The 121,896-nt window shown below is 45.1% G+C and overlaps 2 protein-coding genes across 2 annotated transcripts; one reads left to right on the top strand and one right to left on the bottom strand.

Annotated features, from left to right (window-relative positions):
- The first annotated feature begins 8,197 nt into the window (after positions 1-8,197).
- On the top strand, positions 8,198-22,256 carry LOC120910326 (killer cell lectin-like receptor subfamily B member 1B allele B). Its single transcript, XM_040322100.1, has 6 exons — positions 8,198-8,363; positions 8,555-8,626; positions 11,451-11,528; positions 16,730-16,881; positions 20,288-20,400; positions 22,089-22,256. Exons 2-6 carry the CDS (start codon positions 8,602-8,604, stop codon positions 22,207-22,209), a joined length of 489 nt encoding a protein of 162 aa, XP_040178034.1. The 5' UTR covers positions 8,198-8,363; positions 8,555-8,601; the 3' UTR covers positions 22,210-22,256.
- A 35,099-nt stretch (positions 22,257-57,355) lies between these two features.
- On the bottom strand, positions 57,356-105,563 carry LOC120946680 (C-type lectin domain family 2 member F-like). The gene is made up of 5 exons (XM_040361304.1): positions 104,774-105,563; positions 83,498-83,608; positions 72,263-72,444; positions 61,627-61,733; positions 57,356-57,736 (listed from the first exon to the last, which is right to left on the bottom strand). Exons 1-5 carry the CDS (start codon positions 104,817-104,819, stop codon positions 57,598-57,600), a joined length of 585 nt encoding a protein of 194 aa, XP_040217238.1. The 5' UTR covers positions 104,820-105,563; the 3' UTR covers positions 57,356-57,597.
- Between the last annotated feature and the right edge of the window lie 16,333 nt (positions 105,564-121,896).

Here is a 121,896-nt window from a genome sequence, read left to right on the forward strand (position 1 = left end):
TTTTTATTTTTTGCGCTATAAACAAAAATAGAGCGACAATTTTGATAAAATTAAAATAAATTTTTACTTGTTGCTGTAATAAATAGCTCAATTTTTAAAAAAAAAAAACATTTTTTATCCTCAGTCTAGGCCGATACGTATTCTACATATTTTTAGTAAAAAAAAAAAAAAAAAAACGCAATAAGCGACTGGTTTGCGCAAAAGTAATAGCGCCTACAAAATAAGGGACAGAATTATTATTTTTTATTATTATTTTTTTTACTAGAAATGGCGGCGATCTGCGATTTTTATTGTGACTGCGACATTATGGCGGACACATCGGACACTTTACACATTTTTGGCACCATTCACATTTATACCATTCACATTTATACTGCAATCAGTGCTATAAATATGCACTAATTACTGTATAAATGTGACTGGCATTGAAGGGGTTAACACTTGGGGGTGAGGAAGGGGTTAAATGTGTACCCTAATTAGTGTTCTAACTGTGGGGGAAGGGGGTGACTGGGGGGGGGGGTGACCGATCTGTGTCTCTATGTACAAGAGACACAGATCCGTCTCCTCTCTCCCCTGACAGCACCGCTGTCTGCGAGAGCTGGGAATGAGAGATGATCTCATATGTAAACATATGAGATCATCTCTCATTGGCCGCACAGATCGCCTATGAAACGGCCACTCCGATTGGCCGTTCACGGCGATCTGTGATTGGCTGTGTCCAAGGGACACGGCCAGCACAGCAGTTCCCCGCTGCGCGCAAGGAACGCGGAAAGGGGCGGACGTCAATTGACGGCGCCCCAGAGATGTAGAACCACCCCGCGGCCGTCAATAGTCGTACGGCCGTCGGGAAGTGGTTAAAAAGCAATGTTTCGGGACCACACAGGGACCCTTTCTCAGGCATATGATGATCACTACATACCTGATGAAGGGTTCTTGCATGGTCCCAAAATGTTACTTTTTCTTTTCGTCCATGGACGGACACAGCTCCTTAAATCTTGACAAGTGGGTTATGTTCCTGTTCAGGAACATAACCCACTTGTCAAGATATAAGGAGCTGCGTCCGTCCATGGATGACAGAGAAAAGGATTTTACGGTGAGTACAAAGAAAATTGAGTACTGTCCGTGATACTTTTTTTATTTGCACTAACATACAATTTTTCAGGACAAGCTTTTGGGGCATGTCCCCTTCTTCAAAGTCTGGTCACCCTACTTTAAAGAGGTTGTAAAGGTACATGAAAAAAACGTGAAAAAACATCCGACGATTAGCGCCCCCCCAGCCGTTTACTTACCTGAGCCCTCAAAAGTCCAGCGTCGTGAACGCACTGGCTTCTCGGCTCTTCTGGGCTTATTCATTGGGTGATTGATAGCAGCGCAGCCATTGGCTCCCGCTGCCTTCAATCAAATCAATGATGCGGCGCACGGGGGGGCGGGGCCGAGTGACACAGTTAGCGGCTATGGCCGCCGACGGTATCACGGGAGCGTGCCCGTAAGCTAACCCCCTTGGCAGAGCGCTTCCCAAAAGGCGGTTAGCTCTTGCGGGAGGAGCCGAGACAGCCGCCGAGGGACACCAGGATCGGGGCCACTCTGTGCAAAACGAGCTGGACAGTGGAGGTAAGTATGATATGTTTGTTATTTTAAAAAAAAAAGGAACCTTTACAACCACTTTAAGTATTTCAGCTTCAGCAGTGTTTATAACTCCATCACTTTTGACATAAAGGGTGTCGATTGATCCATAAGGACCTTTTATGTTATTCCAGTGCAACATATGGAATAGTTATTCGGCAAAGTTTCTTTCCAAGGTTTTCTCAAAGGAATCGCTTCTGGATAGCGGGTTGTGTAATCTAAAACTAGAATATTCTGTTGGCACTAATGCCGCGTACACACGATCATTTTTCGGCATGAAAAAAACGTTGTTTTTCAAAAAAGGCATTTAAAATGATCGTGTGTGGGCTCTACATCATTTTTCAGGTTCTGAAAAACGTAAAAAAAAAAAGAATTTGAACATGCTGCATTTTTTAACGTAGTTTTAAACAATGATGTTTTTCGGGATGTAAAAAATGATCGTGTGTGGGCTAAAACGACGTAAAAAACCTGCGCATGCTCAGAAGCAAGTTATGAGACGGGAGCGCTCGTTCTGGTAAAACTACCGTTCATAATGGAGTAATCACATTCATCACGCTGTAACAGACAAAAAAGCGCCAATCGTCTTTTACTAACATGGAATCATCTAAAGCAGCCCAAAGGCGAATAGAACTTCCCCTTTATAGTGCCGTCGTACGTGTTGTACGTCACCGCGCTTTGCTAGATCATTTTTGAAAAACGATGGTGTGTAGGCAACGTCATTTTAATGATGAAGTTGGGAAAATGTTGTTTTTTCGACATTCTGAAAACAACGTTTTTTTTCATGCTGAAAAATGATTGTGTGTATGCGGCATAAAACAAATCTAAATGCCCGAGCACAATTTTGCAACTTTGACGTGTTAGTAAAACTGTATATATCATCACAACTACTTTGTGCTTCCAGGTGGATTATACCACTGTTTTTTTTTTAGGAGAAATTGAGCTTTCATTTGGTGGTAAATGGCAATGGATACCTCCCTGATTTTTTTTTTATTATTATTATTATCAATAGAAAAATGCACCAAAAAAGTAAAAAAAAATGTAGCTGTAACTATATATATATATATATATATATATATATATATATATATATATTTGGTACTACAATAACCTTCCACCAAAGAACAACCCAAATTCAATTCTCCAACTCCTGACCACAGCTATACCACATTTGTGTATGTTATTATGTGTTGTTTGTAGCCGTAGTAAAGCCCAGAAACAATAGTGTACATTTTGCTTTTTATTTTTTATCCTACCAAAAAAACACACAACTGTCACTGACACTAAATAAAAAAAAATTCTGTCCAAAAATACTGACCCTGACCTTGATCATTAACCCTGGCACTAATCTAGATCAAACCTTGATATAGGTATTTTTTTTAATTTAAAGGGGTTGTAAAGGTAAAAATGTTTTCCCTAAATAGTTTCCCTTACCTTAGTGCAGTCCTCCTTCACTTACCTCATCCTTCCATTTTGTTTTTAAATGTCCTTATTTCTTCTGAGAAATCCTCACTTCCTGTTCTTCTGTCTGTAACTCCACACAGTAATGTGAGGCTTTCTCCCTGGTGTGGAGAAATCCTCTTGAGGGAGCGATGAAAGTGTGAAACACCTGTCTTTTTCCGAGGCCTTTTGGCCTAATTTCTGGAGTGCTGCAAGCATTTCCCCTTCTGGGAGGAACCCTTGAAGACACTGGCTGCCATATTCACTCACCGGCCACATTATCAGGTACACCTTGCTAGTAGCGGGTTGGACCCCATTTGACAGAACTGCCTTAATTCTCCATGGCATGTGTAACGGAACCCCAAATGGGACAGGGGTTAAAGCCGTTTATGATATTCCATTCCTGCTCACAAGGCAGCTATCGACACTCCACAATCCAGCGAACACGACCCATACGAATTCCCCCATTAACGAGACACAGCTCTGTTTGAGGTTCAACAGAAAAGACAATCTTTATTGAGAAAGCAGGCTCTTATATACACAAAAAGAATACTGCAGTAACCAAATGAACAATGACCCAACTCCACCCACAACATCAGACAATGGTTCCTAACGAGCCTTAATACACATCTTTCAGTAGACATTCTGGCTCCAGCTCTGACATAATTTACATGAGCTAATTAACTACAGCTGATATTTCAGTCTGTTAACTCACAATACACATTTATATTCAATAGACCTTCACACAATACAGGGTCAATTAGCACGAGCCACAATGAAATATCCTTAGAAGTTAGTCTGGATTCAATACACATTTCACAGTAGCAGACTTAATTTCCACAATAGACAATAGGAAAAATATAAAAATCGCGCTACCTCAAGCACCCTTCTTGACAAACACAAACGTGAGCAAGTGGGTAATCTCTAGTGATATGTGTGAAAGGCTGGCTGCTATATCAAAAAAGTGACCTATAATGGCCGCTAGGGTGCAACATGCAGCCACCTCAAAATCCCTCAGCAATCATAGCGATGGTGATTAAAAAGAAAAACAAACTAATGGGACAGGTGGGGGTGGGAAGCGGTCTATAGGTCCTTTCAGTATGTTGTTTTATATCTACATTTACCACTGCTTTGTATTTGGCCATGTATGGGTCTGCTATATTGGTTGTGATTGCGGTACTTTGGACTGTATGTGTCAAATTTGTGATTAATAAACTTGTTTTTGGATTAAAAAAAACAAAAAAACAAAAAACAAATGACACTTGGATCAAAAACCATCAACTAAATATGAATTTTGGCTCTGAATGAGTTAATAAACAGTCCGAAATGTTTACAGTAGAGAGTCCATAAATAGCAGGTAAGATGTCAAACACCCATGCATCTGTGCTACATTACAGATTGGTTGTAAACGTGTCCAAAAGAAAAAAGTGACATGTCCTCCACCAGACTTATAGATTGGCTTCTTACCGAATTCCCACGATCCCTTATGACAGGGGATCAGAAACAGCATGTAATAGGTCCCAATCTCGCAGTTTCAGATACCCTGTTTCCCCAAAAATAAGACCTACCCTGAAAATAAGACCTAGTGCTATTTTCCAGGAAGGCTGCAATATAAGCCCTACCCCAAGAATAAGCCCTAGTTAAAAATGCTTGTAAAATCCTATAATCCACTATATTACAGTAGTATATAATGTACAATGTGTGTGTTTCTGTAATATAATTGCGGGGAAGAGAGCTGCGGCGGGTAACAGAAGTGCAGAGCAGCGCTATAACAAATGTATTTGGCACAATTATATTACAGAAACGCACACATTGTACATTATATAATACTGTAATAGAGTGGATTGTAGGATTGTACAAGCATTTTAACTCGGTTCACACTGGGGATTCCTGACAGGCAGGGAGGGAGAGGGGGAGAGAAGACAGCACATTACATGGTTAAGACCTACCCTGAAAATAAGCCCTACTGTGTCTTTTGTTGGCATAATTAATATAAGACCCGGGCTTATTTTCGGGGAAACACGGTATGTAGTCCTGATGGATCTCGTTTCCCAAGAAATTTCAGCAGTATCAATGCCCACCATGTAAAAAACAGTGACAGCTCCACATAGTGTATTAAATGTGTAGAAATGTATTTAAAAAGTTAAAATTGCACTTACAGTTATGCAGTTTAAAATTCGCCTTGAATCTAATGTGCCGACCGGTACACAAAACTCTCAGGCACCCGTCCACTGGGGGGAACGTTAGGAGCTTCTTGGGTGACGACAGCGCGCCGCTCAGCCTACGTCCGTTTCATAAAAAAACGTACTTCTTCCAGGGGCCACAATAGACAATAGAATGCAATCACAGCAAGCTTTATAGTACACTTCATCCAACACACAATATATATATAATATTAAATCTGACTAGCCCAGACCATAGTTTGGTTCTCATTCACCCTGTGCCCCTATTAGAGACACAGGGTGATCTACACATAAGAGGCATCGGGGAGCTTCTGGGTCCCACGGGCCCTTCCGTTACAGCATGGATTCAACAAGGTGTTGGGAACATTCCTCAGATATTTTGGTGTATATTGACATGATTCCACCACATCCAAAAAGGTGTTCTATTGGATGAGATGTGGTGAGTTTGGAGGACAGGGACCTCATTGTCCAGTGGTGAGATGATTGGAGCTTTGTGACATGGTGCATTGTCCTGCTGGGAGGAGCCATCAGAAGATGGGGACACTGTAGTCATAAAGGGATGGACATGGTCAGCAACAATACTCAGGTAGGCCATGGCGTCTAAATGATGCTCAATTGGTACTAAGGGGACCAAAGTGTGCCAATAAAATATCCCCCACACCATTACACCCCCACCACCAGCCTGACCCGGTGATACAAGGCAGGATGGATCCATGCTTTCATGTTGTTTTTGCCAAATTCTGCCAACATCTGAATGTCAGACCAGCAACGTTTTTTGCAATCTTCAATTGTCCAGTTTTAAGTGAGCCTGTGCAAATTGTAACCTCAGTTTCCTGTTCTTAGCTGACAGGAGTGGCACCCGGTGTGGTTTTCTGCTTCAAGGTTGGATGTGTTGTACATTCAGAGATGGTATTCTGTATACCTTGGAAGTAACGAGGGGTTATTTGAGTTACTGTTGCCTTTCTATCATCTGTAACCAGTCTGCCCATTCTCCTCTGACCTCAACAAGCCACACAACTGCCGCTCACTGGATATTTTCTTGCTTTTTAACCATTCTCTATAAACCCGGGAGACGGTTGTGTGTGAATATCCCAGTAGATCAGCAGGTTTTTAAATACTCAGACCAGCCCGCCTGGCGCCAACAACCGTGCCATGTTCAAAGTCACTTAAATCCTCTTTCTTCCCCATTCTGATGCTCAGTTTGAACTTCAACACCTCGTCTTCACCACGTGTAGTGTAACAGGCGCTTTCAGCGCCGTATTGCGTTCCACGCTGGAACGCATACGGCGACCGCGCGATGACATCATCACCTGGCGCCGCGTCCGTTCCACCGTGGAACGAGGAAGTGCGCCGCGAATTAGTGCCTTATGCACTACAGCTGTCCTGCTCCTATAAACAGAACAGCGTGCAGACTGCACACTGTTCTATTATTGTCGGCCGTAGCCGGCCTGGCTACCAAACCACAGCTACCATCCATCCCTGAGCTGGAGACCACCCCACTCCTGGAGCTGCGCTACTAACCTTGCTAGAGTTGCTGCGGACACCCCAAGCTATCCCCACCAGGAGACCCTCCATAGAAGAATCCCATTGCTGCTGCAATACTCTGGAAAACACTCATCCCTGCAAAGCGGATAAGTACTATTTCTGTTTTAGAATACCCGCTTCACATATAGCCTTTACAAGTACTGTATTTAAAATGGGCTTATTTAATGCTATCCTGCTGCTTGGGATTACATTGGTGTGTCCTCAGCTGCCCGCTGTGCAATATCTTAAAGGGACATGCACTCTCACTTAGTTACGCTAAAGATGTCTCTCTTAAGTAATTTGCTATTGCATACAGTGGGCCAGATTCACGTAGAATTGCGGCGGCTTAACGTATCCTAGATACGTTACACCGCCGCAATTTTTCATCGCAAGTGCCTGATTCACCAAGCACTTGCGATGAAAACTACGCCGGCGGCCTCCGGCGCAAGGCGGGCCAATTTAAATGGGCGTGTGCCATTTAAATTAGGCGCGCTCCCACGCTGAACCTACTGCACATGCTCCGTTTCTTAACTCCCGCCGTGCTTTGCGCGCCGTGACGTCATTTTTTTTGAACTGCATCGCGCGTAGCGTACTTCCGTATTCCCGGACGGCTTACGCAAACGACGTTAAATTTTGAATTTCGACGTGGGAACGACGGCCATACTTTAGACAGCAATAAGCTTGCTGACTAAAGTTAGGGCACCAAAAAAAACGCCTAACTTTGCGACGGGAAACTAGACTAGCGGCGACGTAGCGAACGCAAAAATCCGTCGTGGATCCGCCGTAACTCCTAATTTGCATACCCAACGCTGGTTTACGACGCAAACTCCCCCCAGCGGCGGCCGCGGTACTGCATCCTAAGATCCGACAGTGTAAAACAATTACACCTGTCGGATCTTAGGTATATCTATGCGTAACTGATTCTATGAATCAGTCGCATAGATAGAAACAGAGATACAACGGCGTATCAGGAGAAACGCCGTCGTATCTCATTTGTGAATCTGGCCCAGTATTCTCATATGCTACGTGCCTGACATACGTTGTTACTTGTATACGGGCTTCCGCCCTAAGTTACTGAACATGTTCTCCTTATTTTTTCTATGCTAAGGGTTGAGGTATTTTATACCTGCTCCCTTAGTGGCCCAATGCATTTCCTTATGTTAAGGTGATATGATGTAGAGAACCCCCAAACTCCTGTTCTCTGATTGGAGTGATGCCTGGGGTCCCGTACTGATAATCACTTACATAAGAGAAGTGCATTGGAATCTTTAATGCTGTTGTGCTCGTTGATCTTTATTGTAATCTTCTATACTAGCGGTTGGAGGCATGTTGTGATACCTCCGCCCTTATGCATCGGAGTGGTCCTGTCTCTTCACGTTACAGGAAGCCCACCACTTCACGTTCTTCCTGTACTCTACTGAATTCTGGAAGTATAAAGTAAGAAGGATTTTATTCTACTATGATTAATTTGTAATTTATTGTTAATCTCTACAGATAAAAGCGGGAAGAAACTCTGGTGTCCTTCCTGTATAAGGGTCATTTTATCCCTCCTTTTGGGATTGAAAATCATCATCAGCTGCATTTTTGGAGTGCTGGGTAAGTTATACAATATGCTGGACACAATCCATAAGAATGGAGAGCCTCCGGGCCTAATGTTGATTCTGATTGGTTGTTAAAGGGACAGGAAGACAATCAGAAATAATTATTTTCTCTGATCTGCACTGGGATAGCCAATGACCTTCTAACAGAGTTTCATTCCACCTTATTATGTCTCCTGTGTCTTCCAGTTTATAAAGGCCAGTCTTTGGGAAATGAGAAGAACAACCAGCTAAGGATGAACCTCACCCAGTCATCTCCACGTATGTTTATTATTAGATGTTATTTATTAGATAGAGATTATTATCGGACCTTCCACCCACTTCATATGGAGGATTATTTTACAAAATGAAAATTATCTTGGACCAATCAAAACTAGAAGTAATGAGAAAACTGGATGACAAGGAGTTATCCCCTGGACGCGTTGCGTTGTTACAACCGCCCTGCTGAGGAAGTTGTAACAACGCAACGCGTCCGGGGGATAGAAGCCTGAATCTCTGTCGCTCGCTGCCGTTCTGAAGAGCCTAACTATCCGATCGCGTGATCGTATAACTGTTCGATTCGATGCCCTGGTTTTATTTCAATGCCTGGTGTTATTTGGCTAAATGTGAGTAGCCTGAGTTTTTTTATACACTATTAAATCATTCCTTGTCCAGCGGAAGCTCTTAGATCTGTGATTTCTTTTTTCATGTCCGGATCCATGTGTATGGCTGATATTTGAGAAACTGAATTACCATCTTGCTGCCTGGCCTGCTTTGTTGGCATACCTGCTTTCCTGACCATCTGGTAACACAGTGGTCTAATGCTGAGGTGAGAGTACCCATCTTTCACTGGTGGAGGGATTACTTATAAGTTTTGGTGTGTTCAATCTCACGTGGTGAAGAATCCTTGGAAGCATTTGATTGGTTTTCCAATCCTTTGGATTTTATTGATTTTCACTGTTTTTCACTTAATAATTTATTTTTGGTTTTGCGCTGCACTATTTTTTCTATACTGTAAGATACCAAAATTACCTTAATCATTTAACCACTTCCTTACTGGGCACTTAAACCACCCTCCTGCTCAGACCAATTTTCAGCTTTCATTGCTCACGCACTTTGAATGACAATTGCGCGGTCATACAACACTGTACACAAATGAATTTTCTATCATTTTTTTCACACAAATAGAGCTTTCTTTTGGTGGCATTTACTCTCGCTGGGGTTTTTATTTTTTGCTAAACAAACAAAAAAACATAGAAAATTTTGAAAAAAAATAAAATCATGTTACATAGTTTGTTATAAAATTTTGCAAACAGGTAATTTTTCTCCTTCATTGATATGCGCTGATTTATGTCTATTGTGTGTTTTTTTTTATTATTCTTTTGATAAAGTACTTGCTTTGTGTGCGATTAATGGTTATCAATAAAATATATTTTTACTATACTCTCATCCATTTTTCCTCTAAAGTCCGATCTAGGGCCATTTTTGGCCCCCTTTTTTTTTCTAATGATTGTTTTAAGCTTCTGCTTCTTGGAGGTGGTGGGACTGCACAGCGTATGCTGAAATTGGTATCAGAATAGTGACATCCATTGGAAATTAAACACAGCGGCCCGGATTCTCGTACGAGTTACGCCGGCGTATCTCCAGATACGCCGTCGTAACTCTGAGTCCGAGCCGTCGTATCTATGCGCCTGGTTCTTAGAATCAGTTCCGCATAGATTTGTATTAGATCCGACCGGCGTAAGTCTCTTACGCTGTAGGGGTTTAACTGCATATTTACGCTGGCCGCTAGGGGCGTGTAGGCTGATTTACGCCTAGAAATATGTAAATCAGCTAGATACTCAAATTCACGAACGTACGCCTGGCCGACGCAGTACAGATACGCCGTTTACCTTGGTCTTTTCCCGGCGTAAAGTTACCCCTGCTATATGAGGCGTACATGAGGCGTACCAATGTTAAGTATGGACGTCGTTCCCGCATCAAATTTTTTAAATTTTACATCGTTTGCGTAAGTCGTTCGCGAATAGGGCTGGACGTCATTTAGATTCACGTCGAAAGCATTGGCTTCTTGCGGGTTAATTTGGAGCATGCGCACTGGGATACTTTCACGGACGGCACATGCGCCGTTCATAAATAGCGTTATTTACGTGGGGTCACATAAAATTTACATAACACACGCCCACATCTATCACATTTGAATTAGGCGGGCTTACGCCGGCCTATTTACGCTACGCCGCCGCAACTTTCGTTTGAGAATACGGCACTTGCCTGTAAAAGTTGCGGAGGCGTAACGTAAATAGGATACGTTAGGCCCGCGCAAAGATACACGATTCTACGTAAATCCGGGCCAGCATGTGGAATATTAAAGTGGAGTTCCACCCATAAATATAACATTACATCAGTAGTTTTAAAAAAATGTCATTAGTCCTTTACGAAATTTTTTTTTTTTTTTAGATGCCTTCAAAATGTTGTTGCTAGGCAGAATAGTTAATCTACCCACTTCCTGCACCTAGGTGCTTAAGCTTCCTAACCTACACCGCACAAACTCCTGGGAATGTAGTGGGTGTAACTTTCCAGGAGTCTGTGCACTCCCCAGTCTCAAAGAATCATGTGACTTGGACAGCACAGGTGCTGAAACCTGATCTGACACTGCTTGTGCAGCACTGAGCATGTGCGATTTCTGCAAGGCTGAAATCCTGGAAGTCATACAGTCTGGCTTCATGATGCCCACACTTAAGATGGCCCCAGTCAATTTCTATTTTATAAAGTGTCTAAATGCTGTAACGACCTAACAAAACGGACCTTAGTTTACAGACTAACTTTACTAGAATACATTATGCTTGTGTATTACAGGGGTATTTATATTTAAAAAGTGAAATTGTGGCCGGAACTCCGCTTTAAGAAGAAGAATGTCACATAATGATAAAGAAAGGACACTGACACATATATTTATATGCTGGACTGATCACATTTAATTAACGTTATCTGATGTAGTTTCGCAGGATTGTGTGTCTTGGGATATTGCGCGGCACTGATTTTTTGATTCTTGTATTCATCTCCTACCAAAAAGACGTCTTATTTTTCCAGTTGCTCTCCTTGTTTATAGATCAGCTCTGTGATGGGAAGATCAGGATGATGGAAATAAAGAAGCAGCTCTGTGTGGCCACCAGTGAGGAATCTGAAGGTCGGTCCCGTTACCTTCTGTCCATGTGATCTTATCAAATGGAGAATAAATAAAATGGCGCACAAATGCAAACCTTGGGCTAGATTCAGATAGCCCGGCGTAATTTTCTGCGGGCGTAACGTATCTCAGATACATTACGCCGCTGTAACTTGGGGGGCAAGTTCCGTATTCATAAAGAACTTGCGCTCTAAGTTACGGCGGCGTAGCGTATGTGGTCCGGCGTAAGCCCGCCTAATTCAAATGTGGATGATGCGGGCGTGTTTTATTCAAATTAATTGTGACCCCGCGTATTTGACGTTTTTTACGAACGGCGCATGCGCTGTTCGTGAAAGAATCCCAGTGCGCATGCTCAAAATTACGCCGCAAATCGTCAATGCTTTAGACGTGAACGTAACTTACGTACAGCCCTATTCGCGAACGACTTACGCAAACGACGTAAATTTTTCAAAATTCGACGCGGGAACGACGTCCATACTTAACATAGGATACGCCTCATATAGCAGGGGTAACTTTACGCCAGAAAAAGCCTAACATAAACAACGTAAAAAAATGCGCCGGGCGGACGTACGTTTCTGAATCGGCGTATCTACCTAATTAGCATATTCCTCGCGTAAATCGACGGAAGCGCCACCTGGCGGCCAGCCTAAATATGCAACTAAGATACGACGGCGTAAGAGACTTACGCCAGTCGGATCTTAGCCTAATTTCGGCGTATCTTGCTTTCTGAATACAGAAAGAAGATACGCCGGCGCAGCTTTGAATTTACACGGCGTATCAATAGATACGCCGTGTAAATTCTTTCTGAATCTTGCCCCTTATCTATACACACACAGAGGAAATTCCTGTATGCTGTTATCTCTGCATACCAGCACAAGACAAGTCACTTCAAAGTCGCATCAAAGTAGTACCCACGTCGCCAGGAAGTTGCCTGGCAAAGTCGCAACGTAAGTTGCGTGACTTTTAGGCTGTGGCGGTGCGTCCACAAAGGGCGCAGGAGCGCCGCCCCCTCTCTCCTATCACCCCTCTATCACCATAGATAGATTCATGCATTGCATGAATCTGTCTATTGTCGCCGCTGCCACCCCCTATTCAGGTGTCCGGGCCCTTGTCGGGGGCCGGGCATCTGAATTACAGCGGCGGGGGTGTTTTTGGAAGCACCTGATTGGTAAACAGCGGGCGCAATGCTGTGCGTTCTCTGTTTATTCAGTGTTGTGTTAAGGAAGTGAATAAATTGCTTCCCTAACACTGACCCGCCTCTCAGCCAATCAGGTGCTCGGGTCTGGTTACCCTGTCACCTGATTGGCTGAAGCGACAAGCGCCTATAAGGCATCCAATCATAGCAGAGGACGGGAAGAGGACGGAAGAAGACATGGAGGATTCGGAGTGTGGAGGACAGCACCGAGACAGGTAAGTGCAAGCAGCATTTGATGGGGCACACCAGCGACAATTGATGGGGCACACATTGGCGGCAATTGATGAGGCATACTGTCAGAAATTGAGGGGCACGCTGGCAGCAATTTATGGGTACAGTAGCTGCGCTTGATGGCACAGTGGCAGCAATTGATGGGCACAGTGGCAGCAATTGATGGGTACAGTAGCTGCGTTTGATGGGCACAGTGGCTGCGCCTGATGTTTTTTTTTTTTCTATCCCCCCAATAATTTTGAGCACCAGCCACCGCAGCTTTTAGGTTACAGTAGTGTGAATCGAGCCCAAAGGATTGATATACAGTACCATAAAAATCTTCAAACCATAAACATATGCAGTGCCAAATAAATTCTATTGCATCAGATTATCCAAACAATGGGCCAGATTCAAGAAGCAATTGCGCCTGTGTAACCATAGGTTACACAGCGCAATTGCTTACTTGCTCCGGCGTAGCGAATGCTCCTGATTCAGGAACATCGCTACGCCGACTGCAGCCTAAAATCTGCGTGGCATAAGGCTCTTATGCCACGCAGATTTTAGGCTGCATTCTTGCGTTGGCCGCTAGGGGGCGCTCCCATTGTGATCTGTGTATAGTATGCAAATTGCATACTAACACCGATTCACAACGTTGCGCGAGCCCTGCGTACGCAAATTACGTAGTTTGCGTACGTCGGGTTTCGCGTAAGGTTACACATCCTAATAGCAGGCGCAGCCAATGCTATAGGATACCCACGTTCCCGCGTCGCGATATTTAAAATCGACGTCGTTTGCGTAAGTGAATCGTGAATGGCGCTGGACGCCATTCACGTTCACTTTGAAGCAAACGACGTCCTTGCGACATCATTTGCCGCAATGCACGTCGGGAAAGTTTCCCGACGGAGCATGCGCTCTACGCTCGGCGCGGGAGCACGCCTAATTTAAATGATTCCCGCCCCCGGCGGGATCATTTACATTGCGCGCGCTTACGCTGGGCAATTTTGCCGGCGCGCTCTCGCAATTTACGGAGCTACTGCTCCGTGAATCGAGGGCAGCGCAAAATATTTGCGGGGGCGCAGGGCAAAATCGTTGCCCTGTGCCTCCGCAAATAAAGCGCAAATGTACCTGAATCTGGGCCAATATTTATATAAAGTGCAATAAGAACAAGATATATATATACATATAAAATGCATTGTGCAAATAACAAGAAAAATAAAATATATCATATGAAATAAAAGTGAGTAAAAATATACAAAAAAGTTCATAGAGTTCTTTAGATGAAAAGTCCAACAAATCTCCTGTAGATCGTGAGTCCTCCACCGATCAATCCAAACTGATGACAAATCCTTCATAAATCAGCAAGCATCACCACCTTGTAAAATGCACACTCACCAAAAATGGATGCTACCATAAATGTAGCCAGCACAGCATATTACCTTAGGTAGGGATCATCTCAGGTAATGTATAATTTCATCCACAATCCTCTCCTCTCAATGCCAAAACTCGGTCCAAGCTGTGGTATATAAAGATTACCCCGGAGCCAATAAGTACTGCAATATAGTAGTATTTTATTCAAATGTATACCTATACATTGCATCCATATCAGAAGGCTACACATAGATGGCTTAAAACCACTTGGAACTCGCATGTAAAGCCACCGTTGACCCAGATTGTGCAGTGTGATGTCTGCACAGAGTCTCCACCCGACATGTTTCGTCCAATGGGACATCTTCAGGGGACATCCAGCGCTGACTTCTGCATGTGTGGAGATTATGGATCGCAAGTAAAGATCACTTGTTGAGATACTTGTGGATTCATTTAAAAAGATATACTACATTAGCGTTGCTATCATAGCACTCTGGGGTGGTGGAGAGGATTCTTACTGTGAAGCCTCGTACACACGACCGGTTTTCCCGGCTGGAAAACTGGCAGGAGAGCTTTTGGCCGGGAATCCCGGCCGTATGTATGCTCCCTAGCAGTTTTCCCGTCAGGAAAATAGCCGGGAATCCCGATGGGAAAATAGAGAACCTGCTCTCTATTTTCTCGTCGGGATACCTGGCAGAGTGTTTCCTGCCGAGAAAACCGGTCGTCTGTATGCTTACCTGCAGGTGAGAAAAACCACGCATGCTCGATAACACTTTGACGCATGCGCGGTAGCATACAACGTTAGTGTGGGGTGTAGCAAGATGGCGGCGACGGAATCGAATGTGACGAGAAACCGGCTCGTTATAGTCGATGACGTCACCGCGTTCTTGCCTTTCAAAAGAACGGCTGGTTTTTGTGTGGCCATGTGTACACACGGCTTTTCAGGGCAAGCCTGCCAGGAATCCCGTCTGGAAAACTAACGTTTTTTTTCCCGACGGGATTCCCGGTCGTGTGTACAGGGCTTGAATAAGTTTGAAGAGCACATTTGGATTGTGGAGAAACAAAAAATGTTTGGAAGAATTTTGGACTGATTATTTTAAACAATATATAGTTTCAGCATAAGAAAAATATAAATCGCGCTACCTCAACCACCCTTCTTGCCAAACGCAAAAATATGCAAGTGGGTGATCTATAGTAATGTAAGTGAAAGGCTGGCTGCTATGTCAAAAAGTGACCTGTAAGGCCCCGTACACACGACCGAGTTTCTCGGCAGAATTCAGCCAGAAACTCGGTCAGGAGCTGAATTCCGCCGAGAAACCCGGCCGTGTGTACACTTTCGGCCGAGGAAGCCGACGAGGACCTCGGCGAGGAAATAGAGAACATGTTCTCTATTTCCTCGTTGTTCTATGGGAGAACTCGGCCCGCCGAGGTCCTCGGCGGCTCCAGGACTGAACACACCGAGGAACTCGATGTGTTTGGCACGTCGAGTTCCTCGGCCGTGTGTACGCGGCCTAATAGCCACTAGGGTGCAACAGGCAGCCACCTCAAAATCCCTCAACAATCGTAGTGATGGCGATTTACAAGAGAAATAAACATTGGCCTCTTACCGAATTCCCACGATCCCATGATCCCCTGTCATAAGGGATCGTGGGAATTCGGTAAGAGGCCAATCTATAAGTCTGGTGGAGGAGATGTCACTTTTTTCTTTTGGACACGTTTACAACTATCTGTATTGTGGCACATATGCACGGGTGTTTGACATACTACCTGCTATCTAATGTACTTTCTACTGTTAATATTTTGGACCGTCTATTAATTCATTCAGAGCCAAAACTCATATTCAGTTGATGTTTTTCTGATCTAAGTGTTTTCTGGTTTTGTTTTTGACTTTTGTTTATTTCTCTTGTAAATCACCATCACTACGATTGTTGAGGGATTTTGAGGTGGCTGCCTGTTGCACCCTAGTGGCTATTACAGGTCACTTTTTGACATAGCAGCCAGCCTTTTACTTATATTACTATAGATCACCCACTTGCATACGTTTGCGTTTGGCAAGAAGGGTGGTTGAGGTAGCGCAATTTATATTTTTCTTATGTTTATCTTATGTATTTATTGTTTACACGGTAATGGCAGCACCTGGAGGGATCACACTGTGACTACGTTGCAGGTTTTCTTTTCTCTTCTTTCCGACATTTTTTAGCGCAGTTTCTTTCCATTTTTTCATATAGTTTCAGCGCAGTTTTTGTTTATTTAATTGCTTTTAAGCAGAAGTTTGATTTTATTTTCATTACTATTTGTAGAGCAGCACGCCATTTATTATTTTATTTCCATGTAAGCTGCCATTGTTTGGCTAAGACAACTGGGTTTTGAAGAACAAGGTTTACATACATGATTGTATTTGGATTTTGAAAGCAATTAAAACATTTTCTTCTAGGATGTACACTTTGTCCCAATGGCTGGTTGCGGAACAGAGAGAACTGTTATAACATTTCATCTGGTGGAGAATACAGAACATGGGATGAGAGTCGGGAAGTGTGTGAAGAGATGGGGGCCCATCTACTGGTCATAGAGGACCGGGAACAGGAGGTATGGTATAACATGGCAATGGATGTGAGCTGTATTGTTTCATTGCATTTATGAGGTGTGACAATTTAATTCCTGGAATGGACTTTAAAAAAAATATATTTTGCTTGCCTATAAACTAACTACTGTTGTCACCTTTAAAGTAGTCCCCTTGTGAAGTGATGCACTTTTCTAGAAGACTGTGCCACTGCCATTCCTGGAAATAATTTTTCGGGAACGCTGCTCAGTGTCTTTGTCGCGGTGCACTGGATGTCTGGAATGTCATCAAGTCTGTATCCTTTTAACCACTTTAATAAAGGGCACTTTCACCCCTTTTCTGCCCAGGCCAGTTTTCAATGCTGTCACACTGTGAATGACAACACTGACGTCACGCTAAACAAACAAAAAAGTCCAAATATTTTGGGGGAAAAAAGCTTTTCTCCTTCACTGATGGGCAGCACTTATGGGCACTGATTGGCAATGATATGCACTGATATGCGGCACTGATGAGGAGGCACTGATGGGTACTGACAGGCATCACAGATAGGCAATGACTGACATCACTGGTGGACACTGGTGAGCATTACTGATGAGGCTGCACTGATAATCATCGCACTGATTATCAGTACAGATCTTCCACTTATTGGCTTTCCTCTCCTCATGTGCTGTCAGCACAAGAAGAGGAATGACGATAACCACCAATTGCTGTTTTCACTGTGATCAGCTGCGATTGGACACAGCTGATCACATGGTAAAGAGCCTACTTTATAGGCCGTTTACTGTGATCGGTGATGCAGGGTGTCTGAGGGACACACCACACCACGGATCGTCACAATTGAGCAGCCCATCATAATATGAATGGGAAAGCCACCGCCCGGCTGTCAAAAATTGCTCTGGTCCATAAGGGGTATAAAAAGTATAAGGGCTGAACTGATTATATTATTTTTTGGGTAAATCTAGAGCTGATTGTACAGTATAGGTGGACTGTAATGTGTGTGGTGAGCTATAGCCTTTAAAAGGGTACATTTTGAACTGACCTGGGAGGATAAAACTCTTTTATCACGATGACCTTTTTCTCTCTCGCATTGTAATTTATTCCTATATAATATTCATCCAGCTTCATGCCATTGGTCCAGACAATTTTCTTGTTTTGTCTATAGAGGGCTCTGAGTCCTGTCCATGTGCCATGAAAATAGATATGGATGATACATTGTTCTGTTTTATGTATTCTATTAGCCAGATTCAGAGAGAGTTCCCCCGGCGTATCAGTAGATACGCCGTCGTAACTCTGAATCTAAGCCGTCGTAAATTTAAGTGTATTCTCAAATTGAGATACACTTAAACCGTGGGCGCCATCGTATCTTAGCTGTCTATTTAGGCTGGCCGCTAGGGGCGTGTACGCTGATTTTTATGCCTAGAATGCGCAAATCAGCGAGATACGCCTATTCACGAACGTACGCTTGCCCGTCGCAGTAAAGATACGCCGTTTACGTAAGGCGTTTTCAGGCCTAAAGTTATTCCACCAAATGTTAAGTATGGACGTCGGAACCGCGTAAAATTTTTAAATTTTTACGTCATTTGCGTAAGTCGTCCGTGAATGGGGCTGGGCGTAATTTACGTTCACGTCGAAACCAATAAGTCTTTGCGGCATAATTTGGAGCATGCGCACTAGGATATGTCCACGGACGTCGCAATCACATCGGGTCACGATTCATTAGCATAAAACACGCCCACCTCTTCACAATTTGAATTAGGCGCGCTTAGGCCCTGACATTTACGCTACGCCTCCGTAACTTAGGACGCAAGTGCTTTGTGAATACAGCACTTGCCTCTCTAACTTACGGTGGCCTAGCGTATATGGGATACGCTACGCCTGCCTAACGTTAGGCTCATCTACGTGAATCCAGCTACATGTATTTATGTATTATTTTTTATTGTATTCCCTGTTATGCTCAAGTTACACCTACAGTAGTCAGACCGCACAAAACATGTTTCTATAGAAAGTAACAATTTTATCTACCAAAAAGATGATCCATTACACATGTGAGGGTGCTGGGTCTTATTGGACGGTTCTTCCTACATGTAGGAAATAACACTTACCGTATATACTTGAGTATAAGCCGACCCAAATATAAGCCGAGGCACCTAATTTTACCACAAAAAACTGGGAAATCGTATTGACTCGAGTATAAGCCTAGGGTGTCCATCTGCATGTCTCACTGTGCCTCACTGTGTCCATGTGCATGCCTCACTGTGTCCATGCCTCACTGTGTCCATCTGCATACCTCACTGTGTCCATGTGCATGCCTCACTGTGTCCATGCCTCACTGTGTCCATCTGCATACCTCACTGTGTCCATGTGCATGCCTCAATGTGTCCATGCCTCACTGTGTCCATCTGCATACCTCACTGTGTCCATATGCATGCCTCACTGTGTCCATGCCTCACTGTGCCCATCTGCATACCTCACTGTCTCCATGTGCATGCCTCAATGTGTCCATGCCTCACTGTGTCCATGCCTTACTGTGCCCATACCTCGCTGTGCCCATGCCTCGCTGTGCCCATGCCTCGCTGTGCCCATGCCTCACTGTGTCCATGCCTCACTGTGCCCATGAATCACTGTGTCCATCTGCATGCCTCACTGTCCATGCCTCACTGTGTCATGCCTCACTGTGCCCATGCCTCACTGTGCCCATGACTAGACTGACGTTTAACATGGGAGTCTTTGGAAGATGTGCCTGGATTTGAAAAATCGGTGCTCCCCAGCTGTAGGTCCCCCAGACAACAAACTTTGCACAGTTGTAGAGGAGAAACGGGGCTGCATGTGTGTCAAGTTCCGGGTCCAGGGGACCTACGGTCGGCCGGTACGGGGTCCCCAAAGTCACTGGAGAAATAACCATTTAACATGGGAGTCTATGGAAGGGGTACCCAGTTTGACAAATCGGTGCTCCCTGGCAGTAGGTCCCCCGGACAGCAAACTTTGCACACTTGGAGAGGAAGAGTGGGGCTACATGTGTGCCAAGGTTGGGGTCCAGGGCACCTACGGCCAGCCGGTACCAGGTCCCCAAAATCTGGGAGATCAAGCGCTAAAAGGTGACTCGAGTATAAGTCGAAGGGGGGCATTTTCAGCACAAAAAAATGTGCTGAAAACCTCGGCTTATACTCGAGTATATACGGTATATTGTGTGTGATCTTTGATTAATTTATTATAGAAGAATAAACATTTGCTGTACACATTTCATGTTTTCAATGAAACTTTAGGAAACTGGCAAATAATTCCAGTTCATAGATCTTTTATTTTTCTGGTGACATTTGTCCACAGTAGAGCTTTCGTAGAAATGATGGAATAGACAGATCTTCAGACTTCTATCCAATGTGTGTGTCCGATGTCTGTGGCTGGATTGTGACAGATGATGTTCTCTTCTCCCAGGAGTTTATCAGAAGATCCAGCAAAGGACCATCATATCAAGTGTTCTGGATCGGTCTGTACAGAGATGGAGATGGATGGAGATGGGTGGACGGTCGGCACTATGATACCGGCCTGTAAGTGACTCTTCTTCATGTTGCGCTCGCCCCCGAAGGTGCTGCTGTTTTACCAAAGTTTTTTTCTCAAGATAAGTGGAGAGGCAGCCAGGCGCACAGCAACAGTCACTCTATCTAGCTCAATGATCAGTCTAGGGCATGGGTTCTCAACCTGTGTCCCTCCAGCTGTTGTGGTACTACATGTCCCACCATGCCTTTGACTTTGGGAATATTGCGTGTAACTAACAGTGGCTTGGAATGACTTATAGTTTTGCAACAGCTGGAGGGCCACAGGTTGAGCACCCATGGTCTTGGGGTTGTCTTTTTATTCATTATTACAGGTTAAACTTGGATGGGGTGTAGGGAGGTACAGTATGTGATACTCCGGTAACACCATGCAGTAACAGAAGGACACGCTTCACTACATGTATGCAGCCCAGAACAATCCTTATAGCAGTGGCTGAGGGAGTGGGCAGCACCGAGATTTTTGGTAAGATACCGTATTTGCCGGCGTATAAAGCTGCTGGGTACATAAGACGATACCCTAATATTCCGTTTAAAACTGTGGTTTTGTGCTCTACTCACCATATAAGACGACCCCCTTGTGCGGTAATACCGTTCAAAAACTAAGATACGGCAGCCCGCCGGATGCTCTGTAAAGCTTTATGTAATTTAGTATATGCGCCGCTCAGCCAATCCCGGCAGGCGATGCACTCTTTTGATGACTACAGAGCCTGCTCGGATTGGCAGAGGTTGTTACTCCAATCCAAGCAGGCTTAGCAGGCTCTAGTCATCAACAGATTGCATCGCCCGCCGGGATTGGCTGAGTGGCACATATACTAAATTACATACAGCATTACAGAGCATCCGGCCGGCTGATATCCATCGGGCAGCTGCTTCACCCGGCGCATAAGAAGACCCCCGGTTTTTGGTCTCTGGAATTCCGGTGTTAAAGTTTGTCTTATACGCCGGAAAATACGGTATGTCCCAGTCAGAGCAACCACTGGCATTTGTGTACAAAGGGGAAACAATAAACAGTTATTAGGATCCTAGAGCCAGGTCTGTACTCACAATGTTCCTGGATAACTGGATGCCTCCTTCCAATATCAGCCAAACATTCACCCGTGAGCTCTCCAGACCAGACTCCCAGTGAAATCCCTTGATTCGTTTAAAAGATTCTCCAAAAAATAGGTTCCCCAACTCTGAAATAGCAGAGACCTCAATGAGCACATATAGAGCTTTAGCTGGACTGTACAGAAGGGCAGGAACCCTTCAGGAACTTCTCCTGTTGGACAAGAACAGGGTTTACCCAGGCCCAGACTAAAAAACCTAAAAAAACTCAAAACCCATCTTTTCTAAGGGAAAAAATACAGTAGGAAAAGGATACTAGCGCCCAGAGGCGATTCAGTTTGCATGTGTTGCGCTATATAAGTTTCTCACTCACTCACTATTTATGTACTCTCCAGCCACCTGCTGGGCAACATTCCCCCAGGGATTGGCTGAGACAACAAAAATATTCAGGTTGCTGATTTGCCCTTTCCAGCCCACTACATTCTAGAATCCTCTAGAAGATGGGAAACAATCAAAGCTGCAGCTAGTGAAGTCCAGAACAACCCTAAGAGGGTGCCACATCAACACTAAAAATATGAACGTTTCCCAGCCAGAAAATAATAGATACTCATAACTACGTATTGTTATTTATTACACAGATTTCAGCTATCAGAATCTTCAGGAAACTGTACATGGTTGGAAGCAGGTGCTGGATATAATAAGGATCACTGTCAAACAAAACACAACTGGATTTGCCAGAAGAGAGCCCTGAAGATCTGACAGTTACTTTACAACATACTGACACTGTTCAGACAATGCAAAGTATTACAGGAAGATTAAAGCCGTGTCCTTCACCTATCTACAGTATATGTTATTAATTAATTGCTACAATGGGAAGTCAAGGTTCAATGTTTTATCTAAATATTAAGGGTAAGTTACAGTAGTGGTACATTTGCACCTGGAGATACATTTGGGTATAGTAGTAATTTTATACATGGTGCAGTAAGGTATCCCAGCATTAGAGGATTTGAGGTAGACAGCATGTCCTAACATGAGAATGCGAGTTAAATGGGTAAGAAAAACCTGGAGATGGTGGGAAGAAAAAGTGAAAACATAGACGGGGGATAAGGCATAGAAGGATAGGGAACTCCTAGAGGTTGGGGGAAGTGGGATCATGGGCGTAGCATAAGGGGTTGCAGGGGTCACAATTGCAACCCCACCCCTAGAACCAGGGGGCCCCGGCAGCCTCTCTGTCATATTATCATATCCTCCACAAAGTCCAGCTCCGATCTGCCCTAGGGCCCCACAGCCACGCTCCAGTACTGGGCTTCTACTTTGCCTTCCACAGTCCACTCCCCTCCAATCTCATTGGCTGGGTAGAAGCTGTGAGAAAAGACGTATATGGACAGCCGCACTCCAATAAGTCTAAAAAAGACGTGCCCTTTATTGGGTAAAAAGAAATGCACTACAAAAAAACAGCATACAGTGGGAAATAAACAGGTGACGCGTTTAGCTATGACTAAGCATTGAGGTTCAATGTGAAACGCGTCAGCTGTTTATTTCCCACTGTATGCTGTTTTTTTGTAGTGCATTTCTTTTTACCCAATAAAGGGCACGTCTTTTTTAGACTTATTGGAGTGCGGCTGTCCATATACGTCTCTTCTTTTGCATGCTCTGTGCATTGCCGGCACCCGTTGGTTCCTGAGTGGACATTGATTTCCTTAGGTGTGCTCACCTGGAGCGGCAGTTTTCCTATCTAGAAGCTGTGAGACATTTCCTGAATGGAGAGGAGCGTGGAGTAAGAACAGCCCAGTATGGGGAAGTGTCTGTGCTGTGTGCTGGCAACATGAAATGGTAACCATGCTTAGCGAGGCAAGAGGAGGAGAGTGCCGTCCTGTAGCCACGATGGGACTGATGTCACTGGTAAGGTAAGACACCGCTCAGTGTCTCCTAGTCACCAGCTGGGATTCTCTATACCACCCCACCCAGGGATGTCCGCTTACCCCACTTACCTGACAACTGGGGAAAAGACACACACCTCTGGGAGGTGACCTTCCCCCAACACCTGCCAACACTGACAGAGAAACCTTCAGAAACTGATAAAACAAATCCCTTAACACCTCCTCAGGGGGCCCCTGAAGGGCTGCAGGCTTCAGATTTTGTGTCACATGGCTTTGCCCCCCCAGATCAACTTTTGCATCGGGGGCCCACAAGCTTTAAGCTACGCCTCTGAGTGGGAGGACATAATAATGTACCGGACATAGGGGCGCATAAAGCATACCTCCTTCTTTATAATTTCTCCTCCTGAAATGATAAAGAGACATATTTTTAGCATACAGTATGGAGGCAAAAGACGCATCTCTGCCATGGGCCCCAGTTACACAGACCACAAGGGTTTAATATGCATAAAATAATTATATAAACACACAAATGCTTTTTTTTTACCTCAATTTTTTCCAGTTATATTGACTTTAGCAAATGCAGTAATATGGAAGTTGAATAAAGAACTTTACTGCAGCATAATACCTTTGGTAGTAAAGCAGTACATCGTATATAAAGATATACACATTAGAACAAAAAGAAGGATACCTGAGGTTGCAGGAATGACAGAGGGATTTGGTCGCAAAGGAGGAACAGTTGGAAGCTATGTGGACGTGGTAGAAAAATTAGGTGCCCATGGGTTTTCGGGAGAGTATAAGCCATCAGATACTTGTCTATCCTGGCTACTTTACAAAGGAAAAGAGCCGCTGCTCCAGGTGTATAAAGAGAACCTGAGGTGGAATGTCTCGTAGAGTGCCAGCCCCGGCCTGCCTCCGTGGGAAACTTGTAAGAAAAGAAATGGCTGCACATCCAGGAATTCCGATTGCCTTTTATTGTTCAAAGTGATGAGGCCAAAGACACCAACATGAGGTCACATAGACACAGGGCCGGCGCTAGCAATAGGCGGGTCAGGCGGCTGCCTAGAGCGCCAGCGTAGGGGGAGCGGCAAAATCCGGATCCCCAGCTACTTGCTGGGGATTCAGGTTATTTAAATACCTCAAGGACCGGCAATTTTTTTTTAAATACATGCCTTATGGCGCATTGGCGCCAGCCGCCAGGCTAGGGGGCGGTTGCGCCTGTGACATCCCGGACGGACTGCTCTATCCCCAGCCTGCAGTGCCGTCCTAGTAGCGGCGACGGTGAGGAGATGTGGGGAGAGAGCCGGCCGGAAGTGCCGCATGATCGGTGGAGGAGGATGAGACAGAAGCCCTGCATGCACTGTAACTACAGAGGGCTTGCCGCGATATTCGCTCCCCCCCTCCTCCTGGGCACCCGGGATCTAGTCTGCAAGGACAGACAGGCGCAGCGCAACTCTCCTGGAGACTGGAGTAAAGTAATCCCCCACCTCTGGCTCAGGTATAGTGGCAACACTACAGGCAGCACTCAGTCACAAAAAATAAAATATTGACTGCTTTTAAGTTAATAGCACATTGCACTGTGTACAGAGGGGGTACTGATATGTGTGTGGGGGGAACACAGACGTGCAAGGGGGTACTGATATGTGCAGGGGGGGACAGATATGTGTGTGTGTGGGGGGGGGGGCGACGTGCAGGGGGTACTAATATGTGTGTGTGTGGGGGGACAAACGTGCAGGGGGGTACTAATCGGTGTGTGGGGGGGGGCAGACGTGCATGGGGGTATTGATATATGTGTGTGTGGGGGGGGGCAGACTTGCAGGGGGTACTGATGTGTGTGTGTGTGGAGGGGGGGGAAGACCTGCAGGGGGGTAATGATGTGTGTGGGGGGACAGACAGACGTGCAGGGGGGTAATGGTATGTGTGTGGGGGGGGGGGACAGATGTGCAGGGGGTAATGGTATGTGTGTGGGGGGGACAGATGTGCAGGGGGTAATGGTATGTGCAGGGGGGGTAATGGTATGTGTGTGTGTGGACAGACGTGCAGGGGGGGTACTGATATGTGTGTGGGGGGGGGGCAGACTTGCAGGGGGGTACTGATATGTGTGTGTGGGGGGGGGGGGAGACGTGCAGGGGGGTACTGATATGTGTGTGTGTGGGGGGGGGAGATGTGCAGGAGGTACTGATAAGTGTGTGTGTGTGGGGGGAAAAGACGTGCAGGGGGGGTACTGATATGTGTGTGGGGGGGGGAGACGTGCAGGGGGGTACTGATATGTGTGTGTGGGGGGGGGAAAGACGTGCAGGGGGGTACTGATATGTGTGTGTGGGGGGGGGAGACGTGCAGGGGGGTACTGATATGTGTGTGTGGGGGGGGGAGACGTGCAGGGGGGTACTGATATGTGTGTGTGGGGGGAAAAGACGTGCAGGGGGGGGTACTGATATGTGTGTGGGGGGGTCAGACTTGCAGGGGGGTACTGATATGTGTGTGTGGGGGGGGGGGGGGAAAGACGTGCAGGGGGGGTACTGATATGTGTGTGTGTGTGTGTGGGGGGGGGAAGACGTGAAGGGGGGTACTGATATGTGTGTGTGTGTGGGGGGGGGGAGACGTGCAGGGGGGTACTGATATGTGTGTGTGGGGAGAAAAGACGTGCAGGAGGGTACTGATATGTGTGGGGTGGGGGAGACGTGCAGGGGGGGTACTTATTTGTGTGTGGGGGGGGGAGACGTGCAGGGGGGGGTACTGATATGTGTGGGGTGGGGGACAGACGTGCAGGGGGGTACTGATATGTGTGTGTGGGATGGATGGACAGATATGTGTATGGGGGGGACAGGTGTACAGGGGGTACAGAGGGGAAACAGATGTGTGTGGGGGGGCAGATGTGCAGGGGGTACAGAGGGGAAACAGATGTGTGTGGGGGGGCAGATGTACAGGGGGGTACAGAGGGGGAACAGATATGTGTGTGTGCAGGGGGGTACAGAGGGGGTGATGATCAGACCTGAAAATACAGGAATTGGGGCCATTTGAGGTGTTAGGGCCCTTTCACACTGGTGCGTTTTTGCAGCGTTTTCGCGGTAAAAATAGCGCTATTAAAACGCTCCCCATGCTCCTCTCCATTGAAATGAATTAAAAACGCGGTAAAATCGCGGTGTTTTACCGCGATTTTAACGCTCCGTTTTTACAGCGGTTTTTAATTAATTTCAATGGATGGGGCATGGGGAGCGTTTTTATGAGCGTTTTAATAGCGCTATTTTTACCGCGAAAACGTGGCAAAAACGCACCAGTGTGAAAGGGCCCTAACTGTTCAAGTCCACCTTTTGCAAAAAAAAAAAAAAAAAATCCAGATCTTTTTGCAGATACAAAAATGTGCATTTATTATTGTTTCTAGTAAGAACCTGTAAAGCATTGTCAGCGTATCTGTCTGCTTGTACAGACAGGCAGTTACACAGTGGACTGTGGACCACGGCTGGCGTGAGGAAGCAAACTAGTGCCATCCACTATTTGTCTTCAGGCCGGGTCCAGAGGCATATGTGCAAGCCTGTGGACCACGGCTGAAGAAATGGGTGCCGCAAATTTTTTAGTGAGGGGCAGAGCGTGCGTGCGTGCTTGGGGGGGGGGGGGGGGCGCAAAATTAGGTTTCGCCTAGGGTGTCAAAACTCCTTGCACCAGCCCTGCATAGACACGTTTCACACATTCCTCTTGTGCTTAATCAAATGATTAGGCACAAGATGTATGTGTGAAACGCGTCTACGTGACCTCGTCTTGGTGTCTTTGGTGTTGTCGCTTTGAACCATAAAAGGCAATCGGAATTCCTGGATGTGCAGCCATTTATTTTCTTACAAGTATCCTGGCTACTTGCCTTGGGGCTCCTGGTAACAAGCCAGCACCAGCGGATACCCACAGGTGCTCTGCTTGTGGCAAGCCTGGACACCTCAGGAACACCTGCCCTGGGCAGAAGAATCTGACAACACCTGACCTGCTGGACACTATCCCTTTTTCTTTGCTGTTTGTCAGTTGAAAAGCAAAGGCAACAATACAGCCTATCATTGTGGGCAACGAAATCAATTATAAGCTTTGGAAACGCTGGTGCAGAAGTCACCTTAGTTCACCCTGAGCCAGTGGATGAAAAATACATTGTTCCAAAGAAATGTCCTACTCCCACAGGGGTTTGAGGAACCCACTCACGTTTACCCTGTGCAATGTTTTTTTTATCAAACTGGGGGCAGGGAGTGGGATGATAGAGATTGTCGTCTCAGACGAGATTCCCATAACAGTATATTAGGCTCAGCTCTGGAGACCCTAGTCTTATACTGTGCACCTTCTGAGGACATCCAGAATTCACCAACCAGATTCCTTGGGCATTCCATCTGGGCAACCTGGGGATGGACATTGGGTGAAGGGAAGTGGGGTGGAGGTACACGGTTCTCTTAGGAAAGATGAGGATGGAGTAAGTGCCTTGCATGCACAGTTACCCAATAAATATGTCTGATGTAGAAAAGAATTTGGTATCAATGTATTGTTAGGGTTAGAGGCCACCAATATGGTTTAAATGAAAGGTATCCATAACAATGCAGAAGTTATCCAACACAAACCTCCACTAGCAGGGTCTGCAAGAGACATCTAATTAGGCTCTGTCATAAATGACCTGTTGTAAACAGTCTAGGAACAATGCATACATCAGGGCTCAAAATTTTAAGTCCTGAGCTATTAACCAGTCCTCAAGGGTTACTTTCCACCAGTTGTCCTGCCCCTAATTCGGCCCCTAAACACGCCCTCATGAATTATCTCATGAAATGACACTTAAATGTTTTATGAAGAATTAAGTTATAAAAATAAATATTAACAACAACAACTTTATCCATGCCCACCAATTCAGGCTGCCTGTGCCCACCAATGCAGCCTTGTGCCCACCATGATGCCGCCTTGTGCCCACCATGATGCAGCCTTGTGTCCACCATGCAGCCTTGTGTCCACCATGCAGCCATGTGGCCACCATGCAGCCTTGTGTCCATCATGCAGCCATGTGGCCACCATGCAGCCTTGTGCCCACCATGCAGACATGTGGCCACCATGCAGCCTTGTGCCCACCATGCAGCCTTGTGCCCACCATGCAGCCTTGTGTCCACCATGCAGCCTTGTGTCCACCATGCAGCCATGTGGCCACCATGCAGCCTTGTGTCCACCATGCAGCCAACAATGCAGCCTTGTGCCCACCATGCAGCCTTATGTCCACCATGCAGCCTACCTGTGCAGGGGAGGAGAGGAATAGGAGAGCCGCCCAGGTGATCAGAGTGCAGCGCATGGAACACAGCGATAACAGCTTTCATTACAATTGCCATGTTCCCTCCACTCAACGTCATATACGTCATTCCCCTGGCCGAGGAACATTGATTGACACATCAACACCGGTATTTACCAGGAGGAGGGGCTGTATCTGACAGCGAGTGGCAGGAAACGCGGCAATTAAAAAAGAAAACTGTTATCTTTGTGTTCCCTGCGCTGGGCTCTGATCACCAGGGTGGCTCTCTCTTTTTCTTCCCTTTCACGATCACTGGGAGAAGGATTCCCATTCCACCCATGCTGTCGGAGGTGCTCACCCCTCCGCTCCCAGGCTGTCATATAGCTCATCAGCCCTCAAAATTCACTCGCAAAATGCGAGCAGGCGAGTGGAATTGTTGAGGGCTGCATATATCATATCTGGTCTCTAACAAATTGTTATTTCAGTTTGTTAAAGATATGTTGGTTGATGACCGGGATGACATGTGGGGTTCTCTCGTTCAATTTAAACTATTGCATCAAATTTATTATATGCCAACCAGACTGGCTATTATTTATAATTCTGGTTCAGCAGAATGTTGGAGTTGTGCGTTCTCCCTTTTTGGCACTGTGCACTAATTCAGGACTTGGAGGGAGATAATCTGGTCCCTTGTTGAAATAACTTCCCTCCAGATCCCCATGACCATTTCAGTCTGTCTTCTTGGGTTGGTGGAGGAGCTAGTACCTCTCAGGGTGCAGAGAACCCTCCTAAAGCCTCATACACAGGATCGGACTTTCATCTAACTTTTCTTTGGATTTTGGCCCGAAGGGGCGTTGGCCGTGAACTTGGTATGCATACACACGGCAGAACATTTTCAGCCAACAAACATGAACGTAGTGGCGTAATAGACGTGGTTTTTCAGCTCTTAACGCCACCCTTTGGGCAACATTGTTGTCTGATCTTTAGCATTGGTTCTGAGCATGCGTGTTTGTACTTTAGTACGATGGACTTGTGTACACACAATCGAATGTGCCTCCATCGGACATTTGTTAACGAAAAGTTTAAGAGCATTCACAGCGAACATTTTTATTTCACTAATCGCTGTAAAAATTACAATGTTCCCAAAAATGTGTCAAAAGTGTCCGATGTGTCCGCCATAATGTCGCAGTCACGATAAAAATCGCTGATCGCCGCCATTACTAGTAAAAAAAAAATTGTTAATAAAAATACCATAAAACTATCCCCTATTTTGTAGACGCTATAACTTTTGCGCAAACCAATCAATAAACGCTTATTGCGTTTTTTTACCAAAAATATGTAGAAGAATACGTATCGGCCTGAACTGAGGAAAATTTTTTTTTATATATTTTTGGGGATATTTATTATAGCAAAAAGTTTAAAATATTGATTTTTTTTTTTCAAAATTGTCGCTCTATTTTTGTTTATAGCGCAAAAAAATAAAAACCGCAGAGGTGATCAAATACCACCAAAAGAAAGCTCCATTTGTGGGGGAAAAAAGGACGTCAATTTTGTTTGGGAGCCACGTTGCACGAATCGCAAAAAGAGACCCGGTCATTGACCAGCAAAATGGTCCGGGGCTGAAGTGGTTAAGAACCTTCCTGCAGTGTGGTATCCAGGGCTTTTTTTCAGGGGGAACTTGGGGGAACTGAGTTCCGCCACCTTTGGCTCAGACCCTTTGGTGCCCGCTCACCACAATCACTTGTAAACACAGAAGTCCAGTTTCTGTGTTTACAAGTGACAGCTCTGCACTCTGTGTGTAACCCCCCTGAACTCTGCACTCTGTATGTAATGCAATCCTGGTATTTAATGCCCCTTTAAGACCCTTCTACTGTTCGTGAAATCTGAACGGGGTCGTGGTTGAGTTCCTGCACCTATTTTCTGAGAAAAAAAGCTCTGGTGGTATCTGTTTGTGTAATGCCTTGAAGGTCTTCTCCATCTCTGGTGTGGTCATTGTGTGACATCAACACACTAAGTTCTGGTGGTTTTGTTTCCTTTGTATAAACCATTTTTCCATCCACAGAAACATCACTTTTCAAAAGAAATGAAACTTTTTCTCTAGCTTGGCTATGTTGACAGATCTGAGCTGATATTTATTCGGATAGATGTAACCCCTCCATGATCCCCCCCCCCTGTAATAACCACTTCCCGTCCACCCTATAGCAGTTTTACTACTACAGGGCAGCACCTGTGCATGTACACTATTAGCTAGATTCATGTAGAGCAGTGCATCTCTAAGGCGGCGTAGCGTACCGTATTTACGCTACGCCGCCTTAAGTCAGAGAGGCAAGTACTGTATTCACAAAGTACTTGCCTACTAACTTACAGCGGCGTAGCGTAAATGGGGCCGGCGTAAGCGTGCCTAATTCAAATGAGGATGAGGGGGCGTGTTTTATGTTAATAGGGGGTGACCTGACGTGATTGACGTTTTTTACAAACGGCGCATGCGCCGTCCGTGTACATATCCCAGTGTGCATTGCGCCAAAGTACGCCGCAAGGACGTATTGGTTTCGACGTGAACGTAAATTACGTCCAGCCCTATTCACAAACGACTTACGCAAACGACGTAAAATTTTCAAATTTCGACGCGGGAACGACGGCCATACTTAACATTGACTAGGCCAGCTATTTGATGGAATAACTTTACGCCTGAAAACGCATTTACGTAAACGGCGTATCTTTACTGCGACGGGCGCACTTACAGTCGTGAATAGGCGTATCTAGTCATTTACATATTCTACGCCGAACTCAACGGAAGCGCCACCTAGCGGCCAGCGTAAATATTGCACCCTAAGATACGACGGCGCAGGCTGTCGTATCTTAGCTAGGTTTAAAGCGGTGGTTCACCCTGCTGAACAACATTTCAGCATAAAATCCGGCATAGTAGCGTGAGCTACACTATGCCGGTCTTAATTTTTTTATCCCCGCACTCACGGTTATATCGTACATAGATGATTCCGTCTGCCGCGGGGAATGGGCGTTCCTAGCAAGAGGGAGGGTGATTGACGGCCGGCTCTGGCACGTCACGCTTCCCGAAGACAGCCGGAGTAGGTCTCGGCTCTTCACGGCGCCTGCGCACAGGCTATGCGCAGGCGCCGTGAAGAGCCAAGCCTATTTCGGCTATTTCCGGAGAAGCGTGACGTGCCACGGCCGGCCGTCAATCACCTTCCCTGTCCATAGAAACGCCCATTCCCCGGAAGCTTCTATGTAGGAAATAACAGTGAGTACGGGGGAAAAAAAATACAGACAGGCATACTGTAGCTCGCGCTACTATGCCGAATTTAATGCTAGAGGGGAAATTTATTTATTTATTTTTTTTTATATAGGGTGAACCCCCGCTTTAAGTGTATCTCAGTTTGAGAATACACTTAAACTTAGGACGGCGCAGATTCTGAGTTAGGTCGGCGTATCTACTGATACGCCGGCCTAACTCTCTCTGAATCTAGCTATATATTACCAAAAGTATTGGGACACCTGCCTTTACACGCACATGAATTTTAATGGCATCCCAGTCTTAGTGCGTAGGGTTCAATATTGGGTTGGCCCCGCCCTTTGCAGCTATAACACCTTCAACTCTTCTGGGAAGGCCGTCCACAAGGTTTAGGAGGGTGTCTATGGGAATGTTTGACCATTCTTCCAGAAGCGCATTTGTGAGGTCAGGCACTGATGTTGGCCTGGTTTGCAGTCTAATGCTTACCAAAGGTGTTCTATCGGGCTGAGGTCAGGATTCCTCCAGACAAGTTCCTCCACCCCAAACTCACTCATCCATGTCTTTATGTACCTTGTTTTGCGCACTGGTCCAAATCATTTGGTGGAGGGGGGGGGGGATTATGGTGGGGAGTTGTTTTTCCCTGCTCTGGGACAACAATCTACATCACTTGGACCCTTAGATCCAGTGAAGGGATGTAAACCCTTACATTTACCCAGTGAAATGACTGGCCTCAGGTGATACACAGAGATTAACTACTTGGTAACCGCCCTATAGCCGAAATACGGCTACAAGGCGGTTACCTAACTCTAGGAGGGCGTCAATATACGTCCTCCCAGAGAGTCACAATTGCGCGCCCGAGCGGGCGCGCACACGCGATCACCGGCGCTCGGCGGGTCCACGGGACCCGCAGCAACACGGATCGCGGTAAGGAGCCAATGGAAGCGGCTCCTTACCACGTGATCGCGACGTCCAATGACGGCGCGATCACTTGTAAACAAACCGGCGTCATGTAATGACGCCGGTTCCTCCCTCTCCTCTCTGTACCGTTCGGTACAGTGTGAGAGGAGAGGGAGGGGGGGGGGGATCGGGCGGCAGCAGCAGCTGCCGCACTGTGGGCTGGATCTGTGACAATTGCAGTCACAGATCCAGCCATCCCTGCGCAATACTCTGCAAAATAAAAATAATGATGAGTGCAATACTCTGCAATACCCCACCCCATACTCTGCAATACCCCACCCCATACTCTGCAATACCCACCCCCCCATACTCTGCAATACCCACCCCCCCATACTCTGCAATACCCACCCCCCCATACTCTGCAATACCCACCCCCCCATACTCTGCAATACCCACCCATACTCTGCAATACCCCCCCCATACTCTGCAATACCCCCCCCCCATACTCTGCAATACCCCCCCCATACTCTGCAATACCCCCCCCATACTCTGCAATACCCCCCCCATACTCTGCAATACCCCCCCCCATACTCTGCAATACCCCCCCCCCCCCATACTCTGCAATACCCCCCCCCATACTCTGCAATACCCCCCCCCATACTCTGCAATACCCCCCCAATACTCCACAATACCCTCAATACTCCAATACCTTGCAATACGTCGCCTATGGGGATTTTTAAGTAGCAACGTTTGGCGCAATTTCACGAGCGTGTGCAATTTTGAAGGGTGACATGTTGGGTATCTATTTACTCGGCGTAACTTCATCTTTCATATTATGCAAAAACATTGGGCTAACTTTACTGTTTTTTTTTTTTTTTTAAGCACAAAACTGTTTTTTTTTTAAAAACACGCGTTCAAAAAATTGCTGCGAAAATACCGTGCAAGATAAAAAGTTGCAACAACCGCCATTGTATTCTCTAGGGTCTTTGAAAAAAAAGCATATATAATGTTTTGGGTTTCTATGTAATTTTTTTAGCAAATAAATGATGATTTTTACATGTAGGAGAGAAATGTCAGAATTGGCCTGGGTGCTCCAGAACGCCTGATGGTGCTCCCTGCATGTTGGGCCTCTGTATGTGGCCACGCTGTGTAAAAGTCTCACACATGTGGTATCGCTATACTCGGGAGGAATAGCAGAATGTGTTTTGGGGTGTAATTTGTAGTATGCATATGCTGTGTGTGAGAAATAACCTGCTAATATGACAGAAACTAGATTTTTTTTTTTTTTTTTACAGAATTTTCAGTCTTTTTTCTTTTATAGCGCAAAAAATAAAAACCGCAGAGGTGATCAAATACCACCAAAAGAAAGCTCTATTTGTGGGAAAAAAAGGACAAAAATTTCAGATGGGTACAATGTTGTATGACTGAGTAATTGTCATTCAAATTGTGAGAGCACCTAAAGCTGAAAATTGGTCTGGTGATTAAGGGGGTTTTCGTGCCCAGTGGTCAAGTGGTTAATGAAATCCTCCTACATACGTTTACATACCTGTAAGGAAAGGCTTGCAAATAGATGAGATAACTCATCTATACAGACTTCTGTGCACAGGCTAACACGTTCCCTTTCATGCTTGCAGGAATTGGGTACTGGTTAATGCATGTGCGCATGCATATTCTCGCACGTACGCGTGCCCCTGCACGTTCTCGTGCACGCCAGCACTTCAGTGCACCTCTGACAGATGTTGGCACCAAATGGGCTATTAAAACTCAGGCAGTGCTTAGGATTAGTGTTGAGCGGAATACGCCATATTCAATTTCGCGATATATCACGAATATATAGCCGAATATTCGTGAAATATTCGCTAAAATCGAATATTCGTGATATTTAAAAAAAAATTAAAAATTGCAAAATTTCGCTAATGCGAATTTATTGCGAACATTTTTTTTTTTTTCTGATTGGCTCTGATGCAAAAGAAATCGAATATTCGGAATATTTTATCAAAAAAAAAATGTTGTGAAATATTTTGACAACTGTGGTAGGAGAACTCTGATTGGCTCTGATGCAAAAGAAGGGTGGAGAAAGTATTTGCGAATATTCGGAAATCGAATATTCGCGAATACTTTCTCCACCCTTTTTTTGCATCAGAGCCAATCAGAGTTGTCAAAATCTCGCAATCAATTTCGCATTCGCATTAGCGAAATTTCGATAAAATATCACCAATATTCGATTTCCGAATATTCGCCAATACTTTCTCCGCCCTTCTTTTACATCAGAGCCAATCAGAGTTCTCCTACCACAGTTGTCAAAATATTTCACAACATTTTTTTTTTTGATAAAATATTCCGAATATTCGATTTCCGAATATTCGAGAATACTTTCTCCGCCCTTCTTTTGCATCAGAGCCAATCAGAAAAAAAAAATAAAAAAATAAAAAAATTCGCAAAATGTTCGCAATAAATTCGCATTAGCGAAATTTCGCAATTTTTTTTTTTATATTCGGAATAGCGAATATTGGCCGCGAAATTCGAGATATTCGCGAATACTCGAATATGCCATATTCGAGCCGAATATTCGCAATACGAATATTCGTGAGCAACACTACTTAGGATCAGTGCTGCTTTGTCTTCAGTCTCCTGTGTATCCTGTGAACCTGTATCCTGATTCAAGTTTCTAACCCGGCTTGTCTTGACCACTCTCTGAGCTCCACATGCACCAACCTCGGCTTGTCCTGTGCTCGCCACTCCTGTCTGTTCCATTGGCTCCTGCTTTACGGATTTCCAGTCCGGGCTTGTTTCCTGACCACTCTTCTGTCTGTGCCCTGTACCCGATCCATCCTGTCTGTGTATGACCCAGCCTGCCTAACCCTGCTACTCTGCCTGCTGTTGCCAGTACCAGCTGCCCACCTGGAGCCATCTGACAACTCCTATCCAGGGTGGACAAACAAACAAAAAAGTCCCTTTATGGCGCTGCAACAATGTGAAGCAAGACACAGTCCAATCTGTGATAGTGAGATGTTCTTGTATCCAGGGTGGACACCTGTCATGCTGCTAGCAGGACTTACAGACACTCGGGCCACTTTGTACCTCCTGTCTACACTATCAGGGGCTCAGAGGTGTAAGAGAGGCCTTCCTCATCATATCAGGCTCTGCTACCAGGTACGTGATAGTACCTGTTTATCTGTAGTAATTTCTTCTCTGCAGTCATTCATAGTCCATCATTTTATAAAGCTTGTCTGAGCTGTCAGGAAAAAGGGGGCAGTGAGCTGAAATTACACTCTGCAGGGCTCAGTGAGGAGGGGTCTGATAGCTGATTGGAGGGAAAAGATACAACCCCCTTCACACAGCACACAGCTGGATTCTCCCTCCTCTGTCACATTTTTTTTCTTGGTGTCAGGAAAATTTGTCAAAGTTATTAATGCTGATAGCAGAGGAATGAAGAAGCAGACATAAATTACACTTAGTGCTCTGTATGGAGGCAAGTACACAGAGGGATATGCTTTGTTCATATTTTATGTCTGAGGTTTAAAACCACTTTACTTCAAAGAAAGCTCTACTATCCTAATAAGATCACACACACACACACAGATATATATATATATATATATATATATATATATATATATATATATATATATATATATATATATATATATATATATAAAACTAACCTTCTGGACATACTGTCCAACCAAAAACAAGGGAACTTTTAATGTGTGTGTATATCTCTGATGAGATCAAAGAGTTCACAAAAGACTGGCGCTGGCAGATTTGGCGAAAGTGTCTCTCATGCATTCTAAATGTAGTGTCAGATTCATGTACCTGTCTAGAACTTGTAATTGAATTTTGCTCTTTCTGTGCCCCTTTTAGGCCCCATACACACGAGAGGATTTATCCGCGGATACGGTCCACCGGACCGTTTCCGCGGATAAATCCTCTCGAGGATTTTGATCCGATGGAGTGTACTCACCATCGGATCGAAATGACGCGGCGACGTGCGCGACGCTGTCATATAAGGAATTCCACGCATGCGTCGAATCATTACGACGCATGCGGGGGATTCATTCGTACGGATTGATCCGGTGAGTCTGTACAGACCAGCGGATCAATCCGTTGGGATGGATTCCAGCGGATAGATTTGTTAGCATGTCTACAAATTTTTATCCGCTGGAAATCCATCCCATGGGATAAAAATCCGCGGAAACAGATCCGCTGGATCGTACACACCAGGGGATCTATCCGCTGGAGCCGGTCCGGGGATCAATTCCAGCGGATGGATCCTCTCGTGTGTATGGGGCCTTAGAATGCACGTGGGACACTTTCACAAAATCTGTCTGAGCCAGTTTTATTCTCTGTACGCCATAAGAGAGTTGGTCTTACTTAGCTCCTTTTACATTTAGCACATTCAATGCGACACAATGGAAACATTTTACATTTTAGAGCTTTTAACTTATACAGTTAGACAGTTGAATTTGGCTTGCTGTTTGGGTGGTAAGTGTGAGCCTGGTTATTACGTATACAACTTTATTTATACTTACTGTTTGCTTTAAAATGCATCTCATTCAAAGTCCCAAAAACTCCTTTCTCTCTACATTTTAGAACTACTTAAACTTGGCGCACGAATTACCAAAAGTGTCAGAAATGCTTCCTGAATTTGGCGCTATACATTAACCACTAGCCGACCGCGCACCGCCGTTCTACGTCGGCTCGGCTGGGCGAGAGCACGTAGTATAACGTCCTCTCTCTCAGCCGCCACTAGGGGCGCGCGCGCGCCGCCGGTGGCGCGCGCCCCCCGCTCGCCCCCGACTCCCGCGCGTGTGCCTGGCGGGCGCGATCGCCGCCGGGCACACGCGATCGCTCGGTACAGAGCGGGGAACGGGAGCTGTGTGTGTAAACACACAGCTCCCGGTCCTGTCAGCGGGGGAAACGCTGATCTTCTGTTCATACAATGTATTAGTGTATCAGGATCAGTGTTTCCCCTAGTGAGGCCACCCCCCCCCCACAGTAAGAACACACAAGGGACATACTTAACCTCTTCCCCGCCCCCTAGTGTTAACCCCTTTACTGCCAGTGGCATTTTTATAGTAATCCAATGCATTTTTATAGCACTGATCGCTATAAAAATGCCAATGGTCCCAAAAATGTGTCAAAAGTGTCCGAAGTGTCCGCCATAATGTCGCAATACCGAAAAAAAATCGCTAATCGCCGCCATTACTAGTAAAAAAAATATATTAATAAAAATGCCCCCTATTTTGTAAACGCTATAACTTTTGCGCAAACCAATCAATAAACGCTTATTGCGATTTTTTTTTACGAAAAATATGTAGAAGAATACGTATCGGCCTAAACTGAGGAAAAAAAATGTTTTTTTATATATTTTTGGAGGATATTTATTACAGCAAAAAGTAAAAAATATAATTTTTTTTCAAAATTGTCGCTCTATTTTTGTTTATAGCGCAAAAAATAAAAAACGCAGAGGTGATCAAATACCACCAAAAGAAAGCTCTATTTGTGGGAAAAAAAGGACGCCAATTTTGTTTGGGAGCCACGTCGCACGACCGCGCAATTGTCTGTTAAAGCGACGCAGTCCCGAATCGCAAAAAGTACTCTGGTCTTTGGGCAGCAATATGGTCCGGGGGGTAAGTGGTTAACGAAGGGGAGTAACACCAGAAAAGCAGCACAGCAGTTTTATTGAATTCCCCCCCAAAGTATTTATCTAAACATTTACTTTACCTGCCCAGTTTGGGGTAATCCAAACCTCCTGCACTTGCTTTGGGATAGATATGGGGTTAAAACCCTGCGGGGTGTGCTCTCGGCGTGTGGTTTACTTCCCTTCTCTGACCTTAGGGCCAAATTTAAACTTCCAGGATGGATGTTCTTCCGCTACTTCCAATTACTCCACGCAGCCTGAGCTCAGTTTCCTATCCCTCCAAGTCTCACTAAGGACCCCATAGAGGAACTCATTACGCAAGAATCGCTCTTGAAACCCTTGCCTGCTCTGTACCTGGCTTTGCTTACTGTCCCCTCCTCTAAGATGGCGCGGTTATGGGACTTGTGGAAGGCTGACTTACCTGATCTCGATATAAAAGATTGGGAGGGCTGTCTTGAGGATAGGACCAGACTGCTGATCTCTTCCTGGGACAAACTCATTCCAATAAAATTCCTGCATAGGGTTTACTTTACCTCCCCAGAGACTGCACGGCATATATCCTCAGAGGTCACAAGATTGCACTTGTTGTGGAGATGGTATAGACACATGTTCCCACATGTTCTGGAGCTGTCCGCGGGCGGCCAGGTTTTGGGGAGAAGTGGTTGAACTTATTAACTTCCGCCTCCAGCTGTCACACTCCTGCACTGATTTTACTGGGAATCCAGGATAATGCATCAAATTGTTCTTTTCTTATTTGTTTTAATATGCGAAAAGGGAAATTATTCTCAAATGGAATGCCCGTTCCCCCGTTTGATAGGGTATGGCAGCCATGGACAGCTTAGTTGGGGATGTCTTCTCCCTCTGTATTCTGAACACCTGTTGGTGGCTGCCTTCTTTCTGTGCCGTGGAAATATAGTAAATTGAGCACCGTTATCCTATCCTGTCTTACATGTGTTGTACGTACTTATCTTATGTTACTGAAGCTTTGCCTCTTTTGCCATTATCGGTGTGCACTGTATAGGGATGAGCTTCGAATTCGAGTCGAACTCGTGTTCGACTCGAACATTGGCTGGTCGGCGAACAGCAAACAATTTGGGGTGTTCGTGACAAATTCGAAAAGCCGCAGAACACCCTGGAAAAGTCAATGGGAGAAATCTAAAGTGCTAATTTTAAAGGCTTATATGCAAGTTATTGTCATAAAAAGTGTTTGGGGACCTGGGTCCTTCCTCGGGGACATGTATCAATGCAATTTTTTTTTTAACTGCTGTTTTTTCGGGAGCAGTGATTTTAATAATGCTTAAAGTGAAACAATAAAAGTGAAATATTTATTTTAATTTTGTACCTAGGGGGTGTGTAACGTATGCCTGTAAAGCAGCGCTTGTTTCCCGTGCTTAGAACTGTCCCTGCACAAAGTGTAATTTCTGAAGGATAAAAAGTAATTTAAAATCACTGCGCCCGAAAAAACTGCAGTTTTTAAAACTTTTTTTTGCATTGATACATGTCCCCAGGGGCAGGACCCAGGTCCCCAAACACTTTTTAGGACAATAACTTGCATATTAGCCTTTAACATAAGCAAATAAGTTTTAGATTTCAAATGTTCGAGTCCCATAGACTTTAATGGGGTTCTAAAGTTCACACAAACTTTTGGTCTGTTCGCAGGTTCTGGTGCGAACCGAACAGGGGGTGTTCGGCTCATCCCTAGCACTGTACTACTTTGATTATTGCTGATTTTGTACCATGTCTTTGTTTCAATAAAGGAACATTCTGTTTGTTAAAACATTTACTTTATGGTTTATTACAGACATATTAATATTAATTATTTAAAAAACACAATATAGATCATTTTTATATCTACAACATCCATGTGTTCTCATCTGCCTATGTACCCACAAGGTATTTAAACTTTGATTATGGCATATTGATATATCTGTATAAATATCAAACTTAATAAATAAAATGTGCCACAGGTGCCCTGGTAAACAGCTGACACTCCCACCCCTCCGGGTACAACAAGTCCCCATCACAATTCCCTTTACCCATGGCACCGGTACATCGATGACATCCTCATGGTATGGATGGGCCCTATGCAGGATTTAAACCAGTTTCCTAAAAAGCTGGAAGATAACAAGATTTCCTTTCTTGACATCATGATTGCAATACTATAAGATGGAAGGCTTTCCACCTCTTTCAGAAAAAGAGATAATGGGCAATATGATTTTGAGGGCAGACATTGCCCATCCCTACCCTCTGACTGCAGTTTGGATGTAAAAAGAAAGAAGTGGACACAGCTACAAGTTTATAACATATACAAATCATCCTCAACGAGTCCAGTGTGCTTTGGGAAAGTTTTGGTGCTTATTGAGCACATATGAATTTATAAGAAAATATGTGAAAGAGGGCAAGATGGCATCTTCCTTGGCGAAAAATAATAGAAGGGTTTACTTCCACTTTAATCCAACACAGACATACAGGAGTTTGTTTACAGAAGGAGCACTTCCCTGCTACAGGATAAACTACTTCATAGTTATAGCTTTGAGAGAACTGAATGCGATGAAGGCCCTAGAGCAGGGATCTTCAAACTACGGCCCTCCAGCTGTTGCAGAACTACACGTCAAATGAGGCATTGTAAAACTCTGAAATTCAGACATGACTAGGCATGATGGGAATTGTAGTTCCTGGACAACTTGAGGGTCATAGTTTGAAGATCCATGCCCTAGAGGCATGTTTAAATATGGCAACTGCTCAGACTGCCCCTTCACTAAGGAAAGCACAGGATTTGTACTCCCTAACGTAGCATGGTTTAGGCCACATTGCCATGTAGATTACCCCACAGTGGGTGTGGTATATCCAATGACCTGTACCCGTGGCACTCTTTACGTAGGTAAGACAGATGGGTGTGGGAGCTGAACATGGGTTATCCATGTCAGAGTCTATTAGGGCGGCGTTGTGTGCGTGCTCAGGCCGTTAGGCCTGGGGCATGCGCAATTCAGCCACCCAGGAGTCACAGTAGCTGGCAGCATTCCATCTGGCTGCAAGATGGCGACAGTAACTCAATGGGCATGAGCACAAGCATGTGCAGTTGCTCTATGGGCTGTGTGGCAGCCATATTTAAATGGCCCAGACAACTTTGGACATTTCAGGCGTTGTGTCACCACCTGCGACCAATTTCGGGGGCTTTATTAGGAGGGTGGTTTTGGATTAAGCTCATGCACATGTTTTTCTCAGGTAATAAACAAGTCATTACATTAGTTGGGCTGAAATTTCATCTTTTTTAGTGGATGTTTGGATCACCTTGTATGCTACTTTTTATTCTAGACTGTCGCACCTTAAACCCTGCACACACGATCGTTCCAGCCGATGAAAACGGTCTGATGGACCGTTTTCATCGGTTAACCGATGAAGCTGACCGATGGTCAGTCGTGCCTACACACCATCGGTTAAAAAAGCAATCGTGTCAGAACGCGGTGACGTAAAACACAACGACGTGCTGAAAAAAACGAAGTTCAATGCTTCTAAGCATGTGTCGACTTGATTCTGAGCATGCATGGATTTTTAACCGATGGACGTGCCTACAAACGATCGTTTTTTTTCTATCGGTTAGGTATCCTTCGGTTAAATTTAAAACAAGATTGCTTTTTTTTAACCTATGGATAAATAACCGATGGGGCCCACACATGATCGGTTTGGTCCGATGAAAACGGTCCATCAGACCGTTTTTATCGGTTTGACCGATCGTGTGTACAGGGCTTTAGACTGCATTCACACCTTGGCGTTTTCAATTGTGGGCAGATTTGCTGTGATTCTGCCCACGATTACAAAACACCCAGGTGTGAATGACAAATCGCACAAGGCATATTTGAGATGCCATTCCTAAGAATGGTACCTATAATCGTACCAGACTGTCGTGCTGCAATCGTGGCAAAGCCTATCGCGTGAAGCATGTCGCCCAAAAGAAGCTCCTGAACCTTTTTGGGGTGACAAGCTTCACATGATGCGATTTCCCATGATTGCAGTGCAATTTATCGCATGACAATCACGGCACAACCACACTGCAATTTTAAGTGCCAATCAAATGAATGGCATCTCAAATGTGTTGTGCAATTTGTCATTTACACCTGGACGTTTTGAGATCATGGGCAGAATCCCTGCAAATCTGCCCATGATTCACATCACCGAGGTGTGACTCTAGCCTTAATGCTTTTTTTTTTCCCTCGAAAAAAATACAGAAGATTCTTTTCTGGTGGCACAAAATATTGAATGTAAAGAGAAAGAGCTATATGTGCGCTTGATGCATTATATGGGCATTGCTTTACAAGACAATAAGCTTATTAAATATACTTTTCGTTCTGGCGTTCAGTCTGTGGCAGCGGGTTGGATGTATGCGGAAACCAGATATTTATATTCAATTCTGGGAACAAGCGGGGAGATGCACTGGTAAATATATATTTATATATTTTATATATTCGTTATGTTGAGCCTTTGGGGGTAATCAGAGCTCAAGTACTGCGGGAACGCGTGGGAACGGAGTTCCTGCACTTTTTTCACAGCAGGAACGCAGTTCCCTTTGCAGGACTAGAGCAGCCGAGCCGCCCAAGCCAATCCTTCACTAAGCGGCGATGCCCAGCTCTAAACACTGTCAGGGGCAGGCGAACCTTAGTAATCCTTTATGTTACTGGCCGCTTCCTGTATATGGATTCATAGGGTGGTGTGCGGGTATTCCGTCACTTCCTCGATGCCGCAGTGTCTCCTGGGAGCTTTTGTCATTGTTCCCAGGAGACATTGCGGAGGTCTGCCGTGAGTTATCGCGGGATTTAGAAAGAACTTGCTTGCTCCTGGGAACAATGACAAAAGCTCCCAGGAGACACTGCGGCATCGAGGAAGTGACAGAATACCCGCACACTACCCGATGAATCCATATACAAGAAGCGGCCAGTAACATAAAGGATCACAAAGGTACAGTGGATAGAAAAAAAACAAAAAAACATGCGGTTTAGTAATTATGCATATGAGCGTATCATTTTTTTTTTTTTTTGGTGGGGGAGTGGATCTTGGGTGGGGGTTCCCACAATTTTTTCCCCAGGACTTGACCCCTGGGGGTAATATGGTTATAGTTGTTATGTGGAAGTAATGCATTGGTATTTCACACAACATAAAGCTTGACTCTGCCCTTCTTTAAATCTTGTGTCTAATTGTTTCTCTTATATTGAGCACATGAGTGATTACTCTTGGGAGTGTAGATGGGTTAGGGTGGGTGCTGTCCCTGCTGGTTTGGTTCCCCATTTGGGCCTTTATTCCCCCCCCCCCTCTTGCCTATTCTGGGGTAAACACAACCTTGTATCTATTCCTATTCCTGAATATTGGGTGACATGCTTGGTATAGTATGTTTTCTGTTTTTTATTTTGTTTCGAAAGCATTATTTCAAAAGTAAACACATATCTGGCTCCTGAAGAAGTGGACTACTTCCAAGAAATGCGTTCTGCCATGACTTCTACTAACATGAAACATTTGATGACAAAGATGCTTCGTCCCCTTGTCTGAATTTATATAATAAAGGGTGTGTTGTTTTGTTGTAGTGTTTTTGTTTTGTACAGTCTTTAACAAATGAGTGTTTAATCATTTTTTTTTTTTATGTGGGTGAAGTAATTTAATAAAAGAAACAAATATTATATATATCACAAAAGTAAGTACACCCCTCACATTTTTTTAAATATTTTCTTCTATCTTTTCATGTGACAACACTGAAGAAATGACACTTTGCTACAATGTAAAGTAGTGAGTGTACAGCTTATATAACAGTGTACATTTGCTGTCCCCTCAAAATAACTCAACACACAACCATTAATGGCTAAACCGCTGGCAACAAAAGTGAGTACACCCCTAAGTGAAAATGTCCAAATTGGGCCCAATTCGCCATTTTCCCTCCCCGATGCCATGTGACTTGTTGTGACAGCTGATCACGTGGTAAAGAGCCCGCTGTGATTGGCTCCTTACCCTGTTTTTTGATTAGCCGAGTCAGAAGTGCTCTGCAAAAAACAGAGCGCTCCGCCCATGCACCCCAGGGGGCAAGCGAGCTGCGCGATCATGGGAGGACGTCTATTCATGCCCTCCTGGCACTGGAAGTACTTAAAACTACAACTTTCTGGAAAAAAAACATTTTATTTTCCTATGATTACTATTTTTTTAAGTAATTGTGACAAGAATTAGAGCATTAAATTTTTTACCATGCCTCTTACTAAATACCTTGGACTGTCTACTAAACTGACTGACTAAAATCAGTCATTTGGAGGGTATTTGCACAGTCCTGGCATTTTAGGGCTTCAAGAAATGAAATAAGCAGTCATAACATCAGGATTGACCAATTTTCAAATATACTGTGTATACAATAGTTCCTTCACTATACCTTTCATGCAAGTCATTTAAAATGCACCAAATAAAAACGGCAGAATACATTTTGGCCTAAATTTATGAAGAGAGAATATTTATTTGCAAACTTTTACAACAGAAACAAAGAAAAAAATATATATAGATAAGCTTGAACATGTCTTAAAAACTTTACAATGCAAGTCCAGTTGAATGTGACCGATCACTAAAGGACATTACATACTGTATATGTATTTATTTATTCTGTATACTATATATATATATATATATATATATATATATATATATATATATATATATGTATATATATATATATATATATATATTTATATATATATATATATATTTTTTAATTAAGTTATATGTTTGTAAGATTTAAAAAAAAACATTTTTTTATATATGTGACAATACTTTCACAGAAAAAGCTGAACCATCTATATTGATCAAGTAATGTTTGTTACAGACTATATCACTCTTAGGCCCCTTTCACACAGGTCAGAATCTGCTTGCTCAGCAGGTGGGGCTGTCCTCTGATCCCCCCGCTAAACAGTGTCCACCTATGCAGAGCGGACACAGACACAGTCTGTAGACCAGCTTCCTGGGTGGAGCGAAATGCATTAAGCGAGGGAATACTTCTGGTTATGTCACGTCCGCTCTTTGGAGCGCAGATCGTGGTGTTGAGCTTACATAGTGGCCATTTTACATGCTCACGTGCAAGAGGAGAATATTGTAAATGCACATTTTGTTTTTATGCTTTTTTTAACTAACAAAAAAATGGAATCACGCTATGGAATCCCTTTGGTTCTATTTCGATGTAGCACCCTGATGTTTAGGCAGCGTGGCTAGTAAACAGTTAATAGCAATAGTTGCCTTAGCTAAATGATAGGAGGTCAATTGATTCCACCCTAATTCTGGAGTTGCTGCACTTTGCTCTTCAGTCACTAGGTTGCCAGGTACATGGTGACATTAGATAAGACAAGGGCAATGCAAAGTCAGATTAAGAATGATTGGGGTATCTCAGCCAATGGGCAGGGATTTTCTTGGATCCCTTGGCCTGCTGGGAGAGCCTATTTATTTGGGTGGAGTCAGATGATCTGGGTTCTGTACCACCTGGGTGGCTGTCTGGGTGGACATGTGTTGGATGACATCTGGCTGCTAGGCTGTCTGAGGCCTATCCAGAAGCAAGAAAGCAGCTTAGGGTTGGCATTGCGGCTTGCAGTTCAACCAGACGTAACGGTTCTACCGGCCGGAGAACCTGTCATGGTCGGAGGTAGAAGGGAAGCTGTCGCCACTAAGGGACCATCCACCTTGTTACCAGAGACCACTGTGAGTAGCTGAAGCAAGCATCAGAGTAGTATTCCCACCAACCGGGGACGGTGAAGAATTGGAAGACTTCAGCAAATTTCAAGCCAGGAACCCAGCCAGTGGAGGTGATGCTTGCGGATCATTATTATGTGCCAAGCCAGGGGCCGAGTGGGCCAGTGGGGTGATGCTTGAGAAGTATCTGCAAATGTCAAGTTAGGGACCCAGCAGGGACTCTGGGTGACACTTGAGGAAGATACCATGTGAGAAGATTGGAAGAGCTCAGGAGATTCAGTGGTAGTGGATCAGAGGTTCTAAAGTGATAAAATTGGAGCTCAGTTAAGTGAAGTTCTACAATAGTAGATAGCAGAAGAAATTAGTTACAACTTTGTTAGAAACTGTTCAAGATTGTTGCCGTCCGGCTGGATTCCTTTCCCTGCAGGGCTGTCTGCCTATAGAGTTCTCGGAGTCTGCCAATTAACATTGCAATTACTTAATGGTGTCCTGGCCCCAACCCTCTCCCACAGTTCTGTTCAAGAGACAATAAATCTCTTTGCAGTCAAGAAGTGTCTGGCGCCCATTAATCCAACTTGCATTGCACCCACCATGCCTTGTAACCCACCCTACATAGGATGTCAGCTGTCCCTAACCCTGGAGGTCACCATTAGGCCTCAGGGGTCCCGGGACCTCGCTACATTCCTATATCCATATGAGGAGCTCTAACCCACCTGCTGGAGCATCAGGGGTAAAAAGCTATACAGCCATTGCTATGGAAACAACAGATCCCATTTTAACACAGGCGATTACCCTTTTATGAGCTGGTGAGTGAGGGCACATAAGAGGGGAGCACCGTTTGGCAATTTATTGATCACACAGATATTTGAAGATTGTCATCAACCATATTTGCAAGGACTTATTGCTCACCAAGGATTGACTGCACTTAAAAATATTTTATACGGAATTTTTTATTTTTTTAATTGCACAAGCATTGTATGTATAATATAATTTAAAGTGGTTGTAAAACCACTTTTTGACTTTTACCTACAGGTAAGCCTATAATAAGGCTTACCTGTAGGTATAAAGAATATCTCCTAAACCTGTACGGTTTAGGAGATATTCCCCTCGCAATGCGCCGCTGATTGCAGCGACGCATGCGCAGGAGGTAATCCACGGCGAAAGGACCGGCAGCCGCCGACCCTTGCCGATTTTAAATCTCCCGCGCGCACGCGTGGGAGTGACGTCATCGCCCGCTCCAGCCAATCACATCGCTGGAACGGCGATACCCAGAAGACACGCTGGAGCAAGATGACATCTCGCTCGGCGTGGACCAGGTAAGTGTTCTTCACCTCGTTCCGAGGTAAGTATTTCATAATCAGCTAGTATGCGGTGCACACTAGCTGATAATGCCTTTTGCCTTGCAGGTTTGAAAAAAAAAAAAGTTTATGCGGTTTACAACCGCTTTAAACGCCTTGTAATCACATGACAGAATTTTAAGTATAAATCATATCTAAGATTACAAATTTTCTTTATTTGTTGAGACAGTGCTGTTTATGTATACTTATACAGCCTGTAATCCGACCAACTGTCTGTTTACATCTGACTGCCCTCCGATTCGATCCGCCCAGAAGGAGGGGAGCCGATCCCCTTCTGTTTGTTTTTTTAGCAAATCAGATTGGAGGTAGGCAGGTGTAAACAGATGCAACATTTTTTTTAAAATATAGTTTTATTTAAATCTCATAAAACGAATGTAATGATCCTTAAAATATACATTGGCCCGGATTCAGAAACGAGATACGACGGCGTATCTCCAGATACGCAGTCGTATCTCTGAGTGCGGGCCGTCGTATCTATGCGCCTGATTCAGAGAATCAGTTACGCATAGATTTCCCTAAGATACGACCGGCGTAAGCGTCTTACACCGTCGTATCTTAGGCTGCATATTTACGCTGGCCGCTAGGTGGCGCATCCGTATAGTTACGTGTGGAACATGCTAATTAGGTATTTACGCAGATTCAGAAACGTACGTACGGCCGGCGCATTTTTTTACGTCGTTTACGTTAGGCTTTTTTCGGCATATAGTTACCCCTGCTATATGAGGCGTAGCTAATGTTAAGTATGGACGTCGTTCCCGCGCCGAGTTTTGAAAATGTTAAATAGTTTGTGTAAGTCGTTCGGGAATGGGGCTGGACGTAATTTACGTTCACGTCGAATCTAATACGTCCTTGCGGCGTACATTGGAGCAATGCACACTGGGATATTTCACGGACGGCGCATGCGCCGTTAAAAAAAACGTAAAAAACGCGGGGTCAAGTTAAATTTAAATAAAACACGCCCACAACATCCCCATTTGAATTAGGCGGGCTTACGCCGCCACACATACGTTACGCCGCCGTAACTAAGGGCGCAAGTTCTTTCTGCATACGGAACTGGCGCCCAAAGTTACAGCAGCGTAAAGTATCGGAGATACGTTACGCCCGCAGAAAGATGCGCTCATCTTTCTGAATCCGGGCCATTGTTTTTAAGCCTATTGATTCTATAGTTTATTATTATTTATTATTAAATTTACACCGCGCTTTAAACATATATAGGACAGGAGACAAATATCTTTCCAGCATGTCTTTGGAGTGTGGGAGGAAACTGGAGTACCTGGAGGAAACCCACACAGGCACAGGAGGAACATGCCAACGCCAGGCAGGTAGTGCCATGGTTGGGATTTGAACCAATGACCCCAGTGCTGCTGTTGTGAATCATGTCTCCTGGTGCTGCTGGATCTCAGTGCAGCTTTCGACACTTAAAGAAGTAGCAGGAGTCACAGACGCAGATCTACCTGGGTTCGCATCCTTCCTAGAAAACCATTCCCAGACAGTAAAACTAGGAGCCTTTACCTCTGAAACTCGCGCAATTTCTTGCGGAGTCCCTCAAGGATCAACCCTGTCACCTGTGCTATTCAACATCTACCTCCGCCCACTCCTCAAAATCATCAGTAAACAGCACCTGACAACACTCTACTTTACTTTTGCATCACCGGGAAAAAAGACAAATATAACGGTCTAGAAAAATGCCTTGCATTGATCGATGATTGGATGACTGAGAGCTCCCTCAAACTCAATGGATCCAAAACAGAACTTCTCCTCCATGCAAACCAAAATACAAAAGCTGAGATTTCATGAACACCACCCACCTTTCTTGGACAGATGATCACCCCAAGCACCAAAGTCAAAAGCATAGGCGTGCGCACGGGGTGTGCCTGGGCACACCCTAATGCCCAGGCACACCCTCCGGGCGGCTCGGCGTGTGAGACAAGAGAGAGCCGTCGGGCGGCTCAGCGTCTAACACCAGAAAATGTGTGTGGCGGTGCGGCAGTGGGCAGCAATCAGTAGCACCCCTGGGGAGATGTGGGCGGCTGAGCATCCATCGCTAGCGCCGAGAGCCCGAGACTTTGGCACCGCCTCCTCCTTGACCTCGTCCCCTGACCCTGCCTCCCCTAGGAGGCAAGCGGCCGCAGCGTACCCCATGCTTCCAGAGCATGAACTGCTCCAAGTTCCTCTCTACGCTCTGATGTGAGGCCCGGAGCTGGAGAACAAATAGGCTCCCCGCTCACTGGGGGCGCAGATCTGTCACCGAGGATGGGCAGGAGGCGCAGGCTGCTGCGGGAGCCGCTGGAATTGGACGGATCGATGCAGGAAGACTGGCATCATGGTATGGAAGGTACCGTCCATCATACACACCTGCAGACAGAGACTGGGACAGAGGTGGGACTGCAGGAACAGGGCTAGGGGTCTCTTATCTCCCCCCAACTCCCCCCTCCCTCTCTCCAAGCCACCCCCTCTCCTCTCTCAGCCCCCCTCTCCTCTCTCAGCCCCCCTCCCCCTCTCTTCAAGCCCCCCTCCCTTCTCTTCAAGCCCTCCTCCCTTCTCTTCAAGCCCCCTCCCCCTCTCTCAGCCCCCCTCCCTTCTCTCTAAGCCCCCCTCCCTTCTCTCTCAGCCACCCTCCCTTCTCTCCAAGCCCCCTCTCTCTAAACCCCCTCTCTTCTCTCTAAGCCCCCCTCTCTTCTCTCTAAGCCCCCCTCGCTTCTCTCTCAGCCCCCTCTCTTCTCTCCAAGCCCACCTCACTTCTCCCTCAGCCCCCCTCCCTTCTCTCTCAGACCCCCTCTCTCTAAGCCCCCCTCCCTTCTCTCTCAGCCCCCAACCTTCTCTTTAAGCCACCCTCCCATCTCTCTCAGATCCCCCTTCTCTCTCAGCCCCCCCTCCCTTCTCTCCGAGCCCCCTCCCCAATCTCTCAGACACCCTCCCTTCTCTCTCAGCCCCCTCTCTCCAAGCCCCCCTCTCTTCTCTCTAAGCCCCCCTTTGCTTCTCTCTCAACCCCCTCCCTTCTCTCCAAGCCCACCTCACTTGTCCCTCAGCCCCCCTCTTTCCAAGCCCCCCTCCCAGCTCTCTCAGACTCCCTCTCTCTAAGCCCCCCTCCCTTCTCTCTTAGCCCTTCCCTCTCTCTTAGCCCCCTCCCTTCTCTCTCAGCTCAGCCCTCCCCTCTCTCTAAGCCCCCCTCCCTGCTCTCTCAGCCCCCTCTCTCTAAGCCCCCCTCCCTTCTTTCTCAGCCCCCTCTCTCTAAGTCCCCTCCCCTCCCTCTCAGCCCCTCCCCTCTCAGTCCTCCCCTCCTCTCAGCATTCCACTTTCGATCAGACCCCTCCCTTCTCTCTCAGCCATCCCCCCTCTTAGCCATCCCTATACTCTCAGCCATCCCACCCTCTCTCTAAGCTCCCCTCCTTTCTCTCTCAACCCACCTGTCTCTCAGCCCTCCCTATTCTCTCAGCCCCCCTCTCTCTAAACCCCCTCCCTTCTCTCTTAGCCCTCCCTATTCTCTCAGCCAACCCGTCTCTATGAGCCCACCCAATTCTCTCAACCCCCCTCTCTCTAAGCCCCCTCCCTTCTCTCTCAGCCCACCAGTCTCTTTCAGCCCCCCTCTTTTAACCCTCCCTCCATTCTTAGCCCTCCCTCTCTCAACCCCCCCTCTCTCTCAGCCCTCCCTCTCTTTCAGCCCTCCCTCTCAGCTCTCCCTCTCTTTCAGCCCTCCCTCTCTCTCAGCCCTCGCTCCTACACCTCTCTCTCCCAGCCCTCCCTCCTACACCTCTCTCTCAGCCCTCCCTCCTACACCTCTCTCTCAGCCCTCTCTCCTACACCTCTCTCTCAGCCCTCTCTCCTACACCTCTCTCTCTCTCTCAGCCCTCCCTCCAACCAGCAAACTGAACAAAATAAACTGTGCACATAAACAAATTTATTTATAAAAGCGCACACGTGTATGTATATATATATATATATATATACACACACACACACACATGCATGCATGCATGTGTGTTTGAGCTTTGGGGTGCACACCCTAATGTAATAGGCTGCGCATGCCTATGGTCAAAAGTCTCAGAGTCATCTTTGACTCTGAAATGTCGATGGATGCACAAATAGGATCAGTAGTCAACGGATCCCACCATCTCCTCTGCCTGCTGTGTAGACTCATCCCCTTATTCCCGGAAGAGGACATAGCAGTAGGAGTTTGAACAATCATCAATTCCGGACTCGACTACGCAAACTCCCTTTATATTGGCCTACCTAAATATCAGATTTTGCGTCTACAAGTCGTCCAGAACACGGCAGCCAGACTGGTAACGGGGAAAAAAACATGGGAATCGATCACCCCGTCCCTGAGGACCCTTCATTGGCTAACCGTAAAGGATCGGGTCACATTCAAGACCCTCTGTCTTACCCACAAGTTAGTAAAAAAGGAAATATTGCGCTTATTTTGGTGAAAGAAAGCAGCGATCAAAAAGTGTTATACCACACAGACAATAATGCAAATAGGAAGAGATCGCGCTAAATAATGATGAATAAACATAAATTGGTGAAAAAAAGTTCAATAAACATAAATTGGTGAAAAAAAGTTTAATAAACATAAATTGGTGAAAAAAAGTTCAAATTAAGTGGTCAGTCCCGCCACACCGGCAAATTCATATACAATCTCCCAGGTGATAAATTCAATCCACAAAGGAAAAGTGCTTGAAAGGAAAGGTCCTCCACCAAAGATATGAAAGCCTCTTACCGGATGAAATTGATCTCCAAGTTATAAGAGATCAAATAAAGCATGATAAGAGACAAAGTTGGATGATATCCCATAGAAAGCCACAGCGCTGGAATCCTGATACCTGTGTCCTTACATTAGATAAATGCTCTCGATGGATCATCCGGGGGTATGCAAAGACAGAAAGGACTCACATAGCGTAAAACCGTCTTTTAATATTAAAATCAAAGGAAATTGCACTTACATAAGTCAGCAAGTGTGGAGCGTAAAAAAACAAGCCGACCAAGTCCTGTCGTGACGAAACGTAGGGAGGCGGCGTTCTGACGTCACCGCGCATCTTCTACCCGGATACGGGCTGTGTACCAAGCTGGCCGGCTTGTTTTTTTACGCTCCACACTTGCTGACTTATGTAAGTGCAATTTCCTTTGATTTTAATATTAAAAGACGGTTTTACGCTATGTGAGTCCTTTCTGTGTTTGCATACCCCCAGGTGATCCATCAAGAGCATTTATCTAATGTAAGGACACAGGTATCAGGATTCCAGCGCTGTGGCTTACCCACAAGGAAACACTCCTCAATACTTGTGCGAGAAAATAAAGCATTACACCCCCAATCGCACTCTCCAATCGTCTAACCAAAACCTCCGCCACATCCCCAAGTCCCGCTACAAATCAAAGGGAGAACGAAGATTTGCAGTCCAAGGACTAGACATGTGCACAGCAAAAATTTTCGTTTATTTCTGTTTCGTTTCTGTTCGTTTATCGTGATTCGTAACAAATCGTAATTTCATAAGACGTTAGTTATCGTATTCGCACTCTTTAGTATTTTCGTAACACTTTTTTTTCCGTTTCCTTTTTTTTCTGTTAGTTTATTTTTCGTTGAATCGAGATTAGTATTTTCGTTATATTTTGTATTCTGCCGCGTTCGTATTTTTAAAATTCTTTTATTCGTTCCTTCGTATTTACGTTGGTTTAATTTTCGTTGTTTTGCTATTCGTATTTACATTATATTTTCCATCATGCCGCGTTCGTATTTTCCTAAGAAATATATCTTCGTTGCTTTATGATCATTCGTATTTTCGTGTCTAATTTCCTTTGATTGTAAAAACTTACTTTTGTAGATTTTATTGCATTCGTAATTCTGTTAGAATACATTTTATGTTTATTCGACACACTACTCGTCATTTTGTAATTTGTACTTTACTGTGATTGACTTGACTGTCTTAGTTAGCACACACACCCTGTCTAGAATGAAGTCTGACGTAGAAGAAAACTAAAATATGTCAGATATTACAAATACAAATCTAGAAATGAGATGCACTGCAGTCTAACACAGAAAAAGACACAAGGAGCCAGGAGGTAATGAGAAAGAAGCTCATTGGGGGAAGGAACAAACCTCTTCAGAGGAAAGGGACAGCGCTCAGTGGCTATTGGTCAATGTCCAGAAATATTTCAGTACTAACGAAAGCTAATTTACATTATTTCGTATTTTCGTTGTTTTCATTTCCGTTTTCCAAAGATTCGTAATTTATTTTTCGTTAGTTTTGATTTTTATTCTTTGTTCGGCATTTCGGTTGTTTTTTTTTCGGTCTTCGAATATTAGTAAGTTTGCATTTTCGTTCATTTTGTTTTTCGTAATTTTTTTTTTGGGTTCGGTATTTTCGTTGTTTCTATGTTTTCGTTTCTTTCTTCTTTCGTATCTTCGTTGTTTTCCATATTCGTTATTTTGAAAATATCGTTATTCGTTATTAATTGCGCTAAACCGTTCGTTCATTCGTATGTTAACGAATCAACTAAAATAGTGTGGAGCGTAAAAAAACAAGCCGACCAAGTCCTGTCGTGACGAAACGTAGGGAGGCGGCGTTCTGACGTCACCGCGCATCTTCTACCCGGATACGGGCTGTGTACCAAGCTGGCCGGCTTGTTTTTTTACGCTCCACACTTGCTGACTTATGTAAGTGCAATTTCCTTTGATTTTAATATTAAAAGACGGTTTTACGCTATGTGAGTCCTTTCTGTGTTTGCATACCCCCAGGTGATCCATCAAGAGCATTTATCTAATGTAAGGACACAGGTATCAGGATTCCAGCGCTGTGGCTTACCCACAAGGAAACACTCCTCAATACTTGTGCGAGAAAATAAAGCATTACACCCCCAATCGCACTCTCCAATCGTCTAACCAAAACCTCCGCCACATCCCCAAGTCCCGCTACAAATCAAAGGGAGAACGAAGATTTGCAGTCCAAGGACTAGACATGTGCACAGCAAAAATTTTCGTTTATTTCTGTTTCGTTTCTGTTCGTTTATCGTGATTCGTAACAAATCGTAATTTCATAAGACGTTAGTTATCGTATTCGCACTCTTTAGTATTTTCGTAACACTTTTTTTTCCGTTTCCTTTTTTTTCTGTTAGTTTATTTTTCGTTGAATCGAGATTAGTATTTTCGTTATATTTTGTATTCTGCCGCGTTCGTATTTTTAAAATTCTTTTATTCGTTCCTTCGTATTTACGTTGGTTTAATTTTCGTTGTTTTGCTATTCGTATTTACATTATATTTTCCATCATGCCGCGTTCGTATTTTCCTAAGAAATATATCTTCGTTGCTTTATGATCATTCGTATTTTCGTGTCTAATTTCCTTTGATTGTAAAAACTTACTTTTGTAGATTTTATTGCATTCGTAATTCTGTTAGAATACATTTTATGTTTATTCGACACACTACTCGTCATTTTCTAATTTGTACTTTACTGTGATTGACTTGACTGTCTTAGTTAGCACACACACCCTGTCTAGAATGAAGTCTGACGTAGAAGAAAACTAAAATATGTCAGATATTACAAATACAAATCTAGAAATGAGATGCACTGCAGTCTAACACAGAAAAAGACACAAGGAGCCAGGAGGTAATGAGAAAGAAGCTCATTGGGGGAAGGAACAAACCTCTTCAGAGGAAAGGGACAGCGCTCAGTGGCTATTGGTCAATGTCCAGAAATATTTCAGTACTAACGAAAGCTAATTTACATTATTTCGTATTTTCGTTGTTTTCATTTCCGTTTTCCAAAGATTCGTAATTTATTTTTCGTTAGTTTTGATTTTTATTCTTTGTTCGGCATTTCGGTTGTTTTTTTTTCGGTCTTCGAATATTAGTAAGTTTGCATTTTCGTTCATTTTGTTTTTCGTAATTTTTTTTTTGGGTTCGGTATTTTCGTTGTTTCTATGTTTTCGTTTCTTTCTTCTTTCGTATCTTCGTTGTTTTCCATATTCGTTATTTTGAAAATATCGTTATTCGTTATTAATTGCGCTAAACCGTTCGTTCATTCGTATGTTAACGAATCAACTAAAATAGTGTGGAGCGTAAAAAAACAAGCCGACCAAGTCCTGTCGTGACGAAACGTAGGGAGGCGGCGTTCTGACGTCACCGCGCATCTTCTACCCGGATACGGGCTGTGTACCAAGCTGGCCGGCTTGTTTTTTTACGCTCCACACTTGCTGACTTATGTAAGTGCAATTTCCTTTGATTTTAATATTAAAAGACGGTTTTACGCTATGTGAGTCCTTTCTGTGTTTGCATACCCCCAGGTGATCCATCAAGAGCATTTATCTAATGTAAGGACACAGGTATCAGGATTCCAGCGCTGTGGCTTACCCACAAGGAAACACTCCTCAATACTTGTGCGAGAAAATAAAGCATTACACCCCCAATCGCACTCTCCAATCGTCTAACCAAAACCTCCGCCACATCCCCAAGTCCCGCTACAAATCAAAGGGAGAACGAAGATTTGCAGTCCAAGGACTAGACATGTGCACAGCAAAAATTTTCGTTTATTTCTGTTTCGTTTCTGTTCGTTTATCGTGATTCGTAACAAATCGTAATTTCATAAGACGTTAGTTATCGTATTCGCACTCTTTAGTATTTTCGTAACACTTTTTTTTCCGTTTCCTTTTTTTTCTGTTAGTTTATTTTTCGTTGAATCGAGATTAGTATTTTCGTTATATTTTGTATTCTGCCGCGTTCGTATTTTTAAAATTCTTTTATTCGTTCCTTCGTATTTACGTTGGTTTAATTTTCGTTGTTTTGCTATTCGTATTTACATTATATTTTCCATCATGCCGCGTTCGTATTTTCCTAAGAAATATATCTTCGTTGCTTTATGATCATTCGTATTTTCGTGTCTAATTTCCTTTGATTGTAAAAACTTACTTTTGTAGATTTTATTGCATTCGTAATTCTGTTAGAATACATTTTATGTTTATTCGACACACTACTCGTCATTTTGTAATTTGTACTTTACTGTGATTGACTTGACTGTCTTAGTTAGCACACACACCCTGTCTAGAATGAAGTCTGACGTAGAAGAAAACTAAAATATGTCAGATATTACAAATACAAATCTAGAAATGAGATGCACTGCAGTCTAACACAGAAAAAGACACAAGGAGCCAGGAGGTAATGAGAAAGAAGCTCATTGGGGGAAGGAACAAACCTCTTCAGAGGAAAGGGACAGCGCTCAGTGGCTATTGGTCAATGTCCAGAAATATTTCAGTACTAACGAAAGCTAATTTACATTATTTCGTATTTTCGTTGTTTTCATTTCCGTTTTCCGAAGATTCGTAATTTATTTTTCGTTAGTTTTGATTTTTATTCTTTGTTCGGCATTTCGGTTGTTTTTTTTTCGGTCTTCGAATATTAGTAAGTTTGCATTTTCGTTCATTTTGTTTTTCGTAATTTTTTTTTTGGGTTCGGTATTTTCGTTGTTTCTATGTTTTCGTTTCTTTCTTCTTTCGTATCTTCGTTGTTTTCCATATTCGTTATTTTGAAAATATCGTTATTCGTTATTAATTGCGCTAAACCGTTCGTTCATTCGTATGTTAACGAATCAACTAAAATAACGAAAATTGACAGAAAAACGTATTCGTAACTAAAAAAAATTGCACATGTCTACCAAGGACCACGGCTATGGAACGCTCTGCCCACAAACATCCGCATGGAAGAAAACCATCGGGCCTTCAGGAAAAACGTAAGACTCATCTCTTCTGAAGGATCAGCACGACGCTGAATGAAAATAAGCGCCTTGAGGCGATTCAGTTCGCATTTGTAGCGCTATACAATTTATTCACTCACTCATACCAGCGTCCTGATCATCACCATAACCCATACCAGCATTCTGATCAATTGTAATTATATATATATATATATATATATATATATATATATATATATATATATATATACACACACATACATACATACATACACACACGTGTGTTTGAACTTTGGTTTGAGGTGCACACCCTAGGTGCACGCCTATGCATACTCTCTTGTCCTCTAGATCTGGAAAATATAATCTCTTGATCTGCACAGTACCTAGAGGAGGAAGCCCAGAACATGAACACGCATCTGCCATTCCTTTTTTTCACACCAGGTTTTTTGAATCCTTCATAGCAGTTAAGATGCTCTGAGGATGTAAGTAGACTTATTTTAAAATCCTCCCTGTGTATTAGGGAGGATGACCTAAAAAACTCTTGCTGCAAATCCATTTCTTTGGATATCTTCCACTATCACTTTTAAATCCGTCACCATTCAGGAAAACATGCTCTGAATCATCAGGGGCTGTTGGCTTTCTATGAATATCAAATCTGGAAAAAAAGAACATTACAAAAAAAGGTTGCTGACTGTTATTAGATAATGGTTATATATACAGTATAGTGGTTTTCAATATATGTTCTCTTTCTATACATTTTATAGTCAGGACTAAAAAATACAAAAAAAAAAAAAAAAAAGTCATGCGAATATAAAACACAGCATATGAATATTTTGTACGTTCATATAAAACCAGCAGGTGGAGCTGCAGGCTCTTTCACATGTTTACCTGTTCATCCTCATCTACTTTTCTGAATGAAATCTTTTTACAGGGCTAGATTCAGATAGGTTCCGCGGTTCCGCGTAACCTATCTGATTTACGATCCGCCGGCGCAAGTTTTTGAGGCAAGTGCTGTATTCAGAAAGCACTTGCCTCAAAAGTTGCGGTGGTGTATCGTAAATCCCCCGGCGGAATTCAAATTCCGCGGCTAGGGGGCGTGTAGAATTTAAATCAGGCGCGTCCCCGTGCCAAACAAACTGCGCATGCGCCGTCCGCTAAATTTCCCAGCGTGCATTTCTCCAAATTACGTCGCTAGGACGTCATTGGTTTCGACGTGAACGTAAATTACGTCCATCTGTATTCGCGACCGACTTACGCAAACGACGTAAAAAATTCAAAATTCGACCCGGGAACGACGGCCATACTTAACATAGGATACGCCACATATAGCAGGGGTAACTATACGCCGGAAAAAGCCGAACGCAAACGACTTACAAAAAAGCGCCGGGCGGTCGTTCGTTTCTGAATCAGCGTAACTCCTCATTTGCATATTCGTTGCGTATACAAACGGAAGCGCCACCAAGCGGCCAGCGTCAGATTGCAGCCTAAGATCCGACGGTGTAAGTCACTTACACCTGGCGGATCTTAGGGAGATCTATGCGTAACCTGATTCTATGAATCAGGCGCATAGATACGACGGAAGGAACTCAGAGATACGACGGCGTATCAGGAGATACACCGTCGTATCTCTATCTGAATCCGGCCACAGAGATCAGATCTCTAACAAAGAATACAGATCCATCCCTGATAATGCAGATCCAATATACTCTACATAATTAAGGCAACCGATTTTGGATAATCCAGGTGCAGTCTGTTGTATGATATCAGAACAATCCTAATAGTAGCCCTGTGATTAGAAGGCATGTGAAGCCACTCTTTATTTAGCAAAGGAGTTCCCTACCAGTGCCAGTAGGTCTAATAATAATGCAAATCTGCTGCTAACAAAGCAAACAGAATATCGGCATTAAAAAGGGCATAAACTCCAGAGATAAAACAATAATTCTCCCGCTCTAAAAGACTCTGGTCCGGCCGCACCTGGAGTATGCCGTCTAGTTCTGGGCTCCAGTCCTCAGGAAGGATGTACTGGAAATAGAGCTAGGAACAGAGAAGGGCAACAAAGCTAATAAAGGGTCTGGAGGATATTAGTTATGAGGAAAGGTTGTGAGCTCTGAACTTATTCTCTCTGGAGAAGAGACGCTTGAGAGGGGATATGATTTCAATTTACAAATACCGTACTGGTGACCCCACAATAGGGATAAAACTTTTTGGTGGAAGGGAGTTTAACAAGACACGTGGCCACTCATTTAAAATTAGAAGAAAAGAGGTTTAACCTTAAACTGCGTAGAGGGTTCTTTACAGTAATGCCACGTACACACGACCGTTTTTCGGGTTCTAAAAAAATGTTTTGTTTTTTTTTATGTCATTAAAAACGATCGTGTGTGGGCTTCAGAGCATTTTTCACAATCTAAAAAATGGGCATTAAAAATTTCGAACATGCTCTATTTTTTCACACCGTTTTTAGGGCCCTTTCACACGTCCGCTCCGTTCGTCCGTTATTACAAGTCCGTTTACGGACTTGTAATACATCCCTATGGGATCGCGTCCGTTAGCGGATGGAGCATCCGCTAACGTCCGCGTCCGTCGGGATCTGGTTTTCGGACGGAAGAAAACCCTATTTTTCTTCCGTCCGGCGGAACGGATCGGATGCAGATGGACAGACGGTCCGTCTGCATCCGATTCCCCATAGGGGAGAGCGGAGCAGAGACAGGGCGGTCTCTGCACTGTGTGCGGGGACCGCCCTGTCCGCCGACAGCAATGATAAAAGCTCCACATAGTGTATTAAATGGGTAAAAAAGGGGCACTGGAAGAAGTTTTTTACGAAACGGACGTAGGGCGGAGCGGCGCGCTGTCGTCATCCAAACAAGCTCCAAATGTTCCCCCAGTGGATGGGTGTCTGAGTTTTGTGTTCCGGTCGGCACATTAGATTCAAGGCGATCTTTTAACTGCATTTCTGCATTACCCATTTAATATACTATGTGGAGCTTTTATCATTGTTTTTACATGGTGGGCATGGTTGTTGGTGAAATCACTTGTGAATGAGACCCAGTTGGATCATATACGTCTGAACTACGTGACTAGGAGTGACTACCCTTTATATGCTGTTTATAATCCCATGTAATAAGGGATCATGGAGATCTGGTAAGGAGCCAGTCCATAGCCTGGTGGAGGATATATCACTGTTCCTTTGGACACGTTTTCTACTATATGATATTTGGCACAAACCACGGGTGTTTTTATAAGACTTCTTTTAAAAACTTATGGACTTTATTGCCACAGTTTAAAATTTCCCAATATAATTTTGTATTATTTTTATTTATTGTGTTATTGTTTATTTTGATTTCCAGCTTCTGTTTATATGTGTTTTTTTGATTGAAATGTATATATTATTTTGTTGGTATCATTATAGCACTGTTTATTAACACTGAGGGGTTTTGAGATTGCCACATAGCGCCTTCTAGTGGCTATCAATCTCCATTATTTTTGATGTAGCAGTGAGCTATATATATATCATCATATATCACTTGCATGTAGAAATCACTGTGTTGTGCTTTCATAAGGCCGTTTTAATGATCTGGTTGAAAAAAAAAAAAAACGTAGTTTTTTCTAGACCCTTAAAAACATAATTTTTTAGAACCCGAAAAACGGTCGTATGTACGCGGCATAAGAGCGGCAAGGATGTGGAATTCCCTTCCACAGGCGGTGGTCTCAGCGGGGAGCATCGATGGTTTCAAGAAACTATTAGATAAGCACCTGAACGCAACATACAGGGATATACAATGTAATACTGACATGTAATCACACACATAGGTTGGACTAAATGGACTTGTGTCTTTTTTCAACCTCACCTACTATGTAACTATGTAACATGTAACTTTGTACATATTCTACTGAGTACTTAGTAATGGACTAAATGGGTTAAAGTGGAGTTCCACCCATTTTTTTATGTTTGTCTGTGCTGCATGCTCTAATCTCATAGTGTTCAGAATGGACAATTTTTATTTAATTTGGTGCTTGTAAATACCTTTATTTTGTAGTCCTTCATTACTTCCTCCTCCTTATTTGCCTAGGCTATTTGCAAGGGTTTCTGGGATAGGCATCATGTTTCCCAGTAGTCCTTGCAAACCTGACTGAAACCTATTACATTGCTTGTGCACTGAGCATGTGCGAGATATGCAAAGCTGAAATCCAGGAAGTCATACAGTCTGGCTTCATGATGCCCACACTTAAGATGGCCACGGTCTATTTCTAGATTATAAACCATTTAAATGCTGTAACAACCTAACAAAACGGACCTTAGTTTACAGACTAACTTTACTAGAATACATTAAGCTTGTGTATTACAGGGGTATATATATTTAAAAAGTGAAATTGTGGGTGGAACTCCCCTTTAAGCAAAGTCTTGGCACACACTCCAATCTCCTGCAAAAAATGTTTCCTCTGGTTTCTTCATGAAATAGAAGAAGGAATAAATCATTGCAAAAATGTAGAGCCTGAAATATCACTTTTAGGTGAAGCTGAGCTTTATATTTTAGGAGAGGAACTTACGTTGTTTCTGAGAAGAATGTTCCATCGGTCCAGACCCAGTCTGAGTCATCTTGTGTCCTGCTCAGTCCAATCCATAAATTATTAGATTTCAGGAGATTTAAAAAGTTCTACAAAACAGAAAGACAATCTATTGAAATAATAGTTTACAGTTATTGTTTACCATAATAAACTGCTCAGAACATTATACTGAACTGGAATCAATTCCTGTGATACTTTACACATTGGGATTACTTATACATTATGCCAATCCATAAAACCTTAACCCTTTCACTGCCACAGGCATTTTTGCGTGTTTTTTTTGTTGTTTTTACATGTATAAAACATTTTTTTAAGCCTGGAGATCACATAAAACCCCCCCATAACATTATATATTTTCTGAAAGCAGGCACCGAGGAGAATAAAATAGCGGTAGTTCCAAAGCTTTATGTCACATATTAGTGCAAAGGTTTAGAAAAATTTACAATTTAGTGAAACAACAACAAACTTTAGTATTCCAGAGTAAATGTAAATAGACATGTGCAGAACGAACAAATTAGTTCCATTTCGGATCGATTCGTTAAGTTGATAACTTTGTTTCATTGCATTTGTAACAAAAATGTTAGTTTAGTTTAGTTTTGAATTAGAATTCTTCCAATGGATTCACTGTATTCAAATGAAATTTGAATCGAAAATCCTATTTGAAATTTGAATTTCGGAAGACTGCTATATTCTTTCCATTTTATTCTATTTTCTATTCTATTCCTTTATTTTCTATTCTATTACATGCTTAGAAAAGACTAGAGTAAAATCAATTTTACTATATTATTTTTGTAATTCGAAAGACAGCTATATTCTTTTTATTCTATTCTAATCTATTCTAGTTTTATTCTATTCTTCTAATCTATTATTTTCTATTCTTTTCCTTTTATTTTAAATTCTAGTCTCTTCTTTTCGAATATTCTTTCTATTTTATTCTATTCCAAATTTTAATTTTGAAATTCTGAATTCTAATTTCGAAAGACGGTTATATTCTATTTTATTATTTTCTATTCTAATTTTGAAATACGAATTTCGGACGATGGCTATATTCTTTTTTTTTTTTATTAAACGTTTTTATTTCCCACAAAAGTGTACAATTTTCCAATACACAAAATGTTTCTTTGTTCAGTACAATCATTCCACATATGGCATGTATAGATAAGGCATATTGTTCCTAATCAATTACAGAGACTGTCGCTATGTAGTAACGCATTTGTTTTTTTGGAGCATCATCATATTTTTTTTGCAATTATGGGCCAGATTCACGTACGATCGCGTATCTTTGTGCGGGCGTAACGTATCTGATTTATGTTACGCCTCCGCAAATTAGACGGGCAAGTGCTGTATTCTCAAAACACTTGCTCCGTAAGTTGCGGCGGCGTAGCGTAAATCGGCCGGCGTAAGCCCGCCTAATTCAAATTTGGATCAGGGGGGCGTGTTTTATGTAAATGTTGTGTGACCCGACGTGATTGACGTTATTCACGAACGGCGCATTCGCCGTCCGTGGAAATCTCCCAGTGTGCATTGCTCCTAATACGCCGCAAGGACGCATTGGTTTTGATGTGAACGTAAATTACGTCCAGCCCCATTCACAGACGAGTTACGCAAACGACGTAAAATTTTGAAATTTTGTCGCGGGAACGACGGCTATACTTAACATTTGTACGCCGCACTTACACCACCATATAGCAGGGGTAACTATACGCCGGGAAAAGCCTAACGTAAACGGCGTAAATGTACTGCGTTGGTCGGGCGTACATTCGTGAATTCGCGTATCTAGCTAATTTGCATACTCGACGCGGAATTCGACGGAAGCGCCACCTAGCGGACAGCGTAAATATGCATTTACGATACAACGGTGTTACACAGTTACGCCAGTCGGATCTACGGGAAACCTATGCGTAACTGATTCTAAGAATCAGGCGCATAGATACGACCGTGCAACTCAGAGATACGACGGCGTATCTGGAGATACGCTGTCGTATCTCGTTTAAGAATCTGGCCCTATATATACACAAGAAAGTGGCATATATTACCCAGGACCAGCTGGACGGCACATGAAAGAGGGAGACAGCGGTCCCAAACGTTGTTATATTTCGCAGGGCACCCTCTATTACTGTACCGTATATACTCGAGTATAAGCCAAGTTTTTCAGCACTAGGGGCCATATTCTCAAATACTTTATGCCTGCGTATCAGCAGATACGCCGACGTAAGTCCGATCCTATGTTTAAGTGTATTCTCAAACTGAGATACACTTAAACGTGCCTAAGATACGACGGCCTGCGCCGTTGTATCTTAGGCTGCAATATTTACGCTGACCGCTAGGTGGCGGTCAGCGTAGAATATGCAAATGACTAGTCACGCCGATTCTCTAACATAAGCTTGCCCGCGGTAGTGTTTTAATGTCGTTTCCGTAAGCGATACGCGGCGTAAAGATAAAGATGCCCCCTAGGTGGCGTACTCAATGTTAAGTATGGCCGTCGATCCCGCGTCGAAATTTGAAAATTTAACGTCGTTTGCGTAAGTCGTCCGTGAATGGCGCTGGACGTCATTTACGCTACAGTCAAAACAAATGACGTCCGTGAGACGTCATTTAGCGCAATGCACGTCGGGTAATTTACCAGACGGAGCATGCGCATTACGATCGGCGCGGGAGCGCGCCTAATTTAAATGATCCACGCCCCCTACCAGGATCATTTGAATTAGGAGGGCTTGCGCGGGTGGACGTTACGCGACGCCGCCACAAGTTTACAGGCAAGTGGTTTGGGAATCAGGCACTTGCCACTTAAACTTGCGGCGGCGGAACGTAAAGGACAGATATTTAAGAATATGCCCCATTTTTTGGTGCTGAAAATGCCCCCCCCCCCTCAGGTTATACTCGAGTGACCTTTTTGCACCTGATCTCCTGGACTTTGGGGACCCGGTACCGGCCGGCCGTATGTCCCCTGGACCCCAAACTTGGCACACATGTAGCCCCACTCTACAAGTGTGCAAAGTTTGTTGTCCGGGGGACCTACGGCTGGGAAACACAGATTTTTCAAAGCCGGGCACCCCTTCCATAGGCACCCATGTTAAACGGTAATTTCTCCGGTGACTTTGGGGACCCGGTACCGGCCGGTCTTAGGTCCCCTGGTCCCAGATCTTGGCAAACTCATAGCCCCATTCTCCTCTACAAGCATACAAGTTTGATGTCTGGGAGACCTACGGCTGGGGAGCACCGATTTTTCAAATCCGGGCACCCCTTCCATAGACTCTCATGTTAAACGTCAGTCTAGTCATGTACACAGTGAGGCATGGGCACAGTGAGGCATGGACACAGTGAGGCATGGACACAGTGAGGCATGGACACAGTGAGGCATGGGCACAGTGAGGTATGGGCACAGTGAGGCATGGAAACAATGAGGAATGGACACAGTGAGGCATGGGCACAGTGAGACACAGTGAGGCATGGGCACAGTGAGGCATGGGCACAGTGAGGCATGGGCACAGTGAGGCATGCACATGGACACAGTGAGGCACAGTGAGGTATGCAGATGGACACCCTAGGCTTATACTCGAGTCAATACGTTTTCCCATTTTTTGGTGGTAAAATTAGGTGCCTCGGCTTATATTCGGGTCAGCTTATACTCAAGTATATATGGTAGATTCATTTTTTATAGGGCCATGTGAGGTTTACGTCAGTCTTCCAGTCAGATAGTCTGGGGGAAGCCTGCGTCATCCAAAGTTTAGCGATTGTTTATGATAGCTATATTCTATTCTCTTATATTGTATTCTATTTTAATCAAATCTATTTTTTTTTATTCTATTCTATTCCTTTATTTCCTATTCTGTTTTAGTCTATTCTTTTCGAAATAAGAATTTCGGAAGACGGCTATATTCTGGAAGGAAATTAGATATAGATATAGATATATATGTTTCCCTTTCATATGTTTTTTCCAAAGTAAATTTTGTTTTGGAAATACAAATAACTTGTGATTTTGGTCAAAATTTTGTTTTGTTATTTCGGATTCATTTAAATTCGTTACTACTGTAATTCTGAAATTAGGATACATCAGAATCTCTGAATAATGAAAACTTTGTTAGAATTTCGATTCAGAATGAAATAACCCGCACATGTCTAAATGGAAATACAATCCATCTTGGACTGCCCGTTTCGCCTAGATCAGGTATGTCCAAAGTTTGGCCCGCGGCCCGGTTTTGGACGGCCCGCCTGGTAATTTTGACATGTATATCTTTTGTGGCCCCCAACGAATCCCCCAGCCCCGGGGGCCACAAAATATATAAATGCTGGCTGCCTTGGAGGAGAGGGACGAGTGCCGTACAGGATACAGGAGTATTTCCTGTTTACAGAGCATCCTGTGTAAAAGGAATTCACGTCTCCTGCGCTGCCATTGGACAACTGTTCTATCCATCACAGGAGGCGGGACTTTCAATTAAAGAGGCAGCCAAGAAAACAGGAGTTTCTCCTGTATGTCGGCGCTTGTCCCGCCCCCTCCCTGTCTCCTCTGCAGGCTGCACTGATGGCAATGCAGTGCATTAATGGCAATGTGGGTGCTGCATTATTGGCAACGTGGGTGCTGCAATTATGGCAATACGGTGGGCGCTGCATTCATGGCAATACGGTGGGCGCTGCATTCATAGTAATACGGTGGGTGCTGCATTCATGGCAATACGGTGGGCGCTGCATTCATGGCAATACGGTGGGCGCTGCATTCATGGCAATACGGTGGGCGCTGCATTCATGGCAATACGGTGGGCGCTGCATTCATGGAAATACGGTGGGCGCTGCATTCATGGCAATACGGTGGGCGCTGCATTCATGGCAATACGGTGGGCGCTGCATTCATGGCAATACGGTGGGCGCTGCATTCATGGCAATACGGTGGGCGCTGCATTCATGGAAATACGGTGGGCGCTGCATTCATGGCAATACGGTGGGCGCTGCATTCATGGAAATACGGTGGGCGCTGCATTCATGGCAATACTGTGGGCGCTGCATTCATGGCAATATGGTGGTTGCTGCATTCATGGCAATACGGTGGGCGCTGCATTCATGGAAATACGGTGGGCGCTGCATTCATGGCAATACGGTGGGCGCTGCATTCATGGAAATACGGTGGGCGCTGCATTCATGGCAATACGGTGGGCGCTGCATTCATAGTAATACGGTGGGTGCTGCATTCATGGCAATACGGTGGGCGCTGCATTCATGGCAATACGGTGGGCGCTGCATTCATGGCAATACGGTGGGCGCTGCATTCATGGCAATACGTTGGGCGCTGCATTCATGGAAATACGGTGGGCGCTGCATTCATGGCAATACTGTGGGCGCTGCATTCATGGCAATATGGTGGTTGCTGCATTCATTGCACTTGTGAGGCTGCAGATGGGCACTGATCCTTATTTTGATTCACAGTTCTTTATTTAAAATTTCTTCCTGAAACTTCCTTTTTTTAAATGAAGGTGCGTGTTTTAAGCCGATAAATACGGTATATCCAAATAGCACTCCCAAGCTCATCTCTTCACCACACACAGCCACAAAGGTAAGAGAATTCTTGTTGGGCCGTGTATTAGTGCTCAGACGAACACACTTAGACCGAATTTTAATGGTTTAACGAATGTCAGGCAAAATGGCCGGCCCTCAAGCGTGTTCACTTCATCAAATCTGGCCCTCTTTGAAAAAAGTTTGGACACCCCTGCCCTAGATGTAAATAATCTGTGTGAGCTTTGAGAAGACTAATCAGTGTGAGCCCAGTAATATGTGAGTAATGATGACTAATATCTGTGTGTATGAAGACACTGAGCCCTTCTTCAGATGTAGAAATCATGGCATGGCATATATTTAAATTATTATTTTGCACAGCATTTCTATTGAAGTGTATCTGTATGTATTCATTACTGCTAGATATAGAAACATTGTTTGGAATTTGCAGTATTTCTATTTTTCATGTGATGTGTGTATAAAAAAGGAACAGAATCTCTGCAAAACAAGGACCTTCAATTGACTGATTCATGATGTAGACAGTGGAGTTCTCTGCTCCCTGACAACTCTAAGGCCCCGTACACACGACCGGATCTATCCGCTGATATTTGTCCGACGCACAGTTCCAGCGGATCGATCCGGTCGTGTGTAGGCCCGACTGGACAATTGTTCGGCGGATCGGACAGTTTCCAGTGGACAAAAATTGCTTAGCATGCTAAGCAATCTGTCCGCTGGAAACCTGTCCGTCGGATGTGTTCGGTTGTCTGTACAGACTCACCGGACACGTCCGACTGACCGCCATCCCCCGCATTCGTCGTACTGAATTGACGCATGCGTGGAAGCTTTAAACTTCAAGGCCGCCCACGTCGCTGTGTCATCGTCGCGGCGACGGTGCGGCCACGCCCCGCGTATTGTTTATGCGCGGATTTCTGTCTGATGGTGTGTACAACCATCAGACAGAAATCCGGCAGCCGGACGCAGCGGATCTGTTTGCTGAAAACGGTCCGGCGGACCGTTTTCAGTGGACATATCCGATGGTGTGTATGGGGCCTTAGGTCCTGTACACACGACCGAACATGTCCGCTGAAACTGGTCCGCAGACCAGTTTCAGCGGACATGTTCGGTTGTCTGTACGTCCGACCGGACAATTGTCCGGCGGATAGGACAGTTTCCAGCGGACAAATGTTTCTTAGCATGCTAAGAAACATGTCCGCTGGAAGCCTGTCCGTCGGACATGTTCGGTCGTCTGTACAGACTCACCGGACATGTCCGATCGGCCGAAAGCCCTCGCATGCGTCGAAGTGATTCGACGCATGCGTGGAAGCATTGAACTTCCAGAGCCGCGCACGTCGCCGCGTCATCGTCGCGGCGACGGCGCGGCCACGTCACTGCGTATCGTGTCCGCGTGGATTTCTGTTTGATGGTGTGTACAACCATCAGACAGAAATCCGGCATCAGACACAGCGGACATGTCCGATGAAAACGGTCCGGCAGGCCTTTTTCATCGGACTGTCCGCTCGTGTGTACAAGGCCTCATGCAACCACAGAGAAGGCTGCCCTTAATTCCACCCATCCAGAGGGGCACATTTTCCATGGACACACTTAGTAGCCAGCCCAACGAATGGCTGTGGTGACGTGATTTGTTTTTCTTCCTGCTGCTCCCACACTTCACACCCTTGAGGAAAGGAGGCGAGACCCAGCAATGGCGTCACAGTCTGACATCACAAAATTTTATATTTTTTTAAAAGAGTTGTTTTTTAAATTAAAAAAAATAATATTTATAGCGTAATGATCAGGGAAAGAAGGGGAATTAAGGGAATGCAATTTTCCCCCCCATTACACTTCTTTAGCTGCATACAGTCTGGAGTATGCAAGATACTGCACAGCATTCACAGTGCCAATATGTAATGTACATTTAGCAAAGTCTTTAGCACTTTCAAGTCTAATGTGGACCTCCAAGGCCAAAGATAACTGCATCCTTCAATATGTGGTGGATTGTGAGGCATAGTGGGTGCAAAGATGGTGACAGTCATTGGGTGCCAGACACTTCTTGGATGTAAAAAAGGTTTTACTTCTTTTAACAGTCCTTTTTGTATTTTGAGGTGGAAAGAGGGTTAGGGACAGGACACCCTTAAGTAGTTGTAGATTTAATTGGCAGACTCAGAGACTTCAATAGGAGGACAGCCGTGCAGGGAAAGGCCCCAGCAAGTCGCCACATCTGCACATGCAGGAATGCTGTCTCCTATGGCAACAGTCTTTAACAGTTCGTAACTCAACACAACAGTTCCTTCAGCTTCACTACAACTCCTGCTTGTAGTTCTTCCATACACTGAGCTCCTGGTCTCTCACTAGATCCTCTGATTCACTGACTCTGAATCCCTTGAGCTCCTCCAATCCTTGCGGTGGTATCTCCCTTAAGCATCACCCACGCTTCTCTGCTGGGTCCCTAGCTTGGCACTCCAGATACTCCAAGCTTCACCCCTGCTGACCAGCTCGGTCCCTGGCTTGACTCACAAGGCTGCTCTGCAAGCATCACCTCTGCTGGTTGGGTCCCTGACTTGATCATCACGTGAAGTTTCCCGATTCTTCACTGTGCTCGTTCGGTGAGAATGTTGCTCCAGTACTTGCTCAAGTTACTCACTGTGGACCCTGGTAAAGTTGGTTGGTCCCTTTCTGGTGACAGCTTCTAATCTACCTCCAACCACAACAGAACTGTCACTTTTGGTTGGACTGCAAGCCACAATCCCAACCCTGCGCCAAATATATAGGTGCTCCCAGCAGGCCAAGGTATTCAAGAAAACCCCTGCCCATTGGCTGAGATACCCCATATACCCATAATCTGACCTTGGTTTGCCCTTCTCATATCTAGTACCACCAAATACCCAGCTACCTAGTGGTAGAAGAGAAAAGTGCAACAAGGCCAAAATTAGGGAGAAATCAATAGATCTCTATCAACCAGGATAACTACTCCTGGCATAAATACATTTGTGAGGAGCTCCCTGTCTAAGCTACATGGTGCTACATACAGTACAGTGTAGCTTATGTAATGTACAGCACAGAAACCAGGTTATAGGTAAGATGTACGGTGCAGAAACGCAGAGCAGCATAGGTATAATGTAACATATAATGGATGTGATGAATTCTGTGCTAAAGTATTTAAAGTAGCCTGCAGCAGGTCAGTATACTAAACACAAAAGCGCAACACTATGCAAAAGCGCAACACCTGAAATGCCATAAATTTCCTCCCGTTAAAGTATTACATCACAAAAAAAACGAAAGTACAAATAGTAACCTCCATTTAGAAGTATTATATCATAAACCAATCCAATATATAAATGGTGCAAGTGAAAGCAAAAATAAATAAATAAATGTGAATAAAGTCCAATGGCAACAATAGTTTCAACTTGTGTTAAAAACGTTCACCCTTTGAAAGGATCCATAAACTTCACTTGTGTCCAACACCACTGCCACACTCCTCACCGACTCCAAAGCTGCCAAAGGTTAGTGGCAAACAGTGTGAGGGGGGCGAGCAGTGTGGAGAGGTGGCAGCCGGCGAGCGAGACACTACAGCATTGAATTGGTGGGTTGACTGTCTCCAATGGCGAGAGGTGAAATGATCTTTAGCGGTTGCCAGTTGGCCAGAATTGAGTTCTATTTATGGAGTGTAACAGAACTGAATGATCATGTCCAGTGGTCAGTTATATTAAGGGACCTTATATACTGTTTTTGCTGCAATTTTCCTTCGCTAAAAATGCAAGAACAAAAAAACCTACATTTTTTATTTCTTTAAATCCTATGGGAATCTTTATACCACTGTGCTGTACTGTACTGTAATTTGAAAAGTCCGATGCATACTGCATTTTTGGTGCTCTTTTCAAAATTGTACCATCAGACTGCTTGTTAGTGTCTTCTTTGTAATGTTATTATATATTATTTTGTTTTCTGTTTGCTTATATTACTTTGTCATTTCTTGGAAAATAATAAAAATGAAAGAAAAAATAAATAAAACAAACACCAAAAACGCAGTTCCCCATTGAAGTAAATAGAAAACATGTCAAATTTTTGGTGCATTTGTTGAGTCATATGGTCATGTTTCACAGGTGCATGGCAAGCAGAAAACACACCAGAAATACATCAAAAACACATTTTTTTTTATGTTTTTTTTTTTCAGTGTAAAAGCAGCCTAATGCCCTGTAACACAGGGTTGGACTTTTGACAGGCCAAAATCACATCGGAATTCCAACGGAATTCCATCAGAGTAAAAGAGAACATGGGGCCAGATTCACAGTTGAAATACGCCGGCGTATCTACTGATACGCCGGCGTATTTTCAAATTTGCCGCGTCGTATCGTTGTTTTGAATCCTCAAAACAAGTTACGACGGCTTTAGGCTTCGATCCGACAGGCGTACGGCTTCGTACGCCTTCGGATCGTAGGTGTAATTCTCCGGCGGCCGCTGGGTGGAGTTCGCGTAGTTTTACGCCAATCCACGAAGGTACGCGCATTCGTCGCATTCTCTTACGTCATCGCTAGTCGGCTTTTCCTGTCGTAAAGTTACGAGTGCTATTTAGATGGTGTAAAATTAGACCATCCATGTTAAAGTATGGCCGTCGTTCCCGCGTCGAATAACATTTTTTTTTTTTTTGCTTAAGACGTCCGGGAATACGAAAGGACGTAACGCACGTCGCCGTTCAAAAAACACATCGGGGCGCCGTAATTTCGCGCAAAGCACGCCGGGAAATTTTCACACGGAGCATGGGCAGAACGTTCGGCGGGGGAGCGCGCCTAATTTAAATGACACACGCCCCATTTGAATTAGTCGGGTTTGCGCCGGACGGATTTACGTTACGCCGCCGCAAGTTTACAGGCAAGTGCTTTGTGAATCAAGCACTTACGCTGAAAACTTGCGGCAGTGTAACGTAAATGACATACGTTACGCCGCAGCGCAAGTACGTGAATCTGGCCCATGTTCTCTATCTAAACTCCGATAAAAATACAATCGGGCATACACACGGTCGGAAATTCCGATCGTGTGTACGGGGCTTTATGTTCTATTCTGGTATAATGGATAATAGATTTGTATATTGATCATGGTAAGTGTCAGATGATGGATGAAATTGTTTCTTTTTACTCACCATTTCTTTTTCGTTATCAATAATTGCCAGGGATGAATCGTGTAATTTGCAGAAGTTCTGACTGTCTGTCCATGTAGCAATCTTGTCTGAGATATAGTAACATTTTCCTCTGTATGAGATCCAGTCATCCTCACACTTAACATATATTGGAACCGCTACCACTTCTGTTTGAGGTTTCTCTCCTACAAATAAATAAGTTTATTTTTAGCCAATTTATTTACTTATTAACTATTAGGCTGGGTGCGAATCCACTGCAGGTTCCCGCATTGCACCCGACTCGCAAGGCAGTTCACAATGCCCTATGCAAACTGGAAGTCAATGCAATAGAAAGTTAATGACACCCCCAAATCGGTTTGCATATTGCACTGAGAACGATCAATTCGGACAAGAATCGGATCACATGGGTGCAGACCAAAAAAGGGTCCTGTGCGAGTTTGGTCCAAATGCGATGCAAATTCTAGATAAATAGATAGGCCCCATTCACACCCAGCATAGTGGAAGCGCACGTTTTGCATCTGCATTGTACATTTGTTCACATAAACAGAGAAGGTACATTTGTAAGCCAAACTGAAAGTCAATATTATGGAAATAACACATCATAGAAACATTACTGATAATACAGTGGTACAAAAAAGTATTTAGTCCCCACCAATTGTGCAAGTTCTTCCACTTAACCACTAGAGTACCGGGCCATCGTCAAATGACGGCTCCACGGTGACTCTGAAAATTCAACAGGACGTCAATTGACGTCCTGTATTCTTGCGGCCACTGGGGGGCGCGCGAGCGCACCGGCGGCGGCGCGCGCGCGCCCGACGCGTCCCCGAGATGCCGATGCGCGTGCCTGGCGGTCGCGATGTCCGCCAGGCACTCGGAATCGGCGGCTACAGGGACAAGACGTGGAGCTCTGTGTGTAAACACAGAGCTCCACGTCCTGTCAGGGGAGAGAGGAGACCGATCTGTGTCCCTTGTACATAGGGACATAGATCGGTCACCTCCCCCAGTCACCCCCCTTCCCCCACAGTTAGAACACAATTTAGGTATACATATTAACCCCTCCCTCACCCCCTAGTGTAAACCCCTTGAATGCCAGTCACATTTATACAGTAATTAGTGCATATTTATCGCATTAATCGCTGTATAAATGTGAATGGCGCCAAAAACGTGTCAAAAGTGTCCGATGTGTTCGCCGTAATGTCACAGTGACAGTAAAAAAATTGCAAAACGCCGCCAATACTAGTAAAAAAATTAATGAAATAAAAATGCCATAAATCTATCAGCTATTTTGTAAACGCTATAACTTTTGCGCAAACCAATCAATAAATGATCATTGCGATTATTTTTTTACCAAAAATATGTAGAAGAATACATATCGGCCTAAACTGAGGAAAAAAATGTTTTTTTTTTTAAAAAATTGTGATATTTATTAAATAAAAAAGTAAAAAATAGTGTTTTTTTTTTAAATTGTCACTCTTCTTTTGTTTATAGCGCAAAAAATAAAAACCGCAGAGGTGATCAAATACCACCAAAAGAAATCTCTATTTGTGGGAACAAAATGATAAAAAAATTGTTTGGGTACAGTGTAGCACGACCGCGCAATTGTCATTCAAAGTGCGACAGTGCTGAAAGCTGAAAATTGGCTTGGGCAGGAAGGGGCGTAAGTGCCCGGTATGGAAGTGGTTAAAAAGATGAGAGAGGCCTGTAATTGTCATCATAGGTATACCTCAACTATGAGAGACAAAACGTGGAAACAAATCCAATCACATTATCTGATTTGGAAATAATTTATTTGCAAATTCTGGTGGAAAATAATAGGTAGATTCACAAAGAGTTAGGCCGGCTTATCTACAGCTAAGCCGACCTAACTCTGAATCTAAGCCGACCTATGTTTAAGTGTATTCTCTAACAGAGATACACTTAAACATATCCAAGACAGGACGGCTTGCGCCGTTCTATCTTAGATTGCAATGTTTCTTTTGGCCGCTAGATGGCGCTTCCATTGCGGCCGGTGTAGATTATTTAAATGAGGGGATACGCCGATTCACGACCGAACGCAAACGTACGCCAGGCCTACACCGTCGCATTACGTCGTTTCCGTATGCTATAGGCCGCCTAAAGTTATTCCACCTATGAGGTGGAATAACAATGTTAAGTATGGCCGCCGTTCCCGCCGCAAGGTTCGAATTTTTTACGTCGTTTGCGCAAGTCGTCCGCGAATCGGGATTTACGTCGTTTACGTACACGTCGAAATCAATAGGCCCGTATGGCCTACTTAGCCGCAATGCGCACTGGGAGATGTAGTCGCCCGCGCATGCGCAGTGTAAAAAACGTCAAAAAACGTGAGGTCAAGCCTCATTTCCATACTACACGCCCCCCTCCCAGTCATTTGAATTAGGCGCGCTTACGCCCGCTCGTTTTAGGCTACGCCGCCGAAAATTTGAAGGTAAGTGGTTTGAGAATCACTTCTAACCTAAATATTTTACGGCGGTGTAGCCTAAAAAGAGTAGGCTAGGCCGTCCTAATTTTAGGCCATTGTGTGTGAATCTACCCATAAGTATTTGGTCTCTTCTACAAACAAGCAAGATTTCTGTCTCTCGCAGACATGTATCTTCTTCTATAAGAGGCTCCTCTGTCCTCCACTCATTACCTGTATTAATGGCACCTGTTTGAACTTGTTATCAGTGTAAAAGACACCTGTCCACAACCTCAAACAGTCACACTCCAAACTCCACTATGGTGAACACCAAAGAGCTGCCGAAGGACCAGAAACAAAATTGTAGACCTGCACCAGGATGGGAAGACTGAATCTGCAATAGGCAAGCAGCTTGGTGTGAAGAAATCAACTGTGGGAGCAAAAATTAGAAAATGGAAGACATACATAAGCTGGGACCAACGTAACAAAGGCTACCATCAGTAACACACCACCCCGCCAGGGACTCAGATCCTGCAGTGCCAGATGTGTCCCCCTGCTTAAGCCAGTACATGTCTGGGCCCATCTGAGGTTTGCTAGAGAGCATTTGGATGATCCAGAAGAGGATTGGGAGAATGTCATATGGTCAGATGAAACCAAAGTAGAACTGTTTGGTAGAAACACAACTCGTTGTGTTTGGAGGAGAAAGTATGCTGAGTTGTACCCAAAGAACACCATACCTACTGTGAAGCATGGGGGTGGCAACATCATGCTTTGGGGCTGTTTCTCTGCAAAGGGAACAGGACAACTGATCCGTGTACATAAAAGAATGAATGGGGCCATGTATCGTGAGATTTTGAGTGCAAACCTCCTCCCATCAGCAAGAGCATTGAAGATGAAACATGGCTGGGTCTTTCAGCATGACAATGATCCCAAACACACCACCCGGGCAACGAAGGAGTGGCTTCGTAACAAGCATTTCAAGGTCCTGGAGTGGCCTAGCCAGTCTCCAGATCTCAACCCCATAAAAAACCTTTGGAGGGAGTTGAAAGTCTGTGTTCCCCAGCGACAGCCCCAAAACATCACTGCTCTAGAGGAGATCTGCATGGAGGAGGTCTGGCCCAACATACCAGCAACAGTGTGTGACAACCTTGTGAAGACTTACAGAAAACGTTTGACCTCTGTCATTGCCAACAAAGGATTGAGATGAACTTTTGATATATCCCTTTTTTTGTACTCAATGATATTGAGACAGTTAAGAAGTAGAATAACAGCTAAGAGAAAAAGAGAAGGTGGGGGGAATGGGTGGTGGGAGAGGGGTTAGGGAGAGGAGGCCAGGAAAGGGGTAATTAGGGAGTTAAAGTAATGTGATAAAGCAGAGGTGCAACTATAATCTTCAGTGCCCGGTGCAAGAAACCAAGGTAACCACCCCCCCCCCCCCCCCACGGACATTGCTAGGTCTACAAAAGATCTTGGGCTAGAGCCCATAGCAGTGTAGCAAGTAAAGTAAGTCATACTCCTGGGTGGGCATACACATGTATACAATATGTATGTATGTATGTATGTATGTATGTATGTGTGTGTGTAATATATATATATATATATATATATATATATATATATATATATATCATTACATATCTGAGTACGAATCTCCCTCATTGCAGCAGGGTCCCCAGAGAGTCTCCCCTTACATCAGGGTCCCCAGAGAGCCTCCCCTTACATCAGGGTCCCCAGAGAGCCTCCCCTTACATCAGGGTCCCCAGAGTGACCCCCCTTACATCAGGGTTCCCAGAATTCCCCCCCCCCCCCAGAGGTTCCCCTGTACCTGGCTGTCTGTGCACCTCCAACCCCCAGCTCAGGGGAAGTGGGAGGCGACGATTGGCAGCTCTATGATGCCTGTGGACCACGGGACCTCCCTGGGGCTTGTAATTCTCTTCCTGATTCTGTACAGTGGAGGGGGGAGGGGCCTCTGACCTGGGCAGCTATCAGCAACAGTGTACAAGCATAACAACTCACTTGTACACTGAAGAGTGAAACTTGTAGCTGCCCGGGTCAGAGGCCCCTCCCCTCTCCACTGTACAGGCTCAGGAAGAGAACTACAAGCCCCAGGGATATCCCACAAGCACCATACAGCTGCTGATCACTGCCTCCCACTCCATCCCAAACTGAAAGCCAGAGGTGCAGGGGGAGATGCTGGGTCTTGGGGCCCCCCACAGCGGCAGAACAGCAGGGCCCAGTCGCAAGTGCGACTGCAGCAACCCTGAAAGTTCCGCCGCTGCCCTAAAGGCATACTTTGGGCCAGTTATGGGCCCAGCAGGGCTTTCCCTTCATCAGCAAAGATGAATATATTCCATAGTCTCCAGGTCTTTATGTTGTGCCGTTAATATCAAATCTTCCATTTTGTTGATTTCTTCCACCTTTTAAATCCAACAACCGGGAAATTAGGGTTTTTCCAATTCAAGGGTATGCAAGATTTGCTGCATGTTTTTTACTGTGCACCTGTCACTTGTTTTTTCGCATGGCGAAATGTGTGTTTGCTTTTGGCTTTTTTTGTGCCGTTAACAAATAATGGCACTAAAAGTGAAACTAGGTAATTTAAGGTGTATACATGTATAAATCTGATTGTACAATCTCTTTTCAATTTACCAAACCTATGTAATAAGAGGGCACATCAAATTACTCTGGGCCAGATCCATGTAGCGCATCGTAATTTTAGTCCGGCGTAGCGTATCGTAGTAACGCTACGCCGCCGCAACTTTGAGAGGCAAGTGCTGTATTCACAAAGCACTTGCCTCTAAAGTTACGGCGGCGTAGCGTAAATCTGCCGGCGTAAGGGCGCGGAATTCAAATGATAAAGATGTGGGCGTGTTTTATGTTAATTTTACTTGACCTGACGTAAATGACGTTTTTTCTGAACGGCGCATGCGCCGTCCGTGGGGGTATCCCAGTGCGCATGCTCCAAATTAACCCGCAACAAGCCAATGCTTTCGACGTGAACGTCATTCTACGCAAAGCCCTATTCGCGTACGTTTTACGCAAATGACGTACACGATGGAAAATACGACGCTGGCACGACGTCCATACTTAACATTGGCTACGCCTCTTATACCAGGGGTAACGTTACGCCGAAAAAAGCCTTACGGAAACAACGAAAAAAAATGCGCCGGCCGGACGTACGTTTGTGGATTCGCGTATCTAGCTAATTTGCATACTCGACGCGGAAATCGACGGAAGCGCCACCTAGCGGCCAGCGTAAATATGCACCTTAGATCCGACTGCGTACTAAGACGTACGCCAGTCGGATCTAGCCCAGCTTCAGGCATATCTTGTTTTGTGGATACAAAACAAAGATACGCCGGAGCAACCTAGCAGTTACGCGGCGTATCATTAGATACGCCAGCGTAACTGCTTAGTGGATCTGGCCCTCTGTGTCCAATCAGACAGGCCCTTGCACTACATAGTTAATGGTAGATCTAAAGGAGATTGTACAATCAGATTATATAGTGTATGGTGAGCTTTACAGAACCCAGGAGACACTTCTCCTGTTTTCAGTAATACAGCTCTATCCACATAGGCTGTTATGTGATGGCTCAGCTCCTGCACACTCTACCAAGTAAACTATCTGTGGCTGTATATTTAGTCAGAACGATATTCACTGATTGTATATGTAGTGCCCTACTCCCAATGACTGGGGCGCTATTCTAAATTTAGAGGGTGTCTGAGCCAATAGTGGGCTCAGACTTTGTTTAATTTCATTAAATTAAATTAGCCTCTGTTCTGGCTATGATTGTGTTTGATAAGATTTCCCACTGTTGCCTGTAGGTGGCGTTACCACCTCAGGTCAATGTTGGAACACAAGCAAACCATGGTGTATTGGGTGACCCTTCTCGGCAGCAGCCCAGTGGGAGTGGTGCCCCGCTGTGCATGCCGGGAAGGAGTACTTAAGGGGCAGACGCCGTTTTTTGGGGTCCTTCACCTCGTGGCCCTCCTGGCACGAGGTATGTGTGCGTGATTCCAGCCTCTGGACCACGTTGGTCCGAGGCTGCATCTCTATCGATTAGGCCCTGCTATGCTGGCTGGGGCCTATGATTCTGAAGGGGATCCCAAGCTGTCCATCCAAGTGAGGGAAGCGCATAACGAAGGAAACCGGGGGAGGACCTGGCCTGGAGGAGACCAAGCAAGGCAAGCTAATGTCTCTGGATAGGCCTGGTGACTTTGTTATACAGGGATCCACAGCTCTACTTGTCTTACAGTTCACCGGATCGGCTTAAAGGCTCTTTACTGTAAGGCTGGAAGTTCGGGATTTAAATCCTGTGGCAGAGGATTCCTGGCTATCCATGATCACTCTCAGACGGTCTGTGGCAGAGACTGTTTTCATACTGGTTTGTACATCAATCCGGCTGCTAGGCCATGTGAGAGGGGTCTATCCGGGTGAGCAATACCCACTTCCCCTTCTCTCTATACTCTCTACTTCCTTCACAAGTTTTATTCAGCAAAAATAAAACCTAATGCCGCGTACACACGACCGTTTTTCATGACGAGAAAAATGCCATTTTTTAAATTGGTCATTAAAAACGATCCTGTGTAGGCTCCAGAGCATTTTTCTCGACGAGAAAAATGGCCATTAAAAATGTAGAACATACTCTATTTTTTCTCGTAGTTTTTCATGTCGTCGTTTTTCTCGTCGTGAAAAATGGTCGTGTGTAGGCTTCAACGACGGGGGAAAAAAAACACGCAAGCTCAGAAGCAAGTTATGAGAAGGAAAATTTGCATAATCAGCCCAAAGGGTGGTGCTAATCGAATGTAACTTCCCCTTTATAGTGCCGTCGTATGTGTTGTACGTTTTGTACGTGTTGTACGTCACCGCGCTTTGCTCTAGCATTTTTTTCTTCACGATCGTGTGTAGGCAAGGCAGGCTTGACAAGAATCACGTCGAGAAAAACTTTGTTTTTTCCCATGACATGAAAAATGGTCGTGTGTACGCGGCTTTACAGTTGAAGGTTTTACATCTTGTGTGGACATTGCAATTTCTATAGACTTTCTTCCCCTGGACAATGAACTTAGAGGTAATGTGCAAAACCCAAACTAAACCAGCAGCTCCTACGGGGGTAGTGCTACATATAGAAGAAACAAACAGCTGGAAGTGGGTAGTAGGTAAGAGGGTAGGTTGTGTAGGGTGTGTGCTGATGAGGTCAACTCCTTCTGGAGTCACATCCCAGGGTCCATACAGGAAGTAATGGAAAAGTTTTTTCACACAGACAGCATAATGGTACATAGGGGAGTTGGAATTTAGAAAAAAAAAACGTATCCTTTAACCTCCCTGGCGGTATGATTCTGTCTGGAATTACGTACGAAAAGCGGTACGATTATTTTGCAAGGAAATTTGGCATTTTATACTGTAGGCCTGTAATTTTTAGGAATAACTCACTTAAATCTGACCAAACAAGAGTCTAGTAGGCATCCCGGGTATGATTTTTTTTAAAAAACAAAATGATAAATTATAATATAATAAATAATTATAAATAATTATAACAAATAATAATATAATTATAATAAAAATTATTCAATAATGTAATCAACTCAAAATCACTGAAATTTGCTCAGTTGCAGAATTGTCGCTGTTATTATTATTATTTTTTTATGACGTATTTCCCCACAAATCGCTATCGCACAATTCTGCAAGTGATTATAATTTATTATCGCTGTTTTCTAGCTGCTCTAAAACCATTTTTGACATAAAGGGACACTTTTGGACAATCTACAGTTTTCAGGCAGAAAGAACAGTAGGACACTGGGCAGACCACTAGGGACAAGGGGGGTGGTGTATCTTTTACATACAGTACTGTAATCTATAAGATTACAGTATACTGTATGTAAAGTGTTTGTTTACTTTTTTGAATTTGGCGCCGTTCTCCGCCCCCGTGCGTCGTAACTGTCGCAGGGAACGGAGATCGGCGGCACACGGGGAGACTGTGAATCGAGCGAGGACGCCGCTCGCTCACACAGCGGGGTGGCATCGCTGGATACAGGGACAAGGTAAGTATCTTGCCTGTGGATCCAGCGAGAAGGTAAGCCGCTGCACACTCTGCACGTCCACCCCGAGCGTGACTCGGGGATACCGATAATAGCATAAAAAATCCACCTCGAGTCACGCTCGGGTTTACCGCCAGGGAGGTTAAAATATACAAGGCTACACACACAGTGTACTAATATCTGTAGAAGTTCTGTAAGCAGTGGCGGCCCGTGCATTAAGGGCGCACATGCGCCGCCCCCTCTGTCATTTCACCCCCTCTATGTATAATGGATCAAACTTTGATTCTGCTTTTTTCATAGGAGTTATATGGCCTTTAACCATAGGCGTGCGCAAGGGGTGTGCCAGGTGTGCCTGGGCACACCCTAATCCTGGAGTTGGCAACCTGTTAATGGTGGGCAGGTGACAGGTAAACTGCAATCCTTCCTTTCCGACCCTCAGAACCTGGACAAGAGAAGTGGCAGGGGGGTGAAATTTAGTGGAACCAATCTGTATTTTCCTCCTGAAGTAGCTAAAAGTAGGCTTCTCCTCCTCTCCCTTTTGTTAACATTCAGGTCCCACAGGTGTAAAATATAGGGGATCGGTACTAATATATGTTACCCCCGCCACCCCTCATTTCCCTGTTCCTCTTCCTTCTGTTTCCCGGGTGCGCCCTTGCTCCCCTTCCTCCCATTGTTTCATGTTGGAGAGTGGGGAAGAGGCCAGTAAATATGTCAAACGCATATGTGTTAGAGCTTTGGGGGGTGCACACCTATGTCTTTAACATTATAGACATTATGGGCCAGATTCACGTAGCGTAACGTAACCGATTTACATTACACCGCCGCAAATTTTCTGTCTAAGTGCCCGATCCACAAAGCACTTACCTGGAAATTTGCGGCGGTGAATCGTAAATCCGTCCGGCGCAAGGCGGGCCAATTCAAATGGGGCGTGTACCATTTAAATTAGGCGCGCTCCCGCGCCGGACGTACTGCGCATGCTCCCGACGCAAATTTCCCGACGTGCTTTGCGCGAAATTACGACGCGCCAACGTTTTGTGAATTGCGACGTGGAAAAAAGACTTGCGCCGGGAAAAATATTTTTTTTTAAAAAAATTCAAAAGCGACGCGGGAAAGACGGGTATACTTTTACATGGTGGAGTAATTTTCCACTTTGTAAAAGGTGCCCTATCTTTGCGACGGCAAACTAACACTCGCGGCGACGTAACGACGGGAAAAAGCTTTGTGGATCGCCGTAACTCCTAATTTACATACCCGACGCTGGTTTACGACGCAAACTCCCCCCAGCGGCGGCCGCGGTACTGCATCCTAAGATCCGACAGTGTAAAACTATTACAACTGTCGGATCTTAGGGATATCTATGCGTAACTGATTCTATGAATCAGTCACATAGATAGAAACAGGGATACGACGGCGTATCAGGAGAAACGCCGTTGTATCCCTTTTGTGAATCTGGCCCTATATCACTGGTCTGTTTTTAATACATCAGAAGCAGCCCCGCTGGCAACCACTGGGTGGCGCATGGATACACACTACAGTTGTACAGAACTGTGAGAAAAGCCCACGCCCAGGCATCCATCCAGCGGCGCAGGCCGCTGACATCTGTTTCCGATATCAGCGCCATTTGCGTTCCACGTTGTTTACGTGGAACTGGCGATGAGATAAAAATCGTGGGTCATTCAGCCTGGAGATCGCGCGGGGGGGATGAATCGAGATTGCGATCGTATCTCGATTAATCGTGCAGCTCTAGTTCATAGTGTAGCGCCCCCTTACTTTCAGTATGGGCACTACGCTAAAGTTAGTGGGGAATGGGAGAGTTATTTTGCTCCCATTCACAGTTTGTCAAATTTGGGCTGCTGTCATTCCAGAAATGTTCTGTAGGTCAGCCTGCGCTCCAGGGGTGTTGTTTCCACCCCTGGGCGATAGGTGGCGCTAGAGGGGTTCTGGCAGAGCCACTTTTTCCCAGCAGCCAATTAAGGGGTTTTCCCCTCACGGAGCATGCTGGCCCCGCGGGTTTCAGGTTCCAGGTGCGGCATCCACCTTTAGGGTGCGCGCATCCAACGGACCCCGGCGATGGCCTTCCAGGCCGGGGTCAAATGCTACGCGGAGCTCTATGTTGCCGAGAGGGGCCCCAGTGACTTACTGGGTCCCCAGATATATTGAGAGGATCCCAGGCTGGATGCCGTTCGATTGGGGGTCGGCTTGAGGAGAACCCGGAGGCAGGTTGTCCAACAGGGCTTGAACAAACCAATCGGGGATCTGGTGACCGGAATGCTGACAGGTATGCTTTGCTGTCATGACCCAAGCTTAAATATACTGGGAGGATTCGCTCAATTCGTTCATCTATCTCATTCAAAGTAATAGGCCTGTGGCAGAGACCCTAGAGCCAGGTCTCTGAGAGAGGCATGTTCCTCCCAGCAATCTAGAGTGACACTTCGGCTGCCAGGCTTGTGGCAGAGGTCTGTCCGGAGGCACTTCACCCACTCTGGCTAGAGTGGCGAAGAACTGCAATTGATACTACTGAGAGCAGGATTGCTCGGTTCATATCCAGGCCTGATACTGCAAAGTTCTCCCTCTTCCTTCATCAACCTTTCTTTCCCATTTGATGTTGATGTTGGCCGTGTTGGCCTGGAAATAAAGCATTGGAAAACCTATATTCACTGTCTGGACATTCGCTCACTACTCTGTTCTCCAACTGCACCCCTAGACAACACTAAGGTAACTTAATACACCAATCCCAACAACAAATCAGCGGCTCCTGCGGGGGTAGCGCTACAATAGCGATTAAGACTTACCTCTTACACACAGAAGAGCAGCGAGGAAGATGATCAGAATTACTAATATTGCTGCTCCAATTACAACATAGAGCGAAGGAACTGTGGATGATCTGAGTTTCTGCCAAATTCCTAAAAACAAAACAGAGATCAGACATTAGAGGAACATAAATCTGATATTTATCATTATTGGTGTAGAAATCAGAGAGACAGAACATAATGGAGTCACAGATGAACACATCATATGGTTCTTTAGAAGAGTTTAAAATGGATGGAGGTCACTGTCCACTGATTGTATGTTACATGGAGAACATCAGACCACACAGCTGCTATGTAAAGGGCCTTAAGCCCTGTACACACGATCGGGATTCCCGGCGGTAAAAAGACCGCTGGGAATCCCGGGGGGAAAACCGAGAACCTGCCAGGGAAACTGCCAGGAAAAAGACAGACGGGAATCGCGGCAGGAAAAAAGAGAACATGTTCTAATTTTTCCTGCCGCGATTCCCGTCAGTAAAACTGCCATGGAACATACACACGACCAGTTTTCCAACGGAACGCAAAAGCTGTCATGGCAGTTTTCCAACGGAAAAACTGGTCGTGTGTACGAGGCACCCAGTGAGCCACAATCTCCCAAGGTCTGCAACCCTCACCCACAAGATTTTCTGCCCCTCCCCCTACCATGTTACTACTGGTTCCCTTCTTATGAGCACAACTGATTGGTTTCTTGTGTTGCTTCTCCCTCTCACAGTCTGAGCTCTCCTGTACAGGTACTGCATTAGGCTGATACCAGGTCATGTTCACATATTTACATTGCTCACATTTAAAAAAAAACATAGGGCCAGATTCTCAAAGGCGTTACGACGGCGCAACACCATTAGCTGGCCCCGGGTATCTATGCGACTGATTCTTAGAATCAGTTGCGCATAGATAACCATTAGATCTGACATGCGTAAGGCTGTTACGCTGTCAGATCTTAAAAGTAATTTTTTTTCCCGCCGCTAGGTGTCGCATCGTCGTTTTCCCCGTCGTCTATGCAAATGAGGTAAGTACGCGAGATTCCCGAACCTACGCGCGTCCGACGCTGAGAATTTACGTTGTTTCCGTAGCGCACGCGACGCGTAAGGTTGCCCCCTGCTATTAGCAGGGGCAACCAATGTTAACTATGGCCGTCGTTCCCGCGTCGAAGTTTAAAAAAATACGTCGTTTGCGTAAGACGTCCGTGAATGGCGCTGGACGCCATTTACGTAAACGTCTAAGCAAATGACGTCGGGGCGACGTCATTTAGCGCAATGCAAGTCGGGTAATTTACCCGACGGAGCATGCGCAGTACGCTCGGCGCGGGAGCGCGCCTAATTTAAATGGTGCCCGCCCCATTTGAATTGGGCGGGCTTGCGCCGAGCGAATTAACGATACACCGCCGCAAGTTTACAGGTAAGTGTTCTGAGAATCAGGATGTAAACCTGTAAACCTGCGGCGGTGTAACGTAAATCACATACGTTACGCTGCCCAGGAGCAACGTTAATGTATGAGAATCTGGGCCATACTTCTTAAACCCAAAATATGTATTATATTGCAGCTTACCAAGTCTTAGATGGCTACATTAGTTTTCTTTTTTTTAAGACTTTTTATTTTATTTTTTTTAGATGATCCCGCCAGTAAGTCTGTTGTTTTTCATCTTGTATGCAGGTTGGGTTTTATGCTGTCCCAGCTGGAAGGGTTCGTGCTAATATGTGTAGCACCCTCCTAGATAGGCGCTAGGATTAGCTAGATTTAGTGCAGGCTCACTGTGTTCTGTGGAGCTGGGTGTGTGGTAAATGTAGCTGGGCTCACTGTAACCAGTGCAGCTGATTGATTAGGTCATTTCAGTTCTCTCAGCTGCTGCCAGTCCGTTTACTCCCTCTGATTTCCAGAGAGTGGTAGAATTCTCCAGAACATAGGTGTGGAGCTATGCAGACTGCAGTATGATTATTTGTGCAGCCTTGGCCAATCCCAGGGGAGCGGGGTCCTGAAGGCTGCTGCAAAGCTGCATAAATACTCTGAGAGACTGGGCTTCTGGGTCTTTTTTTTTGCAGAAGATCAGTTCAGCCTAGAGGGCTGCTGTCCTCCAGGGCAACTCTCCCATGTGCTTGCTTTGATGCTGAAGCTACAGAGCGCTGACGGAGGGGCTGTCAGACTGGCTGAAGATGATCTAGTCTGATATCACTGAAGCTGGATAAGGCAACCAACTGTCCCTGCACATTTGTGAGTACAGACTGCTGTGAGAGATCCTAGAGACTTTGTCTGCTACCGACCCTCTTGTGCTAGAGAGTCTGCTTTGTGTGTCTGTTCCAATCCCTTCACTGGCTTCCACTACCCCACTATGTAACATTTAAAATGCTAACCACAACATAGAACGCCATTCACAACATCACCCCTTCTACATCACCAACCTCATCTGCAGATATCGCCCAAATCGTCCCCTCCGCTCCTCCCAGGACCTCCTGCTCTCTAGCTCCCTTGTTACCCCCTCCCATGCTCGCCTTCAGGACTTCTCCAGAGCCTCTCCCATCCTCTGGAACCCCCTGCCCCGGTATGTCCGATTAGCCCCTACCCTGTCCACCTTTAGGAGATCCCTGAAAACTCATTTTATTCAGGGAAACCTATCCCACACCCAACTAAGAACTGTCCCTGAGCCACCCCCATCAAATCATTCTCTGCAGTTATTACCTTTAGAATGTAAGCTTTATGAGCTGGGCCCTCCTATATTGAATTGTACTGTTAGACCCGGTTCACACTGGGGCAGCACGACTTTGGGGGGCGACTCGGCAAGGCGTCCTGAAGACGATTTCAGAGGCGACTTGCAAAATGACTTTTGTATAGAAGTCAATGCAAGTCGCCCCAAGTCGCCCCCGAAGTCATACAAGAACCTTTTTCTAAGTCGGAGCGACTTGCGTCGCTCCTATTAGAATGGTTCTGGTGAATAGAATGGGGCGTGACTTGTCAGGCGGCTGAGTTGCCTGACGAGTCGTCCCAGTGTGAACCGGCTCTTATTGTGCTGTCCCCCTCTACATTGTAAAACGCTGTGTAAGGGCAGTTACAATATTATTAAAAAATATTTTTTAGGAGAATTTTTTATTTTATTTGGTGAAATATCAGTGGTCTAAACATTGGATATATGCACCACATTGGGTGATTAGGGTGTGCCCAGGCACACCCTGTGCGCACGCCTATGCAAACAGATCATGTTCCCCTGAAACATATTATACAGCACAGTGCTTGTGCTGTGCAATTTGGCCCCCCTGTAACACCTGAAATACCTGGCTGATCCTGCCTGGCTATACGCTCCCCCTATACGCCGACTCCGATATATCAGGGCTGCTGAGCCCTAACACCATTGTCAACGTACATGCCTCCATCATACGCTGCCCTGCTCTCCTGTGCCTCCTCTGTCCTTATCCCCCCTCCATGTCTGTTCCTACCAGTGCCCACCCCCACACCTGCTGCTCTCATACCTGCAGTTTATTCCTCCTATCCTCTCTGTACTATAATAATTGTCCCTGTGTAATGTAAAAAATCTGCCGATCTGTACCTATATAACCACAGCTCCCGGCGCTCAGCTGACTGTCGGCTCTCTCTCTCCCCCTTCTTCCCAGCTGATGTCAGCCCCACCCACTGGAACTGTGAGCCGAGAAAGAAGAGAGCTGACAAGTCAGCTGAGCTTTGGGAGCCAAGCTTATATTAGGTACAATCAGGTAGATTTTTTACAATACACTGGCACACTTATTATGGATATCACTTCTCTTGCTCCAGCCTGTTGCTCAATACTGATATCTCTCTTAGATAACTCCCAGACAAGATATTTCCTCTCTGGATATGGTTCGTGATCATGCAACTGCAAATCCAAGAAACAGTGCTCTCCATTTCACTCATTTATTGCAAATTCCCCTTAAAACATTGCACTTACAAGAGTAAAAAGATTGCTTATCACAGTATTAAAAGACGTCCTCTTGCTCACCACTCTGTTGGCGTCAGTGGTGTATTTAGGTTTTGTGCTGCTCTAGGCCTGACTAATTTTGTGGAACCCCTAATTGAAATATGACCCGCCCCTTCCTATCAAGGTCACACCCCTTCCTGTTTAAGACCTGCCCTGAAATTTTCCAGTGGGAACACGTGTTCTGAGGGCTTTGGTGGGGGAGGGATTACCTTAATCTGCAGAGATTTCCTCTCACTTCCTGTTTGGCTATGGGGCAGGAAATGAATGGATGGCAATCAACAGAAATACAATTAAGATTCGTTAATATGTACAACTGACACAAGCAAAGGATTGCAGGAGAGTCCTATTACCTACCTGTCAGGTATATGTGACCATGTCTGTGTCACTTGTGTCTGCGCCACCCCTATCATACCGGCAGCAGTGCGGCAGCTTTATGGGGGCGCAAGACCGATTTGTCTTGCGGCCCAGTCCACCTCATAAGTCTGGTACAGCACTAAAAGTGTAGCACAAGCTGGTGGTAACTCTTTTCATGCTGCCCCCCTGCAAAGTGCTGCCCTAGGCCTGGGCCTTGTTGGCCTAGGCCAGCGGTGCCCAACCTTTTGAAGCGTGAGGGCCACTTAAGCGACTTGGTAACTGGTCCCGGGCCACAATCAGCAGAGGGGGCGAATGGCAGGTCCATGTCCGAATTGGAGGTAGGACACAAGTCAGTTTACATCTGTAATGCCTCGTACACACGACCATTTTTCTCGTCAGGAAAAAAAACAAAGTTTTTCCAAACGTAATTCCTCTCCAGCCTGACTTGCATACACACGTTCATGCAAAAAAACGTCCGACCAAACAAGTACAATGAGACTATAAAGGGGAAGTTCCTTTCAAATGGAGCCACCCTTTGGCCTGCTTTTGGGACTGCATACTTGATTCTGAGCATGCACTTTTTTTTTCCCCTCGGAAAAGCATACACACGACTGTTTTTCGCGACGAGAAAAAGACTGATGGGAAACACGACAAGAAAAAAGAGCTGATTTCAATTTTTTTTGCGGGCAGTTTCGTCGAGAAAACTGCTAGGGAGCATACACACGACTGGTTTTCACGACCAATATAAAAAATGGTAGTTTTCTCATCGTGAAAACCGATCGTGTGTACAAGGCATTACTCCTTGGAGGTGAATGGAGGGTCCAATTGGGTCAGACTGACCGTGTGAAAGGGGCCCATGGCTGCTTTCACACTGATGCGCTGCGGTTTACCCGCACCACGGGTGCAACACAGTGTACCTTTGGCTTTTCTGCACTTTGCAGTAGACTTCTATTATATTCTGCAGGGTTGGTGCACTTTCAGAAAGCTCAAAGTTTTCCTATACAGAATACATCAAGAAACTTGGTGGCAGAGCTTTTTTGCAGTGGAAAACGGTCGCGTGTATGTTTTTCATCGAGAAAACTGTTGTGGAACTCGATGAGAAAAAAAAAATATATATATATTTATTTATTTCACATGAAATACTGGTGCTGGTCTCGGTACTGGCCTGGCTGGTCTCAGTGCTGAACTGATATATATATATATATATATATAATCAGTTCAGCACTGAGACCAGCCAGGCCAGCACCGAGTACCCTGAGGCCAGCCAGGCCAGTACCGAGACCAGCACCAGTATTTCTTGTGAAATATATATGTGTGTATATATATATATATATATATATATATATATATATATATATATATATATATATATATATATATATATATATATATATATATTTTATAGCAGGGTACAAAAAGGACTTTTTTTTAACAGCTCACTGCACACACAGTATCAAGGTATCAGTTCCAGGTCAGAGTTTTTATTTTTTTACTCCTAATTATTCTGATGCCACTGAGCATGAAAGACTATGCTTTTGTTAAGACCCATTCATTGTACAGCCATAGTTGCCAACGTGTTAAGCCTGGTACACATAATGAGAATATTGGACAAATAATCGTCCTTTTTTTGCATGCTAGTCTGCATATCGAAAATGAAGGTTACTAAAGTTACAAAAAATAAATAAATTGGAAGTGATGTAATGTAAAAACTATACAATCTGGTATCGGATAATTTTGGACAAAAAACGATTGTGATCGGCTTTTGAAAGCTCTGTACTAATGATCAGATTATCATACGATCGCTTAGAAATCTGTGTTTTTCATCCAATTTTCTGATCGTGTGTACTATGCTTTATGCCGCGTACAGACGGTCGTTTTTTGCGATGAAAAAAAAACGACGTTTGATGTGATGAAAAAAACGACGTTTTTGAAACTTCATTTTCAAAAACGATGTAGCATACAGACCATCGTTTTTTGCAAAATCTCTAGCAATGCGCGCTGACGTCCATCACGTACGACGGGACTATAAAGGGTAATTTGCATGCGGAAGACGCCCTCTTTTGCTGATATCGTGTTGCTGCGTGTTAGTAAAAGTTTGGTGAGAGACGATTCGTGCTTTTCAGTGGTTGTGCTTAAAATTTCGTTTTCTGTCGTACAGTTTGTGTATTTGTAGTCGGATCTGTGATACAGTGCTTGTATTTAGGACGTATTTGTTTTGCAAGTGCGTTCTTGTGTGCACGTTGCTGTTTTGCAGGTCGTTCTTCAGAGGCCTTTCTGTACTTCAGGGCAGAATTTTTAGTCCGATCTGATTTGACGACCGTTTTCTAGCCATGTTGCGGGTACGTTCTCGTCGCCGAGATCGTGCTGTGCATGTTGTTATGATGTGTGCTGCATCCCGGCTCCGGTCCTTGAGGAGGAGGAGAAGGACTTTGTGGGCCAAGAACTGGTTTCTTTGCAGGGACCAGTTCTCTCATATGCCTCTGCTGCGGGAGATCCAAGAAAATAACCCTGATGATTTCAGGAATTTTCTTCGGATGTCTGACCCCGTATTCCAGCAGCTTTTGGCTTCGGTGTCGCCATATATCACCAGGCAGGACACCAATATGCGGGAAGCCATAACTGCTGAGCAGCGGCTAGTTGCTACGTTGCGATACCTTGCAACAGGGAGAAGTCTGCAGGACTTGAAGTTCTCGACGGGCATCTCCCCCCAGTCTCTGGGCGTCATAATCCCGGAGACGTGTTCTGCCATAATCCAGGTTTTGCAGGAGGACTATATTAAGGTAAGTTCTGTCCTTTAAATGCATAGACTATGTTTCTTCTTTTGTTTTTTAAACAGTCCCTAATTAACCTTTTTTTAATAATATGCTGGTAATGTTACCTTTGTCTCCATGCATGTATATTTTTTTTTTTTTTGGGTCCTACATGCATTTTTTATCTAGCCCACATGTCCATTTTGGGTTATTTTGTTAGTGGCAAACCCACCTAGCTTAGTCCCTATATCCCCCTTGATTTTTTTTCTCCATTGTAGTGCACGACCAACCCCCCCCCCCCCCCAATGTTATTTTTGTAACTGTCTATTTGTATTAATTTGATGTTAAACCATCATTTTTTGGAGGTCACAAACTGATCTTGGGGGGGGGCCCCCATCACACTTTTATGTTAATTTTTCTTACCATGAGAGGGTGTGATTAATCTGCTTAGTGATCCCTTAATATTGTTGTTTTTACAATAATACCTGAACTAATATTTTTTATTTTTAGGATCCAATAATCTTTGCTGATATTCTGTTAGTAATGTACTATCTTAAAAAAAAAATTCTGCTTTATTTACAGTTCCCCACAACACCACAGGAATGGCAGACTGTGGCAGCGGACTTCTCTCAGCGATGGAATTTTCCAAACTGTGGAGGAGCTATTGATGGCAAGCACGTCCGCATCGTGCCACCACCCCATTCTGGATCCCATTATTTCAACTACAAAGGGTTCCACAGTGTCGTACTGATGGCGGTGGTGTCTGCCAATTATGACTTTCTCTATGTTGATGTGGGGAAAAATGGGCGGATGTCAGACGGCGGGGTCTTTGCCGAGACCGAGTTTGCCCAACGGCTTCAGGCGGAGGACCTTGCATTGCCACGTGCGGAGGATAATGAAGAGGGGCTGCCCTTTGTTTTTATTGGTGATGAGGCATTTGCCTTGGGTCCCCACCTCATGAGGCCATTTCCCCAACGTGCCCTCACCCATGAGAGGAGGGTCTTTAATTATAGGCTGGCCAGAGCCCGAAGAGTGGTGGAAAATGCGTTTGGCATTATGGTCAGTCGATTTCGCTTGTTTTTAACCGCCATAAACATGGCAGAATATAAGTGGAACAATATTATTTTATGTTGTTGTATATTACATAACTTTCTACGAAGACATTCTTCAAATTATTTGACATTATTGCCTGATGAGGGAGTTGATGTCCCAGAGGCGGCCCATGAGGCAGGCCATCCAGGCTTGGCCCCCCGAAACGCACGTGCAGTGCGCCAGGCATATGTTGACTATTTTATGGGTAGGGGGGCCATTCCAATGCCTGATCTTTGGTGAATGAACATAATAAATATTTTATGCAAGAAACATTGTATTTTTTGTTCTTATTGTTTTGAATGTTTGTGTATTTTCTTTGTCTCCTAGGTTATCATAGTTGCATGTGTTTTGGATGGACTAAATATCCTTCCTCGTTCTATGTTCCCAGCCTAAATTTCACTTTTTTTTAGGTTTAATGTCATCATTGATCTAAAATAACAAGCCACAAATATATTGATCTGCATAATTTTTATTTTACATATTTTGTGAAACCAAATTTTCAGTCTCACATGTGTTTTTTGGTTGGTCGAACAAGTAAAATCACATATTATTTTTTTTTTTTTTTTTTTTATTTTTTTGATCAGTAAACATAGAAAATCTTTTTTTTCATTTTTTTGTATTTTTTTGATCAATCAACATATATAAAATCTTTTTTTTTCATTTTTTTGTATTTTTTTGATCAATCAACATATATAAAATCTTTTTTTTCATTTTTTTGTATTTTTTTGATCAATCAACATATATAAAATCTTTTTTTTTCATTTTTTTTTTTTTTTTTTTTGATCAATCAACATATATAAAATCTTTTTTTTCATTTTTTTTTTTTTTTTGATCAATCAACATATATAAAATCTTTTTTTTCATTTTTTTTTTTTTTTTTGATCAATCAACATATATAAAATCTTTTTTTTCATTTTTTTTTTTTTTTTTGATCAATCAACATATATAAAATCTTTTTTTTCATTTTTTTGTATTTTTTTGATCAATCAACATATATAAAATCTTTTTTTTCATTTTTTTGTATTTTTTTGATCAATCAACATATATAAAATCTTTTTTTTCATTTTTTTGTATTTTTTTGATCAATCAACATATATAAAATCTTTTTTTTCATTTTTTTGTATTTTTTTGATCAATCAACATATATAAAATCTTTTTTTTCATTTTTTTTTTTTTTTTGATCAATCAACATATATAAAATCTTTTTTTTTATTTTTTTGTATTTTTTTGTAATTCAAGAATGAGATGAAATAATTTTTTATTTTTTTTTTTGGTTTTTTTCACACCCTACCCAAAACATCCAGTAAATTTTTCAACTGGACCTCAACACTTTTTGCATTTTTGATTATTTTCCGGGCTGCTATCTGTAGTTCTTCATTTTTTTCCCGGCAGGACCAAATTTCGGCAATGAGGAGCTGGGCAGTGTCCCTGTCAATTGAGGAGCCAGCACGAGTTGCTCCTGAAATGTGCAAGCAAACCATGTATTACAAATATGTTTCTCCTACATCTACATTACCTGGGTATCTTTTGAATATGATACTTTACCAGATGTGGTGGCAGGTTCACATTCATCAAGATCCCTCGGGGGTGTGGCTTGTGAACTTGCGTCCTGCCTTGATGCTTCCTTTCGCCCTACGAGATTGAAGAAAGGGAAAACACAATGGAAAAATTTTAGATGAAACTTTAGCTCACAATTTTCAAACAAATAAATCCCTATGTGTATAAATCCTCTGCTGAGTACACTGTCCTTTTTGTGCATATTTTATATCGAAATTATTAAGATCTAATTAGGTAAACATGTACATAAATGTTTACAAATTGATGTCACATTAAACCCAATAAATTTATTGTAACTGGAATATTTGGGAACACAGGAAATGGTCGTATGAGTCGTCGTTCGTTATAACATAAATCAGACAAATACGTTTTTATTTGTGGCTGATACAGTGATTGCACTACAATTTGTCCATGTGAAATAGGCATGTTGCAAATTATCGGGAATCTCGTCGTTTTATATTAGTTAAATTAACGAATGAACGACAACACATACGACAATTTTTAGTGCCCACACAAATACATTTCAACCTGAATGGAAAAGCACATGGCACAAAGAACAAACACCTAAAATTAGGGAACATAAAATTCACTTACTTTTTGCTCGAATCAATCTTTTTATTGCCCGAAGTTGCTCTGGCTCTCTTTTTTTCAGGTCTGACCACCTCTTTCTTATTTGTTCTCTTGACCTGCGTTCACCAAATTTCAGCCGGAGCCTTCTGATTACTTTATCAGTAATGTCCGCCTTAACCTTATTGGGGTGCAGGTAAGGCCCGTGCTTCCCATCATAATCTTCATTAGTGAAGATGGTGACCATCTCTACCATCTCCTGGAATGCCATGTTTTTGGCCTTGTACCTCCGCCTGGATCTTCCTGTTGCCTGGGCCTGGCCTACCTCATGTCTTGAGCCTGACATTTTTTGCTGCTTGTCTTCCAACACCATAAATCACACCCACAAAAAAAGAACGAGAAAGGGGCGTGTAAAGGACGAGACGGAACGTCAGGGGCGGGGTATCGTGCGTTGCGTCACACGTGCGCAGTGTTTAAAGGGATCCGACGTCATTGAAAGCGACGTATACAGTCTGAAGAAAAAGGCGGAAGTAAACGATCGTGAAATACGACGGTACGTAACTCTATTTTTGACATTTCTATTACTGAAGAGTGGATCAGTTTGTGGGCTAGATGATATGGTGTAAAACAGGGAAATGCAATTCTCGGACCTCCAGCTGGTGCGGAACTACAAGTCCCATGATGCATAGTGAAACTCTGACAGCCACAAGCATGACACCCAGAGACAGAGGCATGATGGGACTTGTAGTTTTGCAACAGCTGTAGGTCCACTAATTGCAGATCCCTGGGGTAAAAGCTTGTTGTAGTAGTAGTGGCTTTACTGACACTTTGTTTTTTATTTAATTTTTACATACAGAAATTATGGACCCCTTCAAGGAGCCAGAATTTTTCACGGAGTTTATACAACGCTGGAAAGAACTTCCTGTGCTCTGGCAAACAAAAAGCAAAATCAACAAAAACAAAGATGCCAGGAAGCAAGCACTGGAGACCCTGCTTGCATTTGTTAGCCCAAGGCTCCCACACGCAACTACTGACACGGTCAAAAACAAAATTAATTCGATTAGGGGCACCTACAGGACCCAACGGTCACAAGTCCTGGCCTCTATGAGATCTGGAGCTGCAGCTGACAGCATCTACAAACCCAACCTGTGGTACTATGGTCAGATGCAGTTCATTGATGACCAGCTCGAAACACGGGCATCCGTGTCTACCCTTCCCCCAAGGAATCAGTCCAGTCTTCCCGGCAGCCAAGAGCAGGCTACATCTGATGAAGATCTAGACTTCATGGAGGACACAGATTGTGACCCATCGAGCCAGGTATTGCATTTTAATACTAATTAATGAAATGCAAAGTATAATAATGATTAGAAATGTAGGTTAGAAGTGGTGTAAAATTTAGCTGAGTTGTCAAAACATTGGTAAAATAGCAATAGCCAATACGGCCAAAACAGAATGGGGACAAGATACATAAATGCAGAGGTCATAATGATTGTGGGTAATTTTATGTTACGCCATTAGGGGGGTAAACGCTAGACACCTGGAAGGGGTCACAGATATCTAACAAACTTTGTGTTCATTAACATTTTTTCTACTTTTTTTTAACTAAACAGACATTCCTAGCTTTGAGAAACGCACCCTACTTAGCAGGTTCAGTCAGCATCAACCCCCCCCCCCACACAACTCCAGGGGGCAAATATCTGAAGCTGGGTAAGGGGCAACATAATTAGGGATGGCGGGCCTCATTTAAATCTATTTCCGCATTCACTTCGCATATGTCATGATTTGTAAAATGTGTGTGATTAATGAAGCCAAAAAATTAAATAATATCCTTTTTTTTGTAGACACACACAGAGCAAAGCCAGGAGGAGGCAGGCCCCACAGGGAGCCAGGGTGAGGCAGAGGCCACTCGGAGCCAGGAGGTGGCAGGCCCAACAAGGAGACAGGGTGAGGCAGAGGCCACTCGGAGCCAGGAGGTGGCAGGCCCCAGTGGGATACAGGAGTCACGCAGGCGGGATTGCATCTCCCAGATCCCTCCTTTTCGCGCTCCAGGAAAAAGAACAAGGAGACTGATGCAAATGGAGGAGGAGACCCAGGCCATTCTCCGTCAAGCAGCTGCGGCCATCAGAGAACAACCATCTGAGGAAGAGGGATTGGCAGCGCTCATCGCAGCCAAGCTACAAAATCTAGAGCGGGCCCAGCGTGTGCGCTGCGAATATATCATATTCAAGGCCATAAGCATGGCCTCACTGGGCAACCTACATGAAAATATAGATCTTGGGCTGATTCCCACTCCTGTGCTTTCTGCTCTTCCTGCTCATTCTCCTGCTCCTGATCCTTCTCCTGCTCCTTCTCCTACTCCTGCTCCTTCTCCTACTCCTGCTCCTTCTCCTGCTCCTGATCCTTCTCCTCCTCTTCCTGAGCCTGCTCTGGTTCCTGCCACAAACTTGGCTCATGAAACCCAGCCCCCGAGGAGGCAGACTGCAGGGAAGGCTGCAGGGAAGGCTGCAGGGAAGGCTGCAGGGAAGGCTGCAGGGAAGCCTGCAGGGAAGCCTGCAGGGAAGCCTCAACCAAAGAGGAAGAAGTGAGGAGATGGTGCCCCTAATCCCAAAACATTGGCATTGCCAGCCTGGATTATTTGCTTGCTGGACCCTTGCCTTGCAAAATCCAAGCAGGGTCTCCTTTACTTTATTCCGGGCTTTTTTTTTTTTTTTGTTTATATGTTTTGGTTTGACAGATGTGTTTAAGTTTATTTTATTTATTTTATACATGAATAAATGTATTTGTTTGTTTCTGAAAAAAGTTCACATGTGTTTTTTTGAAACATATATAGAGATCATTAGTGAGGAGGCAAACACATTTCACCAAAAAAAAAAAAAAAAAAAAAATTAACAAGGGACAACAACCTCCTTGTGGGTAATTTGCATAATAAGATATTATGTTGTTGTGGTGACTTCACACACTCCAAAATAACAAACATTAAACATGGTATTCATTTGCTCAAATACATTAAACAACCCAAAATAAAAAAGGGACATGGAGATGTGCATAAACCAAAAAAAAAGAAAATTAACAAAAATAATTCAAAAACAAAAAAGGTTGTCAGAACTATGTAACAAGATGAGCCACAACAAACTAGGGTTTTAGTGTAGCATTTAAATGCATTGTGTCAAATGCTGCGCAGTCTTTTCTTCATTACTATTAAAACGAACGAATGTGCTGAAGCCATTCTGGACAGTAGATTTACCACAACAAGCGCTCCCGTCTCAGAAATTGCTTCTGAGCAGGCGCGGGTTTAAAACGTCGTTTTCAACGTCGTTTTGCCCACACACTATCATTTTAATTGACACAGAAAACGACGTTTTGAAAAACGACACAAAAAATTCGAGCATGTGCGAATTTTTTTTTGGTCGTTTTTCTCAAGACATAAATCGACGTTTTCCCCACACACGGTCATTTGAAATGACGTTTTTCAAAACGTCGTTTTTTTTCATCGCAAAAAACGACCGTCTGTACGCGGCATTAGAGATACATCTGCTTCCAACCTTTATACATACAAAGGTAACCACACCTTATCTACATGCACAGACTGAATACGTATACCTCAACATACAGGAGATGTGATAAAGCTTTTCACAAATATCATGTAATATACAACTTTTAAAATATCCATTTTATTCTATAGGTCCTTTGCTTTAGCTTGGTAGACTAATTTTAAATTGTCAAGCCAATAATTGGTTTATATAACAATGTGTGGAAAACAGAAAAATTGTTTGTTAAAGTCTAAAAATCCCTTGGGCATGTCATTCTAGGGTAAAGAAAAACTAGAGAAGTTGTACCAAATTTAAGACCCTCAGTAAAGCAGAGTCTAAGTGGATGTTTGCACTTAAAACCCGGTCCCCAAAGGGATTAACTGTGGACTTTAATATTATTTGTTTATCAATGTTTTTTAGAGTATATTTGTAAATGTTCTAACTTTACTAAAAATGTATGATTACATATATTTTGATTGCATTGATTATGTATTTTTTATTGCAATGGTTTTACTAATTTATTAATTTAAGTGTTTGGTAGTGAAAGTTTGGCCTGCTCTGTATATTATTCCTTCTACTACAGATAGTTGGAACACAGTAGCTGAAGGAGCAGCTCAGCTGGAGGGTTGCTGTGACAACACGTATCTTTGTCTATACTGTATATCACCCGACTCCAATCCCTCTGAGAAAGCCATGTGGCTGGCGTAACACATATGGGGTAGACTAGAGCCGTTGACCTGGAGAGTGTATATGGAGTCTGGGGGAGGGAGGTAATCACCAAGATAGAGACTGATTTGAATGTACAATAAATGTGTAAATTGACATGCTATATAAGGGCCAGATTCACCAAAGAGATACGACGGCGTATCTGCTGATACGCCGTCGTATCTCTGTTTCTATCTATGCGACTGATTCATAGAATCAGTTACGCATAGATATCCATAAGATCCGACAGGTGTAATTGTTTTACACTGTCGGATCTTAGGATGCAGTACCGCGACCGCTGCTGGGGGGAGTTCGTGTCATAAACCAGCGTCTGGTATGCAAATTAGGAGTTACGGCGGATCCACGACGGATTTTCGCGTTCGCTACGTCGCCGCTAGTCTAGTTTCCCGTCGCAAAGTTAGTCGTCGTTTTTGGTGCCCTAACTTTAGTCAGCAAACGTATTGCTGTCTAAAGTATGGCCGTCGTTCCCGCGTCGAAATTTAAAAAATAACGTCGTTTGCGTAAGCCGTCCGGGAATACGGAATTACGCTACAGGCGTCGCTGTCCTAAAAAATGACGTCACAGCGCGCAAAGCACAGCGGGAGTTAAGAAACGGAGCATGCGCAGTAGGTCCGGCGCGGGAGCGCTCCTAATTTAAATGGCACACGCCCATTTGAATTGGCCCGCCTTGCGCCGGAGGCCGCGGCGTAGTTTTCATCGCAAGTGCTTTGTGAATCAGGCACTTGCGATGAAAACTTGCGGCAGTGTAACGTATCTATGATACAATACGCCGCCACACTTCTACCAGAATCTGGCCCTTAGTACCTGTAATAAAAAAAAGCGCTGTGTAAATTGACATGCTATATAAGTACCTGTAATAAAAAAAAATATAGATTATAATTAATTGTAATATTGGCATATATGGATCTACAAGCTGCAGCCTCTAACATTTATACCATCAGTAGAGTTTTTGGGCAACATGTAAGTTTTTAATCTGCAGTGTCATTGTGCACAAAATAATGTAAATGCCATTTAAAAAAAAAAAAAATAACCACTCCAGGCACACATTTAACCCTTTGATCCCCCTTGATGTTAACCCCTTCCCAGCCAGTCTCGGTAGTAACACGGCATATTTTTAGCACTGATCACTGTATTTGTGTCACTGGTCCCCAAAAAGTGTCAAAAGTGTCAGAATGTCTGTCCCGATATCCATGTCCGGCTATAAGTCGCTGATTGCCACCATTACTAGTAAAAATAAAAAATAAATATTTCATGGTTTGTAGACACTGTAATATTTGTAATCAATATACACTTATTAGGACTTTTTTTCCCCCCATAAATATGTAGCAGAATACATATTGGCCCAAATTTATGAGGAAATTAGATTTTTTTTAAAACAATTTTATTAGCTATGTTTATAGTAATACGTTTTTTTCCAACATTGTCAGTCTTTTTTGTTTATAGCGCAAAAAAAATTCAAATGCAGAGGTGATCAAAACCTCCAAAAGAAAGCTCTATTTGTGGGAAAAAAGGAAAAACATGTTGTTTGTGTACAGTGTCACATGACAGTGCAATTGTCAGTTAAAGTAACGCAGTGCCGTATCGCAGAAAATAGCCTGGTCATGAAGAGGGGGGAAATCTTCCGGAGGTCAAGGGGTTAATACATTTTGGAGTATTGTACAGGTTTGGCTGGTGTGTTACGCCCCCTAAAGGGGTTGAAACAGGGCGGGGGATATGTGGTAGAGCGTTGCCCTGCCAGGGTCTAGAAGGAGGTTGTGACCCAGAATTTTCAACCAGACGGGTTGAGGGGCTCCAGGGAGATTGTAACATAAAGAGGAAACTGGCTTTTCAGTTTCCTCCTTTCTTAGAAAAGTCCACTTTGGGACCTGGAGCCTGGGGATTTCTGAGAGAGATCCGGGTGGGATGAAATCCCCAGTCCTGGGTCCTGATTTTGAAAACAGCCAGCATACTGATTGGTCAGATGTGTGCTGGGCTTTTAGTAGTAACCTGACCATAGTTCTGGCCTCCACCACGGCAGATAAGAAGTCTGAGTACCAGGAGTCAGGAGGGCTCCACGGGGGAGCCAGTGCAGCAAGAGGCTGCTTGCTATATGCACCAAGGTGGTCGGTGAAAGCAGGGGCGGACTGACCATTCGGGCACTCGGGCACTGCCGAGGGCCCCATGCCACTAGGGGGCCCATCAGGGTTGTCAGCCTCAATAAAACCAGGGACAGTATGTAAAAATCTGTGTTTTTTTTTTTTTTTTTTACATCTGTCCCTGAAATGTCCCTTACCAACATCCTTTTGGTCTAAAAATCCCAAGATTATAGCTGTCCCGCCTCTCCAGTACCTTTACAGTGTGTGTATGTGTATTGTGTATGTATACTGTGTATGTATACTGTATGTGTGTAATCTTCTATTGCCTGGGGGCCCCATAATCTCCTATTGCCTGGGGGCCCCATAATCTTCTATTGCCTGGGGGCCCCATAATCTCCTATTGCCCGGGGGGCCCCATGAGTTGTCAGTCCGCCCCTGGGTGAAAGTCTGTACGGGACAGACAAGTGCCTGAAGTGTAAGGCCAGAGCAGAAGTGCTGCAAGTGAGAGCCAACTAGGCTGAATGTCATTTTGTTGATGGAAGAGGGAATCCTGAAACCCCTGCGAGGGAAACCTATGTTTGTTTTCTCAACTTGTTCGTAATAAAAATGGGCACACAAAGCCCTTAAGTGCCGGTTCACACTACAGCGACATGAAAGTCGGCACGACTTTGCGAGGGAACTTCGAGGCAACTTCCGAGTCGCCTCCAGGACTGGCGACTTTGGCTGTGGCCAATCAAACAATAATCAGCTCTGTGGGAGGGAGGGGTTTGCCTGAGAAAACAATTTTCTCTTCCTGTAAAGTTGCTTCAGTTAAAGCGGGAGTTCACCCATTTAAAAAAAAAAAAAAAATCTCCCCTTAGCTTCCTGCTCGTTCGGTCTAGGGGAATCGGCTATTTATATTAAAATATGTGCAGTACTTACCCGTTTTCGAGCTACATCTTCTTCCGTCGCTTCCGGGTATGGGTCTTCGGGAGCGGGCGTTCCTTCTTGATTGACAGTCTTCCGAGAGGCTTCCGACGGTCGCATCCATCGCGTCACTCGTAGCCGAAAGAAGCCGAACGTCGGTGCGGCTCTATACTGCGCCTGCGCACCGACGTTCGGCTTCTTTCGGAAAATCGTGACGCGATGGATGCGACCGTCGGAAGCCTCTCGGAAACCTGTCAATCAAGAAGGAACGCCCATTCCCGAAGCCCATACCCGGAAGCGACGGAGAGGATGCGTCTCGTAAACGGGTAAGTACTGCACATATTTTAAAATAAATAGCCGATTCCCCTAGTAAAAACGAGCAGGAATCTAAGGGGGAAAAGTGCCCTCTAAGGGTGAACCCCAGCTTTAAGACAGGGGATCTGACTTTGGAGGCGACTTCCATTGAAATCCATGGGTACAAGTAGTACAGGAACCTTTTCTAAAGTCGGAGCGACTTCAGTTGTGTGCATTAAGACGGCTCTCATTCACTTTAATGTAAACTGGCCTCAGGGGTGTGTGAGCTGTTTCGTAGCCTCTGGGCCGGCTGGCCTGAGGCCTAGCAACTGAGAGTAGGCCCGGGTGTTTCTCGGGCCTACTGATCCAGGGATTGTTCTTCGCTATCTTATCTAGGGAAGGAAGCTGAACCAGTGAGATTCAATTAATGGACGGACCCTGGCGGATTTGCCTCACTGTGCTGCCAGTCCGGACTTAAAGATTGGCACCGTGAGTTGTGTAACTTTTGTTGGAACTATACCAAGTGTGCAGTTGGTTACACAATCTTGTGGCAGAAGATGGTGGGACGGCCTGAAGACACTCATCAAGTCTGTGGCAGAGACTTTGACGAGCTTCACACCAGCTGCTAGGCTGGTGAGAGTAGGCCTATATGGTGGTTGCTGAAATTCAGTGTGGAGCCGAGTTAACCCTCTGGATCTAAGTTGTACCCGTGATCCGCAAAGCAAAGGTACCTGAGTCTTTCCCTGTCCCTCTACCCCTCTGTTGGAGAACTTTGTTAAAAAAAACCTTGAAAGAGACTTTGTGTTTGGTGCGTACATTCTTCTGGACAACTCTTCAAGGACAACCCCTGAAACGAGCGTATGGAACAGTAAGGTAACGGCAGGCCCAAATCTAAACCAGCAGCTCCTTTGAGGGTAGTGACACACACACACACACACACACACACACTATATTGTCAAATGGGCCACCCCTGCCTTTACACGCACACAAACTTTAATGGCATCCCAGTCTTAGTCCGTAGGGTTCAATATTGAGTTGGCCCCGCCCTTTGCAGTTATAACATCTTCACCTCTTCTGGGAAGGCCGTCCACAAGGTTTAGGAATGTATCTATGGGAATGTTTGACCATTCTTCCAAAAGCGCATTCGTGAGGTCAGGCACTGATGTGGATGTTAAGGCCTCGCTTGCAGTCTCCGCTTTAACTCATTGAGGTCAGGACTCTCTGCAAGCCAGTCAAGTTCCTCCAACCCAAACTGTTTCCGCAAAGTTGGGAGCATGAAATTGTCCAAAATGTCTTGGTATGCTGACGCCTTAAGAGTTCCCTTCACTGGACTAAGTGGCCAACCCAACCCCTGAAAAAAAACCCACACCATAATCCCCCTTCACCAAATGAGGTGGACCAGTGCACAAAGCAAGGTCCATAAAGACATGGATGAGGGAATTTGGGGTGGAGGACTTGACTGGCTTGCATAAAGTCCTGCCCGCAACAATATTAGGGATATATACACGATTTATATAGCGCCAACAGTCTGTGCAGCACTTTAAAATGTAGAGGAGGGAAGGCACAATTACAGTACAGTTTAATACAGAAGGGACAGGAGGGCCCTGCTTAAATTAGAGTGGAGACAGTGAGCCAGGACTTTTCTCCAACATCAGGACCTGACCTCACAAATGTGCTTCTGGAAGAATGGCCAAACATTCCTATAGACACACTCCTAAACCTTGTGGACGGCCTTCCCAGAAGAGTTGAAGCTGTTATAGCTGCAAAGGGTGGGCCAACTCAATAATGAACCCTACGGACTAAAGGCCCATACATACAATCGGATATTTCGACAACAAATGCTGGCTGTGTATGCTCTCATATTGTCCAACAACAAATGTGTTCCGTTGGATCATCCGATCGTGTGTACACAAATCTGTCAGACTAAAATCTGAAATACAAACACGCATGCTCCGAACCAATGCTAAACATCAGACAATAGGCTGGGATGCCATTAAAATTCATGTGCGTGTAAAAGGCAGACATTACTATACTTTTGGCAATATAGTGTGTATATACTGTATATATATACAACGTTTTTTAAGGAAAAGAAGTGGAATGTTATGCAATGGCCAAGTCAATCACCTGACCTGAATCCGATTGAGCATGCATTCCACTTGCTGAAGACAAAACTGAAGGGAAAATGCCCCAAGAACAAGCAGGAACTGAAGACAGTTGCAGTAGAGGCCTGGCAGAGCATCACCAGGGATGAAACCCAGCGTCTGGTGATGTCATCGCGTTCCAGACTTCACACTGTAATTGACTGCAAAGGATTTGCAACCAAGTATTAAAAAGTGAAAGTTTGATTTATGATTGTTAATCTGTCCCATTACTTTTGGTCCCTTAAAAAGTGGGAGGCACAGATACAAACTGTTGTAATTCCTACACCGTTCACCTGATTTGGATGTAAATTCCCTCAAATTTAAGGTGAAAGTCTGCAGTTAAAGCACATCTTGTTTGATTTATTTCAAATCCATTGTGGTGGTGTATAGAGCCAAAAATATTGCAATTGTGTTGATGTCTCAATATTTATGGACCTGACTGTGTATGTGTGTATATATATATATATATATATATATATATATACATACATATATAGATTTTAAATAAAACAATAGCAATAAATAACAATAAAAAAACAAAGAAAAAAAATACAAAGAACACTAGATGAAAAAAATAAACACAAAAACAAAACTGAACTGATAATCCAGTTAAAAGCTTGAGTATTTAGGCTCCATGCACACTGAAGCTAAAAAAAAGCTATAAAAAAATGGGGAGCAGGGAGCCTTTCAACATTTTTTAGTGTTTTTTAGCAATAGCGTTAATTAGCGTTTTTCAGTGTAGCGTTTTTTAGCTTTTTTTTATGAATAAAAAACGCTAAAAAACACAGACGCCAGCGTTTTTGAGCGTTTTACGGGGTTTCGATTTTTTTTGCGTTTTTCCCTGCCGAAAAACATCACTTTGAACGCAAATTTTGGGCGTTCAGAAAAAAGCCAATAAACTCCAAAGCTCATTAACACTAAAAAAAACCCAGGTGTGCATGGGCACATAGGCTAACGTAGAGTTCAGTTTTTAAAAAAAGCCCAAAACGCCAATTAACTGCAGTTTATCAGCTTCAGTGTGCATGGAGAGTCTGTTCACATAGCAGCGGCACGACTTCGGGGGCGACTTCAGAGGCGATTTGCAAAATGACTTCAATGCAGGTCGCACCGAGCCGCCCCCGAAGTAGTACAAGAACCTATTTTCTAAGTCGGAGCGACTTGCGTCGCTCCTATTGGAACGGTTCCATAGCATTGAATGGGACGCGACACGTCAGGCGGCCGAGCCGCCTGTCGTGTCGCCCCAGTGTGAATCGGTCTTAGAGTAATTTTTTGGATTCATTTTAGATACGTATAATTCAGTAGAAACAGTGTGAGAAAAAAGGCGACTCTTACCCTCTTCTGCTGCCAAGCCGTCAGGATTTTGTTCTCCAATATTCATTGTGTGCTGGGTATACGGTCTTAAAGTATTGCTGTACACAGGAGGAAACAAATGCTATACAGAGGAGATGAAATGCACCTCCCAAGCTTTGTGTGTGAAATCGTGTAGGGGGTGAAGAAGGGGGGTGCCCTGGTGGCAGACACTCCGGGCGAAAAGCACGGCACACACAGAGGTTGAAATTGCAGGAAATGAATTGTCAATGTTCCAACACACAGTAACAGAGTCTATGTGGCGGCTTAGACCTGGCAGCAAAACCCACAAAATTTCATACAGTACATGCAGACAACGATGCACAGAGCCCGACAACACCCGACGCAGGGAGCTGCTGGAATGCAGTATGCAGGTTCCCCACTGTAGCTCTGACAATAGTCCCTATGCTGTCCCTTCTCCTCCGGAACCTCTCCCTACACTAGGCACACTCTCTCTATCAAGCGGGTTCCTGCCCCTGACCTAGCCACATGCAAAATGCACAACAAGTGTACTGAGCTAGTGCTTTTTATAGGAACCGCCCTCACTAAAGATGGCCGAATGATTTGTACAGTTGTCAGCGTCCTATTGGACAGCAGCCCACCCAATGGCTTACAGAAGCCTAGAATTAATGCGCATTTCCTCTGTCTTCCACTCTCACTGCAGGGTGGTTGCGACAGCACCACCAGTGTAGGGAGGTCATATGACACCTTCCTACAGGCGGTGTTCTGTCAGATTAGGTGACCCGTCAGAATTGATAATGAAAGTGACGTTTTATGGCCACCATCTTGCTACACCCGACACTCGTCCACAGTAAGGATACATGGAGAAGGGGGCAAGCGGGCATCTTGTTACAGCCACCGGAGTTTTGCATTACACAGTTATTTTTAACAGGAAACGCAGCATATATGGTGAAATACAGTACAGTAGAACCTTGGTTTGAGAGTAACTTGAGAGCGTTTTGCAAGACAAGCTAAGTTTTAAAGAAATTTTGACTTGATATACAAGCGATTGTCTTGATATAAGAGTAGCGTCATGTCACAACTGAGTATAAAAAAGAAGAGAGGCGCCTCTAAGTGTAGCAATATGGTTACATTTAATGAAGGTACAACATTTAGATACTCACATGGTTGATGATTAAAACAGGCACAACTAAGTATGGAGGCATCTGGGGTAAAGCTGTCCACAAAGACCGTCCTCCGCACCACCATTGATGTCGTCCCTTCCACGAGCACTTCAAGCCTCGCTTTCAAATCGCTCTACTTTAGGATGAGAGCCGGCAGTTTAGGGACGGTCTATGTGGACAGCTTTACCCCGGATCCCTGCATACTTAGATGTGCCTCTTTTAATCATCAACCATGTGAGTATCTAAATGTTGTACCTTCATTAAATGTAACCATATTGCCATAGCCGTCTTTACCGCAGGGCAAAAAGGGGCAGCTGCCCAGGGCCCTGTCAATCTTTAGGGGCCCAATTTAAGCAGAGCTGCCCCTTAAGCCGCGGTCCGCCCGTCGCCTGACTGCACCTTCTGCGCACAGAAGCCGGCACCCGGCCGGGCCTGGCATCGGCTCACTGTGCAGTCTCTGCTGCTGAATATTTTCTCGAGCGAGGAGAGAGGAGTGGGCGGAACCTTGAGCTCCACTGATGCTCTGACCCTGCCCCTTGCCGTGAATGGTGTGTGCGCTACAGGGCGGGAGGCCTCGGGGAGGTAGGAGTTGGACTGCGCAGTGGAGCCGAAGCAGAGTTCTCCTGTGAGTGAGGCAGCTCAGGCAACCACTGATCAGAGGGAGCTGAGCTGGCCAGGACCGGATAGGGTAGGTCTTTCTCCTCCCTAGGCTCCTGCTCCCTATATAGGTAGTTAATCCAGACAGTTAGTTAGTAAATCCTGACCAGTCCAGACTGTGGCTGTGTCCAGAAGGATTTATTTGCATGGCCTGGGCCACCACCAGACCAGACACTGCTTGATGGGCCTACTTTAGGCCTGATTCACATGTATGCAGGTTGGGGGCCACATTTTCAAAGGCGCAGCATCCTATTCATTTGAATGGGCTGCTATGCCTGCGTTTCCCACAGAAGAAAGGTGCATGCAGCATTTTAAAATTTCAGTGGCCTTGAAATCCATCCTGCTTTTGCACCATGTGACTTACCTGCAGTTCCTTCACTGGCAAGCTTGCTGCATTTTTAGGTATGTGGGCCATGCATTTAAAAACACAGTGCGTTTGCGTTAACTGTGTCATGCAAACGCACTGTGTTTTTAAATGCATGGCCCACATACCTAAAAATGCAGCAAGCTTGCCAGTGCAGGAACTGCAGGTAAGTCGCATGGTGCAAAAGCAGGGTGGATTTCAAGGCCACTGAAATTTTTAAATGCTGCATGCAGTGGCGTAGCATGGGGGGGGGCAGCCGGTACGGCTTCCCCGGGCGCAATATTCAGGGGGGGCGCAGTTTTGTCTCTGCAGCCTGTCAACTTCCTTTTTTTTTTTTTTTATAATTCTTTGTGTGTGTTTGTTTTTTGAGATGTTGGGGTGGAGAGCTAAATTTCATGGGGGGGGGGGCAAGAAAATGTTTGCCCAGGGTCCAATCCATATTAAAGACGGCCCTGCATATTGCTACACTTAGTCCCCTTTCACACTGGGGCGAGAGGTGTGCCGGCGGTAAATCGCCGCTATTTTTAGCTGTGATTTACCGCCAATTTCGCGGCACTATTTGGCCGCTAGCAGGGTGGTTTTACCACCCTCTAGCGAGCGAGAAGGGGTTAAAAACCACAGTAAAGCGCCTCTGCAGAGGCGCATAGCCGGCGTTATAGCCGCCGTGTCCCATTGATTTCAATGGGCAGGAGCCGTGGAGGAGAGGTATACACACTGCTCCTTCACTGCTCCAAAGATGCGGCTAGCAGGACTTTTTTTTACCGTCCTGCCAGCGCACCGCTCCAGTGTGAAAGCCCTTGGGGCTTTCACACTGGGGAGACAACAGCGGCTGTTTAGGGTTTATTTTTCGCGTTATATCGCCTGCAAACCACTCCAGTGTGAAAGAGATCTGAGGCACCTCTCTTCTCTTTTATACTCTGGAGCTCCTGCTGGATTTTGCTTCTAATCCCCCCGTGGAGGCTTCCATTTGTGGATGGACATTTTATGGTTACACAACTTATCACATTGCTACAATGTTTTTATATAAACTGAAGGACCTATGAATAAATGGTTGTGGAACGAATCATTTGAGTTTCCATTATTTCTTATGGGGAAATTTGCTTTGATATACAAGTGCTTTGGATTACAAGCATGCTTCCAGAACGAATTATGCTCGCAATCCAAGGTTTTACTGTATTTAGAAATGCCTCGGACTGTTTACATGTTGAATTATAAAAGCAGCGTTGTTCTGTCACATTAGAAAACCTGTGAGATCAGCAGGTTTTCCGCTGCTTTTAAAATTCAACATCTAAACAGTCCGAGGGATTTCCTAAATACGGGGCCAGATTCATCAAGAGTTACGACGGCTGATCTCCTGATCCGCCGTCGTATCTCTGAGATCCGCTGGTCGGATCTATGCGACTGATTCATAAGAATCAGTTCCGCATAGATCTCCCTTAGATCCGACTGGTGTAAGTGACTTACACCAGTCGAATCTTAGGCTGCAATCTCCCGCCGGCCGCTAGGTGTCGTCGCTTTTTTTTACGCGTCGGATATGCAAATGAGGAGAACCGCCGATTCAAGTCCGTACGCCCGCCCGTCGCTTTTTTTTAACCTTGTCTGAGTTCGGCTTTTTCCGGCGGATAGCTACCCCTGCTATATGAGGGGTAGCTAATGTTAAGTATGGCCGTCGTTCCCGCGCCGAGATTCAAATTTTTACGTCATTTGCGTAAGTCGATCGGGAATACCGATGGCCGCAATTGACGTACCCGCCGCTAACAATGACGTCCTAGCGACGTCATTTGGAGCATGCACACTGGGATATTTCGCCGGCGGCGTATGCGCAGTTAAATCGGCGCGGGAACGCGCCTGATTTGAATTGTACACTCCCCCTAGCCGCGGAATTTGCATTCCGCCGGGGGGAGTTACGATCCGACGGTGCAATTTGCGAGGTAAGTGCTTGATGAATACTGCACTAGCCTCGCTAAATTGCACCGGCGGATCGTAAAGCACGTAGATCTAGCGGATCTAAAGATCCGCTGATCTACATGAATCTGGCCCACTGTATTTCACCATATATGCTCCGTTTCCTGTTAAAAATAACTGTGTAATGCAAAACTCTCTCTGTGTTTCCTTGCTATGGAGGAGTGCGGGGTGTAGCAAGATGCTTGCGGTTTTAATGTAATGTCTGGTCCCGGCAATATGGATGAAAATCATTGAGAAAAATAGCATGAGTTTCCCCGCCACCACTCCCCCCAGGTCATTACCAGTCCCTTTGGGTCTTGTATGGATATTAAGGGGAACCCCACATGGGGCCCCCAGGCCCTATATATATATATATACTCTGAACAGTAGTATACAGGTGGTGCAAACAAGACAGGGACTGTAGGTTTGTTGTTAAAGCGGTTGTAAAACCACATTTTTTTTTTAAACACCTGAAAAGTAAAAGCCATAATGAGCTAGTATGCACCGGGAGAAGCAGCGTGCGTTCCACAGTGGAGCGCAGCGTCCTGTCGTCGCACCAGAAGTGACGTGGGAGTCCAAGCCGGCCAATAGGATGGATCTGATGAAACAGCTGACGCTGTGAAACGCGTAATCCTATTGGCCGGCTTGGACTCCCACGTCACTTCCGGTACGACGACGGGACGCTGCGCTCCACTGTGGAACGCACGCTGCTTCTCCCTGTCCTTTCTGGATCTCCCATCCTCGGATGTCTACACCATCAGCTTGCTGCTGCCCAGGACAGGGAACCTGAAAGAAGATGCCACCACAGTGACCCCAGGCTCGCATCCTGCCATCTGCCACCTGCCACCTGCATTCTACCACTTTGTTTTACTGCTTGTGGAAAACCTCCGTTTGTGAGTAGCCATTTTTATGTGTGCATTCTATTTATTTTATTATTAAACCACGGCTCTCTGCACTTAGATTGGCGCATCTTGTCTTCTTCTTTTTGATGCCTGCCGTATATACTCTGCAGAAATTTGGCCCTTAGGTGTTGGTGTTGCCACAACACTGTAAGCCCTCACAGTTAGGCCTCGTACACACGTCCGAGGAACTCGACGGGCAAAACTCATCGTTTTGCTCGTCGAGTTCTGTGTGAAGCCGCCGAGGATCTCGGCGAGCCAACTTTCCTCATTGAACAACGAGGAAATAGAGAACATGTTCTCTATTTGGCTCGACGAGGAACTCGTCGGCTTCCTCGGCCCAAAGTGTACACACGGCCGGGTTTCTCGGCAGAATTCAGCTCTGATCGAGTTTCTGGCTGAATTCTGCCGTGAAACTCGGTCGTGTGTACGGGGCCTCAGAACTATGAACTATTATATCAAGAATTGTAATTACATGCCATTGTTGAACAGTGGTAAAAACACAAATGGACCTTTGTTGGTGGTGGTGCCACAACACTGTAAGCCCTCACAGTTACTCTTGGTGGGCGCAGCAATGGTCCCTGCTGTGAAATATTAGATCAAGAATTATAATTACATGCCCCTGTTGAACAGGGGCAGAAAAATTGGGCCTTAGGCACTGGTGCCACAACACTTCAACCCCTCACAGATACTCTAGTTCAGTGGTTCTCAACCTGGGGGTCAAATGAGGATTTGCCAGGGGGTCACCAAATCCTGGGCTGTTCCTGGAGCCCGCAGCCACCCATTCAATTCACAGGATGGCTGGGGGGGGCAAAGACAAGATGTCAGCTGACGTGAGGAATGTAAAGTGGGAGAGGCTGGAGGAGACCCTATCTCCTGATTTCAGCATAGGTGTCACTTCTGCGAGACACCAGAAAGTCTGAGACACCGTGAATGCGGAGTAACCCTACCTGTGATTATAGTTGCCATTAAAAGTCCCCATTACAGTTCTCAGATCAGCAGATGACCTTGATTAAGAGCACCTAAGTTCACTGATCAGATCCCCCCAGCACTGCCACTGATCCCAACTCCCCACCAGCATTGCCATTGATCCTATTTACCCCACCCCCCACCAAGAAATACGAAAAGGAATAAAAAGAGAGACTACATGGAAGGGAGAAAAAAGAGGGGAAGGAACAAAGAAAATGGGAGCAAAAGACGGCTAAAGAGGCATGGGGGGGGGGGGGGGAAGGGAAAGAAAGGAGAACAAAGAGAAAGAGGGGTACATCCTCAAATGTACCATAGGGGTTTTAATACTGTATGAGTGAAAGGGACTCAAGGAGCGCTAAATGTCCGTGGGTTAGGGGCACAAATTATTTGCCTTGGATGCTGACAACCCACGCTACGAAAATAATTTTACCGTTAGGGGTCCCCGCAACTTGGGAAATTTTATCAAGGGGTCACGGCACTAGAAAGGTTGAGAACCACTGCTCTAGTTGGAGCGCAGCAATGAGCCCTGCTGCAAAGTATTGCATCAAAAATAGTAATTAAACGACCCTGTTACACAGGGGCAGAAAAATTGGCCTTAGGCACTGGTGGCGGTGCCCAGAACCAAAAATGTTCTTACAAGCGATCAGCATGATCATTGAGGAGGAAAAGGACAGTCACTCAGCATCAGCATAGGCAGTCTTGAAGGGATCTGACATTTCAAAAAAAAATATTCGGTTACATCAGCATCAGGTGCTTGGTAGCTGGTGGTGATCCAAGCCTGATTAATTGTCTGAACGCATCGGTCAGACGGCCACCTTCTCCACCGCTCCTTCTTTGACTGACCGAAGCCCTAGCAACACGTTGTCCAGGACCAGAATTTTGTAACCTCCCAGTCTCTGGGAACGCGTTGCACAGACCTTTTTGCAAGGCCTCCCGAAGATGTTTCATCTTCTGCTCCCTCTGCGACGCCACGATAAGGTCCGCAATCTTATTCTTGTAAAGTGGATCAAGGAGGGTTGCCAGCCAGTAATGATCCCTCTCCTTGATAGCACGAATACGAGGATCCTTCCTCAGGCTTTGCAGGATCAGGGAGGCCATGCAGCGTAGGTTTGCTGAGGCATTCGGTGCGCAGTTCTCGGGGTCACTAAAGGTACAGTGCTGCCCTGACCTGTGGAGAGGTGAAAGGGGCACAGGAGGAGGACACAGCACACTGATGATATGGAGAAATAATATGATGGTGGTGGACAGAGGAGGAGGCTACTGTGAGGAGGGCACCATCATGTCCGCAGCCTGTCTCCACCGGCACCTCCTGTAGTATGTCCGCAGCCTCTGTCCACCTCCTGTAGTATGTCCGCAGCCTCTGTCTACCTCCTGCAGTATGTCCGCAGTCTCTGTCCACCTCCTGTAGTATGTCCGCAGCCTCTGTCCACCTCCTGTAGTATGTCCGCAGCCTCTGTCCACCTCCTGTAGTATGTCCGCAGCCTCTGTCCACCTCCTGTAGTATGTCCGCAGCCTCTGTCCACCTCCTGTAGTATGTCCGCAGCCTCTGTCTACCTCCTGCAGTATGTCCGCAGTCTCTGTCCACCTCCTGTAGTATGTCCGCAGCCTCTGTCCACCTCCTGCAGTATGTCCGCAGCCTCTGTCCACCTCCTGTAGTATGTCCGCAGCCTCTGTCTACCTCCTGCAGTATGTCTGCAGTCTCTGTCCACCTCCTGTAGTATGTCTGCAGTCTCTGTCCACCTCCTGTAGTATGTCTGCAGTCTCTGTCCACCTCCTGTATCGTGTCCGCAGCCTCTGACCATCTCTTGTCTTTTATCATGTCTGCAGTCTCTGAGGGGAGCCTAGAAAGGAGTCATGAGTGGGAGTGCCGCCGGGATGGGAGTTACGGGAAGAAACAGACGTGTGAACTGTGGAGAGGGGATCAGAGCCACCAAGCTGGAGCCGTCTGACTGAGCCCCTCACTGATCTAAAGAGGTGAGTGAATACAATAATGAATAATGTAAGGGTGCACTGATATAAAGGTTCCCCCCTATATTAGTAACCCCCCCTTACCTTAGTGTATTCACTCTGCAGAAGGTGGTCTCTATTCACCAGAGCCCCTCCCCCCACATCAGAGTTTTCCCTTGCATCATGATCCGCAGCGTTCCCCTTTACATAAGAGTTCCCTTGCACTGTAAGGGGGCATCCTGCAGACTCTGATGTAAGAGGGAACTCTGTGCTGGCTGGGTGTAAAGGGTAGGATTTGGAGTGGGGCTTTGAGTGTGTGCGAAGATGGAGTCAACCAGAATGAATACATTTCACAAAAATTTGTTTAAAACATATATAGAAAAAGTTTAATTCACCATCCTTAGATGGAGCTGTTTAAAACAATGAATTGATCACATTGCAAGTTAGTTTGTTACTATTTCTTTGGTCTGGGGTGTGTGGATCCTGGCGGTATATTGTAGAAGAGGCCTACGCGTTTCACAGGTAACCCCGCTTCATCAGGGCCTATTGAGCTGTCACACAGAGAAATCATAATGAATAGATCAATGGGTAAAACAATATTCAGAAAAATCAGTTTACACACATACAGTAATAGTTTTGTTTCTACAATGATCATGCATCAATGATAGAATTAACACCAATGAAAACTGCATCCTGTGCTGGCTGGGTTATAGTAACCCAACCTTAATGTAAATTGAAAAATATGTTGTTTTTTTTTTTACTTTTGTTTAACCTAAACACATTGGCCCGGATTCAACTAGATTTGCTTTTTTTTTACGGAGGCGCAGGGCAAAGTTTTTGCCCTGCGCCCCCGCAAATTTACTGCGCTGCCCCTGATTCACGGAGCAGTAGCTCTCTAAATTGCGTGGGCGCGCCGGCAAAATGCCCGGCGTAAGCGCGCGCAATTTAAATGATCCCGTAGGGGGCGGGAATCATTTAAATTAGGCGCGTTCCCGCGCCGATCGTAGAGCGCATGCTCCGTCGGGAAACTTTCCCGACGTGCATTGCGGCAAATGACGTCGCAAGGACGTCATTTGCTTCAAAGTGAACGTGAATGGCGTCCAGCGCCATTCATGAATCACTTACGCAAACTACGTAAATTTGAAATTTTGCGACGCGGGAACGACGGGTATACGTAACATTGGCTGCCCCTGCTAATAGCTAATAGGCAGCCTTACGCGAAAACCGCAGTACGGAAACGACGTAAACTGCGTACGCAGGGCTCGCGTAACGTTGTGAATCGGCGTTAGTATGCAATTTGCATACTATACGCTGAGCACAACGGGAACGCCACCTAGCGGCCATCGCAAGAATGCAGCCTAAGATATGCGGGTATAAGAGCCTTATGCCACGCATATCTTAGGCTGCAGTCGGCGTAACGAGGTTCCTGAATCAGGAGCATTCGTTACGCCGGCGCAAGTAAGCAATTGCGCTGTGTAACTATGGTTACACAGGCGCAATTTGCTTCTTGAATCCAGCCCACTGATAATAGCATTAGCTATGTGTTTATAGTTAAAAAACAAAGTAATTGTAGGCATCAGTAAAAAATGCAGCTCTGCCAGTAATTTTCGGGGGTTTTTTGCCAGTAAAAAGCTGGTGCCGTTCGGAAATTTTGGCATCCTTGCCAGTAAATTTCACTTCAGGGGGTTGGCAACACTGCCTCCACTGCGGCGGTGTAACTGCAGGGGTCGTCATTGCAACCCAGCCTGATACTCCAGGGGACCCATGCAGCTTCCCTCTAAACCTGGATAGGAGAGGAACTGATGCCCTCCATGTTCTTCTTGCAGCCACTGAATGCTTGCAGGGGGTAAAGGAGGAAAAGCGGGCATTCAGCGGCTGCAAGAAGAACATGGAGGGCATCAGTTCCTCTATATGCCCACCTATCCAGTTTCCTCTTGCTGCCCACAGGTCCCTCAACTCTCTTCTGGTCCCTCTGTGATCTTCCCCAGCAACGTCTCTGCTCTCTCCCACTCACCCCCCTTCTCCAACCCCCTGCTGTCCCCTACCTGTGCTCTTCTTCAGCCCCCCCCCTATGCTGTTCTCCGGTACCCCCGTTGCTGTTCTCTCCCCCCCCCCCCCCCCCCCCGGTGCTATTCTCCGGTTCCCCCCTGTGCTCTGGTATCCATGCTGTTCTCTGGTTCCCCTCCCCCTGTTTTAGAGGATACAGTATCTCACAAAAGTGATCAAATTTAACACACCTGCTCCCTGTTCACACCTGAGACCTTGAAACACTGACAAATCACATGACACTGGAGAGGGAAAATGGCTAATTGGGCCCAATTTGGACATTTTCACTTAGGGGTGTACTCACTTTTGTTGCCAGCGGTTTAGACATTAATGGCTTTGTGTTGAGTTATTTTGAGGGGACAGCAAATGTACACTGTTATACAAGCTGTACACTCACTACACAACATTGTAGCAAAGTTTTATTTCTTCGGTGTTGTCACATGAAAAGATAGAAGAAAAGATTTACAAAAATGTGAGGGGTGTACTTACTTTTGTGAGATACTGTATATACTGCATGTAATGGGGACCCACCTGGTTAGGTTCATGGATAACTGTTTCTACCTGCTGGAGCCATTGCACAGAGCTTCAAGTTGTCTCTCACAACAACCCTAAGGCACCCCTTCAGTTTCTTAGCTCCTCCCTCTGTTGCTGCTTATCTGTAATAGACATTGGCAGAGAAATGCTTTTATATTAACAAAGCAGACAAGCTGGTTCTACCAGGTGTAGCACTACCCCTGTAGGGGGGCACTGATATTAACTGGTTCTTGCCCAAGAGTATAGAGGCTGCCCACCACTGCAAGCTCCAGTCCATTCAACCCGGCTCCAATAACATGGTCTAAACCCTTTGAGCATAGTGTGCCGAAAAATGTGCCGATTTTATAACAAAAAAAAATTCAACTTCACTCTCTCACCCACGAAAAGGATTTTTTTTATAAAGTAAATGCTGTAAACTACTTTAGTAGTGAGAAATTAACATCCTGCACTCTCACGCCTCAGATCAGCCCCAATTCCTGCAACTCCACATCTCAGATCACTGTCCCCCCTGCTCATCTGCTCCACCACTGTAACCCCCTGCCCATCTGCTCCACCACTGTAACCCCCTGCCCATCTGCTCCACCACTATAACCCCCTGCCCATCTGCTCCATCACTGTAACCCCCTGCCCATCTGCTCCATCACTGTAACCCCCTGCCCATCTGCTCCACCACTGTAACCCCCTGCTCATCTGCTCCACCACTGTAACCCCCTGCCCATCTGCTCCACCACTGTAACCCCCTGCCCATCTGCTCCACCACTATAACCCCCTGCCCATCTGCTCCATCACTGTAACCCCCTGCCCATCTGCTCCACCACTATAACCCCCTGCCCATCTGCTCCACCACTATAACCCCCTGCCCATCTGCTCCACCACTATAACCCCCTGCCCATCTGCTCCACCACTGTAACCACCTGCCCATCTGCTCCACCACTATAACCCCCTGCCCATCTGCTCCATCACTATAACCCCCTGCCCATCTGCTCCACCACTATAACCCCCTGCCCATCTGCTCCACCACTATAACCCCCTGAAAATCTGCCCCACCACTGTAACCCCCTGCCCATCTGCTCCACCACTGTAACCCCCTGCCCATCTGCTCCACCACTGTAACCCCCTGCCCATCTGCTCCACCACTATAACCCCCTGCCCATCTGCTCCACCACTATAACCCCCTGCCCATCTGCTCCACCACTATAACCCCCTGCCCATCTGCTCCACCACTGTAACCACCTGCCCATCTGCTCCACCACTGTAACCCCCTGCCCATCTGCTCCACCACTGTAACCCCCTGCCCATCTGCTCCACCACTGTAACCCCCTGCCCATCTGCTCCACCACTATAACCCCCTGCCCATCTGCTCCACCACTATAACCCCCTGCCCATCTGCTCCACCACTATAACCCCCTGCCCATCTGCTCCACCACTGTAACCACCTGCCCATCTGCTCCACCACTATAACCCCCTGCCCATCTGCTCCATCACTATAACCCCCTGCCCATCTGCTCCACCACTATAACCCCCTGCCCATCTGCTCCACCACTGTAACCCCCTGAAAATCTGCCCCACCACTGTAACCCCCTGCCCATCTGCTCCACCACTGTAACCCCCTGCAAATCTGCCCCACCACTGTAACCACCTGCCCATCTGCTCCACCACTGTAACCCCCTGCCCATCTGCTCCACCACTGTAACCCCCTGCCCATCTGCTCCACCACTGTAACCCCCTGCCCATCTGCTCCACCACTGTAACCCCCTGCCCATCTGCTCCACCACTGTAACCCCCTGCCCATCTGCTCCACCACTGTAACCACCTGCCCATCTGCTCCACCACTGTAACCCCCTGCCCATCTGCTCCACCACTGTAACCCCCTGCCCATCTGCTCCACCACTATAACCCCCTGCCCATCTGCTCCACCACTATAACCCCCTGCCCATCTGCTCCATCACTATAACCCCCTGCCCATCTGCTCCACCACTATAACCACCTGCCCATCTGCTCCACCACTATAACCCCCTGCCCATCTGCTCCATCACTATAACCCCCTGCCCATCTGCTCCACCACTATAACCCCCTGCCCATCTGCTCCACCACTGTAACCCCCTGAAAATCTGCCCCACCACTGTAACCCCCTGCCCATCTGCTCCACCACTGTAACCCCCTGCAAATCTGCCCCACCACTGTAACCACCTGCCCATCTGCTCCACCACTGTAACCCCCTGCCCATCTGCTCCACCACTGTAACCCCCTGCCCATCTGCTCCACCACTATAACCCCCTGCCCATCTGCTCCACCACTATAACCCCCTGCCCATCTGCTCCATCACTATAACCCCCTGCCCATCTGCTCCACCACTATAACCCCCTGCCCATCTGCTCCACCACTGTAACCCCCTGCAAATCTGCCCCACCACTGTAACCCCCTGCCCATCTGCTCCACCACTATAACCCCCTGCCCATCTGCTCCACCACTATAACCCCCTGCCCATCTGCTCCACCACTATAACCCCCTGCCCATCTGCTCCACCACTATAACCACCTGCCCATCTGCTCCACCACTATAACCCCCTGCCCATCTGCTCCATCACTATAACCCCCTGCCCATCTGCTCCACCACTATAACCCCCTGCCCATCTGCTCCACCACTGTAACCCACTGCTCATATGCTCCACCACTGTAACCCCCTGCCCATCTGCTCCACCACTGTAACCCCCTGCCCATCTGCTCCACCACTATAACCCCCTGCCCATCTGCTCCACCACTATAACCCCCTGCCCATCTGCTCCACCACTGTAACCCCCTGAAAATCTGCCCCACCACTGTAACCCCCTGCCCATCTGCTCCACCACTGTAACCCCCTGCAAATCTGCCCCGCCACTGTAACCACCTGCCCATCTGCTCCACCACTGTAACCCCCTGCCCATCTGCTCCACCACTGTAACCCCCTGCCCATCTGCTCCACCACTATAACCCCCTGCCCATCTGCTCCACCACTATAACCCCCTGCCCATCTGCTCCATCACTATAACCCCCTGCCCATCTGCTCCACCACTATAACCCCCTGCCCATCTGCTCCACCACTGTAACCCCCTGCAAATCTGCCCCACCACTGTAACCCCCTGCCCATCTGCTCCACCACTATAACCCCCCTGCCTATCTGCTCCACCACTGTAACCCCCTGCTCATATGCTCCACCACTGTAACCCCCTGCCCATCTGCTCCACCACTGTAACCCCCTGCCCATCTGCTCCACCACTATAACCCCCTGCCCATCTGCTCCACCACTGTAACCCCCTGAAAATCTGCCCCACCACTGTAACCCCCTGCCCATCTGCACCAACACTATAACCCCCTGCTCATTTGCTCCACCACTGTAACCCCCTGCTCATTTGCTCCACCACTGTAACCCCCTGCTCATCTGCTCCACCACTGTAACCCCCTGCTCATCTGCTCCACCACTGTAACAGGCGTCACAGGCGCCTGGGTGTAGAAATATTTCTGGTGCTCCCACATGGGCGTGGTCAGAGACCACAAACATTGTACAGGAGACGATCAGAGACCGCAGACATTGTACAGACATGATACAGACATAGTACAGGAGTTGATCAGAGACTGCAGACTTAGTACAAAGATGGTCAGAGACTGCAGACACAATACAGGAGATGATCAGAGACTGCAGACATGGTACAGGAGACGGTCAGAGACTGCAGACATAGTACAGGAGACGGTCAGAGACTGCAGACATAGTACAGGAGATGATCAGAGACTGCAGACTTGGTAAAGGATATGATCAGAGACTGCAGATATAATACAGGAGATGGTCAGAGACTGCAGACATAGTACAGGAGACGGTCAGAGACTGCAGACTTGGTACAGGAGATGATCAGAGACTGCAGACATAGTACTGGAGATGGTCAGAGACTGCAGACATAGTACAGGAGATGATCAGAGACTGCAGACATGATACAGGAGATGGTCAGAGACTGCAGACATAGTACAGGAGACGGTCAGAGACTGCAGACATAGTACAGGAGATGGTCAGAGACTGCAGACTTGGTACAGGAGATGATCAGAGACTGCAGACATAGTACAGGAGACGGTCAGAGACTGCAGACATAGTACAGGAGATGATCAGAGACTGCAGACATGATACAGGAGATGGTCAGAGACTGCAGACATAGTACAGGAGATGGTCAGAGACTGCAGACATAGTACAGGAGACGGTCAGAGACTGCAGACTTGGTACAGGAGATGATCAGAGACTGCAGACATAGTACAGGAGATGGTTAGAGACTGCAGACATAGTAAAGGAGATGGTCAGAGACACATCAGTTCTGGACGGACACACACCTATGCTCAGAACATTAGTTCTGGACGGACACAAACCAGGAGAGAAGGAGGGAGGGGAGAACTCTGCCACTTTGGTGCCCCCACATCTGCAGGTGCCTGGGTGCAAAGCACCCTGCCTAGGATCGGCCCTGTCTGTATCTACACCAGGTCCTGACTAATTCCAAGCTCAAGCAGTTTTAGGCCCCTAAAGAGGAGTTCTCCCTTCCACACCAACTGGCTTTCAAATATCTGCAGCTCCGTCACGCACTCAGAACCCAGCTACCAAATCTAGATTTAGGGCTGGAATCCTCCCAGTAGTGAATATAGTTTTGGGGGACGACCCCACTAAACTAAGCTCACACCTGTATTTCACAATCAGACTGTAACGAGACCCTTGCTCGCTCGCTTCCGCTCTCCTGACACTCCTCTGCTACTATTGAGTCAGCTTGCATATCGCAACGTCTGATGGTTCGGTTATCCAAGGCTCCGGGATCCGAACTACAGCTGTGTGCCGTTCGGAATCCATTAGAACAAACACCAGGCAGGCTGTATGTAAGTTCAAACAGGAAGACCTTTATTGGAAATACACAACACACTTTTAAACAGAATTTGAAACATCCCGCCCCCAACAATCGCTTTCCTATTGGTCAATTGTAAAGTACATCGAGTTCTCCTTCAGGTCCTCTTAGGCATGCAAATGAGGACTTAAACATGAGTCAGCAGGGATTTGTCCGATAGCTTGAATGGAGGGACTGTTATGTGTAATGAGACAGAAGCCCCAGGGGGCAATCAATGTACACAATAGCCAGACACAGAACAATGGAGCCGTCTGGCCTTAAGCAGAAGACCCCCCCCCACTGTGTAACAGATTTCAAAGAGATACCCTTCAGCATTCCAAGGTCTGTGACAATGGGGGGTAGTTGCTATTACCCACAGGGCCAAAACTGTGTGCGAGCTGGACGTAGGCCCCATAGATAATGCTGACTGGGATGAGATTCTAGAGCAGGGGTGTCAAACTGGCGGCCCTCCAGCTGTTGCAAAACTACAAGTCCCATGAGGCATTGCAAGGCTAACAGTTACAAGCATGACTCTCACAGGCAGAGGCATGATGGGACTTGTAGTTTCGGAACAGCTGGAGGGCTGCCAGTTTGACACCCCTGTTCTAGAGGGAACCAAGACAGTGTCTCCCAAGTTGTCAGATAGACTGACCCAACTGTATATTATACACAAAGCCTACCTGACACTGATGAGATTGGCAAAATTCCAGCACACACCAGACCCGATGTGTCGGTTATGTAGAGCTGACCCAGGCTCGTTTTACCATCTAATATAGAGCTGCCCATAAGTACAGGCGTATTGGATGCAGGTTGTCTGCTTCCTTCATGATAACATGGGATCCCCGGTGGTACTGGACCCCAGGTTATGTATTCTGTTGCTACTGCCAGATGTAGAGGTGAACAAATATCACACAATCTTCATTTTTGAAACATTATTCCTAGCCCGTGATGTGATAGCTCAGAGATGGATGCAGAATGTGCCCCCCCCCACGGTACAGTTAATAAAATATTCCAAGATTTGGGACAGATGGTTGGAGGATGGGGAAACCTGTGTGTGATTGGTCCTTACCCAGTGAAGAATACCTATAATACCTGTGGCACACCTTGAGTGTTTGTTGGATTAAGCAGCCTCCTGCCTCAAGGCACCTGAATACATGTGACTGTACATTTTGTTCCGTACTTGCATATTTCATTACACTGACCAGCGTTTGTAAAGGTTCTTTTATTGTCAAATGTACTTGAATGACTTGTTAAATGTGCTTTATATCAATAAAGTTGCGTTTTTCCAAGTAAAAAAAAAAAAACCCCTGAAAAAATAAGCGCTGCCCATTCATTTCAATGGACGGGGGTGTTTTGGGAGCACTACTTATAGCGCGCCCACGTCGCCCAAAAGATGCTGCTAGCAGCACTTTTTCTAACACCCTGCAAGCGCACCGCACGAGTGTGAAAGAACTCATTGCACTGAATTTCAGGTGCTTGTTAGAGGCTATTTCCAGGGCTAAAACGCTTAAAAACTGCCTCAGTGTGAAAGTAGCATTAACCTGTTTGAGAGAAAACGTTTTCCTATTGGTACTCTCTCACTGAAAAGTAATTATTCTATTATATTACTTGCAGCAATCTGCATGCTTACTTGTCTCCTCCTGCGGTTCACTTTATATCCTCTCTTAGGGTGAAGTACGCTGGGCAGGAGCTGTGGAGGTTCTCTCCTTGGTTGGAGGCTCTGGGGTCTTTGGAGGTAC

The sequence above is a fragment of the Rana temporaria genome, chromosome 8, assembly GCF_905171775.1.
Source record: "Rana temporaria chromosome 8, aRanTem1.1, whole genome shotgun sequence".
Taxonomy (NCBI): Eukaryota; Metazoa; Chordata; class Amphibia; order Anura; family Ranidae; genus Rana; species Rana temporaria.

What these genes read in the sequence shown, in the direction of transcription:
- LOC120910326 (XM_040322100.1), top strand. Translation starts at nt 8,602, where the DNA reads ATGAACCTCACCCAGTCATCTCCAC. An exon ending in CCTCACCCAGTCATCTCCAC is followed by an intron (nt 8,627 to 11,450) that starts GTATGTTTATTA and finishes CCTTGTTTATAG; the next exon opens with ATCAGCTCTGTGATGGGAAG. An exon ending in CGGCACTATGATACCGGCCT is followed by an intron (nt 20,401 to 22,088) that starts GTAAGTGACTCT and finishes TTTATTACACAG; the next exon opens with ATTTCAGCTATCAGAATCTT.
- LOC120946680 (XM_040361304.1), bottom strand. Translation starts at nt 104,819, where the DNA reads ATGAATATTGGAGAACAAAATCCTGACGGCTTGGCAGCAGAAGAGG. An exon ending in TGCTCTTCTGTGTGTAAGAG is followed by an intron (nt 72,445 to 83,497) that starts GTAAGTCTTAAT and finishes ATTTATTTGTAG; the next exon opens with GAGAGAAACCTCAAACAGAA. An exon ending in TTGATAACGAAAAAGAAATG is followed by an intron (nt 61,734 to 72,262) that starts GTGAGTAAAAAG and finishes TCTGTTTTGTAG; the next exon opens with AACTTTTTAAATCTCCTGAA.